This window comes from Megalopta genalis, chromosome 5, assembly GCF_051020955.1.
Source record: "Megalopta genalis isolate 19385.01 chromosome 5, iyMegGena1_principal, whole genome shotgun sequence".
In the NCBI taxonomy this organism is placed as follows: domain Eukaryota; kingdom Metazoa; phylum Arthropoda; class Insecta; order Hymenoptera; family Halictidae; genus Megalopta; species Megalopta genalis.
The window spans coordinates 1,212,852-1,357,030 of NC_135017.1; the positions used below are offsets into that span (position 1 = coordinate 1,212,852).

General features: G+C 38.6%; 3 protein-coding genes and 1 long non-coding RNA gene across 6 annotated transcripts; 2 read left to right on the top strand and 2 right to left on the bottom strand.

The window, feature by feature from the left end:
* Positions 1-1,788: 1,788 nt before the first annotated feature.
* On the top strand, positions 1,789-6,720 carry LOC117218903 (uncharacterized). The gene is made up of 6 exons (XM_076521701.1): positions 1,789-2,065; positions 2,145-2,222; positions 2,310-2,610; positions 2,682-2,759; positions 2,852-3,006; positions 6,597-6,720. Exons 3-6 carry the CDS (start codon positions 2,344-2,346, stop codon positions 6,718-6,720), a joined length of 624 nt encoding a protein of 207 aa, XP_076377816.1. The 5' UTR covers positions 1,789-2,065; positions 2,145-2,222; positions 2,310-2,343.
* A 7,958-nt stretch (positions 6,721-14,678) lies between these two features.
* Positions 14,679-37,159, bottom strand: LOC143259480 (uncharacterized). The gene is made up of 3 exons (XR_013033417.1): positions 36,975-37,159; positions 28,842-28,986; positions 14,679-15,284 (listed from the first exon to the last, which is right to left on the bottom strand). It is a non-coding gene; the product is annotated as an uncharacterized LOC143259480 (long non-coding RNA).
* A 5,974-nt stretch (positions 37,160-43,133) lies between these two features.
* On the bottom strand, positions 43,134-76,817 carry LOC117219077 (uncharacterized). 3 transcript variants are annotated; one of them, XR_013033265.1, is made up of 5 exons: positions 76,532-76,817; positions 76,317-76,464; positions 67,336-67,492; positions 45,477-57,498; positions 43,134-44,954 (listed from the first exon to the last, which is right to left on the bottom strand). XR_013033265.1 is itself a non-coding variant. In XM_076521504.1 (4 exons), exons 2-4 carry the CDS (start codon positions 76,431-76,433, stop codon positions 45,896-45,898), a joined length of 11,877 nt encoding a protein of 3,958 aa, XP_076377619.1. In that variant the 5' UTR covers positions 76,434-76,464; positions 76,572-76,817; the 3' UTR covers positions 43,134-45,895. The 3 variants fall into 3 exon arrangements, 2 of the variants coding, with proteins under 2 accessions (XP_076377619.1, XP_076377618.1); XM_076521504.1 differs by having other exon boundaries at positions 43,134-57,498; positions 76,572-76,817; XM_076521503.1 differs by having other exon boundaries at positions 43,134-57,498.
* Positions 76,818-86,788: 9,971 nt separating this feature from the next.
* Positions 86,789-95,479, top strand: LOC143259515 (uncharacterized). Its single transcript, XM_076522193.1, is given in 7 exon segments — positions 86,789-87,156; positions 91,445-94,217; positions 94,297-94,374; positions 94,460-94,781; positions 94,854-95,040; positions 95,122-95,199; positions 95,299-95,479. Coding segments are annotated over 2 exon segments (2,607 nt in total). The 5' UTR covers positions 86,789-87,049; the 3' UTR covers positions 93,945-94,217; positions 94,297-94,374; positions 94,460-94,781; positions 94,854-95,040; positions 95,122-95,199; positions 95,299-95,479.
* The last annotated feature ends 48,700 nt before the right edge of the window (positions 95,480-144,179 follow it).

Sequence of the window (144,179 nt, forward strand, 5' to 3'; positions counted from 1 at the left end):
GCTGCAATTGCTGAGGGTTTCCAGACCAGCATAGAAAAAAGAGGTCTGATATATAATATATTGATTGCCGATGGCGACAGCAGCGTGTATAAAAGGATTTTGGATTGTGATCCATACAAGGCAGAGATGGTTCGTGTTAAAAAGGTTGAGTGCACCAACCATTTATTGCGCAATTTTTGCAACAAACTGAAAGATGTTGTAAAGAAGACTCCACCTGGCATTTATCGAAAAGCCGTGGAAAATAATATTCGTAGACTGCGTACGGATGTTGTGAAGGCTGCAGTTTACAGATCGAAGGAAAATCTTCCGACCCACCAAAGAATAAAAAATTTGCAAACGGATCTACTAAATATTCCTAGCCACGTTTTCGGAGAGCACAAGGAGTATCGAAGACTAGGATATTTCTGCGACCGCCCAGAAAACACGGGAGCAGACAACTTGGTACCGCATCTCAAGAAAATCGGCATATATATCCGGATGCATGAGATCTTCCGTCCATTGGTGGCTCATGCTGAAAGTTTATTACATAATACTGCAAACAATTCAGTTGAGAACCTCAATGCAATCATTGCAAAATATACCGGTGGGAAAAGGATAAATTGGGGCCAGAGAGGGTCATATTCTGCGAGATGTGCAGCTGCTGTTGTACAGCACAACACGCAAAAACTAATATCAAAGGTAATAGTGGGCAAGGGTGCGAAGCCGCCGAAATTGATAGAAGAATTAGAAGAAAGAAGGAAAGGCAGTAATGAAAAAGGAAAGGAAAGGGAAAGAAAGTCTCCGAAGAAGGTGAGAAACCCATTTTGTTCAACAACGGACCCGGATTATGGAGTTAGCGCAGAGAAACCGGATATGGAGCAACATCTATTTAGCTTTGAAAAAGAAAGGCACGTGGAGATGCTGCAGGATTGGCAGACGAATCGAAAGAAAATAGAGAGGGATACGGCAGAACAAAATAAAAGCCACGAGTGGCATACATACCGATCCAAATTACTGACAGCGTCGAACTTTGGCAAAGTGTGTCGGCGAAGGAAAACAACCAAGTGTGGAAATTTGGTAAAGTCACTGCTGTATCCAAACATATTGCAGCTGCCTGCCATTGAATATGGTCGGCAGTGTGAGAATATTGCCCGCGAACAACTTGCGAAGGAGGAAGACGTGGAAATCCGCAAATGCGGTTTCTTCATTGATGCAGAGATACCATTTTTGGGGGCAACTCCGGACGGCATAATTGACCACGACGGTATCGTGGAAATTAAATGCCCGAAGACGGCAGAAAAATTCTCGCCAGAAGAAGCGATAAAAAATATTCAACCACTACGAAGAATATTTGAAGATGATGCAGGTACTGCATTACGCAGAACCCATCACTATTTTTAACAAGTGCAGGGACAACTGCACATAACAGGTCGACAATATTGTCTGTTTTGTTTGTGGACACCAAAGGGTATGGAAACTATAAAAGTAACCAAACACGACATATTTTGGCAGAATGAAATGAAATCGAAATTGTCGCGATTCTACGTCCATTGCATGTTGCCCGAAATATTGGACAGCCGCTACATTAGGAACATGAGTATCCGAGAGGCCACAGAAACGGAGTACAAAAAACCAATTGTGATTAACACAAAACTAATTAAAAAACCTGAAGCGAACCCACGCACTGTCGGGTCGCACACTTAGTGTGCGCCTTCGCTGATTATTTCAGCGAAGGAAATTTCACAAAGATCTTAGCTCGCGAGTCATTAGATTCGCTCGAGCGTACCCACACAATGTCGGGTTGCACACTTAGTGTGCGCCTTCGCTGATTATTTCAGCGAAGGAAATTTAAAAAAGATCTTAGCTCGCGAGTCATTAGATTCGCTCGAGCGTACCCACACAATGTCGGGTTGCACACTTAGTGTGCGAATTTTTCCTTGCATGTTGCAGATGATGTTCACGCGGATCGGCAGTGAGGTGTGCTTGCGATGCTACCATTGACAGCGCCGATGCGGTTGAGGGAACGACCGACAATGTTCTGGCCAGAAGGAAAGAAGTCGCTCTGGCATTCAACGCCGGGAAAACTGTATGTATATGCAATATATATGTACGATGAAATGCTTATTCATAATGTATGTACTTCTAATTCCACGTCTATGTTACAGGCAAGTATGAAGACAGTTCTGGCTAAATTGGCTCGGGGGATGAAAAAACCCTCGAGGGTGGATTTAGTTGCTGTCAACGTAAGAGTAAATGTAAAATAATAAATGAAAAATACTTTCGGCGTATAATAACAAATAATAATAATAATATATACTTATACGTTGCAGAGAGAGCTGAAAAAGCTGTTGAAAAAAACTATTTATGGCCCTCAAAAAATGGGCAAGAAACGGACAGGAAAAGGAGGAAGAGGAGGAAGAGGAGGAAGAGAGAGAAGAAGAAAACGCATCCGCCGGATCAGCAGCGGCGAACACCGCCGCAGCATCAACGGCGACCTCAGCAGCGGCGAACACCGCCGTAGCATCAACGGCGACCTCAGCAGTGACGGACACCTCCGCCGCAAACGAGTCGCTGGATTCAATACTAGCGCGGCAGCGAGAAATCGCTGCCGCATACGAGTCCGGGAGGGCTGTAAGTATATGCAATACAACAGAATGTATATTTATAATATATATACTTCTAATTCTGCTGTTATGTTACAGTCCCAGTGGAGGAACATATTGGGCCAATTGGCCAGAGGGGTAGCCAGGCCTAACCTGGCAAACCTGGTGGCGGCCAATGTAAGTAAATGAAAAATACTTTTATATATAATATAATATAGTAATACGTATAGTAGCAAATTATAATAATAATATATACTTATACGTTGCAGAGAGAGCTAAAAAAACACTTCAAAACGACCATCTATGGCCCCCAAAAGAGGGGCAAAGAGCGGAAAGGGAAAGGAGGAAGAGGAGGAAGAGGAGGGAGAGGAGGAAGAGGAGGAAGAGGAGGCAGAGGAGGGAGAGGAGGGGGGAGGGGGGAAATGTAAATACATATTGAATTTTTATTAAAATGATCGTTTTTATCATTTATGTTCATTTTATTTACGAATTGCTCCATCGCCATCACTTTTTTCCTGATTTCCTATAATTATTCATCCTTACGTTTTTATTATTCTTAGTTTATTATAATACAATGAATCATTCCATAAAAATTATAAGTACATGTCATTAAATTATTATTATTATAAAAAAATCCATTATTATTTTAATATATATTATTATATATTAAAATTCCTACTTCACCTACCCGATTACTCGACGAGCGTTCTTGCTGCAACTGCCGCGCCGCTCACGACTGCCCCGCACTAGTAACCTAGTCTAGTAACTTCCCCTGGTCTAGTAACCTAGCGCGCGGCAGAATATCTTCGTGACAACTGTTCGTATCAAGTAAGATGGACGTGCCAATATTCGAGTGAGCAGTTCGGGAGTTGGATATTTCGATTCAGAGAAGTCTAAGCTGGGGGGCTTCGGTTGTAGAAATGTCCATTTCTTTAGTATTGTTGAGATATTTACAGTATTCGACGAGCGTTCTTGCTGCAACTGCCGCGCCGCTCACGACTGCCGCGCCGCTCACGACTGCCCCGCCGCTCACGACTGCCCCGCACGCCACCTTCCCCTGGTCTAGTAACCTAGCGCGCGGCAGAACGGGCTCATGAAGCAGGAATCAGTTTCATGAAACTCAGTTTGTGAAACGGTTTTGACGACATGGCAACATTGCGGCGAGGAATGAAATGTGGCAACCATGTTTAGTCGCTATCCTTCTCTTTCAGCTTTCTTTCTCTCTTCCGTCACATTTTTACCGATACCCGTGATCACAGAAACATATGCGTGTGCCACCTGACGGTCGAAAATATTTCTAATTTGGTTTGTCTAATGTCCGATCGCACAACTGCAGCGCCACGATCCACTCCGAGTCCCGTTACTGTAACCTTAAGTGATCAGTGTTTGGTGACAGTGCAGTGAAAGATCAGCTGTACGTTGTACAAGGTCAGTGCCCTTCGACATCGTGAATTTCAGCCAGCAAATGCATCTTCAACTAAATGGGTGAGTTTCTTACTGATAATATTTTTCATATCTCTCTAATAAACAAATCCTTTACGTCCCTTATTTATTATTAAATCAGCTTTGCAAATCATTCGTTAATCTTCACTGTACATCTTGCATAAAAATTTCATATGGTACACATAAGGTGTCATGCACACCAGAAAATTAAAACAGCTGTCACAGTTAAACTACGTATTATTTCGAGTCCGAAAAATTAGTGAATATTCTTCAGACGTTCTAAAGTAAAGGTGAACAGCGTTTTTCTTAAAAATATCACTGTTATGTAGTAAAAAAAAACCGGAAAGTTCTCGCTTCGTGACTTGTTCAATACCTCGAACGCGGCTCGAGTCCGTCCCGACCTTCTGTAAAAGCCTCGTGCTGCGGACTCTCTCGCGGACCCTCTCCCTCACCCCGTCACCTCTCATTGGCCAGTGTTTTTCGTTAATAACTCGTAAACAAAGCCCCAGATTGCATTTTCGCAAAGGAAAAAGTTACTTCAAATGACCTCAGCTACCCCTCATTTACGGCTGTTAAAATAATTGTGGAACACCGTGTATAATAATAATAATAATAATAATATATATGTAGCGAGACCAGTCGTGCGCACAATGGAAACCCCAATCCTCGTGCAAACGACCAGCGTAATTTATGACTCTCCTTCGAAGAAGCTATTTTTGAGATGACAAGTCCCAATCCTTGACAGCGCATGTTCGCAATAGAGTTTTTTCGAGATACCTCAATAGCTAACGGAGACCGTCATAAATTAGGAGAGTTTCCGAAGGGTACTCGAAGCGGACCCAGCGACCCAAGGGCCATGTGGTCCGACGCGGGTGACCCGGAGGAAAAGTTCCATACGTTGTCACGTACAGCTCATTATCCCCTCCGATTACCACGCCGTTCCGAAAATACGCAAAGAACGTAAGGGACAGGCGGTAAAAAGGGCAAAATGAACAACGCTGATTGGGAAGGCCCAACGCGTGGGGTTAGCCAATCAGGGTTGTTCAAGAATTTTACCAGGGCAAACAGCGAAGGAAAAACGAAGACTCAGTCACTGCACCGCGACTCGTCGAGAGACAAAGTCCGCGAAAGAATAAAGAAGTATTCCACCGCACACAAGTGTAAATGTCCTTTCGAACTATCCTACCTAAATATATATACCCAAACTCTGTCATTTCAGCCACCGTTAAACAATAATGTTATCTGCAGAATAAAAAAAAGGGCGGTAGTGAGCTTTCGCATGAGCCTAAAAGTATGACGGGAACTGCGAACTACAGAATGGAGGGGCCTAAAAGTCGACTTTATGTCTTTCCCGATCGAATCACCGAAGAGTCGACTACTCCTGAAATCTGGAAAGTTTTGTAAGCTACAACAGCGGAACACAAAGTTTCGAAATTTTTGAATATAGAACAGAGGTAATCTCCAGAAAAATTAGTTATATTTTATTACACAACTTTGTGTACACAGTACTGTGAATAATTATAGACTCGAAAGAACACTAATATTTTTAGTTTCAGATAGGTGCGGTATAGTGTTCGTCACACACGTGCTCCTTCTCACTAGCTTTAAACAGTTAGTGATTTTCTTTCGATCGACGTACTTCGACAAATTCTTATTACATTCGTTCGCTCTTAATCGCGAGTTTTTTCGGGCGGCGACTGCTCTAAGTTTCTTTCGATCGGCGTATTCCGACAATTGTTTTTAAGTTTCTTTCGGTTGACCTATTTCAACAACTGTTATAATGTACGTTCGTTAGTAGGACCGAGTCTTCCTTCGATCGATCTGTTTCGACAAGCTTCAATTGTTCGCATTCAACTGTTTGCATTCATGTAGTATGCATGCATGTTTTCTACGAGTCTTTGTCGCACAATCTTTCGCTATCGCTCGAGCGTCGTTCTGTGCGAAATATCCGTTAAATTGTAAGACTCAGCGGTGATCGCTGTTCGATTATTATTCAATAAACGTAAGGGCAAATTTCCCGAATTATTGTTGCACAGTTTAACCGCGGCCTAATCCGTAACACTTGATCCGCCCTTTCAACTTCGGTCAGGTTTCGAAACCCCCCGTTCGTTCCTTCATATATTCGGAGTAAAATTGGATAGGCCGAGCCTAACAGGACCGATTAACAATCGGGTTGTGTGTCAATGCCACGGACACACATAAATTAAAGGCACCTAAAATACAACCGACAAGGCATGCCGGTGACATTCAAAGCCCAAACGAACGTGTGGGTGGACCGTGCTCTTTTTAGCAGGTGGCTGGAGATTTTCAAAGCTACGGTTTGTCAGCAATAGCCCCAATAGGATGTCGTCGAAAAGGTGATCCTGCTACTGGATAACTGTAGCGCACACGGCATCGTCGGACAGTCCTAAATGGACAGCCAGTTTGAGGTTGTCTTTATCTCGACCAATACCACCTGCTATGTCAAAATAAAGGATAATTACCGCCACAAGTTCATGTAGAAGGTCGTGCAGTCCAGGGGTGATGTTGCGTGTTCCTGAACTGATGTAATTAAGGGTCGACCAATTGTAGGACTGACTACGACGATAACGATAACAACATCGACGTCGACAATGACGATACAACTGGGAGGAGGTTAAAGAAAGATATTGAGGACGTGATGTTTTTTAAAAGATCCTTTTTAATCTTCACATGACGAACCAGCAGGTATGCACGATGCGGGAGCGAGCCACTAACATACTCCATAATAAATATTGAAAACTGGATATTAGGGAAAAAAGAGCGTTTTGCGTGGTGCTTGGCTCCCGAACTCGGTATCGCGCTTCGCGCCGAATTTTCCGGGGATCGAGCTTGTGCAAGGTGGACCACGCACGTACGGCCATGCATGGCCTAGCCTAAAGTCCTTAGAATCCCGGAGTCCCCCTTGTCCGCGTTTAGGGACTCGCGGAGATCAGGACGGCGTCGCAGTACCAAGGAGGCAAAATCACACAAATACATCTGAGAACATGTCCCGAATACAAGAAAAGTATGCACAAGAGATGTACACCCGAATCAAAATGTGTATTTTATGTTAATTTTTTCTGATTGTTTTAGTTAAAGCCACGGAAAATAAACGTATGAGAGAGGAACTGTTGCGATACGAAAATATTTCAAACCAGCCTAATAATAGTCATATAATTTGATCATAAGTATATATTTCAAAGTATATACTGTGATGTAGCGCTTGTGTGACGTCTTTATAAGCGGAAGAAATGGCCATGGCAGAGGACCGGATCATCTCCTCTGGAATCGCGCAAGCTCGACACCGGCACGAGAGCACTTCTCGGGGAAAAATGCGAGGTACTTGCGCCCGGCTAATTCGCACCTCGCGGGCCGAGCCCGCCGGAGTTTTCAGAAGTGGTTCAAATACCCACCGCAGACCCTCTGAAAGGGCATCCCTTGGCTGTCGCCGGAATGGGACCATACCCTACTGCTAGCCACCCTCAAAACATCCTACGCGCGCGTAGATGGAAGATCAGGGACACCTTGCACACGGGGAAACCAACCCGGGGGCCCATCAAAACATTGGAACCCCAAGGAGGATCCACATTTTGATGTGCTGGAGGCATCTCACCTCGCACGGAAGGCCTCCATGAAGCGTAATTAGGCAAGCCAATTGGGATAAGACCCGTTAGCGAGTAGAGTGGTGAGGGGTACGAAGAATCGAGCTCCGTCGCGGCCGGAAAATAGCGAAGGATCTCACTGTCGAGCGAGCCATACAAGAGTAGTGACCTAGTGAGGAGTGAAAGCGAGATTGTGTGCGAGAGTGGAAAGAAAGAGAGTGAAGCAAAGACTGCGAACGGAGAAAAAGAGAGAGAGAGACGGGCCTCTCTGGAAGCAAAATCCATGCGAGATGCAGGATTTTCCGTGTCCTTGCCCATGAAAAGGGACTCTACGATCCTGATTTACGATGTCCCTAAGAACATAAGCAAAGAGGAAATTGCTTTCAGTCTATGGAAGCAGAATCTCTGTGATATGACGTAGAAGGATGTGTCTTCGGGCATAAAAGTCAGCCATATAGACGGCAAGACCTCGGAGACAGCCAAATGGGTCATTGTCGTCAGTCCGCAGATACGTCTGCGACTGAAGGAGAGTGGAGGCCGAATGTATCGGTACTACATCTCGGTACTTCGGTGCTACCGGTGCCAACGCTTTGGACACACCTCGAAGCGCTATAAGTCGGCGGTCACTGCTCCGAAAAGCACTGCAGCAAGAAGAGCTAGCCTCCGGTTTGCTCCAATTACAAGGAAAAAGGCTGCCAGCATGCGCATAGTTTCAGAGACCCGGCTTGCGCTTCCTACCAGGAAGCGTTAGTTCTGGAGATGTCTCGCACGAACTACGGGTAGTACAAACGACCGGCTACGTTCGATAGTCATTCGAATCATGCAGCATAATATGCAACGGGCTCGGAATATGACCGACGAAGTCTGGACTGAGATGCACACACGTGGGACGGATGTGCTGCTTACACAAGAGCCATACAGCTAGCGGGTTACAGTGCTCGGGTTGAGGCTATCGACGAGAGTGATGACAGAAGGTGATCCGGCCCTGTGCAAGCAGCACAGGCTCGTTCGGAAGCTTCTTTCTGATCAGCCAGTATTTTTAATGCTCTGAAGAGGTTAAACCAAGTCTGGTACGGTTGGAAAGAGCTTTGCGTGCACTGAAGCACAGCCGAGTCATTATCTCTACCGACGTCAATTCTAAGTCTACCCTCTTTGGAAAGTGCGAATATGGACGCGAGAGGCCATAAGCTCGAAGAGTTTATCGTGAGCCATGGCTTGGTTGTCTCGAACGAGGTTAGAAACGTTGCAACGTTTTCCAGCCCAAACGGAGAGTCGTGCATAAATGTCACTCTAGCAACGCTCGATGTTTGTGACAAGGTGCGAGCGAGTGATAGTTTTCTTTGAAGATCAGCGCTGAGGAAAACGGGGACGAAACTGTCACGAGAGACGAAACTGTCACGAGAGACGAAACTGTCCGGAATCCTATTGGATTGTTACCTATATTCCGGCTCCGAAGCGCAAACTGGTCCAAGTTCGACAAGGCGCTGCTAGAAGGCAAGAGGAATATATCCCCGATTCCACTGAATAGAAGGGGAAGTGGAACATCTTGCACAGGAGATTGAAAAGACGATTGTCGAAGCGTGCGATTCCTCCATGCCAACTAAGCGGTGGCACTCAAGATCCGCCCCATGATGGGCGGCAGACTTGACGAGGCAAACTTAGACGAGCCTCTCAAAATCCGGCATGTTCGGATGAGCAGAAGGAGATCAAGAGAACCGAGTATCTTCAACAGAGAAAGGCCTACAAAGTCGCTATTAGAGCTGCAAGGTTTCATAGTTGGCAAGCGTTCGTAACCGAGCAGGGGAACAAAGTACCCTGGGGCCCTTGTATACAAAATCACAAGACAGAAGATAACCCTCGGTGCGGTTGTTTCTAATATTTGAACTGCCCAGGATTTCACGACAGACTGGGTTAATCCCGGACGATTCGTCCGAGAAGGACTCTCCGGATCCATGACTGATGCCGTGGTAAAGCTGAGGGAGCTTGTGTCCGGTCGTGAAGAAAAATATGTTATAGGTCTGCTCTTCGACATCGCTGAAGCCTTTGACAATGTCTGGTGGCCTAGCATACTGAACGCGTTGAGGAAGCGAGGCTGTCCAAAGAACCTATTTCGACTGATTGTCGACTACTTCGACGGCCGCGTGGTGACTATGATATCTGATCGCGGTGCAGTGCGGAAGAATGTCACCAAAGGTTGTCCACGGGGATCGATTCTTGGTCAGAGCTGTTGGAACTTAATCTTTGATGAGGTTCTGCAGCTCTTAATGAGCTTGCCTGCGAGCCCATAGCCTATGCAGACAATCTGCTCGTTTTTCTGTATGCCAACAACAGAGCGGACCTAGAAAGCACTAGCCAATTAGTGATGGACACCATTTCTCGCTGCTGCGACCAGCAAAAATTGTCGCCATCTGCAACTAAGACCAAGACGGTGTTCTTGAAAGGCTCTCTTAAGAGAGAAAGGCCATCTATTGTAAAAGTAGGAGGTCGAAGTATCGCCATGAAGGATTCCGTTAGGTATCTTGGTGTTTACTTCGACTCTGAACTGGGAATTCATTCCCATGTTGAGTACCTGAGAGCTAAGTCTTTGCGAACGCTGAACGCGCTAGCGAAGATTGTCAAGTCGAACTGGCGTCGGGCCATGCGTATTATGTACGGTGGTTTGTTTGTTCCGATCGTAACATACGCTGCCACGAGCTGGGCAGACCACTTTACCTCTCGGACGAGTATATTGCTCATCAAGGCGCAGAGGCAGGACCAGCTCGGCTGTGTCAAGGGCTATAGGGCGGTCTCTACCGACGCGATCTCCGTGATCGCAGGTGAGCTGCTGATAGACTTAGCGATAGCAGAATATAGGTACGTCTACAGAGCCAGAAAGAAACTCGAAATTCACTTTGGATCATGTCAAGTAAGTTAGGCTGAATTGTCTGACGGAGTCATCACCGAAGTCCAAGCTCATGCTAGGCTGAAGGCGACGACGCTAGAAATATGGCAGCGGTGATGGTCATCATCATCGAAGGGAAGAACAACCTTCAAATACTTTGGCGATTCTGCAAATTCTGCAAACTGGGTGATCGTCGATCACTACGTGGCTCAGTTTTTGAGTGGACACGGAAACTTCCGTGCACAGCTCATGACATATGGAAGCCAGACTACAATTAGCAAAAAAATACATCCAAAAGGGTGCACTGAATCAAGTGCACATCAAATGAAGAACCGTTTAATTTAGATGGGTCAGATCGTTCCAGTTAGAATCTTGACACGATTTACGAAAAAAGAGGGGAATTATATCGCGAAGAGTTCAGGGAGGCGGTTTTATAATGGTATGGACAGCATTTAAAAAGAATAAACAAAACAGGAATTGCTTCTGTATCAGGTAGAATGAACGCTACTGGATATCAAAACACACGGTCATCTGTTGACATTTATAACATTAACAGAAAACAATAAAACAATATTCCAATAGGATAATGCCCCAGTGAACAGTGGTTTCAAGAATTCGAAATCAAATTACTACCGTAGCCAGCGTTATGTCCAGACCTCTGGGGTATACTAGCAAGAAAAGTTTGCAGTCGGAACAAGCTGCTAATAATTAATATCCCAGAACTCGAGGAACGTATATAATCTGCAGAGATTCCTAAAAGCACATTAAATGTACTAATTGATAGTGTACCTGATCGATTACCAGAGGTTATAGGAAATAAAGAAAAATCCACGAAATATTGACCGAAAAAGTATGGAAATTAATTACTGAGATTAAACTTATTTGCAACTTAAAAAGCATTTATTAAAAGAGCTTCTTTTTTGGACTTCTGGAAAGTAATATAGAAATATGCAAATATAATATTTTGTTTCAATATAAGTAAAAATGTAAAAGTTACTTTGAGTTCATAATCATTCGCAGCACTATATCAACGAAAAACTGATAGGCAAAGCTGGTCAAAACAAAACATGGCCGAAGCAATAGAAGTAGTTTTAATGAAGGAAATGGGTTATAGAACAGCATCGATAGCATATAATGTTCCTCAAACTACACTGGCGGGGAGAGTAATGAAAGCTAAGAAAAAAAGGCGAACTATTTAACCACACAGCTGTGGAGATAGTATGTTTCGGTAACTATTCTAATCGTTTTCGAAAAATAACGCATCCCAGTAGTCGACATCTAGAGGCATTGAAATCAACCTATCAGCATTTTTAATTTCGCCTAAGATGCTCAAATCTATCCGTTAAGAAAGAGATAGAGAAGTAAAAAGAGGTAGGAGGGGTGGGAAGATAACAAGTCTCACTTCGTCTCTTTACAGAAAGGAAGTCGAGGAAGAAATTAATAAAAACAAAAATGATAAAAAGAAAATTTTTCAAAGTCGTATGCCGAAAGAGTAAAAAAGTAAAACAAGAGTTATTAAAAATTAAAACATGCAAAACACAGTCATGCATTTTTGGCGATGAACTGTACATGGAATCAATGTCAAAAGAGGACTGGATCCTGTGCATAGTTTCGATTGCCACCGACACTTTTGAAGAGAATATAAATAGTTTTCGCGACGTTTTAACATTATTATTGAAGCAAGACATAAAACTCAATTTTCGGAAATAGCACATTTTATAACAAAATATTAAATATTTAGGCTTATTATTGCAGAAAACGGAGGCAGTAGAGATAAGAACAACGTAGATGCTATTCAATGTTTCCAGCAACGCACTACTGCTGGACAGATATATATACCACGTTTTCATGACTTAATTAAATCTTTCTGTAAATTTGTACCAGACTTAACTTTAATTGCTAAACCCCTTTATAATTTTATCAAAACAGACGTACTCCTTATGAAAAGACGTTATAGTGGTCTCTGGGGTAATGCTCTCCATATATGACTTTTAAAAATTTCTATAACAAAAAAAGTCGTCATATGCCCCCCAAGTATGCCTAGAATTGTGAACCTAAATTATTTACACATATTATTTACACACATGGTTATTGTACAAAAGTTGTACAATATCCAGAAGGGCATACTGTGTAATAATGAGCTTTTTGCCGTTATGCTTTTCTATCGTGATATGGAGATCAACTTCAATTATTATTAACTGTAATAAGCCAAATTTAATGTTCTAATCAAATGATTCTTAATGTAGGTAATTCTAAACTACTGTTTGGTACAATGAATACAATAAATACCGCAATAATTGTTAATTTTTTTCAAACTTTGATTCAACTATTTTTTTCATACGTCGAATAGTGTACAAGTAACTTAGTTGGAACATTTAGTTGAACCATCCCCTATATTATTAAATATCATAGAGGATGAGTGATTTAACTCTTTCACCTTAACTTTTTTTATAAACTACATGTTGCATATAAAAATGTTTCAAATGAAAGTTATCTGGTATAAAGAGGAGCATAAACGCCAATAATTATTTTTTTGCTATTTTCCTCTTTTATCAGAATATGGGGGCCACCTAAATTTATTTAACTCTAACGTGCTACATTCAATCATGTCATTCGAAAGATTCTTTATATTAAACAATTCTTTACTCGAAAAAGTTAAATGACTCAGTCTGCACATTATTTGTATTAACAACCGTATCAACATGTTTTTTTAAATGCATATTTCAATTGTTTCAATAATTGAAGATCGCAAATACTTTAAGGTAGTTTAAAATGTAATTTTTAATATACACATTTTTATTCTTACAATAAAACAGAATTTCTCTGTTTCCGATTTATTTATGCTTTTAGCTAAATATAAGTAATAGTCATCCTAATTATATCAAATTCAGTATAATTATACAAGATATTTGTTTCTCGCCATCAAATTTTCCATTCAACTTATGAAATTTTCTAACTGACTGTACACAATATAAAATAATTGAATCACTTATAGTAGATTGCATGACTTCCTAGGAAACGGAAGTCTGACATGTAGTACACAAGAGTGTACAATAAATGACAAGATATCTTTAATACCGTATACACACTTGGAAAATTCACCGTAACAAGTCAATATAAAACACATATACTCAAAGCTAAGATAATAAGTATAGTAAAACGTACAATCGCAAAAGTACCTGAAATTAAAGAAATATTAAAAGTATTCGCAAGACATATAAGCGTTGCCACCATTTTCTCTATTTAAAAACAATGTCTCACCTGTTTTTTATGGTATTATATTTCGCTGAAGTGACTAATATACAGTATGCTCTCATTACATAAGGAATAGAGCACGATGTCCTGGTATGCCTTCTTTTCAAGTCATCGTTCAAGTAACAGGGTTTAAATATTTGGGTGACCGTTATTGGCAGAAAAATAGATGCAGTTCTTGCACAAAGTAGCAAAATTTCTTAAGGTCAGCATAAAGTGATACTATAATTCATTTCTGTTGACAAATTTGTACATACCATAAATGTATAAAGACCCACAGTCTAGTTATTACATATAAAATATTCAAATAAAAAAATTGGTTGAAATATGTTTCAACTGGGATTTTATTAAGTAGTATACTGACACCACAAAATTTTGGCTCACTTAGAAGTTTTGTTGTTTTGAATTTAAAAGTCAATGCAATAATAAACAAATTGATAAAAGAAATAGAATATACCAAAGAGTTATAAAGTAATATAAATTCATTGCGTGAATCCTTTCGAAAATTCCTATTGACAAAGTGAATGTTGAAACATCCAGAAATAAGATAAGAAGTATAATGCATTTTTATGAATGCACACGATTTCTTTGAATCATGTTTATTTCCATTTTGCTAATTCACACCGTGTGCAACGAAACATCAATAAAAAAAATACACCGAAACAAAAAAATATGTTATACACGTTTCTGTCGTTCGAACGCGATAAAACTGAATTTCTCTTTCCACGTCAATAACCGTGTGCCCTAAATTTTTCAAAACATTGTTCAGACCTGGAATCTACGCTTTCGCGGAACCACTTCATTCGACAAGATTGGAGAGGTCTATACGTAAACAAAAATGAATCTAAAATGATTGTGTACACGGATCCATTCATGGTATCACAATAAATAAAACTAATAAAAAAAAGAAACTGAAAATTCTTGACGGTTGATCTGGATCATTAATTTATTAACTCTATAAAAAGTATAGATATTATGCTGAATTGGTATTTAAATGACTTATCGTTCGACGCTACAAAATACGCAAAAACAAAACGTGTTTTTTACTCTCGATCTGATTTTCGACATGCACATTGTAATAGATTTCCACATCACGAGTTTATTCACAATTTTTTGCTTCACATATACAAGGTAGTCCAGAATTTCTCTTACAACCGGAAAGTTGTAGATATACCTTAGATGGTTTAAAGTAACTTTTTAGTTAGCGAAAATGTTGATTACAGCTTCGTTAACAAGTTATTAACGAAAAACACGAACCAATCAGAGTAATTACTACTAATTAGTAGGTGCAAGGTCACGAGCTTGATACGACATTGGACACGAAGGTGAAGCATCAGCCGTACTCGCCCCCTGATTGGTTCCTGTTTTTTCGTTAATAAATTGTAAAGCCGCGTAGGAAATTTTCGCAAAGGAGAAAGTTATTTCAAATCATCTCAGACATCATACATTTTCAGTTTTAACGAGACTTTTGGGGCACTCTGTACAAGAAAAAATAATTTCCTCTTCTTCTCTTTCTCGAATGATCTGTAAAATCGTTTAAGACACAACTGATCTAGAAGTGCAATCACGGTGTTGAACAATATAAAACTTGAAGTAGCATTGTTGCAATATACACAGTGCGACAAATAAGTTTCGAAATTCGGGCCATATCTCAGTAACTAATAGCGCAATCTATGTTTTTAAACCGGCGTTTGAAAGCTGTGACATTCCTCTTTTCGGTAGTATCAATTTTGGTTCAATCGGTTGATAAATAGCAAAGTTATAATAGTTCTCCCTGAACAACTTTCTTGTCCATGTTGAAATACTAACATAGAGCAAAGAGCAGATATTAAATTTCACACAAAACTTGGTAAAAATGCATCAGAAACATTTTTGTTGATACAGCAAGTGTATGGCATTGATTTTTTGAGTAGAGCAAATGTTTTTCTGTGGCACAAACTGTTCCGTCTTGCAACGGAATTTTCCAGCTGTGTCCGCCCGACTTTCTCCGGGACGGACTACCTTTCTTCAATCCCTAAAAAACAGTTTATTTACGGGGAACCTTCGGTGCAGCGTGGCAAATTGACGGTCCTTCAACGAACGACGTGCAATTGACAAAAGTCACGTTCGTTAGGCCTTCAATTTCGTAGAGCCTTCGCCTGCAGTTTCTAAATTTCTAATTCCTTCGAGCCGTCTCCTTTCCGGCAATAAAGTCATTTCTGCAATTTCAGATAACGCCCACTTCATCGGCAACATTTCCTTAATTTATGACAGGGTCGCCAGCACGCATCCCTTCGGTCGCCCTTTCCGGGATTTCTTGCTACCTGTGACACTGGGTACGACCGGGACTCCTAAGGTCCCTTTCCACCTCGCGATCAACCAATGATCTTCAAGTTTTCTCTCGGCGAGAAACATATAAAAACGAGAACTCTTGACCACCTCGGTCAGTCATTTTTTACTCCTGCGTAACCTCGTTCATATCGCTTCAACGTCGCTCGTCACTCTAGTCTACGTCTCGTTCAGTCTATAAATTCACGATCTATTAAGTAAAACAGTTATTCATTTTTAAGTAAACGGACAACGATATCGTCCTGTTCCGTCGCGCAGCGTAGTCGGACTTACAACCCGATAGATAGTTAATATCGCGGAATAACGATATCAGGTGCTCACACGACGCACCTCTACATTTTGGTCGTTCGAGCCGGATTTCGCGACCTGTGGACGACCTTAGACGTGAATTCCACGTTAACAACGAAATTATTGTGTTGTGGTGATTCATCGTTCTAAGCCATGGCCACAGAAAGCTCACAGCACGTCAAGATTCTACGTCAAAAGAGAGGCGGCATCAAAACGCAACTGACACTGTTCGAAAAGTACCTACGAACGTATCAGGATGCTCCCAACCACACCGCTTTAACCTACAGGCTACAGCGCCTAAAGGAGGTCTATGGGGCGTACGACGACATCCAAGCCGAGTTGGAAGTCCTTCAAGAAGGCGTAGACCAAGAGGAAGAACGCAGCACCATGGAAGAACGGTATATGGAAGCAGTTATTCAAGCCGAAATACTGCTATCAACAGCCGCCAACACTGTTGGTCAACGAGACTCCCCAGTCTCCACGCAAGGATCTGGACCATTCGTCAAGCTGCCCAAGGCAGACCTGCCACGCTTCGACGGAAGATTCGAAGGATGGTTGTCATTCAAGGACAAATTCTCCTACATGATCGACAGTCAGGAGAGCCTGTCCAATGTACAAAAATTGCAATATTTGCAATCAGCGGTATCTGGTGAAGCAGCCAGGGTCATCGGAGCAATGGCAACCACTGGGCCCAACTATACACAAGCATGGCGACTGTTAGAAGAAACGTATGCCAACGAACGACTAATCGTCACGCGGCATGTGGATCTTCTAGTGCAAGCAGCGCCTGTAGCCAAGGAAACTGCTGCTACCTTGAGAGAATTCGTGAACCACGTGCAACAACATCTTCGGTCCCTCAAAACTCTCGAGGTTCCAGTAGAGCATTGGGACACTCTCCTGCTGTCCATATTGTTGCCCAAGCTCACGCAACAAATCAGGCTAACTTTCGATCACACCCGCAAGGACAACGAGCTGCCGAAAATCGGAGGGTTGATGAAGTTCCTCACACAACGAGCGAGAAGCCTGGAGACGACATCAGTCGCCTCGGATCCAGCTTTGACTGCTTCACCAACGAAGAAGAAGCCATCTTCACCGACCTTATCAAGGCGACAATTTCCTAAGCCGAGAAATTCTTCGCCAAACAAGCCATCCAAGGTGTTTGCAACAAATACTAAAAGCTTTAAAACCGAGTGTTCCTACTGCAAACGCAGCGGGCACTACATCAGCCGATGCGAAGGTTTCCACGCGCATCCAGTCGGTGAAGCGGGCATCTTTGTGCTCCAACTGCTTGCGCCAGGGGCACACGTCTGAGCAGTGCAACGCGTCAGGCTGCCGAATTTGTGATGAAAATCACAATACGCTACTGCACGTTCCACGAACTCCAAGAGGTTCACCATCTCGAAGGTCGACGGACAACGCACTTGAAGCCTCGACCAGTCCGGCATGACCAGCGTCCGAGATCCATGGATGCACTGCTCTCTCCGCTCAGTCAGCATCCAACCAGCTGATGACCACCGCAATACTACAAGTCTATGACAACCTCAACTAGTTAACAAGATGCAGAACGCTGTTGGACACGTGTTCAACTGCAAACTTCATCACGGAACGGCTGGCGTCAAGGCTCCAGCTACGCAAGAAGAAATGCTCAACGTCCATTACAATATTAAATCAACTCACGACGTCGAGTATTTCCTCGCTCACGGCAACGATCCGATCGAAGTCCGGCGGATTCGAGAAAACTCTGGAATTTCTCGTTATCCCCCACATCTCGGAGAAGGAGCCACAACAACACATCGACCGGAGCTCTATCCAGATACCAGCAAATCTTCAACTTGCTGATCCAGAATTCCACAAGCCAGCCCCAGTCGACATGCTACTGGGGACTGGCATAACACTTTCGCTGCTCAGCGTCGGGCAAATCGACCTTTCACCTCGCAATGGACCTGAGCTTTTTCTGCAAAAGACCCAATTGGGGTGGGTGATTGGTGGCAGTGTTAGTTCTACAACAAGCCGAGAACAACAACGACCAACGCCTTCCTCCATCAAATCCACGCAGCAGAAAAGAAATGCAGTTCCACAAGTCACCGACGAGTCAGCATCTCCAACGAGCAGAGAGGCAGACGATTCGCCAAACGATGCCACGCAGCCAACCAACAACAAGGGAGTGCAGTCTTCAGCGAACCAAGAAAAACCCCCCAAGCGGACTTGTCACGTCACTCAACTTGAGTTCGACGTAAGGAGATTCTGGGAGATCGAAGAAGGACCATCTACGCGTCATCTCTCCTCAGAAGAACTGGCCTGCGAGGAGCATTTTCAGCGCAACGTGCAACGGGACGACACCGGCCGATATATCGTCGCACTACCATTTAAAAGGGATTCAGCTTGTCTCGGACATTCCCATAACAGAGCTCTCAAACATTTCAGCTCACTACAACGACGATTCAAACGAGATCCAGCCTTCAAAAATCAATATGCCGCAGTCATGCAAGAATACCTGGATCTCGGTCACATGTCCGAAGACACTGACCCAAACAACAACCATGGGTTTTTCCTGCCTTATCATGCAGTCGTGAAGGAAACCAGCATGACTACCAAACTTCGTGTGGTCTTCGACGGCTCGGCAAAAACCGACACAGGGGTTTCTCTCAATGAAGCTCTCATGGTCGGACCAACCATTCAGGAGGATCTTTTCTCGCATATTCTTCGGTTTCGACTTCACAATTACGTCCTTACCGGAGATATCGAGAAAATGTATCGGCAGTTCCTTCTACGCGAGGAAGACAGGAAATTTCAACGGGTCATCTGGACCAATCCAGGAAGCAAAGTGAAAACCTTCAGACTCAACACCGTCATCTTCGGTTTATCTCCGGCTCCATTTCTAGCCACGAATGTCGATGTCTTTAACACACGATGTCTTTAACAACTTGCCGAAGACGAAGGACATCGATTCAAGTATGCGGGACACATCGTGAGACGCGACTTGTACGTTGACGACCTGTTGACCGGAGCAGCCACCGTAGAAGAGACCATCAGCATCCGGGACGAAGTTATTGACTTGTTGCATCACGCAGGTCTTAACATTCGTCAATGGGCATCAAACTGTCCCACCATCTTTCAAGGACTTCCGGAAGGCAGTGTCAACGTCAAGCTCGAAGCCCACGATGACAAAACATTAAAGACTCTCGGCGTGGCATGGAATTCCCTCGAAGATTCCATAGTCTACTCAGTGACACCGATCGCTGTCGATACGAGAGTCACCAAGAGGACGATTCTCTCTAACATTGCCAAAATTTTTTATCCACTGGGATTACTTGGTCCAGTTATCATCACTGCCAAGCTGATCATGCAAAAATTGTGGCAAGTCAAATTGGATTGGGATGAATCCGTTCCTCACAACATACATTCCACATGGATAAATTACTGCTCACAACTCAATCTATTGAACAACATGGCCTTCCCACGACCAATTCTTCTGTCGGACGTTGCAGCCACTCAACTCCATGGATTTTGCGACGCCAGCGAGATTGGCTATGGAGCGTGCATTTATCTGCGATCCAGCAACGCCAACGGCCAAATTCAATCCAGATTGTTGTGTGCAAAATCTCGTGTAGCTCCTCTCAAGTCAATCACCTTACCACGCCTCGAGCTCTGCGGCGCACAATTATTGGTCAAATTGTATGCCACCGTCCTTAATTCAATTCACGTGAGAATTGACCAAACAATATTCTGGACCGATTCAACGATCACCCTCCATTGGATCAACTCTTCCCCACACTTGCTAAAAGCATTTGTAGCGAATCGAGTTTCCGATATCCAAACGAAGACATCGAGCAATATGTGGAGACACGTGCTGTCTAAGGACAATCCTGCCGATGCTATATCACGCGGTCAACTGCCCGTTGAGTTTATCCAAAACTCCGTTTGGAAACACGGTCCAAGTTGGCTATCGCAAGACGAATCCTTCTGGCCTCAGCTCAAACTCCCTTCCTTGGACATGCTACCGGAGATCAGAAGTAAAACATGTCTACTCACAACGACAGCAGCTTTGTGTGAGATACTGCAGCGGTATTCATCGATCACCAAATTGCAACGAATCGTTGCATACTGCCTCCGATTCAAACCGGACAACCGCTTCAAGGGACCTGTGTCAGCCGAGGAATTGAACACTGCCAACAAAACCATACTCCGTTTGACACAACGAGAATGCTTCGCCGAAGGGATGCAAGATTTATCTCAAGGTCGCAGGGTTCACCGCAAGAGCAAACTCAACACGCTGGACCCATTCCTCGATCGAGACGGCGTCATACGAGTGGGAGGACGTTTGAAGCATGCAGACATCCCATATTCCCAACAACATCCGATCGTGCTTCCCAAATCGCACCATTTGACAACGCTCATTTTGCGAAACGAACATCTACGCAGCATGCACGCTGGTGTCCAAGCCACGCTGTACAGTACCCGACAATGATACTGGCCACTCGATGGCAGAAACCAAACAAGGAAGGTCATCCGCCAGTGTATCAAATGCTACCGTGCAAATCCACCAAACACAGAATGCATGATGGGAGATCTGCCAAAAGCTCGTGTCAACGAAGATCGACCATTCAACAACGTCGGGGTCGACTACTGCGGTCCTTTCTTCGTCAAAGAGAAGAAGTTCCGCAACAGAAATCGAATCAAGGTCTACGTCGCTGTCTTTGTGTGCCTCGCTGTGAAAGCAGTACACCTGGAGCTAGTCAGCGACATGACCACCGATGGCTTCCTGGCAGCCTTACGTCGATTCACTGCTCGACGAGGGAAATGTCATGCCATCTATTCCGACAACGGAACGAATTTCGTTGGAGCAAATAGAGAGCTCAAAGAAATTCACCAACTGCTGAGCTCACAGGAGCATCAACGCAAGGTGGATGCCTACTTGACCAACGAAGGGATCAACTGGCATTTCATTCCACCAAGGTCACCAAACTTCGGAGGTTTATGAGAAGCGGCAGTGAAGTCGTTCAAACACCACATGAGATGAGTTATAGCCAACGAATTGCTGACTTTTGAAGAACTCAACACCTTCATCATCGAAATCGAAGCAATTCTCAACTCAAGGCCTCTCACTCCATTGTCTTCGGATCCGAACGATCTTTGTGCTCTAACTCCAGGACATTTCTTAATCGGCAGCGCACTCAACACATTACCGGAGGTCGACTTCACAACCACTCCATCGAACAAACTCTCCATCTCTGGCAATATCTCCAGAAACTCAAGCGTGATTTTTGGGCGAGATGGTATAAGGAATACCTCAATGAGCTCAACATTCGCCACAAGTGGACCAGTGGCAGCCATGACATCAAGACGGGAACGCTCGTTCTCGTCAAAGAGGACAACCTACCTCCCATGCAATGGGCCCTCGGACGGGTCCTCGAAGTCCACCCTGGTACAGACGGCATCATCCGAGCAGTCACCATCCAAACCGTGCAAGGCAATATTAAACGAAACATCAGACAACTTGCACCGTCACCAACTGATGTAGGCAGCGATTTGTAATTGATCGGAACCCTCTCAACGGGGGGGAGCATGTTCCGTCTTGCAACGGAATTTTCCAGCTGTGTCCGCCCGACTTTCTCCGGGACGGACTACCTTTCTTCAATCCCTAAAAAACAGTTTATTTACGGGGAACCTTCGGTGCAGCGTGGCAAATTGACGGTCCTTCAACGAACGACGTGCAATTGACAAAAGTCACGTTCGTTAGGCCTTCAATTTCGTAGAGCCTTCGCCTGCAGTTTCTAAATTTCTAATTCCTTCGAGCCGTCTCCTTTCCGGCAATAAAGTCATTTCTGCAATTTCAGATAACGCACACTTCATCGGCAACATTTCCTTAATTTATGACAGGGTCGCCAGCACGCATCCCTTCGGTCGCCCTTTCCGGGATTTCTTGCTACCTGTGACACTGGGTACGACCGAGACTCCTAAGGTCCCTTTCCACCTCGCGATCAACCAATGATCTTCAAGTTTTCTCTCGGCGAGAAACATATAAAAACGAAAACTCTTGACCACCTCGGTCAGTCATTTTTTACTCCTGCGTAACCTCGTTCATATCGCTTCAACGTCGCTCGTTACTCTAGTCTACGTCTCGTTCAGTCTATAAATTCACGATCTATTAAGTAAAACAGTTGTTCATTTTTAAGTAAACGGACAACAATATCGTCCTGTTCCGTCGCGCAGCGTAGTCGGACTTACAACCCGATAGATAGTTAATATCGCGGAATAACGATATCAGGTGCTCACACGACGCACCTCTACACAAACGTTGTATGGAAGACAGAGAGAGATTAGAAGATGATAATTGTGAAGGAAGGCCAATTTCAGCTCGGTCACCCGAAATGATCGAAAAAGTGCGTGATTTTATTGCAAATGATCGCAATGCTTTGGCAAAAATAAAGGAAGAGGCTTTAAACATCAGCAGAGAAACAATCCGAACCATTTTTCGTGAGAATTTGGGCAAAACGAAGGTGTGTGCAAAATTTATTCCACACACTTTGATGGATGACCAAAAATCTTTGCGTGTCAATCATTCCAAAGAAGTCGTTGCAGCCGCCAGAAATGTTCCAAATTTCCTGAAATCAATTGTTACGGGTGACGGAATATGGTGCTTTCAGTACGACCCAGAAACCAAGCGTCAAAGTGCGGAATGGAAATCGAAAGATTGGCTACAAGCCAAAAAACACGCAACGTTCCATAAAAAATCAGGACCATGCTCATTACATTCTTCGATAGCAAAGGAATTATCCAATTATTCACAGGGAATTAGTTCCAACTGGCCAAACAATTACTGGCGCATATTGTCTCGATGTTTTGAAGCGTTCGATAATCAGAATCCGTAGTATTCGACCCGAACATCGTGATCCAGAAACCTAGTGTCTGTTGCATGATTTTTGGCTCGAAATCAAGTCTATGTGTTGAATCATCCACCGTTTTCGCCTGATTTGGTCCCCTGTGGCTTCTCCCTATTCCCAAAATTTAAATTGAAGTTGAAAGGATGTTTTTTTAATGACATTTCGACCATCAAAACAGCTTCAACACGAGCGCTAAAGGCAATTCCACAAAATGAGCTAGAACACGCGTTTGAATCACTGTTGAATCGCTATTACAAGGTTGTTCCGTCACGTAGAACCTCCCGCAGACCTCTCTCGTGAAGGGTTTATGGCACGGACAAGCGTGGGTCATCTGAGGAGACGGAGGCCTTTTTTGGCAGCTGCCGAACATCCGGGCAGTGTCTCCGTCTTTTCTAATGATCGCGACGTGTCGTAAATCCAAAAGGCCCGAAAAAACCTCCCTCAATAACACTTGAGATTTTTGAACGCGTCTTGGGAAAGTTAGTCCCAACCGTCGCGGGGATGACATCTCAAGGCCCAGAGGACCTCTCCAACCACGCAATTACGTGTCGCACCCCTCTTCAAGACAAGGCCCGTGCAGGACGGTACGAGAGGGTGGTGACGAAACGTTCGGAGGACGCTGATTGGGAAATCATAATTTTCGAGAAAACCAGTCAGTGCATCCCGGCATGGAGGTGGAGGTTCCTTCAAGAATCTCAAGTGGGGAAAAGGGTATAAAAAACGCGAGCAGGCGAGGTGGTTCAGTGAGTGGTTCAGTAGTTTTTTAGCAGTATTATTATTCTTACAGTCGCCTGCAAAAACATATATTCTCGATCCGGAGTCTCACTCGTGCGTCAAACAGTCTCAATCGTTCGGAGACTCACTCGTCGCAACCGGAGACTCATTCGACTCGGGAACTTAATCGCTTATTCATTCGAAATCGGTCAATCGGACCGATAACCGTTACAAAACCGACGCGTCTTCAAACAAGTGAAGCCCGGGCCTTACAATCCCGGTAGGGTTGACGTTCGATCCCCGCGCGTCAAAAGGGCGTCGTAAAAGCACGGCGCTACATTTTTGGTCCTTCGAGCCGGATTTGGGAATCGCACCAGGACTCGAGCAGCCAGCCTTGCAGAGTATCGAGATACGTCTTCGGCAATCATTCGGTCCAGAGACGCTTCCATCACGCAAGGACATCGTACAAGGGAAGCTCATCCAAAAGGATTTGCTATTTCTTAATAAGAACGTGATCATTCCTTTCGTGATTCCCATCCACTTACATCGCATCATTTAACATGTCGACCTCAGTTGAAGACCGAGGCCAACAAATTCGCGCTCTAAAAATGAAACGCCGCTCATTCAAGTCACAAATAACGTGGCTTCGGAATTTCATTGAATCATACGTCGATTCAGAAAAGGACAGTATCAGATTAGATGATCGAATCGGTAGACTCCGCAAGTCATTCGAAAATTTTAACGCGGATCAAGATGTTCTCATGATGTTAGAAGATTTCGATGAGTCAGAGCGCGAGCGCGAAGAAGTGACTGACGCATACGACGACGTGACGGCATCAGCACTCATTCTCCAGCGATCATTCGACTCGCAGTCCCGAGAGAACAATTCCGCGCGAAATTCTCCGGTATCAACTGCATCGACGTACGCAGTCCCGGTAAATTTGCCAAAAATCGACCTTCCGAAATTCGACGGTAAAATGGAAAATTGGCTCACATTTAAGGATGCATTCAGTTCTTTAATCGACCAACAGTCCGGGCTGAACAACATACAAAAATTAAATTATCTGCGATTGTCGCTAACCGGAAAGGCAGCTTCCGCGATTCAAGCCTTCACAATATGCGACGACAATTACAACGAAGAGTGGAGTCACTTAAAGGAACTGTACGACAACGAACGCGCACTCGTATTACGCCACGCCGCGCTTTTGCGAGACACCCCAGCAATGCCCGATGATTCATCGGAATCAATCCGCGACTTGGCCAACCACGTGCAGCTTCATGTGCGATCATTGCAAGCCCTCGGTAGATCATGGGAGGATATCGCAAACGATCTATTAGCGAGTATCCTCATATCAAAAATGAGCAAGGAGACGAAGAAAACGTGGGAACGAACTCTGGCCGACACCCAAGTTCCAAAAATCGCGGACGTATTCAAATATTTGCATAACGCGTCGCATCAATGCGACGACGATGACACCGCGCCCCCAAAATCTGAGCCTCGGACGAACGCGCATCCAATCCGATCTCGTCAGGTCCCATCTCCGCGAATAAAACGCCGGACTTTCGCTACCAACAACACAAACTACAAGGTCGAGACGGCCAACGATTCGCGTTCGTCACCGTCGGATCGCGCGACCAAACGGAATTGCAACATCTGCAACGCCGGAGCGCACCCCGTGTTTCAGTGCAGCAAATTTCTGGATGCTTCGATTGTCGACCGGATCGCGATGGCACGCAAGGCGAATGTGTGCCTAAATTGTTTAAATCCCAGCCACAAAACCAACGACTGCACGGCCGGGAAATGTCGTGTATGTAACAAGCAACATAACACGAAGCTTCATCTAGATGACGATAGAAAACAATGACAAAACGCATCGCTGTCGAAGCCGCGCCGTACAAGAAATCGAAAATACAGGATCCGGAAAAGCGCTCCGTCCGTCAAGATCGCGACAAACGAATTAATGGCTACCGCAGTTGTCGACGCGTTAGACTGCGACCAAAAACCATTCGAATGTCGAACCTTGATAGACACTTGCTCGAACGCGAATTACATCACCGAAAGATTCGCGAAAAAATTACGTTTACCACAAAGGGCAGCTTCCGCAACCATCGAAGCATTGAACGACTTGAACACGCTAAGCGACAAAATCGTTTCAACCGCCATCAAATCGAAGACGTCAAGATTTCAACGAGACCTCACGTTTTTGGTAATCCCCAACATTTCGGGACCCATACCGGACACGAACATCGACCGATCTAAATTGCGAATCCCGGTCAATCTCAAATTGGCAGATCCGAATTTTCATCGTCCAGCATCCGTGGACATGTTAATAGGCACCGGCCCTTCGCTAGCCAGCCTAAGTATCGGACAAATCGACCTGTCAACATCCAACGGACCGGATCTAATTTTGCAAAAAACTCAATTCGGTTGGATCATCGGGGGGAGTGTTTTGTCTGCTTCGTCGCGCGTGAAGCACCGAACATTTGTTAGCAATCACGACTTCGACATATCGAAATTCTGGACCATCGAAGAGAACATTAATAGGCGAAACTCGGACGCAAGCCATTAATCGGTTTCTTTCGCTTGAACGCAAACTTCAGCGTGATCCGTCATTGCGCGAAGAGTATTCCGCGGTCATGAAGGAATATTTGGCGCTTGGCCACATGAGCAAGACGAAACCACAAAACGCGAATGGTTTCTACCTGCCTCCCGAGTTACCGAAACGCGGCCCTTCTACAACTGCGATGCAGATTATTGCGGACCCTTTTATATCAAGGAACGGCGCTTCCGCAATCGCACCAAATTAAAAATTTACGTTGCCGTATTCATATGTCTGGCTACCAAAGCCGTTCATCTGGAAGTTGCGAGCGATATGACGACCGAAGCGTTTATCGCGGCATTAAAACGTCTCATCGCGCGTCGAGGCATATGTCGCAACATTTATTCCGATAACGGCTCCAATTTCGTGGGAGCTAACAATGAATTACAGAAACTCCAAGAAATCTTGAAAAGGGACAACAGGGTAGAAAATTTCCTCGCGGGCAAGGGAATTACATGGCACTTCATGCCTGCCCTTTCACCACACTTCGGCGGAATATGGGAAGCCGCGGTGAAATCATTTAAACACCATGTCAAGCGAGTCGTTGGGGATGAATTGTTCACGTTCGAGCAATTCAATACATTCTTCACTGAGGTCGAAGCGATTTTGAATTCTCGCCCTTTAACTCCCCTATCCTCAGATCCTCACGATCCATTAGCCTTAACACCTGGTCACTTCTTAATTGGCAATCCATTGACGAGCTTGCCGGAAGCCGATCTCACTTCAACGCTCACGAACCGGCTGTCGAGGTGACAGCCTATCCAAAGAGTTAAGCAAGACTTTTGGACTCGGTTGCATAAGGAGTACATCAACCACCTTAACGTACGACAAAGGTGGAGCCAGGGCTCCCATGACATCCGAGAAGGCACCATCGTCGTTCTGAAAGACGACAATCTTCCACCGCTCCAGTGGCACCTGGGTCGCATCGAGAAGATTCATCCAGGGGAGGACAATGTCATCCGGGCTGTTTCCGTTCGAACATCTACCGGTGTTTACAGGCGCAATGTGAAACAGTTGGCGCCGCTACCAGTCGAGGACACCCACTAGAGACAGTCGCTATTCTTAAGTAAATTTAAGATAGCTTTAATCGAACTATAGGGCATTGAGCGATTTGTCGCTCAACGGGGGGAGCATGTTCCGTCACGTAGAACCTCCCGCAGACCTCTCTCGTGAAGGGTTTATGGCACGGACAAGCGTGGGTCATCTGAGGAGACGGAGACCTTTTTTGGCAGCTGCCGAACATCCGGGCAATGTCTCCGTCTTTTCTAATGATCGCGACGTGTCGTAAATCCAAAAGGCCCGAAAAAACCTCCCTCAATAACACTTGAGATTTTTGAACGCGTCTTGGGAAAGTTAGTCCCAACCGTCGCGGGGATGACATCTCAAGGCCCAGAGGACCTCTCCAACCACACAATTACGTGTCGCACCCCTCTTCAAGACAAGGCCCGTGCAGGACGGTACGAGAGGGTGGTGACGAAACGTTCGGAGGACGCTGATTGGGAAATCGTAATTTTCGAGAAAACCAATCAGTGCATCCCGGCATGGAGGTGGAGGTTCCTGCAAGAATCTCAAGTGGGGAAAAGGGTATAAAAAACGCGAGCAGGCGAGGTGGTTCAGTGAGTGGTTCAGTAGTTTTTTAGCAGTATTATTATTCTTACAGTCGCCTGCAAAAACATATATTCTCGATCCGGAGTCTCACTCGTGCGTCAAACAGTCTCAATCGTTCGGAGACTCACTCGTCGCAACCGGAGACTCATTCGACTCGGGAACTTAATCGCTAATTCATTCGAAATCGGTCAATCGGACCGATAACCGTTACAAAACCGACGCGTCTTCAAACAAGTGAAGCCCGGGCCTTACAACCCCGGTAGGGTTGACGTTCGATCCCCGCGCGTCAAAAAGGCGTCGTAAAAGCACGGCGCTACAAGGTTATTTAAGGTATTGAAACTGGAGGAGAATATTTTGAATAAAAAAATCGAAAAATATTCATATATTGTGTTTGAATGATGTTTTCCTGTTTTTCCAATCTCGAAACTTATTTGTCGCACTGTGTAAGCTTCGAGAACGATCGTGGTAAGCTCCACGTCACGTATGCTCCACGTGGCACGTTTCGTAACAACGCATCGCGTGCAATGCAAAAATCAGACACAAGCAACAGTATAAAGGAAGAAAATGTAAAAAGGTTCGCAAATAAAGATAGAATTGTTCAAGAAAAATAATAACGGTATTCGGAAATAATAATAATGATGTGTAAATTGCTCTCTCACCACCGCTGTTTAAGCTTGTGATCTTGCCGACGGCTGCGCTGCTTGGCGGTGGCATGGCAAAGATTGGCTGATTTGTGGTATAGTCTTGATGTTGTTGGCCAGCCTGTGGTTGACACGTCTAACAGTCATCATCGAATTCATACTCCTGTTGACAATCAAACATTTCAATTCGCATTAACCCTCCTATAGTGTTCATGAAGACTTACACAAATAGTATACGACATGCATAGAAGCGACTAAAAAAATAAGTGTACATATTCCTTTGGAAACCGCACTATGATACAAGATTCTTAAGCTTATTGTATGAAAGAATGTGATAATTAATATGGAAATACAAAGAAAAGTCAAAATGTGTTTGCAGGGTTCAATTAATTTGACTCGAATAAGGTAGAAATAAAAAAAGTTATACAGAGTGATAAAATCACTAAAGTGATCATGGTTGAACGATTCTTTATTACCGTCAGATGCACGATTCGAAATCATTTAAATACTACTTTGTCATTTTTTCATAGCTTTCGTAGTAACAGAAATAACTTAAATGTTCAATTTAAGTGAATAATATTGTATAAACCTAATATGTATATTGTATGGACAAAGATCACAGAGAAATAGGTCAGATTTGGCTTTGAAAGACTGGAGATAGTTGATGCATGCGTCGAGAGTCCCGCACAACAGCGTGGTGCGCTAACCGAGTGAACCTTATAATTCTGAACTACGATCAGATAGAGGCTCTCCGTCAACCCGGTTTCATGCCACATTGTACGTTACTGTGGAGAAATTTGTAATATTTGACAGCATACGGCCTGTCACGAGGCTTCCAAAGCAAGCCAAACATGCCAAGATGATCACCGCTGATAGATTTCCTTAAATGTCGAGAGATTTAACATTTATATCGAAAAAATAAGATCAGGTCGAGGTAGCTAGGTCATAAAGGCGGCAATGTGTATTTTTAGTTGATTACTTACTTATTTAAAGACAAAAAATTAGCTGGATTACGTAGGGAAAGTATGCGATCGATAATGCAGGCGGATAACACAGATTGTTGAGTTACCTACAATTATACACGCAAATATTCAAACATAACTTTGACTTCTACGTCATATATTTAAATAAATATACGTTGAAAGAAAAGAATTCTTTACGGTGTACTAGAGTATATAAATGTCAAAATACAAAACAATTGTCGATTTAGTATGAAACATTGCCAACATAATAAAAAAACTAAAAACACATCGAATTTCTACGCCACATAAGTATTCGAACGCCTTATAAAATTAAGTTATTAATAAAATTAAAGTTTTACAAAAATTTTTTTAAATTTGTATTACTAGTTTTATACCACTGTTGTTTAACCATACGTTTCAAGAAGTTTGACATTTAAAAATTATTGTTTACTTATGATCGATGTCATTTTATGTCTCTATTTTACATGATTTTATGTTTTGTTTATTGTATGTATTTTTTTTGTTGCAACTTGTACGACTGAATCAACTTTATGGGGGTGGACAGTCATGTATAAGATGCAAATAAATATAATTTGTCATCTTAATTTATTAATGCATCTGAAGAAATTTGTAACATTGGAATGTATTTTTGATTGATTTTTCCCATATTACATCAATATTCAAATGCATTAACAACTTAAGATAACAAAAATTGTTGTGTCGTATACATGACTTATACATTCGGTCATACAAGTTACAACAAAAAAATATACCTACTATAAACAAATGATAAAATCGTACAAAATAATGATATGAAACGACATCGATCACAAATAAATAAATTTTTAACTGTCAAAGTTTTAGAAACATATTGTTAAACAATAGAGGCATAAAACTAGTAAAAAAAATTTTTTTAATTTAATTGTATAATTTAATTTATAACTTAATTTTATAAGCCGTTCGAATATTTATACGGCGTGAAAACTTGATGTTTTTTTTTTACATTTTTCTAATTATGTAGAACAACGTTTTATACTAAATCGCAAGGTTTTTGTATTTTGACATTTAAAATACGTAAAGAATTCTTTCCCTTCAATATAACTCTAGTATTCGAATACTTTCGTGGAAGAGTGCACATAACATTCGTGAAGTCACGCCTGCTTTGGAAGCCTCGTATGTCGTGAAAAACAATATGCAGTCGACTGCAGTATAATAAAAATTCCTCTACTACAACTTAAAAGTGGACGTTCTGAGAACGGCTGTGGCATAAATCGGACTTTTAGGGAACATAATTTACCACTTCCGATCTGCTCACGTCGATAGTAAGGACTTTCAGAACTTGTTGTTAACCACTGCCCAACGCAAAGGAAGTAAAAAAGGTCAAGAAGTAGGGAACGTCGCTTCACGTTGCTCTCAATTGCTGTTACTCCTCTTTTCCTTTCTTCGCCGTTAAAATGATGGACCAAAACGCGAAATAGTTGGCTAAAAAACAATTTTTCGAAATCATAGGTATGGTTCAAATGAGTTACGATATCATTAGAGTACAATTCGATGTACAAGAAACAATAAATTAGCTAGAAAAGATAATTATAAAAATAATTTTTCAGAATTTATATGGCTTGGCTCATAATGCAGTTATGTTACGATTGTGTTTAATCTGATTGTTTGCAACACATTTGATTATTGAAAATGGTACACCTATGATTAATTAAAAAGTTATTTGTGTTGGTATAAATCCTTATGATCGTACATGAGCGTATGCACAGCTTGAAATATACAAATTTGTGAAGGAAAGATGTTGTACATGCATGCACGCTCATTTTACATGGAAACTATTCGTAGATGTGCCTAAAACAATATTTAAAAAGAAAATCTTGCTCATGTTTGCAGAAAAAATAACATATGCTAGTATGGTATACATAACCAATTATTGTACTTTTATTAATTTTATTTGAGTAAACTATTTCTCTCTTATGTATTTGAAAAATATACGATACGATAAATACCAATGATTTAGTTATTGTTAATTTTTCTAATAAGGTTCTCATTTGCAACGGTAAAATTGCTGAATCTCTTTATTGTATACAGTGGCGAGCAAAAACGTAAGCACACAACGCGTTACATTACTGATTAATCGAATAATACTAATATATTTTACATTAAATAATTCGATAAATGGAATCAAAATTTTCATTTCAAATGAAAAATTAAGTAACAATATTTAGTAACAATAATATACAATAAATTTAAGGTAAATAGATATGCGATGCCATGTTTATAGTTTTGCACGCTGCCTAAGATCTAAAGGAAGTTATAATAACAGAGGTCGATCCGAATTGTAAACAAACATACTTATACCTGAATGTTGCTATAAACTGTGACATTCAGGAAACGTTAATTCGGTTCAGTAATTTGTTTTGAAATAAAAAGGCAATATGAAACCGTTAAGTGAAAATAAAAAAAATTCTATTATTTCGTTATGTAATAAAAGATATTCTTTACGACAAATCACTCAAGCATGTCAAGTATCTCATGCAGTTGTTGAGAAAATAAGAAAAAGTTAAATGTGTGCTCCGTCAACAAGTAAACATAGAAATCCGCAACTTGTTCCTGATTGAGGTGCTCGTGAAATTGCATACATTATTCACTTAGATTTTCAGAAATCGTTACTCGAAAACTTGATATAATTGGCACAAAGTGAATAGTTTGTCGTGCTTTAAAAAAAATTAGATTAAAAGCACGGAGGTGTTTCGATCATGTGTTAGAGGTGTTTAGTTAAAATAGGGTGTATGATGCGTAAAGAGCAACAATACATAAGCATTCTAGAAAGTCATCTACCTATATTTATAAAATCTAATCAGAAACAAATTGTATACCATCATGGCAGAGATCCAAAACACACGACGAAATTAGAAACAAAATTGGATCGCAAACCAAAATATTCTGCATTGGAATGACCTACTCACAATCTCAATATCAATTACGAATGAGAATTTATGATCGATTGTGAAAGTGAAACTGACACAGTACGAAGAACCTCAGTTAGATATAATCGAACAAGTATATAACAAGTGTGGTACAACATTGAGCCAGAAATTATCCATGATTTGATAAATCAATAGCTAGTAACACAAAGAAAAAAGGACACAATATTATTTTAGTACCCCTATGTAAAAAAAATATTGTTATTCATAAAAGAGGTTGATCATTTTTCATTTAAAATAATCAACTAATAATTTTGATTACCTTTATCCAATTATTTCCTGTGAAATATAATAGTATTGCCTAATTAATCAATAATGTAACGTCGTGTGCTTACGCTTTTACTCGTCACTGAAAGTGGGAATGTTTGATAAAGTAACTATACTAAACTTTTTTCATAGTTGAAAAGTTGAAAATCCATAACTTATATTGTATGTCTAGAAAGATTTTAACAGTGATTTCCTGTGAAATAAATATTCAGTACAAAGAATTTCAAAATTATCGTTTAGATACTGAAAAATTGTTCGTGCACTTACTGTACGGGACGAAATTAATGTAAAATTAACGTAATTTTTATTTATTTTACATTACGACCAAGGATCAAGGTTTTGTTTCTATACAGGAAAAATACCACTATAGACATACACAAATGAAATAGAATTGAATTTCGCCAGTCTAAACAATTTTACTTGAAGGAAAATAATTTTTATGGAAGTACAGTGAATCAACATAATAGCACATTTAACTAAAAATTATATGTAGCAATAAGTCAACAATTGATATTAATGCTTCATATTTTGTGGCTCCTCCTTATACAGTTTTTTAGCAGTATTTTGTTCTAATTTCTCCTACTCATGTTGAATACATTTTATTTTATTCGGTAATGATTTGAAATTGTCCTATATCCTTGCATGAACCTACAGCTAGGTTAAAGATTTCCACAACAATTTTCAATGATGCGACCTTGCTAGCGAATCCAAAACGCGACTTTTTTCTCGAGAAAAGTACTGTTTTACTGCTTTCGCAGTATGTGATGTTATAAGCGATATGTACTCCCCTCCAAAAGTATTAGGACACTCATAGAAAATTAAATAAATTTGAAAAATCGATAGAAAGTTGTTATAATTTCTTCAATTTATTTCAAAGTTAATTGTATTAAACTGTAAGAAGTACATACATATACATATATCTACATATTTCTTGCATTATAATAAAAATATTCTTAAAGATAAAATTGATATTAAATAGGAATTAATAAATAATAATTAAAATTAATATTTTCAAGTAAAAAAATCTCCTTATTTAATAATTCAATTACATAACTAAAAGGTTGTAAAATTCCTAAAATCCCCATATCCTTATTACGTCCCTAACGATTTTGGATATATCCTAAAACTTTCCGTTCAAATAAAGTTAAAAATGCTAGTCTTATTATTATTATTATTATTATTAATAATAAAAAAAGCAAACAATTATAAAATACTATCTTTTTTAAAATTATTGTCTAAATATTATTATGTAATCAAATTCTAAATTTAATGTACTTTTTCTGTCAAGATAAATTATTATATATAATAATAATAGTTTAATATATATAATTAGACCTTTCGTACAAAAATATAGAAATCAGATTAAAGATAGAGACCGATTTGGCTTACACAGATCTGTACTCAAATCATGTAAGATATTAAAAGTCGGACAGACTTAATATTTAAAATTCTACATTTTAAATAATTCTTAATTCATAATCGAGCTCACAAACATCATTATTAATATGACCTCTCAAGATATGATGGTGTTATCCATCAGCTAATTTATCTATTTATCCATATTATTAAAAAAAAATATTTTCTTAGTTACAAACATTGATTACTGTTATCAACAGATGTTACTGTCATAAATTTTAATTAAATTAAAAAATTCTACATAGTCTTCTCGTTCACAAATTCTATACTTCAGTATTTTAACTTAAAATTTAATTTATTTTTTTCATGTAAGGCAGTTTATATTTCATAAACCCCTTTATTCCCGCCTTTAATTAAAAGACAAATGATTATGCTACCTTCGTACAATTAAAATACTGCAAGCTATTTACTCATCATTGAGTAGGACTCACATTAAATTTTAAACTAAAGCACATGTTTTTGTTAACCAGGTGAATATAATTATTTTGCCGAATTACTTCATATTATTTATTTATTTATTATTATATTTTATTTATAATTAATTTACTAATTTAATCATTATATTTATACATAATGTTATTAAATATTTTTTTCTATAAGATATATTAAATTTAAAATTATATCTCAAATTAATTAATTAAATTTTATGACGAATTATATACCTGTGAAATAAATACGTATATATATTTTTTATTTATTTATTTAAATATTATATTCTTTTTATATTATATATTTAAATATTACATTAAATTTAAAAGTATTATACCTATATCCTAATGTGAAATATCAATTATTTACAGGTTCCTCTAATACAAATATAAAAGTCGTCAAATTATTTAATTTTAATAATTTACATTTAATTATTAACTTTTATATTATTATTTTATATTTATATTATAAATATTTTACCATAATTACACAATTTTATTTAATATAATACTTTATTTACACCATTAAAATTTTAAAAATTACAGAAATTAATTTGTAATAATAGTTTAACCGCCAATGCTGGCATTAAATTAAGCACTTTTAAATATCTAACTCAAATTCTCATTTAAATATTAAATCTAATTTTTTTATGTTATTTTATTAATGGAATTCAAATTTTTAATCAATTTTAATAATTGAACTAAAGCAATCCACTATTTAACTAGATCTTTGTAAACAAACAATACAAATTTATAAAATCTCAAAGTCACAACTTTAAATTTACAATAAATATTGATTTACGCTAATATTATTACAATAACAATCAAACAAAACAAAATTTAATATTTAATTTTATATAAATTACTTAATTAAAATTATTATAAAAATTACTTTAAACAATTATCCCTCAAATAAATATTATTAAAGAATTTTTATTATTTATATTATTTTATATTTATGTTATTTATATATTTTTATAATGTATAGTACATATTTATATTATTTTTCAGCCATATCTGTGTGGCAGCTGTTTCCGCAGTCTCCATCTAATTAAAGCAGGATTTCGGAGGAAATTTATAGAATTTTATTTGTAACACAACTATGACAATATAGGGTAACAATAAAGTATAAAGTAAACAAAAACAAACATTGAAAATATACTTATACTTACAAGAAAATAAAATAATAGAATATAAAACATACTTATACTAACATTATACTTATGTTTCAATTTATTTTTAAAATATTATAACATTTTATTAGTTGCGATGGAATTCGTTAAAACATTTTAAACATAATTGGGTAAGTCTGGACACTCAGGACAATAAATTATAGTCTTTTGCAAATTTTTTTTTGCTTTGTGGCGCCGGGGAAAACTCTACCGATTAACGCTGGGCGTTTAACGTGTTAAACGCAAAGGAGAAGCCACAGAATATTAAGCATTAAATATCATTTTGGCCCATTATATTTCCATAAAAAGTTTTTTTTTAAGTAAAATTATTTAGACCGGTAAAATTCAATTCTACTTCATTTGTTTTGGTTATTTGATGTCGTCCCTATTTCGCAAATCCTAGAACGCGGTCGAGGACAAATCCGAAGGCGAAGTGTCGCGATTTTTTTACGGTAATGGTACGACAGGATTACAATTTAACGGTCAAATTCGTTAGCGGTACGAAACATAATACGGTTTGCTCGCACGCAGTATTGCAAAACACACAGGAGCATGGTAACAGTCGAGGCAAGGTCGATACACACTCGTCAACACATTGCAAGAATTCCCGATATCTTCCTAACTAGAGAATTCGAAATTCGTTCAACAGAGTCGCGAAGTGGTCAGGAATCTCCGTCCTAACTGAAAAAAATAGAATAGAGAAATAGCGGCAATCGTTAGACCTCCCTGCGACGCAAAGTCCCCGAGAAAATCTTCCGAGCGCGATAGAAACGACACAAAATCCGTCAAAGGTTTCTAGCGGTGGAACAAACGACAACGTGAGGCGTGACTCACCTCCACGTTCACAAAATTATGAACTCTTTCGCACCTACTTCCAAGCCACTTCGCGAAAATCAACGAAATAACAATAATTGCGACTTACAGTTCCACAATCCCCCGCTTCCTCGTTTCCTCATGATCTCCGATCCTGCGATTCAGCTTCTGACGCACTCTATTATCAGGACCCTCCACAGCTGTGGTCCTCCACGCCCGCACTACATTATTTGTAGTTCCCTAACAGTACTTTGCGACTATTCGGGATTCTAACACACGCGTTTACAACGGTAGTTCACTCGACAGTGAATCTTTGCGACTTTTGGCGACGACGAGAGCCGATCCTTTGTGCTCCCCACCCTACTCATTACCAGGTCTTAGCTGCGATTGGCCTGTCTAATCATGTGATACGAAAATTCGACAGGACTGTCTCAAGGAACGCGGTTAGCCCAAGCCGATTCAGGCTTTACAAATGTGATTGCTCCCGGTGACCTGGGGAGATCCGGTATCTTCTCAGGGCACCTCCACATCACCCACATAAGAATCTTAATCGGCTTTTCGTCCCTGACGCTTACCTATAAAATCGGTTTTTTAATCCGACTTGTACCTGCAAATCGGATGTCATGGCAACCGACAATTTGTTATCTATTATTGATGTAAAAGTGTTAGATTGCACTATTATAAGTACTCATATTATTATATAAGATACATTGCGCGATTAATAAACGAATGGAATAAAATGAAATGAGATGAAATGAGATGATGAAATGAAACAGATAAAATAGATATTGTTTAAGGCTAATGTTATAAAAATTTAAAAATGCTATTCAATTTAATTACCCTATAATAACAGAAAGCGAATAATATAGAAAGCACTTTCACAAAGTTTTTATTTAACATTTCTATAAGCAAACAAAAAAGCGAATATAAGTATTCGTGCTCGAAAGTCTAAGGCAAAACGGAGCCGCTATCAGAGAAATGTTTATGGCCGAATGACTGGTGAGACGTGCATAAGACATTCAACCACTTCCGGTCGGTAAAATTTTATGTGGGCTGTGGTTCTGGTCGTCTCCGGGTTTGTTGATCCGTCTGTGGGGTGACCCTAGTCTTCCACCTACGCGCAGGATACTACAGTACGGTCCCAACTGGTGGCAGCCACGGGGTGTCATACAGAGAGGCTGGGTGAGGGAAACTGGTCGCAATTTTGCAATGTCTCAGTTTACAGTGATATCTTGTAAGTTCGCACAGTATCAAAATCTTGGTAGCGAACCAAATATAAACTATGTTAATTTTAAAGTGTACTATCTTTTTGTTCCTCACTGCAGATCCCTGTGGCTTTATATGTACATCTTCGTCTATTTGTAAAGTTTTATTACCCGGGCCTTTTATTGTAAAAGATTACATCTTAGCGATTGAAAGGTATAGTAGTAGAAGTAGAGGGAAAAGTAAGCAATTCAAATTCAGACATTTTTATAGATTAACACTCAGCTCAGACACACTTATTATGTTCTTTTGTATAATAAGCGATAAACAAGATCGTGACAAAATTTAACGTCGCAAAAATATTCGGACAGTGAATGAATTACATTAATTTGATATAAAATGAAAAACTTTTTAATCATGTTATCACAATATTAATATTTTGTCGGTTGACCCTTTTGTTTTATTACATCATGTAATCGTTTGAGCTTATTACAGATGATTTTATTTAAATACTGCGGTGAAATCCGTTTCTATTCGTCTAACAATCGGATTTAAATCAGGCGATTGAGGAGGAGGATGCAGTACTTTTGGACAATTGTATAATAAATATTCCTGTACAATTCTGACCTTGTGTTTAGGATCATTGTCCTGATAAAACTTAAAACTGTACGTATACCCATATTTATAGCACTTGTAATTAAATTTTTTTTTTAAATGTCCAAATATTTAATTTTGTCCATAATACTATCGATAAAAACTAGTTCACCTACATCTACAGACGAGATATAATCCCACACTATTACACTCCTACCACCGTGTTTCACTGTCGGTCTTAAATTTGAAATGTTTAATTCTGTATTTACTTTACGTCGCACCATTTTTTGACTGTCGGATCCGTAAAGATTAAATTTGCTTTCATCCAAAAATATTACATCATTGCACGTATATATAATTACAAAGTTATCCGACAAAAGTAATACTCCGGTTATCGAAATTTCAAAGGGTTGCCTGTTCACAGGAAGAAACATTTCTTCTATAAATTAAAGTTGAGATATTGATATTTTGCCAAAAATTACCTCGCTCCAGATTACTGTGCGACATGGTGAAATCACCGACAGTGTTTACATCGATACTCGTTTGACCGCATTGACTTTATGTTTATCTCACAATGATAGTCATGCGGTACGGTTGACAGGTAAACGTAAGCCAATGTCGGTAGTGAAATAAACGTCGATGAAATTGTCGATGATTTCACCATGTCGATTAATTAATATTGTGCCATAATATTTGTGCCATGCAAATCAGCACGTGGAAAACATTCCATATCTTTTTAATTGCGCGTATCTCATGATTTCTTTCAATTTAAAAGCTGTTCTAAGTTGTAATAAGTTGTAGTCGTAGGATAGTCCGTAAAAGTTTTTTCGTAATCAAGAACGAAATATATATACCAATCTATGGTTAATACAAATTCTTGGAAGCTGTACAGCTGAAAAACTTTAGAATTATTTAATGTAAAATTAAATTCTTTTAGTTTTTCACTACAAGAAAACATTTTAACTGTTGTGAATGGTGGAGCGTCTGTTATGCAAAAATTTGAACGAATCTCTCCGGCATACTAACAGTTGTGTTATAATCATGGGGTACATTTAGTTGTTTTTAAAATATTTTATGTATTTACAGTTATATTTAGCGTCTGTTTTTTCTTTGTTCTTTTTTTATTTTTATGAAAAAACCCGACTCATTTGCAACGCATATTACGAAGAATTTTACGGAAGAAATTCCAGCACTCTTCCATCGCAGTGATTGCAATTGTGTGGAGAAAATGCAACAAGGGATGCGTTTGCAGTAAGAGAGGGATTAAAAAATTTCTTATCATCACTGGAGGACTCTCGCATTTATTCGCATGGAATATCAATGATATTCCAAAAATCATAAGTTTTCTAATATTTTTTTATTTTATTAAAAATTTTAGAGAATTCTCGAGAAATATAGTCTTATTTCTAGAGAAATGAAAAATGTTGAGAAATCAGGAACACTACGTATCTCCTCTTTCCAAGTTTGTTCGTTTTTGTTTTCAAGCTGAGGGTCAATATGGAAGAATTTACTGTATCTACGAAGGACTCTACCTTGTCTTGTCCAAGTTTTTTATATTATTGTGTTAGTAAGAAAGTAATTCCGGTTTTGATACAGCAATTACGACGCTCTCATATATAATGCAATGACATAACTTTTTTAATTTTAATGTTTGAAACTGAATTTTTTTTTAACATATTGCTAATAGTTTTCTGATTAAAAGAAAATCAAACATGATATAATTTCGATTACATTTATTTATTTAATATTTATTCTGTAATTCCTTTTATTACATTATCACTGTGACTATATAAGAAAAATAGATTGTTATGTATATAAATAATAACTGTGTAGCGTATTTTTAACATACTAAAACACTCTATTCACCACACATGTTATAACGATTATATATAAATTAAAATGCTGCATTGATATTATACATAGTTATGCATATATACTAATTAGATAAGTGAAAATTTATATTCTATATTAAATTGTTTTGTGGCGTATCATCTATGGAATCATCTAGTATCGTGGCCTACGCTGATGGTTTTTCTCTATTTCCTAATAACAAATAATGTAAAAAAAATTAGTTTATAAATTATTCATATTCAAATTGGCTGCAAATTTTTACTATTGTATGAATTCGTACTTATTTAATTTTTCTTGCCTAAGAAAAATAATTTTAATCCCTGCACCATGCAATGTTTGCAACGTGGTGCTTTTTTGCATTGTGAAACGTCATTGTCTCTAATTCCGTACGTAATTCATTGTTCACAATCCCATGAAAAATCATTTGATTTAAAATTCCAGGATTGATGGAAAAAGTACAGTAAACAGTTGCTTCACACTCTCCGTCAAATGTGTAGGATCATTCCACTGAATCTCCGTCGAATCATGACATAGAATTGTCACCGCTATCCCCTCGGAGTTAGAGTTGAAACGTCGCTGTCCCCTCGAAATTACAGTCGAATCGAGGCCCGGATAGCGTAATTCCACCGATGTTTTCTTTTGAACGACATACGTACCTTCGTTGTCGTTACCTTTAATATTTTTTTTAATGCTTTTTTTGTTATATAATTATAATTTGTATAATGAAATAAAATAAAATTCCGAGCTTCGGGCATTCTAGGGAGAATTTATTGTAGCCTTTTTATAATTCGGCCAAGCGGTCAAAATATTTTCGGGAATGTTGGAGGAATTAGCTTATTAAACGATGGCTAGAACATTATTTTCAAAAATTACAATTTGCTGGTATGATAAAAGTATTAAAAAATTATGTTTCTACAACTTTCTATGTAAGCCTATAACGAAAATGTAAAAAATGCATTTTGTAGATCTCGGTAACTTAGATGCTTGCCGAAAATGTAAAATGTAAAAATAATAATATAATAATATATAAATGCAAAAATTACCTGTTTTTAATTGAAGATCGTGTTATTGGTTGAAAACGGCTTTGGACGTTTAATATAAGTTTAACAGGTGCCATCAACAGATTATTCAGAAACCGAATATTTGAAATTAAATAATATGTGCTTCTTATGTTATAATTATCCGAGTTTTGCGATTCAAGTTTTCATTTTTATCATTCAATAAGCTGCTTCATAATATTGCACGTATACGTGATATTTGTTCCAAATTCATAAACTTCCAATTTTTAATTTGCGAACAAGTTGAAAACGGTGATCGTGTCATAAAAAGCATTATAAAAACTGAGCGCGCAAGCACATTTTCGAGCAGCTTGTGGGATTACTAATGGTCACGTGCATTGCAACAGATTCCCTGGGAAGCCTACCTGGACACCGTTACTATGATTCTTTCCAAAACATCGTAACACATTTGTACATCGCATTTTCGACCGTTTTCGACTTATCAGACTTGCTCGAACGAATGAAATTTTAATCATCAACAAAACAGTACAAGTGTAGTAATTTGAAAAGGGACAATGAAAAACATATTGAGTTCGTGAGAGACCATTTAAACATAAATAGCTATAATTTCAATTCTAATAATGTAATAATATAATAATATAATAATTTTTAAGATCCTCTATCATGATGCGGAAGCAAAAACAGACCGATCAATTTTTAAAAAATGGAGGTGACCTTCAAATGTCCGAAGTACCTCCATCTGCAAAAAGATTATGATGGTCCCCTTCGTATTGTGCAATTTTATTTCAGCAAATATTTCTGTGAAGCTTATAGTTTCGAAGATATCTGAGATGCTAATAACACTGTCCGACTCGATTTTTGATTTCCCATAGCCATTATGAAATTCTTGTAGAGCTTCACTCCCCGATGAAGGATCCGAAAACCTAATTGCTCCATCACCCTCAGTATTTGAAAAAAAACGAACTTTTGTAAAAACCCAAAATTTTCGAAAAAAATGAGGTACTGCATGAAAAGTAAAAACGTTAGAAAGTTCTAATCTGTCTCAAAAGATAGAGGAGAGTTTCCCGAATATAGTGGCATGCAATTTATTGTCCTAAATAGCAATAAATTAATATCAAAGTTTAAAAAATTGTCGACGAGCGCAGTTTCTGCGCTATATTTTTGTACTTTTACGAAAAATTGTTTGTCCTGCACAAAAACTCTACTCAAGATCGCATTCTGTAGACGTTTCTAAAGAAGAAACGGCCCGGTAAATGTGTCGGAACGATATACATTTCGAGTAGATCGCGAAAATATTCGACGACAACATGTACACGACGTTTTGCCGCCATATCCTTCGCTGCTCGCTTCTCAATGTTCGACAGGGCCGAAGCTATGCGTAATCGACACCGATGGAGGGATCCAATGGGGCACCCACTTAGCGTGTGGGACGTGCTACTTTGAATTTTTTTAGTACTTCAATGTGTTATTTTCTTTTACATATTTCCGTAGATAATAATCACCAAACTGTGAATCATAAATTAAAAAGTACGAAAAACGAGGTTTTAGGAATATAGGAGTAAGATTATTAATTTTCAAATGAAGAAATAATGAAAGAAAAATAATGAACAAAAATATTCATTTTAATCTGAATTTGTTCGAATTACAAGTATATCATGTATACAGTTATCATTTAAATTATAGCGATAATACGATCATGAATAAATAATCATTTTCAAAACGTCAGTGGGTGCCCCATTGGATCCCTCCATCGGTGTTGATTACGCATAGCTTCGGCCCTGTCGGACAGAGAGGAGCGAGCAGCGAAGCACAAAGCGACAAAACATCGTGTACATGTTGCCTACTCAAAATGTACATCGTTCCGACACTTCTATCGGGCCGTTTCTTCTTCAGAAATGTCTACAGAATCCTATCCTGGGTAGAGTTTTCATGCTGAACAAAGAACTTTTCGTAAAAATACAAAAATATTGCGGACAAACTGCGCACATCGACACTTTTTTAAACTTTTTAAACATTAATTTATAGCTATTTAGGACCAAAAACAATTAATAAATTGTATGCCACTATATTCGGAAAACTTTCCTCTATCTTTTGAGACTGATTAGAACTTCTTAACGTTTTTTCTTTTCATGCATACCTCATTTTGTTTCGAAAATTTTGGGTTTCTACAAATGTTCGTTTTTGTTTCAAAAACTGAGGGTGATGGAGCAATTTGGTTTCCGGATTCTTGTTCGGGGAGTGAAGCTCTAGAAGAATTTCATAGTGGCTATAGGAAATCAGAAAAAAAGTTTGATTTTGTCGGACAGTGTAATTATTGCCCCACCCTGTATTCAGAAATACAATCTAAAATACAAATAGAACTTAATAAAGAAATGTTTGTAAGTTTTTATACTGACTGTTGAACATCCCGTTCTCTGACCTTACATTTCATAGATCAGAATTGGATATTTACAACATACACTCTCACAACAGAAAAAATTGGGAAACGATCGTATCGCACAGAATTTAGCAGATCATCTTAAAACTTCCATAGACAAGTGCAATTTAAATAATAACAGTCACATTACAATTGTCCATGATAATACTCAATCTAAAATGAATGCTATTAATTTAGTAGGTGATATCGAAGGAGTTGTTTGTACTGTTCATACTATACAATTACGTGTAAAAAAGTGTTTAAGTTTCAATGAAATTGTAGATGCTAGCACTAAAGGTAGTAAAAAAGTTAGCCATTCTCGTCGTTCTGTTTTAGCCAGGACAGTTGATAAAAAAACAAGAACAATTAAATCTCTTATACAGAGTTGTCTAACTAGATGGAACTTTACATCTTACATGTGCGAAAGACTCCTTAACACTTTACCGACCGCTAGCAGTTGAACGTCTCATTCAGCCGTAAATATTTCCCTGACATCGGCTCTGTTTCAGTTTTACAGACTTTCGCGCTTTTCCTCTTGCTCAGAGAAATGTTAAATCAAACTTTGTGGAAGTGCTTTCTGTTATTATAGGATACTTAAATTTAATAACATTTACATATTTTCATAACATTAGCATTAAACAATATTTGTTTTATCTATTTCATTTATTTTATATATTTTCTTTATTTCATTTTTATTTTATTTATTTTATTCGCCGCGGAATGTATCTAATATTTGAAAAATTAGGTAATAAAATGGAAACTTACAGTAGTATAATCTAACGCTTTTACCTCCATAATAGATAACAAATTATTGGTTGTCACGACAACCGATTCACACGTTACCGATCGGGGTAACAAGCCGATTTATAGGCTATCGGTCGGGGTAAAAAGCTGATTTAGGGTCGAAACACACATCATGCCAGGCTCGGTTGTGCTCCATGGCAGGGACATTCTTGCATTTAATTCACAGACGGAGGGAGTGCCGTGCCGTACCATCCAGCCGATACTGTTGAACATTTATTACGACTGAACATTTTTTATTTGACATGTTTATATTAAACAATTATGTGGTTATTCGTTAAATCTATTTTTAATTTTTTATACATATTAAATTAATAAAAACTTTGAAATTTTTAATTCACGTATTTTTCATACATGTGTATATGTCGCTCGACTATTTAGATATATTAGCCCAAGAAATCTATAGAACATAAATATAGTTTTAAATATACTTGTAGTTTATAATTAATGTTAATAAATTTCCTCACATCTCTATCTAACTTCTTATAATAAGCTTCATGGAATAAACATCTCGTTTTAATACGGAAGGTACTATTTCTTGGTACAAAAATATCAAGAAAGGTATAAACAATTGTAACGTCGTAATTGTTAATGTGTTCTCGTATATGTATATGCCGATATTCGAACATGTGCATATATACTCAAAATTACGCAAATTAAAATATATCCTCGAAAGCCGTAAATAAAGTTGTTTGGTGCACTTCGTATGAAACGTTGGAATACTCACGTAGCCATTTTATCCGATTTATGGTGTGTTTGGACTTCTCTTAATCAGAAAAAACATTATCAGTTCATTGATACTGTTTCTAAAAAAAGATTGTCATGTACATACAGGGTGTTCCAAAAATGTCTTGTATTACGGAAATGGGAAGTAGCTGAGGTCATTCTAAGTAACTTTTTCCTTAGCGAAAATACAATCTGCAGCTTTGTTTATTAACAAATTTTGCATTATTGCATGCATTATTGATTAATGAGAGGCGAGGGCGCCAATTACAACGCGGTTGATCGATCGGGTGCCACGTGCTTCGACCGTGGAGCGTGACAGATGAAAGAGGGTTCAGTGCAGCGTTCGAATCAATGAATAAGTCATGGAGCCTGAACTTCCGAATTTTATTTTACTACCAGAGCCTCAACCTTAAATCTACTCTATTTCTTATTTTTTTTCAATTTGTTGGTTATCATATCCTCATTTTGATAACCATTACATCCTTTTTCAAACAGTTCTTCAACTGAAATATTATTCAGAAAGTTTATCGACTGCCCTAGTACAAATATTCTTTCTGCACGTTGCTGTTCGCAGCTTACATTTCGTTGATTTATTAATTTTTCACGTTCCTTGTTTAGTACATCTGTGTATTTCTTCTGCACGCCCTTGATTTTATCGGTAGCTTCTGAAGTCATTTCTTTGTTGAAATCTATGCTGACTAATACTTCATAAATCTCTCCTTGGCATCTATCTACAGCTCCACCCATGCCATGCCAATCGTTCGCGTATCTTGGAACGATTTGGGTATGGGCTAGAAATGTATCGAGGTTATTGTAAATCTCTTCAAAATTCTTCTTTAACTCTGAGTTGATCACAAATCTAAGCACATGTGCCGAGGGCAAATCGCTTCCTAGCCCGCTACTTCCATCTGTGCTTTGACTTGCCCCAGCTTTAATTATTTCACTTCTACTCATACCGGTGACCATCTCGGCAATCTTTTGCACTGCTCCAGCTAAACGAATAGTGCGTTTGAAACGATCGAAAAAGTGAACAGCGACTTTCTTCACTTTCTTCACTTTCTTCACTTTCTTCGTTTTCTTCGAAGGGTTCTCAGGGGTAGCGAACAATCCATTGTTAACGGTCGACGATGAATCATCTACAAATCTTTGTCGCTTACGCCTTGAGTTTCCACCACCAAACACACCATGCCGCAAAGGGAGCGCATGCCAGCCTTGCTTGATGTGATTTTGTATTTTCGGATCACGTTCAATTTGATCAGCTACTCCATTCCTGAAATCATCTCGTGACATATTTCTTAGTTCAGGTATACCTTCCGATAAAGCTTGACGCAAGCAATCGTTCATCGATCCACCACTTCCTCTGGTCTCCGATTCTCCGCTTCCAGAAAGCCGGTAATGATTATCTTTATGCTCGAGGTAAATAATTGGCACGTTTGCTCCTTCTGGCGCCGAGGAGAATGTTTGTCTTATACCGCCTTCTCCCGTGACAACGATGGTAATGCCTGGTATATCAATTCCTTGCTGTTTCAAGAATCCAGTTACGCACTCGAGAGACGCACTGATACAAACCATATCCATTGGGATATTTTCTCGGACTGCTTTTGCGAATAAACGAGGACAACGAGTCTTCTCCAACAACTGCTTTATATCCTCCTGATACTTCTGTTCAATTTGTTCTTTTATCTTAGACACGTCATCGTGCTGTTGCTGTTCAGTATTCTCCAACTCTTCGCGATACTCCTGCGTTCTGTTATCGAAGTACTTGCTGTTCAGACTTTCCTTGTAGGACCGATATGTTTCCGCTATCATTTGTCCAGCATATCTTATTATGCGATTAACACCTGCTTTAAGAATAGGACCTACAATATTCTGTTCTATCTTCTGTCCAACCTGGTCGCGAAGTAGTTTCTGCCACATCGCGATTATTTGGTTTTTGAACCTCTCACAGTCATCCTCTGCTTCTTGTTCACGGACCGGCGAGCATCGATCAGCATGTTTACGCAACTCGCTCTTGATCTCCTCGTTCAAATGATTTAAAAACCTGCTGGTTACTAGTGCCATATCGACAATTTGTAAAGAATGTTCCAACAAAACCGCTCCTATACTGATGATACGAATAGGAAACTGCATGGTATTGCTTGTCATGCTTCTTTTCTCAGCAGCATTCGCAATCCCCTGAATTACCGAATTGGCTATGCTTTTTACAGCAGGTAAAAACTCTTGGATGTAACTTTTCTCGGAAAAAGCACTCTTGGTTAACTTGTCGATCAAGTTTGTTGCTTCCTTCGCTCCTAATGTTTTGTAGGCTTCTTTCAAGCTTGTAGAAATATCGTGCATCCCTACGCAGCGTTCAATAATTAATATAATCTCGGAAGACATGTATCTACAAAACTCTCGAAGCTGATTTTCAATGAGACTGTCGACCATCGCGTTAGCAAAGCCAAACACCAGCCCTTCTATAACCTTCGACACAATACGCTTCGCAAGTTCCTTTCCCACCCATTTGCAACCCGCGATTTTAATTAGTTGTATGCCAGACGTTTCGGCGACTTTACCACCAACCTTCAAGCCAGGTCCAGCTAGTTTATGACCGTAATACGATACCTTAGCGCCACTCGAAAAATATGCTCCTACGCCGACTGTTATGGCTGTCATTATTACACTCTCGAACTTCTGTTGCCTATAATTTTTCCAACTAAAATAGCCTGACCACAACGCTCCGCCAGCATAGAAGATATCGTTTACACCTTCGCTAATAAATCCAGCTGCGAGATGAGTGAAGGTACCTGCCGAAAATAACTCTATCATAGCACCTATCACTATTTGAACTGTCCCTATTAAAACGACCATCGCAATGTTAAAGAGCATTTTTCTCGACCATCTTTTCTCTTCGAATTGCAGCACGTAATCTAAACTATTCAGAAAGAAGACATGTACCTCTACTATATTTGCAAATTCACCTTCACCAGAGAACTCAGCGAGACATTTTAGTTTAATACTAGGAACTTCTAACGATATCAGTGCGCTTCTTAACGATTCTAAAGTATTGATCACGTTTTTCATCGTATCCTCTTTCGCCAGTACTAATCGTCTGTCAAAAATCTTTCTTATCGTATCTTCGAAATCTTTGTAAGAAGAGTCCAGAGGCTCTCGCTCATTGCCAGAGCCGTTGATAGAATAAAGGTTTTTAAATTTAGATACAGCAACGTTCGTAACAGTTTCTGGAATTTCGTTAATAACCCGAACGCCTTTCTCTTCGATTGATTGAGCCAGATGGTATTGAAGAATCCATCTTTTATCGACTAGATGATGAAAAAGCGCTTCCGTACGTTCCTTTGAGATCGGTATGCTCTGGGAAAGCATATCCATCAAATTGTCGTCGGTCGCCGGTAATTTATACAAACTCCTCACGTTTGCGTCTAAATCGCCAGTTGTCACCGTAGCAGGTACGATGATTCCTTGTTGCAGTAATTCTAACATCATACTTCGATCAGATTTGCTCATCAACTGTATGCGAACAGGAAAGTTTTTCTCTTCGAATTGTTTTGCAATCTTCTGCAGGGCTATTCTATAAGCGAAACGCACGCCCAACAGACATTTCACGGCGTTCTCATATACTGGACAGAACGGCATCTGAACCTGATAGATCCCATCGAATTGAACTTTCAGTCCGTAGACACTGTTTTCCGAGCCATCCTTCTTCTCGATGATGTTCCGTTTAACGAGTTCTTCCAAGATTCGTTCAGCCTCGTTTCTCACGATATTAATTTCGGTAAAATCCTCCAAAGTAATCGAATCACACTGGGAGAAGCCGACAGATCCGATTTTGTCTTTATCTATACGCGCTTTTCTGTTAAGCGAGAGCAACCCTTTCTTTTTCAATGCTCGATATTTGTCGTCGCCTACGGCCTTCACAAAGTCACCTTTCTTGAAAACGTTCGCGTTATTTTTATGCTGCACGATTCGTTCCGCGTATAAAAAGATCTCTCCTTTATCGGACTCGGACTCCAGTGTATGCTTCTGCAGCCGTTCGACGGCAGTCGAGACATCTGACAGCAACGGATCGGTTTCATTCAAATTATCGACTATGACATACTTAACCTCATCGTATAGGACTCGTTCGTCGATCAGCGATTTCCAGAATCGGCTCCGACTAGGTAGTCGCATTTGATTTTTCAATGCCTTTTGAAATTTCTCCTCGCTGATCGTTCTCCCTTTGTATTCGGAAAGAAAGTCTTTTAATGTTTTGGCCGATATTCCATAACCAGCGCATACCTGTTCCAGCTCTTCGTCAGAAACGTCATCTTTTATTCGTGGCTTTGCCAAGGTACCTTCTCGGAGAAAATCTTCGTATAGAGCTTCAGCCAATTCCTCTTTAACGTCATCGTTAACGAAAGACTGCGGCGTCACGACGTGACCGAGGATGTCGTCTATGGACTGTATGAAGACGCAGTAAAGATTTAATAAGCTTCTCTGCTGTTTTTCATAAGCGTCGATTTGAATAATGCTCTCGTTATTATTCTTCTTGATCTTGGCGATAATACCTGTGGCTGTCATGGCAGCCGTAGTACGTTCGTCGAAAAGCCTTCCAGCTTCTCGTAACTCTTCCTTCATCATTTTCAGGATCGCCTTATTTGTTTCATCCAGAGGTTCTTCTTCCCAGTCTATCTTCTTTGCCAGTGCAAACGCCTTGTAATAATGCGCTGCTTCGGAAAACTCTGGTACTTGTCCGATCACTTGATCGAACAGTTCAACAGCTTTGTCAAGCGTTGAAGGCTGATGCTGGCAGAGATACTTGCCGAGTTTTATCGTTTGAACCGGGTTCCCCCGAACCCAAGCCGACCAATTCCTGCTATCACGTTCTAGACATTTCAGTTTCGAAATAAATTCGTTCATCAACTCGTAAAAGCTTCTTATCCCGCGATCGTTTACCAGGTCCTTGATGCGCCTGTTATTCTCGTCCAACCAAAAAGCCCATTTGTCTAAACAGCTGTGCAATAGAATCTCTTTGACCTCGGCAGGTACTTTGTCCTTATCAAGGTTTTTCTTCAATCGTTCGTACTGGTTTTTGAACATATTAAAGCAATCCTCTTCGACGGTAATTTGCGTTTCGTAGTAGGATTTTATCTCGGATATGCGACGCAGCTCATCGGCGTTGCGCTCTATCTTTAAGTCAACGATCTTCAAATTGCTGTATGCCTGTCCTTCTACAGCTACAACGATCAGTTGTCCAGATCCTTTTTCCCCGCTTCTCGCTGCTCGCCCGAACGCTTGCTGTTCGATCCGAATGTTTCTCGGCAGATAAGTCAAACAGACATGCAAACCCCCCGCTTCGGCCAACGCTTTCGTAATCTTGATATCTGTTCCGCGACCGGCTAGATTCGTCGCGATAATAATATGTCCCCCATCCAACCGCTTACCGTCACAACCGGCATCGAACTTTTCGTAGTCGCGCGTGTACGTGCGGACAGATTTCACGTCTTTCCTGTCGAAAGCCGTACGCAAGATCTCCACGTCATTCACCGTTTCGCAGATGATCAGAACGGATCGTTTCTCGGTTCGCTTTCGCACCTCGTTGTATATCCGATCCTTCCATTCCCGTTTACTGGTGCAAAGAATGGCTTTGTCCTCGTGGAACTGCTTCGATCTCGCTGTAGGAATGGTAACGAAGTCGACTCCGTGTATCTTCTTCAACAGAGCCCTTTCGCTGGGCGAGCCTAAAGTCCCCGTCAGGCCATACAAGTTCCGATACAATTTCAAGAAAGAAACGTTCGAGACGAACACAGCCTTCAAGCTCTGTAGAGACAATTTACAGCCGTGTTTCAGCTGTAGAAACTGGTGCAGCGCCTCGTCCCATTGGGAGTTAGCTTGATCCGTTCCCGTATCTCTGTCGAGAATCGTGACATTGGGATCACGGTCCGGACTAGTACCGGTTCGGTCCACGTCCACCACGTAGTCTTGGTCAGCTTTCATCAGGAACGCGGTTATAGCGCTCTTGATCCAGGATTCCAAGTGCCGTTCGATGAAAGGTCTGAGGTGGTTGGGGACCTTTATCAACTTTTCCCTCTCGGCGGTCTCCTTTAGAAGATAATCAAGCCGATCCTGGTAATCGCTGAACTCGGGTCCAATTATTATCTTGAGGCGGTCCTTTCCGATGTTTCCATCCAGCAACTTGCCCTGGCCATTTAATATCCCAGCCGTGATCAAACGCTCCCATATTATCTTCCTATGTTGCTCGCTTAAATCAGGGCCAAGTTTCTCAATATCCTTGCATCTTACTAAGCCGAACAAGTCGTCTAGCACCGCTTCTTTAATTGCTTCGCCGTCGAAAGCATTGAGTAGCTCGTCGGTGTTTCCAGCCGGTCTGTTGATCCACTGCCAAATGTAAACGTAAACGGACTCCAGCTTATCGAAGTCCGCCAAATCGTGAGACAAGTACAACACGTTGTTGCCCTTGTCGAGCAGCATGCTGTCCACCTCATCGACAATCACGTTCTCGAAGTTACGATCCCCTAAGATATTTCTCCCGTAGAACTTGTCCAGCAAATAGTCGCGCTGGAAATTCGATAGGTCACCGTACACCACCTGATTACCAGAGTACGCTTTTTTTCTTTCTTCAATGTCCTCGCTGCAGTTGTGCGATACGTTCACGTTGAACAAACCATAAATGTCGCTGTTCTCTTCCGCATCTCGTTTCGCTAACACTGAAGAACTGGTTATAATGTCTACCTTTTTTCGGCATAGCGCTTTCATGATCGACGCTGCTACTACGATCAACGATTTTCCCTCTCCAGTGGACACTTGCGCCAAGGTGCGTTTGTTTGCTAACAACGCCAACACAGTTAACTTTTGAGTATCGCGAAGCTTGAATCCTCTCTTCAGTTCTATCGCTCTAACTATTACAGCAAGCATTTCCATCGCGGTGTCTTTCTTTATTTCATCTATGGTGCTTGGATATCGTTTCAACGAATTTTTAATATCGTATTCCGTGTAGCTGGCTACAGACTTTCCGCCGGCGATCGCATAATTCCTGTTAGAAATATTCTGTACACACTTTTCGATTTCTGTTAATTTCCCGGTAATTCCTGTCGAACTGTTGGCATTAGCTTTGATTAGTTTAACCAATTGCGCCACGTTCCTGTCCTTTTCATCGGCAATGAACTTTTGCTGCATTCGCCGTGTCCATTCGGCGATGTTGCATCTAGTGAGCATCGCCAACTCTTCTCTGCTTAAGTGCCATTTCTCGTTATGAAAATTCGCCAGAAAATCAGTAATCGCATCGGCGGATAGCCCGTGCCTTTTTGTTTCGAGGATATCTAGGAATTCCTTGACTAGAACAGCACCAAAAGTATTCTCGATGGACAAGAGATAGTAGGTGGCCGTCGGTAACATTTCGCTAACACGCCAATCTGTCAATCGAAACAGTCTGCGCGACCAATATTTCTCCTTGAGGGCATGAGACCACTCAGACAATCCCAGTCCTTCCAGATCGATTGCCTCGTCCGCGATGATGCTCAACAGGTACAGTACATTCCCGACGCACTTCGTAGAAATCGAGCTGCCTGGCGTGCAGAGTTCCAGCTTCACGTAAAACGACAATAAAATGTTCTTGTTTCCGATTTGCGATAGGTACCCTCTCCATTCACGCTTCTCTGGCAACCGTCTCCTGAAATAGTTTTCGAACTGCAGTAATATCAGTTCGTCTATCCAATTTCTTTGAGGATGTGCATCGACTATCCAACGGAAGGTGTTCAGTTTCCTCCCATCGTCGACGATGCAACGTAGAATCGAGTTCAGTAAGCAATACAATTCTAGAGAGGACACGTGACACCCTTCACTGGAGAAGCGTTTCGATATGTTTCGTAGAATTCCTTGCTTCCCAGTATATTGGGACGTCATGATCTCCAATCGTTTTATCAGCTGTCGTTTTTCTGTAGGAAAATACTCGGAAATTTCAATTATATCTTGTTGTTCGCGGGAACCGTCTTCGTTGCAATCAGGCCGATCGAGTCTCTCGTCTTCTCTCCTCGACAAAAAAGCTCGCCTCGCCAAGTAATCGTCAAACTCCTGTTTTCGTTCGAACGTATCGATTCTCGCTAAAACCCGCCCGTATAAATCGTCTCCTCTTTTGCTGCTTTCCTCTAACTGGAAGTAGTCGTTGTCAACAGTTAATTGCACGAATCCATCGGATATATGTAACACATGAACAACTCGTTCGGACAACGGGTTGTGATTCTCCTCCAGAGACAATGTATTGTGCTCGTTTTCGACGTATAATCTGATATTAATACCAAAGGCGTAAGCCAATAATACTCTGTAGCTTTCCGAAAACGGTCCTTCGATTTTGATATGATCGTGGTACTCTTTCAGAAGCTCTGGATCCCGGTCGTCAACGGTGCTCCAAACCTCGTCTTCCTCGATCTTATCACTCAGAGATTTGTCTTCGATACTTTCTAACTGTAAATGGAACTGTTTAACGCAGAGGCGTGCTTTTTCCGAATTGCTGGCGTCGAAGATAAACATTGTCAAGGAGCGTTTCAGGATCTCACGGTTCCCGTTGTCGCTCTGCAATTCTTTTTCGCAGAATCTCGAGATCTTTTCGCGTTGCTCTTTGCTATCTTCGTAAAGATATTGATTGAAGGCTCCCAAAACAGGATGGCACAGGCTGTCAGGCTTTTCTTTGTCTTCGACGAGATATCTCGCTGCGCTTTCCGGTGTCAATTCTACATCGTCTGTAATTTCTTGGTAAACTGGCAATAGCTTTGCAATCTCTTCCAAAGTAGTAAGTCTGTACTTCTCTGTCAGAAGCTGTTCTATACCCTGCAACTTGCTATCTTTCGTGTCGCCCTGCGGATTAGATTTTCCACGGAATCCCTGTTTAACCGTGTCAAACATCGAAAATAGCTCGTCGAGAGTATTGCGATTTAGTTCTATGCCTCGCAATTGTAACCAATTGTCAAATAAATCCGGCTCGCGTTTCAACTCGTCGATCAAACCGTGAACATTAGCAGCCTCTTTGTATGTGGCGCTAGGAGCAGCGTCGGCACGACGCTTGTTTGTACTTTGAGCAATGAAATTGACATGCCGTTTGACCCCTAACTCCATGGTCTCCTTCTTTTGCTGTTCTTGATTTTCGTGGATCGCTCGCAAGGCTTGCTGCTTTGAGCTCCCTAAATCGGATCGCAAACTCTGCAGAATATCCCTTTCTATGCAGCTCAGACGATCAGAATAAGTAGCTAGAATACTGTCTTCGGAGATGTTCTTTTTCCTTGAAGCTTGCGCGTGGTGTTGTCGACCGCTATTTCTCCTAGTTTCTCTCTTTCTATCGCATTCTCTTTGCTTTCTGTTCTCGATCTGAGCAGCTACGATTTCAGCATATCTCTTTTCGTATGTACACCATACACGATTGCTTTTATTACCATCGTAATACCGTAACCTACATTTACTCTTTCTGTCTGTACCAAAAAATTTCGGCCATGATTCTGTAAAGAAACCAGATACTTGATAGTCCATGTTACCCATATCCCAACCATTTTCTCCAGGATTACCAGGGCGGCCTCTCTTCCCGTTTTCTCCTTCTTCCCCACGCTCAGCCTTTCTTACGATATCGAATTCCTGCCCGCTTTCTTTGTTTCTTACTATTATCTCTCCAGCATACCCACCCTCACCACCCAAACCGGGTTCTCCGCCATGTCCTCCTGGCTGTCCTGGTGATCCTTCGTACAGAAGAAAAGACTGGCACAGTTGTATACCAAATTCCGCAGCCATAGAAAAAGTGATCTTACATCCGTCACTTGTCTGTGTCTCTATAAACATGTCTTCATTTATGTCTAAGATAGGTAAATTCATTAGTGTTTCCACTCTTGATGCAAGCTTTTCAAATGTTATATGGGCACCATTAACCCATACGGTTTTTTCTAACGATAAATCTTCTGCCATGTTACGAATAATAGTCGCTATTGCGTCCTTTCTTGGTAGCAGTAATTTAGCAACAGGAGGAAACTTTTCATGAAAGTCTGCTTCTTCGATACCTTCGCCGTTTTTGCCGTTTTTGCCGTTCCCGCCATCTTGGCCTTTGCTACCTTTCCCTCCATTCGAGATAACGATGAAATTCTTGAAATTTTCGATCTCTCCCGCTAAAATTAATACATTGCCGCCACTTTCTCCCGCGTAACCATCTTTTCCTTCTTTACCGTGACCATCTTCGCCAGTCCCCGCATTGGCGGAGCCACCGTCGTCATAACTATGATCGCTATCTTTCCCAGATACATCGCAGGTTACTCTATCATGTACTTTCATCGTTTTCGTTAAAATAACTAGATTCTTTCCATGCCATACTTCATTTTTCAAGTCCACGTCGATATGTATGGTATCGCCGGCAACTAAACGTACCTCTTCTATATCCGAATTCTTTAAAAGCGCGTTCTCCAGCCCGAACAAAAACTCGCTGACAACAATATTCCTCCCTGTAACTTGAACAACTAATCGACCATCTAGTTTTACTACTCGCGTCGTCGCCGGTGCCGTGTAAGCGCATATCACTTCCTTCAGTTTGTCTACCAAAAATAGATTTTGTTCCTGCTGCAGACACTCCGCCGCCTTTTTCAAGGTCGCAAGACCTACACCATAAGTGTTCGTATCGAGATCAATGATCCTTTCAAGAAGTTCATCGAACGACAGTTCGCCGCGACGGAAGTCCTCCAACTCCAGCTCGACAATGATCGACTGACGATTCTCGGAGGTACTTAGAAGATCGAGAAAAGTGTCTAGAAAATCTAGCTCTTTCTGAGCAGAATCGACACAGGCGACCATGCGTTCCAAGCACTCTTCCTTAAATCGACTTATCAGAGCTTTCTCATCCTCCTTGCTTACCAATTTATGCGGATCCGTCAAGAGCCGATGGTAGCGTAACTGTTTGAAAGAATCAGGCACGTCCTCTAACCTTTCGATACCGTCCAGCGAACCAAAAACCTCCCGAATGATACCGATACTTTTATTATCTGTAAGTTCTTTAAATGTATCGACCACCTCTGTTATCCAGAACTTCGAGCAACATTCTACGTATTTTCGATCAATATAAGCGTCGTCGATGGAACTGAGCTTATGAAATACTCCTTTTATGTAATATTTAACCTGAGCTAAATTGCTATTGTGTTCTTCGATTTCCCTAACAATAATGTCTTTTATCTGTTGTTTTCCGTCGACATAATCGTTTTCTTCCGGATTCATCAATTTCTTAACGAGATCTTCGTAACTTCTCATATAATGGGTGCTTAACGTAAGCTGCCCGGCTAATTGATATGCCTGTCCTAAAGAATTAGATTGTTGCGCGGTAATCAACGCACTTTTGTATTCCGGCAAAGTAATTGCATTTTCCAGCGCGTCAATGACATTTAACAGCTGAATATTTTGAAGCTGCTGCTCCAAATATTTCCTATCCCGATCGGAGCATTGTTGCAAAGGCACCTGATTTATGTTACCGAAAGCAATACACAACTCGGTGTACTTTCCTATATCGGAACAACCATATTTCGTTAGCAGGTTGTTCTGCTCTTTGTACACTTCGTTCACATTCGCCAGAAATCGTTCGGCATCATTCTTTAAATCGTTTATCGCTTTCGAATCAGTCTCTCGAGAAACTTCAGAAAGCTTTTCTAAACTGTTTTCCAGAGACCTTTTCACATTTCCCAGGCAAATATTGTGTTTCTTAAGCAATTCGTCATTATAATAGCATGCGAGGTTGTAATAGTGATAAACTAAACGCTCGCAATATTCAGAATAAGACCAAAAATCAGCATTTTCTCTTATGTCGATCCTAAGCTCCCTAAAACGTACATATAATTCCTTCGCCGCATCTGCTAGCCACGGTTCGCTTCCTATCCAAGCTTTCCAAGAATTTAAGCTTTCGATCGCTTGCTCAACACCAAGTCCACTTTCGCTGATTTGCTGATTTTGAATTTGCTGTCCCGAATGTCTCCTATCATCATCGGGGCATTGCGATAAGGAAACCGGATACGTATTACCTGAAACAATACGTAACATAATGACAGGGATCGCGTAACAAGTTAACAAGGGCAAGATCGGGGACATACAATCGCTTCGGAAACCACAGTAGGAGGAAGTTGTAATGTACGGAGTATCCCAAAATTATGGTACTCCCGGAAAATGAGGGATTTCTGAGGTCATTTAAAGTAACTTGTTCCTTAGAGAAAATACAATCCGCGGCTTTGTTTACGAGTTATTAACGAAAAACATTGACCAATGAGTGGCGAGGTCGGCTGGCGCAAGGCAAACCCAGTTCAGTTCATTGGCTCGGCTGCTTTGCATCAGCTGATCGATCTCGCCTTTCATTGGTCACTGTTTTTCGTTAGTAAGTTGTAAACGAATCCGTCGATTGTATTTCTGCTAAGGAAAAAATTATTAATTTCCGGGAAGTACCATAATCTTGGAACAACGCGTCGCATAAAAAATCGGCTTTTTTCAGAAACATACATATTAACCCGAGAAAGTTCATTCATAAATATTATTGATAAGTGATCAGTGTTTAGTGATAATGCAATGAAAGTAAACGTTGAAATTGCCTGCCCGGAGACATTCTTCTTTTCGTCACCGTTGGCTTCAGATCAGCTGTGCAGTTCATCATAAATTGTACGAGGTCAATGCACTATCCTCCTGCACCCATTTCCGTGGATGAAGTTGATTCACAACTAAATGAGTGAGTTTCTTATTGATAATATTCTTCATATTTCTCTAGCAAACAAATCACATACGTCCTTTAACGCGATTATTTATTATTAAATTAGCTTTGCGAATCATTCGTTGAACTGTGTTCGGACACGGAATTATTTAAATTAAAATATCATTCACGTATTTTGTTAACCTTCACTGTACACCTTGCTTAAAAATTTCATATGGTACAGACGAGGTGTCATGCATACTAGAAAATTAAAACGGCCGTCACAATTAAATTACTTATTATTTCGGATTTGAAAAATTAGTAAATATTCTTCAGACATTCTGAAATAAGGATAAATAGCGTTTTTTTTAGAATTATCACTGTAATAATAAAATTCGGAAGTTCACGCATCGTGACTTGTTCATTGATTCGAACGCAGCACGGAGCCCCCCAACTTCTATCGCGCTCCATGGCCGAAGCACATTTCACTCGATCGATCGACCACGTTGTAATTCGCGCCTTCACCTCTCATTGGCCAGTGTTTTTCGTTAATAACTCATAAACAAAGCTGCGGATTGCATTTTTGCAAAAGAAAAGGTTACTTCAAATGACCTCAGCTACCCCTCTTTTTCAGCTGTTAAAATAATTGTGGAATACCCTGTATAGTTAAGAATTTTAATAATAAGAATATTTTGTAATTTTTTATTTTTATTATTATTACTGTTAAATAATATTATTAGCTAAATTTTACTAAATATCATTTTATTAAATATGTTAAATATCAATATATCAATGTATATACATCAAATTTATTTTTCTTCACATTTCCTATTTATTTGATATTAATAATTAGTATATTAATTGAATTAATTCGTACGCCTTTTGACTTTGTTGAGCAGGAGTCCGAATTAGATTCTGGATTTAATCAATATTTTAGAAGTTTATTTGCATTAATTTTTATATCTGAATATTTAAGAATTATTTTTGTAAGCTTTCTAATTATATTAACATTTTTGACAGTTAAATTAATAAGTTTAAGTTTTTCTTTTTTCATAATTTTTCATATATTTGTTATTATTAGAACTTGGGAAGGGGGGAATACATTATGATGAATTAATATATATTCATGCTGAAAGAAGATTTTATCCTTAACATTGTTATTTATTTTAGTTTTAATAGGGATGAAGGAAATTATTATTTATTTCATTTAAATATTAATATATTTTAAGTTAATAAGTAGTTTTATATTGTTTTGTATTATATTTTCGAAATATATACTTTATCAACTTCATTAACTGACACAATTATCTCAAATATAATTTAATAAAGGTGAAGTAGTCCCAGTCAAGTTAATATAATAAATTTAACAAATAGAATTTATTTTTGATGAGAATTTATTAAAGTTCAGTAGGGGTATAAGTATTAGAATTAAATTTGTTATAAATAGAGCAATAACATCTCCAAACTTATTTGATGTAATTCGTAGAATTTTGTATAAGCAAATAGAAAATATCATTCGGATTTAATATGTTCCGTGATAATTATAGGATTTGCAAAACTGAAATTATCAGAGTCTGGCAAAATATAGGAATACTTTATAACAATAATAAATAGTATAATAATTAAATAACAACCAAATGGATCTTCAATGATAAAGTATGAGTTAAATATTGTTAGATAATATTTATTATTTTTTTGTAAAGTACTGTTAGAACCTGTTAAATGTAAAAGATAAAATGTAATGTATAGAATCGGTTTAATGTGGCATTATTAATAGAAAATTCTCCTCAAATTCATTCTACAAGTATAGGATCTACACATAGGGCCGAGCGGATAATAAAATACTATATATATATACTATACTATAGTATATATAGTATAGTATAGTATAGTATTGTATAGTATAGTATATAAATACTACTATACTATATATATATATATATATATATATATATATATATATATATATATATATTTTGAACGCGTCGCATTAAAATATCGTCTCTTTTCGGGGTCATACATATCAATCCAGGAAAGTTCGTCCGTATATATTATTGGTAAGTGATCAGTGTGTAGTGATAATGTAGTAAAAGTGACCGTTGGACTAGCCTGCCTAGAAACATCCTTCTGTTCGTCGCCGTTGGATATAGATCAGCTATGCAGTTCATCATACATTGTACGAGGTCGATTTACAATTAAATGGGTGAGTTTCACATTGATATTCTTCATATTTCTCTAACAAACATATCCCTTACGACCTTTAACGCGATTATTATTTATTAAATTAGCTTTGCGAATCGTTCGTTAAATTGTGTTCAGACACGGAATTATTTAAATTAAAATTTAATAAATTAACATTTACGGACTTTGTTAATCTTCACTGTACACCTTGCAGAAAAATTACATATTATGCAAGGGTTCGAAAAATTAGTAAATATTCTTCAGACATTCTAAAATAAGGATGAACAGCGTTTTTCATAAAATTATCACTGTCACGTGGTAAAAAAAATAGAGTACCCCTTCAGCTGTCAAAATCAGTGGTAGGAGCACATGGCACTCGATCGACTGACCACGTTGTGTTTCACGCCATTACGTCTCATTGGTCGGTGTTTTTCATTAATAACTCGTAAACAAAGCCGCAGATTGGATTTTCGCAAAGGAAAAAGTTACTTAGAATGATCTCAGCTACCCCACATTTCCGTAATGCGAGACATTTTTGGGACACCCTGTATATATATATATGGAATAAGTAATTTTAATTAGATTTTTGTACTTGTCTGCGTTTATAACGGGGGTGTCTCATAAAGCTTCTTTAAGTTTGTTACGATGATCGAGCGTCCTTTATTAGATTTTTTGAGGACAATCATTGAACATTCAACCTTTTTGTTACGGGGTATTAGTATTTAAAATAGATGTATTAATTTAAAGAAAGTGAAATTAAGTGAGATGAAATTAATATAACAATGAATCAACTTACCTTCTACATGAGATAATAATGAGCAAATAATTTCTTTATCTGCTTGCATACTTGAACTGATTTCACAATTTACCATCGCTATTAATACATATAAAACAATTCAATTCGACGTGGAAGCAGATATTATTGCACTTATAATGCAATCATTAAGCAAATTAGTGCTAAAACTAACCATTAGAGCAGGCCTGGACCTCAGCCTGGGCTCAGACCACAAAACTGACTAAATACCCTTCACAGACATTCAAAAATAAGAGTCCACAGCGTTTTTCTTAAGATTGTTAGCAGATTTTTCTGCAATTCGTATACTTGATCTGCTCTGTCAAAAATTATTAGCATCATTCTTTCACTCCGTTATCTCATCTGAGTAACCTTTTCCAGACACTTCAGTAGGCTTTCCTAAACAGTTTTCTGAATATTCTTTTACGCTTTTCAAGTCAACCGTATGTGCATATAGTTACTTAAAAAATTGAGCGTACACCTTTTAAAACACAATAACTTTTTAAAACTGGATTAAGTTACTTGAATTTTTTTTAGATGATAGAGGGACCAGTCTACTAGACGATGAATAAAATATCTTTTTAAAATATTCCTACTACTTGAGATGACGAAAAAAAATAAAAACTGACGTCTTTTAACTTTTTTTATCTAAGCCTATAACAAGGATTTAAAAAAATGCCTTTCATAGATCTCGGTAATTTATATGCGTGCTGAAAATCTGATTTGATATATACATATACTTTTCCGTCAAATCTCTCAGATTCCTTCCAAACGTGCGCTTAACGAAATTCCTATCGAATCATAGAAGTGTTTGCATCATTCATGCACTAAGAATTCGTTATGAAAATAAGAGCAGTTATTTTGAGCAGTGATAAGAAGCTTCATATTTCTGGGAAACTCTCCCGTCGTGTTGTGACAACATAAAATTGTCCAAGAATTAGCATCCTCTTTTATATCATTTCTTAGGTGTCAACAACGTTCATTTAATATGTTGGGATATCACTGTTAGGTTAAGATGCTACGTTGACTAATATTAGTTTGGATACCGATATTAATAAATATATACATATTAAACGTAAATAAACTTTATTTGATTAATAGTGACAATAACAAAAATAAAAAATGAAATATTATAAAGAAAAGTAATTTTCCCCCTTTAGTACTCGTCTATTTGATGATTTTGCAATTACCCATGCATTATTTTTACAATACTCGCTGTTCCTTTCGATCCGTCAACGTTCTGCACACATTTACATCGGAAATCACCCCGGCAACTTTTAGAATCACATATATTCTAATACAGTTCTTCCTGCCTAAGTTCTCTAAGAATTTAAAGCTTTAAACGCTTGCTCAACAATAAACGAAAGTTGATTTTATGACATCCACCAATCTGGTGGTCTGCAACGTTGGTCTTAAACATACGTGTATAAACTCTTAGAAATTACGTATTTGGTTGTATATTTATTACTGGCTTTACATATGGCTATTCTACGTTAGTAGAAATCCCCACCAAAAAATGACCCAAAAAAGTCCATAGTGGTCTTGTGATTATCTTCTGATTTCTTAATCCTCGTTTCATTATTTGAGCCTTTCTCCTTTACCATAACCTCCCTGGCTCTATTTAAGCTTTGATAATCCACAGTAGCACTTACTTCTTCTTTTTTGGCAAATCCATCACGTATCAAATGTTCCGTACAGAGTATCAACTCATAACTACCCTTATTGTCCTTACGCGCAGTTCTTCCTTTAATCTGCGTCTCTTCTTTTATATCAAGCGAAAAGAACGTCTGTATAACATGCACTCCACCATTCCTTTCCACAGCAACACTAGACTTAAAATCCACACCACGACCCATACCTCTCGTTGCCAGTGTTAACGTCTTTTTAATACCTGCTTCATCAATGTACTTCTTCTTGCTCCTTTGTTCCGTATTCTCGGTTAATATGTACAAACGATCAAATTTACCAAGGAATCTGTTTTCGAAGTTATCTATTTCTTTATCTGTATCGAAAAATATTAAAACCGATCGTCCTGAGCCAATTTTAGAATTTGCATGACTAAAAATCTTGCTCAACCAATTTTCCTTTGAATCGTAACATACAAAATCATTGTTTTTATCGAATTTCAAATTAGAGTGACCAAAATAGGATGGCATTATAGAATTTCTATCGATTTTATAAGATTCTCTAATCGCTTTTTTTTCATGATCGTTTAGGGTAGTTAAAGTACCGCTCACTCCTAAGATAAGAGGATACTTCTCAGGTAATTTTGCATAAGCAATTGCACCGGAATCTAATACTAAGTAACCATAATTTCTATAATTTTTATAATCATAATCTCTTTTCTTTAACCTAAAGTAATTAAATACATTATAATAGCTACTTATAGTGTAAGCACTGTACAAACCATCATTCCGTCTACAGCATATATACCCGTCATCATTAATTTTGTAATCAGAAATGTACCAATTTTCATCATTTCCCCTTGCAACATTTCTTGCATTTTCAATCATTTTCTTAAGATGCTCTTCGTAAAGAGATCGATTGGTATAATCTTTTTTAAGAATCTTGCCTTCATGTTCTATCAAGATATAGTATTTGCTAGGCTTATACAGAAATTTTATGAATTCTTTAATATCATCAGCCCTTTCTTCTTTCTTTTTTTGAATAAACTCTTCTACCTCTGTCAAAACAGTACTTATCTCATCATTTTTACTAACTGATTCCCATATTTTTTCCTGGATGCTAACTAATGCTGGAATATTTATCCTACAAGCAGCAGAATAAGTATTCCCATAGAACTGATCAGAAAAAAAAACATCAACTTCGTCTATTAATAAGATAGTATTGCTGATATCGTTTTGCTTCACATGTCCGGATTGCTTCGTACTGTGATTAAGAACACGATCTATAATTAATTCTCTTAAGCTTTGTTTCTTACCATTTATTTCAGGCTGGAGTGTTTCATTAGCCATTTCTTCAAATGTACCATAAGCTACTTTGTCGTAAATATGGAACGTTTCAAAAAAGTCACCAAAATCTTGTCGATCTCGAGTTGCTAGGTATTCACTATAACAAACAGTACGGACTCTATGGCCCATCAATGTCAATAGCGCCGAAAGTAGACCTAACACAAGCGATTTTCCTTGTCCCGTTAAGACCTGCGCGAGATGCTTATCAACGCCATTCGAATCTTTGTCAATACTTAATAACCTCAAAATGCACAATATTTGAATACAATGTGGCTTTAAGCTTTTTCCTGTAGCTGCAATATCTTTCGATGCCTGCACAGACCACACAGCAGCTAGCCCCGCAAGAAGATCCGGTAGAGTTTCGTTTTTGAACTTTTTCTCCCATTTACTAATATTAGTTTTTATAAACTGACCGTTGAGATCTTGAGTAATCAATTTAATCTTATCTTGATCATTTTCGTTGGAAGTATTTTTTATATAAGAATCAAATTTGTTCAAATATCTTTTATAGCAATCTCTTAGTATTGTTTCTGTTGTTAGTGTACTATTACCGTTTGATTGTTTATATAGATCTAAAGCTTTTTCTATATCGATCTCATCTTGTTTTCTTAAGTACCAAAAAGATTCCCCTATGATATCAACGCGCTTTTCAAAATCCGCGTAAGAACTACTATTCTCTATTACAGAAGAAAATGGCATTATACTCTCATCTTTGAATGTATCAAAAGATACGTAAGTAGGTTGATCCTTCAGATAACAAAAAGACTTCTTTATTGCAGCAATTAATACACTTGCTGCATTTAAATTATCATGATTAGACCATTTCCTTTGATCAAGTAAATCAATTACACTATTTAATAGATCTTGAATTATTTCAATTACGTAATGACGAGGGATATTCGAATGGTTTTTGATAAATTGTTCAGGATCTAAAATCTTATATGATTTTTTTTTTTCGTTAATTAACGTGACTTCATCCTGGGTTACGTTACTAATGTCATTAACAAACCAACTATATCCTACAGCACTTAAATCTTCTACAAACTCATTGAATGATCTAAAATATTTAATTAATCCTTGTGGTTCTGCTGCTATGACAAGTGCAGTATTTACGATATTGTGTAATTTCTGACGTATACTTTCCATGTCTTTTTTGAATTCTCCGTAAGGGAATTTATCAGGAATTTTTTCTATAATAGTCTCTCTATTCTTCCAATATTCATTATATGCATCTATTAAATCTCTAAAATCGTTAAATTGTTTATCTGAGATTGTCTTGTTAATAAATTCTATTTGTTTTGTTAAAGTATGTCGATCAATTTCTGAAATATTCTTTGAGAAATAGGGACACGTTTGTGCGATAAACCTTACAGTACTGTGCATTACTATCCTAAATGACTCGTACTGATCATGTTCTGTTTTTACAATGAAATCTGTGTAACCCTTTAAAAGCGGTTCAAATAATTTTAATTCTTCTTTAGAAACTATCTTGTCAATAGTATTCTCAAAAATACGAATCCATACTAAGCGCTCCTGAGGTGTAGCTGATGACTCTTTACTGCTGAAAATACTACTAAACAAGTCCTTCGTTCGTTGCCAAGCCGTCTTATCGAATTTCTTCCTGTCAGAATAACAACCAGGTCTAAAATGCTCCATCATCTTAAAAATGAAGCGATATTGTTGTTCAAGAGATTGAGTTAGATGGGAAGTTGTTGACCAATTGATAATTTCTGGCAAACTCCATTCTGTATTTTTATTTTTTAGCAAATCGTTGGCAGACAAATCTGTTTTTCTACCAATTTCCTCAACCAGCTCTCGAAAGCTCTTGCAGAGATAAAAATAAATTGGATTGGTTAAAGGCGCAAAATCTCTCAGTGAAGATACTTGTGCATGTTCCCTTATCTTTTTTATCTTTTGAAAGAATACATCCCACAAATTGTTTAAAAAATCTATATAAGGTTCCTCACTCATCATGTCAGCAAGATCTGCAAAAAGCCCCATATCTTTTTTGGTAATATAAGGTATCAACTTATCATCCAAAACATTTATATGATTCTCCAAGATAAATGGTGCTATTCCAGAAATAGCATTTCTATGATTATTTACTCCACCTTTACAGATTCGTCGCAATTCTTCTAATAAATTTTTTCTATCGAATTGACCTACTTGAGGAAAATTTTGCCTCCTCCTATCCGTAATTCTTTCTGTATGACGCAATTGTTTACTACGATTTATCATTTCAGAAGAAATTTTGTCATTTCCAATTATATTTTCTAATATCGACGCATTATTATAGGAAAGTCCGTACTTTTCTAATATTAAAGAAACCTGAAAAATATCTTCTGCCCAATCAAGATTGTCTGCAGTTTTACTACTCCTATCTTGCAACAGTTCTATAAAGTGATTATAAATAGCACCGCTGTCATCTGATAATTTGTCTCGAATCAATTCGGTGATTATAAGCTTTCTAAGAAAATCTCGCTTGATGTCTACAGGATGTCCGCTAAAATCCAATCTTTCGAGCTTGTCGAAGCACACTCTTGCAATAAAATCGTCCTCATCAAAAGTAAATAAGTAACCTGGGCTTTGCTTCCTGATATAAACTTTTCTATTTTCATATGGATGAGTAAATTCACATGAATCTAGTTTTATCAATCGATTGCCCTGCCACATTCCATCCACATAGCCATCTGTATCAAATGATCTTTTTGTACCCCTGTTTTCATCAAAACTGCTTTGATTATTCCCAGATAACTTGACTCCAGATTGTCTACCTATCCAAGCTCGCTGCTTAAAATATGACACAGTCGGAATAGATTCCAGATCAGAATCATTTTCACAACATATAGAAGATCTATCGGTCTTCGAGGTGCTCGGATTTGGATTGTTATGACAGAAGGATTCTCCACCAGAGTGATCAGTTGCAGAAGACAATGGTTCCTGACTTCCTTGTTGTACTGTTGAACTCGAAGATTGTATTTTTCGACTACGAGTTCCACGAGAAAGACCTGGCTGAAGTCTCTGCTTATGGCCCGACTTAGTCTGAACGTTATCGGAATTAATTCCCTCTTTATTTTGGATCATCACGAAATCATCTCCAACATTCTCAAATGAACGATGCATTGTACGACAAACGTCCTTATTATCTTCACCCTTATCTCCTGTAGTAGTGTACAGTTTTAACTTAATCTTCACCAATACCATCATCTCCTAACTCTAATATCATTTTAGTACCTACCAGAAGACATTTTCTCATCTGAAACATCGTTTCCGTTTGGTTCCTTGCCATTACCAAGATCAGGATAAACAATATTATTCCGTGAGTCAGAACAGCCTCTTTCATTTTCATTCTTCAGAATTTCATCTTTCTGTACGCCAGCAGAATTTGACCCCCTCTGTGAAACAGAATCAAGAAGTCTTAGAGTGGGAAATATTTTCCGCATTATGTATTAATAAATTCGCAATACCAAATGTATAGAATTTGAAGAATTCTTAGTAACTACAAATTCAACAAATTCATCGTAAAAATAATATGAAAAAATTCCAATGTTCCTCCAGTTTCCTCTAATTCTGGAGTTCCAAAATTGCTTACGTTAGGTGCAATCCTTAAAGTATTTAATTTAGTTATTACGGGAAACGAGAATTTTCTAAATTAACAAACCGTAAGTATTCTAAATGTAAAGTTCTTTACATTTCTTTAATTAAGTCTGTGTTGATCCACCTTCCATTTAACCCTTTTCACTCGAAGCCATTCTAACTGTAAATCTAAAATAATTTTCCTTACTTTCAGTACTATTTCCATTTTATATAACAAAGTGCATTTTATGCATATGAAATTGCATCTTGAGCAATTATTATAGCAAAATATTAATAATAATATTATAGCAAAAATTATGTTGGAATGTGGTATAATAATTTCAGTGGTATCTCAGAGACACCACTCGAGCGCAAATTCCTTTTTACTGAATTTCTACAATTCTTTTGCGAACTGAATAGGATAGCAAGGCTTCGATGAAGAATATGGTAGACAAAACTAGTAATATTTATTGCTTACGTACAATACGATGAAGCCACGATAGATTTTTTAATTGGAAACGAAGAAGCACTACATTCAGCATTCTTAATGGATAATGTCTGTTATTTGTCCTTAACAAGATTGGTTCGATATACCGTCGGAGATTCCAGAATACGACACCGGAGTACAGTAAATTCTCTTTAATTGACGCTCAGATTGGGGAAAAGGAGAGATACCATTATTCGAACTCTGCGGTTCGATTTTATAGTTATCAATTGTCAACAACTATAAAAATGAGCCGCAAGACTCGAATGGATCATATCTTCTCTTCCCAAATTGTCTATTCTTGTGCATAATCTCAGCACAAAAATATCCTTCGATGGGTCCGATGCAGTTCGCGGGCATGCGTTTCAGAGGTCTTTGTATCACACACAACAATTGAATATCATCTCGATGTTTGGATTCCGCATGAATTGAAAGAAATTCACTTAACACAACGAATCAGTATTTGCGATACGCATTTTGAACATAATGCAATCGACCCTTTTTTGAAACTATTTATCGCCGGTGATGAAAAAGACTGTACAAATGATCATACTGTCAATTTGATGGGATTATAAAGGTGTTGTGTATTTTGAATTGCTTCTGAACAACCAAACGATCAAATCAGATATTTACTGCCAACAACTTATGAAATTGGAGGAAGCAATCAAAATGAAGCAAGGGCAGAATTGGCAAATGGCAAAGGAATCGTGTTCCACCACAATAATGCGAGGCCTCATACTTATTTTATTTATATATATAATGCCGATAGCCTCAAATCGTACTTGATTGAGTTTTTGACTGATAAGGACCAGAAGTTTTGTGAGCGCGGAATCATGAAGTTACTAGAAAGATGGCAAAAGGTCATCGAACAGAATAGAAAATATTTGACTGATTAAAGTTCATTTCTTGTACAAAAAAAATTGAATTTTATTTCATATTGAAATATTAAAATTACTTTCTTGTCAATCCAATACAATGTCCAAGGATTCCAGGCATCCTAGTTACTTTTACAGAAGAGGCTCCTAGCGTATTGCTGGCAGGACTAACTAACTCTTCTTAGAAGTCGAGACATTTTCCAAGAGCGAGATCAGTTCGCTTGCTTGCCTCTTTCCAAAATACAGGTCACAGTCCGAGACCGCCAGTAGCGTTGAGGCCGCGGAGTTTGTGCTGCTTTTTACGAAAATTGCCTACACGTTCGAATTTATGTCTCCGAAACTATTAGAGATACGATGTTGCGATCATTTTCTGGCAGACTTGAAGGCTATCATGTCTGAAAAATTTTGTTTCAAGAAATAAAAATATTTTTGTTTTGCTAATTTTATCCGCGGTCATGTTTTTGAAGATCTGGAAAAAATATGTTCGTCTTCTGTGAGCTTTTCCCTTTTCATTACAATTTTTTAATTTGCGGACACACTGAAACTGTAATTAGGGTGGGGCGGAGAAGATTGCGGCGCAACCCAATTCAGGTGAATGGGCCTCGCGCTCCGCTATGACGGTCGGCAAACCGTTCCGCTATCACATTCCCTATCGAATTGTAAAACAAACTCGACAGGTTTCAAACGTAGCTGAGTAATGTGATTTATACTTTTAAAAGAATTTTAGTGATTCTTTCTTTCCCAATGACACTTTTTTAATAATAATCACACTTGTGAGTACCAGTTAACGATACTTTCAATAACTTTATCAGCGTTCCAATGATAACATGTACAGTCGGTGTACAAAGTATTCGTACACCTTCTGAAACGGAATAACTTTGTTATAATTGGATCAAGCGATCAAATTTTTTTGGGCATATTAGAGGAATTGCAATTGGTTAGCACGTTAAAAGAATTAACAAATTATGTTTGTTCAACTTTTTTATCCGAGCTTATAACGAAAACTTAAAAAATGCATTTTGTAGATCTCAGTAACTTACATGCATGCTGACAATTTCATTAAAATCGATTGACTATCCATTTCACTTGGGCCCGTTATAAAAAAGTTATTCAGTTTTAAAAGTTATATTTTAAAAGACCGTGCACTGACTGTACGTTGTCTTAAACAATACAGCTATAGTTTTCTGGAAGATGTGATAAAATTGCGAATTCATTATCACTTATGGATTGTTTACTAGAATATAAAAATGTACTTTGCATCTAAACAATATAATCGTTCGTGACAGAGCAATAAATTCGTTACACAATTTATCTAAAAATTCGTTCGCCAATGAGGTTATTGAAAGTAAGACGAACTGATATACAAGTATGATTAATATAAAAATATGTCATTGGCCAAGAGTGGATTATTAAAATTCTGTTAAGAGCATATAAATGACTATTCAGCTATGTTTGAAATTTGTGGAGTTTGTTTTAAAACTTCATTCAAATAATATGAAGTGATAGCGGCACAGTTAGACGACCGTCATAATTACGAGCAGCGCGATCCGTTTTCCTGAATCGGGACGCCCTGCGATCTCCGTCGTCCTACTCTAATTACACTTCGAAGTGTCCACGAATTAAAAAACTGGAATAAGAAGAGGAGAGCTTACAGAAGACGAACATATTTTTTTCAAATTTTTAAAAACATGGCTGCGAATAATATTTGTAAAACAAAAATATTTTTATTTTTTGTAAAAAAATAAAATAGTTTTCTTTGTCATAACAAAAATCACAGATTCGTCTACTAGACAATGATGAAAATAGTTTCTTTTTTTAATTTTGCTTGGAATGACAAGACAGATAAACTACTCTCGCTTTTTAATTTTTTATCTCAGCCTATAATGTAGATTTAAAAAATAGGTTTCGTATACTTATATCCGTATTGAAAATATTATCGAAATTAGTACATATCGTTGTAGCAGATATTGTAATTACTATATATTCCTATAAAAAATATCTTTTGACACGGTCGTGATGCGCTTTTTGTTCTTAATTTTTGTACACATTGAATGCAAAAAGATTTTTGGAATTTCTATTTCATATATTCCATAAAACGTTACGTATGTAACAAATATAAATATAAAATACATATGTAGAAAGCAAAAAATAGTTGCTACAATTATATTTAATCAATTTCCCTTTTCATAAAATTAATTCAATTAAAACTAATTATAAACTATAGTTAAAAATAGTTAAAATTGGTTAGAATTAACTACAGTTAACTATAGTTATAGTGAAAATTTCACTACAATATCCTTAATGGTTCAAAAGTTATAACATGTCACTGAATTCCTCAATCCGGCCACTGTGCGTTGCAACGCGTTGCGATGCGAGGCACAGTGATTCCATTTGATGAATTAGCTATTCACGACGATATTTTAAGACGTAAAGACAGTATTATATAGGTCGCTGAATTCGTCTTGACATCAGCTGTGACATTATTAAGTACAAAAGATATAGTAACAACTAAAAAGGTGACAAAGGTGACATTAATATTTTATTTAAAAAAAAATTTGTTCGTAATTTTTTATATTGATGTTAATAGAAGACTGAGTACTAATTAATTTTGTCGGAGACATGGTTTTGTCAAAGCACCGGAAATGACTGAAAATTATGATAACGTGTAAATAATAAATGATGTTCGTAAATTTTGATTCGTACACCTTTTGAAATGCAATAACTTTTTTAACTGGACTAAAAGACTTGAATATTTTTCAGATGGTAGCGGGACTAGTCTACCAGACGATGACAAAAATGCTTTTTCTAAATTTTGCTATTACTTGGAATGACAAAAAACATAAAAAACTCTCGTTTTTTTAACTTTTTTATCTGAGCCTATAAATAAAATTTTAAAAAATGCCTCTCGTAAATCTCGGCAACTTATATGCATGATGAAAATTTTGTCGAAATCAATTGACTTTGTTATGAGTTATAACAAATTAAAGATGGCAATAATCGCAGTTTTACCACGATTTTGACCAAAAACTGGAAGAAATCTGCAGTGTCTTAAATCTTTCAACACTTGTAGCTCGACTCTGGGTTAACTGATTTCGATAAAATTTTCAGCACGCATATAAGTTACCGAGATCAACGAGAGACATTTTTTAAATATTTTGTTATAAATTCTTTTGTCATTTCAAGTAATAGCAAAATTTAAAAAAAATTTGGTCACCGTCTCGTAGACGCTATCATTTGAAAATAATTCAAGTTCCTTAGTCCAGCTTTAAAAAAGTTATTGCGTTCTAAAAGGTGTACGAACACTTTTGCGGCCCACTGTATTATTGAAGCGAGAGTGCTCGAGATTTTTCGTGACTACTCGTGACAGCTCGAAACTGTACGAAACGGCACAAGAGTGCTTGAGACTGCTAGAGTCTGCACGAGGCAGCTGGAGACTCCACGAGACGGCACGAAACGGTTCTAGACTGCTCAAGATGCTCGAGATTGCTCGATACTGCTCTAGACCTCTTAAGACTGTTTGAAACTGCTTGAGACTGCACGAGATTGCTCATGACTGCTGATCGCACCGGATTGCACTTTCCTAACCCAGGTGCTTCTGGTGGAAGCTCTGCCGTCGTCACTATCCCAGGTGTTTCTAGGGTACGTCGCCGGAGAGAACGGTGCGGAGGAGACGCATGGAGAGAGCGCGCAGAAACAGTATGTCCTTTTCAAAATGAAACAACCTCCAGGCGAGTAATAACCTACACCGTCTTCCTTTCTTAAACTAGCGACGGCATTTGAAACTCGTCTGATTCTATTACAGATCCAGGAAACAACGCAGGACTGGCTCGTGTCATTAGGATTAAGATAGATTAAGACTGTCACCCTCATTTTATTTTTATTCTGAGCCAAAAAGCATAAGTTTGGTTTTCTATTTTTGTACGTGCGTTATTGTTTAATGAAGTATAGTATTTGTTATCTGGGTAACCTCGCCTCGGGGCGGGGCTTAATAATAATAATAATAAATAAATATATATATTTATTATTATATAAATATTTAATAATAAATAAATAATAATAATAATAAAACTCGCATTAATATTCGGACACGATATTGTTAGAAGAATTATTGCTCCATTTTACTGTTTATGATAATATTATTGAATCAATTGTTTCCTCATAGTATAAAGCACTTCTTAAAGTAAGTAGAAACATAAATTTTGTTTATTTATTGAACATGTTCTTTTGTATAATAAGCGATAAACAAGATTGTGACAAAATTCAACGTCGCAAGAATATTCGAACAGTGAATGAATTACATTAATTTTATATAAAATGAAAAATTTTTTAATCATGTTATCATAATATTAATATTTTGTCGGTTGACCCTTTTGTTTTATTACTTCATGTAATCGCTTGGGCATGTTACAGATGATTTTATTTAAATACTCCGGCGAAATCCGTTTCCATTCGTCTAACAAACGTTGTTTTATCTCTGTTGTTGTCTTTATAGGCGTTCTACGAATTTTGCGGACCAATTGATCGCATAAATTTTCAATTGGATTTAAATCAGGCGATTGAGGAGGAGGATACAGTACTTTTGGACAATTGTATAATAAATATTCCTGTACAATTCTGGCCTTGTGTTTAGGATCATTGTCCTGATAAAACCTAAAACTGTATGTATACCCATAATTATAACACCTGTAATTAAATTTAAAAAAAAAATGTCCAAATACTTCATTTTGTCCATGATACCATCGATAAAAACTAGTTCACCTACACCTACAAACGAGACCCCACTATAACTATAACCCCACACTATTTATTACATTCCTACCATCGTGTTTCACTGTCGGTCTCAAATTTGATATGTTTAATTCTGTATTTACTTTACGTCACACCATTTTTTGACTGTCGGATCCGTAAAGATTAAATTTGCTTTCATCCGAAAATATTACATCATTCCTCCACCAGTTGCCTTTGTAAAAATATTCTTTTGCAAATTTAAGAGTGTAATAATGTGGGGTTATAGTTATAGTGGGGTCTCGTTTGTAGGTGTAGGTGACCTAGTTTTTATCGATGGTATCATGGACAAAATGAAGTATTTGGACTTTTTTTTTTAAATTTAATAACAGGTGTTATAATTATGGGTATATGTACAGTTTTAAGTTTATTTTACAATTGTCCAAAAGTACTGCATCCTCTTCCTCAATCGTCTGATTTAAATCCAATTTAAAATTTATGAGATCAATTGGACCGCAAAATTCGTAGAACGCCTATAAAGACAACAACAGAGATAAAACAACGTTTGTTAGACGAATGGAAACGGATTTCGCCGGAGTATTTAAATAAAATCATCTGTAACATGCCCAAGCGATTACATGAAGTAATAAAACAAAAGGGTTAACCGACAAAATATTAATATTATGACAACATGATTAAAAAGTTTTTTATTTTATATAATATTAATGTAATTCATTCACTGTCCGAATATTTTTGCGACGTTAAATTTTGTCACAATCTTGTTTATCGCTTATTATACAAAAGAACATGTGCAATAAATAAACAAAATTTATGTTTCTACTTACTTTAAGAAGTGCTTTATTCTATGAGAAAATAATTGATTCAATAATACTATCATAAACAATAAAAAGGAGCAATAATTCTTCTAACAATATCGTGTCCGAATATTAATACGAGTCACTGTATTTCGACCATCCCACCGATCCAAACTCTGGCGTTACAAATTGTTACTACATATTTTTACTTAATAATCTTATAGCTGACGTCAAGACGAATTCAGCGACCTATATAAAACTGACTTTACATGTTAAAACATTGCTAAAATCGTCGTGTACAGCTAATGCTGTATCGATTGCGACGGTGTAATTTCTTAAAACGGCCATAACTTTGTCAATACTCGCTCAAATTGAAGGAACCAAAGACTAATTTAAAATTAATGTTTCCCACTTTTTAAGCCTTTAAATTATTTTTATCACAATCGGCATAAAACGTAAAGCCGGACTACAAAGAGGTATGTTAATTTGAAAGAATTTCTTGATATTAATTAAATACTGCCAGCTGCAAATATTTAATTTTACAACCAAATTGGACATTGATTAAAAGTAAGTTCGCATGTAAGTACGGATATTTAATGGAAATAAATATTGCGTAAATAAAATAAAAAGTGTAGTATGCTAAAAAGAGCCTTTAATATACATATGTATAACGATTGAAGTGAATAACAGCTATGAAAAAATAAATGAATGATTGAATAAATGTATAAATAATTATATAATGAACTTAAAACTTACTAAAATTAATAACACTACAATCACTTTAAATTTGATTTCATTAAAAAATACTTATGGAACTCCAATTTATTTTTAGTACGATTTATTGGGATTATGGCTTGGATTATGATATTAATTCTTATATATGAATATGATATTAATTCTTTTTCCTAAAAGTTTTATATTCTTACTTTTATTTGAGAGAAGGTATATGTACGAAATGACTGAGCGACCAAATTCAACTAAGAGACCGCTGACTAAAAATCGCCTGCTGAAAATATGCCCTTTTTGGTGTGGTCTTCTCCATCAATCAAAGACGGTCATTCATCGCGTTTTACATTATATACGCGATACTGAGATCACTAACGATTAGAGCACTATTCACAGTTTATATCATCGTCAGTGCGCGTTGATGGAATCGGCGGAAATGTAATGTGATATTTTCGAATCTTAGTCCTAAGTAAACTATAGATTAATTTTTGTCCGAGGTTAAAGTTTCTTTTTCAACATGATGACATGAAAATAATTAATATATTTAATATAAGATTAATTTATAACACCAACACAATATACATTAATACAATGATTATTTAAACATTTGTATTTTTTTGTATATACTAACATATCAAAGTGTTATATTAATTACAAGAATAGCAGACATATTCATTGTTTAGTTTTCATTTACATCGAAAATTTATATAATTTTACGAGAAATAACCAATTCTGCAATTAATAATTGCTAATAATTGTTAGCAACTCAAGAGGCCAACTACTGTTGTATGTATATATTTTTCTTTGAAATATTATTCAAAGAAAATCAAACAGTGAGAAAATTGAAAAGAATATAGTTAACGAAAGAGAGATTCAGACCGTGTGTTAAAAAGGTTTGAAGTCTGACACACTGAAGATTTTCTTCATGAAGATTTTAGTAATAATAAAATTATGAATCCGCAAACGTAAGATTTTTATAGTGACGGAGAGAATACTGTATCTTGACTTCACTCTCTACCTTATTGTTAGTTAAGAATTCACCGGGACGTTCTTTTGGTTCTTCCTTCTTTTTAGAATTGTTCACGGGTTCAGAATTAGCTTTCTTCTTTTCTTTTTTCATTTTCTTGTGTTTCATCGTGCGAATGTTTCAAACAATTCCACTGCCCCTATTTTTCATGAAACGAAAAATCACTTATTCTCTGTAACAATTGAACGTAATACGACATGACTCACGCGTATCGATATATCCACAGCTGGGAGAACTGGTGCTCACCTCGCACAGCGCAAACGCGTAGATCCGGGAAGACTGACATCAACGCGCAAGAAGAATACGAGCTCCGCTTCCTGCGATATCAGTTCTTGGTACGCATGTGCTAGACTTGCAAAAATAAACATATCTTGAGATTACAAAGTTTTGAGTTTCTCATACACCAACGAATGTATTCGAACGCCTTTTAAAACGCAAAGGCACGCTTACATGCCAGGCTCGATTCGTGCTCCAAAACCGATCAAGGCCGAAACATTCTTTCATTTGATTTACATAAGTGTTCACACTACCCGCGCCGCCCTCGTGCCGTGCCATGCACCGTTCAAATGTATTCACACTTGCAGGCAGGCCCGGGCCAGGCTCTGGCTTCGCCAGTGTCACACTGTACCAAAACAAAAGCGAGACGAAACCACGGAAATGGTACGACGTTGACATAGTGCGCAATCTGTCACAATGCAAAGAATGTGCAATATAAGATTTTTTATATTGTTTATTACTTTATGATCATTTAAAAAATACATTTTAAATGGTACAATGAAATATAAATTTTAATGTTAGATTCATTTACACAAAGCTGAAATGGAAAAATAGTAGCGGCCATTGACACGTACAATAATCCCTTTGGCGTGCATGTAGTTGGGCCAGCATATGATGCGTAATGCAACAGCAACACCGAAAATCGAGTACATAGTACCGAACAAAATTGAGTGGACACTCTTCAAAATTCAGTATTTTTCTTAAAATACTGAATATTTTAACTGAATATAGTATTTTTCTTAAAATACTGAATATACTATATTGAATATTTTTCTTAAGAACGACTACAATATTTTTTAAATGATAGTGGGCCCAAAATATGTACTAGACAATGACAATAATGCTTTCTTTTTTTTTAATTTTGCTATTACTTGAAATGACAAAGAAAGAATAAAATACTTATGTTATTTATATAATAATCACACTTATGTGTACCAGTTCGTGTTACTTTCAATAATTTTATTAACGTAACAAATTTATTGCTTTGCAAACACACGATTTTATTGCTAAAATGTAACTATTGTTCAAGGTGACGTATATAGTTATTATTGATCAATATTAATTGTTTATTACTCCCTTCGTATCGAAATGATTATCCTATTTGCATAAATTATTTGTATCGAAATGATTGTCCCATTTCAAAGAATAATGTTTTACATTTGCTCTGTCATTAATTTCAAGACGTAAGCATAATTTACTAAGTATGATACAGCTATACGAGTATAATAAGTACCTATTTTACTTTTATTTTATGTAATTCAACAGCGCAAGTTATTTTGTTGCAAATTTATAAATCAGACAATCACCTCAATACGGAAGAAGTATAAACTACAAAAATATACAAATTTCACCTAGGATGAAATAATATAATAAATAATATAATCTTACAAAAATAATATCGTGTTTGGTCTTGTTTTAATCAGAAAAAGCTCACAATTGCATTAGCAAAAGTCCCATTATGACAAAATAAGACATAAAAAAGTTAGACATTGCGTTATTATCTATCCTTCATTTGCTGTCCTTTTCTACGCTCGGAAAAGTACAAAGCAAACGCCGAATCTCGGTCTAAGACGCATCAGTCCCGAGGTCATCAGTCCTTTCTGACACGATACTCGCACGGTTAATGTGTTGCAAGAACGACCCGAACTTGACACGTAAAGTGTGTCACGACCCTAATTCTTTTATCTGAGGCTGTAACAGAAATTTAAAAAATGCCTTTCGTAGATACACGCATTTACATGCATGCTGAAAATTTAATCGAAATCAGCTAATTCAGTGTCAAGTTACAGGCGTTGAAACACTTCGAAAACTGCAGATTTCTTACAGTTGTAGCGACCATTGGCACACGGTACAATGGACCATGACCGTACATATACCCAGCGAAAGGTTTATGACATTAGTAAAGCTATTTTTGAGGAAACCGTCCCAACACGTATTAACGAGAAAGCATGTTTCCTATTTTTTAGAATTTTTCGTTCTCGATCTCAATAGCTAATGCTGGCATCATAAACCCCGGGATTTCCGAAGGGTCCGCGGACCAAGGCACAACGGCCCACAGCTGGCCCGCAGTCGATCCGTGACCGACCGCATCACAGGTCGAGCAGACCCGGAGGAAATTCCATTACAGTGTTGACAAAATTGCAGTCACACAAAAGGCATAAAAAAAGAGTTACCCGATTGGTCAGCACGCCACTCAGCTCCGACCAATTAGGGAAATTTCCTAATGGACACCCCAATATATAAGCGAAGAAAAAATAACATGTAAGATACTCTCACGCTTACCCTAACTCTTACTCTTACTCTTGCTGGCGACTTAGACGAGTAAAGACTCTGTATAGCAAAAATGAAGCACACGTGCACTGCTCAAGATTTCAGACTCATTTCACGAGCACATCAGACAAGAAACCCCCAACACAGTTTTTTGTAAAAAAAAAGTATCGAAAATCGTGTCAAAATTGCAATTTTTGCGATATCTAATTTGTTGCAAATCATTGCAACGTCAACCGATTTTGATCAAATTCAAAGCATTTTAGTCATTATGTAGTAAACCAGTCCCTCTATCATCTAAAAAGAATTGAGGTGATTTAATCCAGTTTGAAAAAAATTATTGCGTTTTAAAAGTCGTTCGAACACTTTCGTTGGCTACTGTACAGTTGGTATGGAAAATATTGAAAGTAAAACTATCTATATCCATACCAGCAATAAATTTTATGAGGAAACAATGATTAGTAAATATTCTTGCATGTTTGTAGTATACATTTTTTGTAAAAAAAATATTTCCCTTCAGCATTACAAAAATATCAACAAAAACAGACACATGAGTAGAAACAGGAACATAGAAAATATGTATTCGTACATCTTCTATTTTGTGCATTTAATAGAGATATAAATACAATATGACCTTCCGAATATAACGAGTAATAATAAAGCTGGTCAGTTTTTGCACACAGCACTTGTAGATTAAAGATAATTTGTACTGGTCTCAGCATCTCGTAAAAGTTCCGAAACAACGGAAGAAGTGCGTAATATTATATATAACATATATAACATTTTTTTATTGAAGATTCCGTTTTTTTAGAAAAATTAGGTTGAAAAGGTAATACTACTGAATAGGAATCAACTGGCGCGTCTGGTCATGACAATTCTACAACAATTCTACTTCTCGTCATATTACAAGTCACACGAATTTGACGCATTTTTCAATTCAGTTTTCTCGAAAAGGGAGTCTTAAATAAACACCCTATAGATGTTTGCTACAGAGCTTAAAAACAATAATATATACATATATATTATATATAATAATATATTATATTAAATATATATGTATGTATATATATCTCGGCTAGTACTGTGCGTGATTACTTAACGAAGTAGTGAATATGTGTCACGGTAGAGCTGCACAGAAAAAATATTTTGTAAATGAACACTTGGATTGGATGAACACTCCCATGCAATATTAGCAAAAACTAATTTTCGCAGAATAAAGCAAATCCGAAACATTTGGACCAAAAATCACTTTATAATATGGATTCAAAAAGGTACTCAAGAAAAAAAATTTGCGACCCACGACGTATCACAGCGGAGGCTCTGTATTAGTCTTGGGTTGCATAAAAATCTTTTAAATTGGAAAACTTTTAAATTATTAATACTTCACTGGTTCAAGCTATGTGTAATCAACCATAGAACTTGTAGACACCTATATACATTATACTAGCACCGTTAGGCAATTCGAAAATAATATTTCTGATGTAAAAATTGCAAATTCATAAAATAGATTTTTTGATGCCTAGGCACCACTGCACTGGCCGATGGGGTGTGGCAAATCGTGTGATAGCTTAGGGTTTAGGCTTAGGGAACGATATCGTTATTGCAAACACTATCCTGGGAGAAAAATAGTTAGACGCGGCGTTTATTTATCTTCCATGAATGATTGTAGCTTTCTGTGAAAAAGTGATTTCTTACCAACTCTAATCGTACTACCTGTTAGGAAAGGCACTCCCTAAGTAATGCAGAAATGGACTCCAAGCTACATTTTTTTTTATATATACTTTTATTAGACCAATGTTATTGGCTTGTCTCTTTTTTTAAGGCTTCTAATCTTAGCTGCTTTGAGGATTCTTCATACTGTCCACTTGTTTATTTGTATATTCGTATCTTCTTTTAATAATTTTGCAACCATAGTGGCACTTGCAATTCTTCGTTCATTCTGCAGTGATAATTTTTTGGTCTTCCTCCAACATTTAATAATGTACATTTACAGTATATTTTTCTTATTCTCTGCACTGTCGACTGACTAATACTACACTTTCTCGCCGTCTGGCGCATTTACACGCCGTCATTCAAAAGAGAAATTACTTTTTTAAAGCAATGTGGTGCAATTGACTTCATACTTATACTTACTTCACCATTCTTACTTTACCGATCGACTGATTGTGAGAAACTGAGTGCTAAGACGTGTAATAACATTTTGTAAACATACGAAACTGCTAGATATAAACCCACTGCTAGAACATATTTCACGTAAACATTCCTTTTATGAACTGGTGCAAAACCGTGTCAATCTATTTTTATTGTCATTGCTGAACGAGGAGATATTAATTATTGAAAAAATTTCTTGTGTTACTTCTGTCAATTATAAAAATGACTATAATGTTTATTTTTTTAAATTCTTCTATCTTCTTAACAATAAATAATGATTTATACAAAACTTGTAGTTATTGGTTCAGTTATGGTTGGTGCAGGCTCAGCATGATTTTTTAAATAAAATCAATATACAGGGTGTTCCATAATTATTTTAACAGCCGAAAATGAGGGGTAGCTGAGGTCATTTGAAGTAACTTTTTCCCTTGCGAAAATGTAATCTGCGGCTTTGTTTACCAGTTATTAACGAAAAACACTGACCAATGAGAGGTGAGGGTGTGAAGTTCGAGAGCCCGCAGCACGAGGCTTTGACAGAAGGTCCGGAAGGACTCGAATCGCGTTCGAAGTAATGAACAAGTCACGGAGCGTGAACTTTCCGAATTTTTGTTACTACGTAACAATGATATTTTTAAGAAAAACGCTATTCACCTTTATTTTAGAACGTCTGAAGAATATTTACTAATTTTTCGGAGCTGAAATAGTAAATAGTTTAACCGTGTCAGCCGTTTTAATTATTGATTGAGCCGATTACAGTGAAGATTAACGGTAAAAAATCCCGTCAAACTCACGCAAAAGATATTTTTGTTTCAATAATTCGCAAAGCAAATTTAATAATAAATCGCGTCGAAGAACATGAGGGATATGTTTATTTAAGAATTGTGAAGAATATCATTAATAGTAAACTTACACATTTCGATGAGGATGCATTTGCTGCTTGACAATGTTCAATTGATCTCAGGTTAATGGCATTACCGAGGAAAGGATGCGATCGGTGGGGCCTCAGATAGGATCGGCATAGTAAACACGGATTTCACTTTTACAACATCGTCGCCAAAAACTGACCACTTAATTAATCCTCGACAAGGAGTTCACTTTCACATCACTATTACAAAACACTGACCACTTAATTAATCCTCGGCAATCGGGAAAGATGTGCGGATGTCCTTTGGATTCTTCTCATTGGTACGCTCACGGTGCCCTCTGCTTCCACCTCCTACAGGACTGCTTCCTCTACATCTAACATCCGTGCGGAACATTTTATTGTTATACATATAAATAATAACTGTACATTAAAAAGCTTTGTTGACATTGTGCATAATTAGATAAGTGCAAAATTATATTATTATATGAATTAAACAAATTTGTCATTTTATTATGAGTTGTCTTTCTGGAATTCGAATCAAAGGAGCCGCGGCACGTTGTTCACCGACTCCGTCGAACTTTAGCATCGACGTAGCGAGAAAATCAATAAATTATAAAACCGTAGCTATATTACGCCGTCGGTGATGACACACCGAAATTACGTCACCTAGAGACATTACTGTACTCGTTTAAACCGTATCCTAAAGCGCAACTTCAAGATTCCGCTAAACAGCATTATAATTATCGACGAATCACGAGCGAGATGAGTGTTGGAATTCGAATTCGGAATTTTAACACAAAATTTCCTCTTATATCTAACACGGAAAGGTCACGGACTTCGGATCACTAATTTCAATGAAATTTTCTGTGGTGAAACCAGGCTGAAAATTATTTGAGACGTGTTCGAATTATTTATAAAGATATTTAATTTTCAAATTTCATCGAGCCGAACGTTGTGTATAGATATCGGAAACAATAAACGACTTACACGACATTGTAATGGTTACATTTCTTTTGTATGTGTTTCATAGGAAATTAATACCGCAGCCAAAGAATTGCCACATGCGAAACGCAAAAAATGTTAATCAGTTGTTCTTTATAAAATGCTCTCACTGCAGAAAATATTTACGTTTCACCTGTTTCTATGATAAATATCATCGTCATAGTTGCTAATTTTCTTTTAATCCATACACATTATATTTCATTGAATATACAGGGTGTCCCAAAAATGTCTCGCAATGCGGAAATGTGGTAACTTTTACCTTTGCGAAAATGCAATCTGCGGCTTTGTTTACGAGTTATTAACGAAAAACACTGTCCAATGAGAGGTGACGGCGCGAAGTTCGAGAGCCCGCAGCACGAGACTTTGACAGAAGGTCGAGACGGACTCGAGCCGCGTTCGAAGTATTGAACAAGTCACGAAGCATGCACTTTCCGGATTTTTTTTTTTACTACGTAAAAGTGATATTTTTAAGAAAAACGCTGTTCACCTCTACTTTAGAATGTCCGAAGAATATTTACTAATTTTTCGGACCCGAAACAATATGTAGTTTAACCGTGACAGCCGTTTTAATTATCTGATGTGCATGACACCTCACGTGTACCATATGAAATTTTTATGCAAGGTGTACAGTGAGGATTAACAAAGTTCGTAAATAATATTTCAATTTAAATAATTCCGTGTCCGAACAGAATTCAACGAATGATTCGCAAAGCTGATTTAATAATAAATAATCGCGTTAAGGTACGTAAAGGATTTGTTTATTAGAGAGATATATAAATATCATCAATAAGAAACTCACCCATTTAGTACAACGAACAGCTGATCCCAGGTCGATGACCGCAACATTCGAGGGATACTGTCGGAGGAGGAACCTCCGGTATGGTTATTTGCGAAGTTCACTTACACTGCACTGTCACCAAACACTGATCACTGAATCACTGATAATCCGAATCACTTGTGGATATCACGAAAGATCACTGAGACTCGTTCGCGGATAATCGTTTATTCGACGTGTTCGTTCGGAAGTCGACGTTTCACTGCCGAAAAATTCAGGCCTTGACTGTGGGCCCTTGTTGTTCGTCGTTCGGTCGCCCGAGGAAATGTATAATAGGTCCTTAAGGTTCTGGGTTGCCGCACACTATGACGACCCACACATAGAAGAAAAGCCATATACGTATATTAGTTTTAGAGGTTTCTATCAAGTAAATCTGACGCTTTAATATCGAAATGTGCAGTTCGTAAGTGCAAAATTTAGATTCCCAAAAGACTAAACTGGGGTACTTCGGATGTAGAAATGTCCATTTTTTTATTATTGTTGAGATATTTGCAATATTCGGCCAGAGTGGTGACAATTCACGAAAAAGACGAGACAAGATGGCCGCCGCTAACAGTTTTTCGTAGATATCGAGAGATATAGAGCTCGAATCGAAAATTCGCATACGAAGACCCCGAGATAAGGCATGTACAAAGGCAGTGGAGTGTATTTTCAGTAGATTACTTAGTTAATTAAGACACACGGTTACTTGATGTGAATTGTGTATCGGAAACACCATCTCGAGCTTCCGACATTCTTCACTACTAGCGTCACAGTTCTCTTCCAACCAAAAGATGCACCACAGCGAGCTTGCCGGTAACTATAGTTACTTACAGTCGATAATACAGATCGACAAATTACATAGTTTTACACTTCCATCCAAAATATTTTGAATCAAAAGACGACTAAACATGGATGCCACATTTCATTCCTCGCCGCAATGTTGCCATGTCGTCAAAACCGTTTCACAAACTGAGTTTCATGAAACTGATTCCTGCTTCATGAGCCCGTGCTGCCGCGCGCTAGGTTTCTTGACCAGGGGAAGGTGGCGTGCGGGGCAGTCGTGAGCGGCGCGGCAGATGCAGCAAGAACGCTCGTCGAATACTGTAAATATCTGAACAATAATAAAAAAATGGACATTTCTACAACCGAAGCCCCCCAGCTTAGACTTTTCTGAATCGAAATATCCAACTCTCGAACTGCTCACTCGAATATTGGCACGTCCATCTTACTTGATACGAACAGTTGCCACGAAGATATTCTGCCGCGCGCTAGGTTACTAGACCAGGGGAAGGTGGCGTGCGGGGCAGTCGTGAGCGGCGCGGCAGTTGCAGCAAGAACGCTCGTCGGATATTGTAAATATCTCAACAATAATAAAGAAATTGACATTTCTACAACCGAAGCCCCCCAGCTTAGACTTTTCTGAATCGAAATATCCAACTCCTGAACTGCTCACTCGAATATTGGCACGTCCATTTTGGTCGATACGAACAGTTGTCACGAAGATATTCTGCCGCGCACTAGGTTACTTGACCAGGGGAAGGTGGCGTGCGGAAGTAAAATAAATAACAGGAATGATAAAAATGATGTTTTATTTATTCAGTACCATATTAATAAAAGTTAACAATATATTTGTTTCCTCCCCCTCTCCCTCCTCTCCCACCACTCCCTCCTCTTCCTCCTCTTCCTCCTCTTCTTCCTCTTCCTCCTCTTCCTCCACTTCCTTTTCTTTTTTCCCCCCTCTTCTGGGGGCCATAAATGTTTTTCTTTAGGAGCTTCTTCAGCTCTCTCTGCAACGTATAAGTATATATTATTATTATTATTTGTTTTTATACATATTACTATATTATATTATATTATATATAAAAGTCTTTTTCATTTACTTACATTCGCCGCTACCAAATTAGCCAGGTTTGGCCTGGCCACCCCTCTGGCCAGTTGACCAAGTATATTTCGCCATTGGGACTGTAACATAACAGCAGAATTAGAAGTATATATATATATTATAAATATACATTCTGTTGTATTGCATATACTTACAGCCTTCCCGGACTCGTATGCGGCAGCGATCTCTCTCTGCCGCGCTATTATCGAGTCCAGCGACTCGTTCGCGGCGGAGGTGTCCGCCGCTGCTGCAGGCGCCGTTGATGCTGCGGCGGTGTTCGCGGCTGCTGCAGGCGCCGTTGATGCTGCGGCGGATACGTCTCCTTCTTCCAACTGCATTTCCTGCATTTTTTCTTCAACCTCTCGTTCCATATCTCTGCAAAAAAAATAATATTATTAAAATAAATTGCTACACAATTACTAGAACAAATTTCCACAATACTAAATTTTATCGCGTTATAAATTCGAAATAAAATCAATTGAATCGTTTGCATACCAGATGGTTCTAAAAAAACAGGATCGAAAAACGCCAAAGAGCGCGATCGCGCTCCGTCGATTACATAACTAATATTTTAACTTATATTTAACGAAAAATATACTACATGTATATGCCCTGGCTTTTCTCAACCCAAAATCTGAAGAGCGCGAAGGTGGCTCGTGGTACGCAAACGTTTCAAAACTTTGAAATTCTAATGCCACATACATAGTTTATATATTAGTATGTACTTAACTTGCAATTTCTTCGTTTATTACTCCTCCAAGAGTTCAGCGTTGAAAGAAGCTGCGACCCTTCGCAGTTCGAAGTTAGGCCCAGTGTCGGTCTCGGAGCCGTGTTTGTGTTGGGGGGATTTTCAAAATGGGACTACATGATACGCCAATGGTTCAAATAATGTCATTGGTTGTCTGCCAATGGTTCAAATATTATCATTGGTTGTCTGCCAATGGTTCAAATAATATCATTGGTTGTCTGCCAATGGCAATGTCCAATGGTAGCATCGCAAGCATACCCTGGTCCAAATCATGACCCCACACAACGGTTCCTTTCCCTATTTCGAATTTCCCGCTACCGCTGTTTGCAGTTCGAAAATGATTTGTTTATACTTTCGTAGACGATGAGGCTACATGTATTAGTAGTATCGTAACGTGACTCGCATTCAGCTGTTATCTGCGTTTTTACGTCGCGTTCAGTCGTGATTTGTTCTCCAAGTGATACGGTCTAGGAGTGAAAAGCGCGCGATTATTATTTCTTATAGTTTTAGATTTTTTCTATTTCATTCTATTTCATTCTACTTCATTCTATTTTATTTTATTCAATTCTATTCTTTTTGATTCTACTTTTATAATCTACTCTATTCGGCATTATTCTACTACATTTCATTGTAAACAATAGAAACAGATAAATTTAACAATTTCAAAAGTGTAGCGAAACGATGCCAAAGGTTGTGAATTCAATGAATTGGAAGGATGTGGTTTCTCTCTTCCCAATTGTTGAGATGTATGAAGGAGGGTGCATCGAAAAAACTGACCTTGACCAGACCAAGATACAGCAAAAGAAAAATTATGAAGGAGAGGTAAGTGAGCATTTTGTTTCGTTACTATGATTTCGGTAATATGTTTCGATATAATTTAAATGGTAAGAGCAAAAGTTCTCATTACTGCTGGAAATACATTTTTTCGCTTTCTCGCTTTTGTACTTCCATTTCTCGGATTTTTATGATATTGACATATGCTGTAGTCCATATTCAATCATTAGAATGAAGTTGCAAAACAAAATCGACGGGTCGAAGTAGCTGATTAGTGTCATTTATACGTTATTTATATATCACGTAAATTTCTGTATCATCAAAAACACTGACATCGAGATATCCCTTCCTTTTTTTGGGATCTTCGTCACGTACAAATGCTTTCCCGGTTATATGGACGGATGTTCGCATTGTTTGACGAACAGATGGGGTCGAAAGGAAATTTTAGGATTATTGTCGTAAAGAAAGCTGATTGCCTTCGTGTGTCCCTAAAGAAAGAAATTAGAAGGCCGAGGATCTGGAACTCGTCGCTTTTACGAGCGGTCCTTGAGACCCGGCCGCGTACGGCACGCAGATGGGAAGGTTACAATTTCCGCGTCCGACAATTCATTCCCTCCCACGGTGAGGGCCCACTGCAGATATTATTTCAATACGTATTCTGCATTTGTTTGCAACAAACGTTTTCTCTTCAATCTTCTGCAAAGAGCGTAGCCGATTCAAGATGGTCAAAATTGTCCTTACAGGTTTTTCAAATGAGTACTATACCGTTCGATCTAAATAAATTGATATTATTAATTAAATAATGTGAGCCAGTCACTGTGCCGTTGCAACCATTTCGAATCATAACCTGGAGTAAGCCGTTCAATCTTTCCATTTTGCAAATGATAATGATGACAATACAAGTAGCAACGATTTGTTGCATCGCAATACGGCCCACCGGTCATCAAACACCCAGCTGCGCAAAATTTCAACCCGGTTGCAAGCTGCGGTTATCTCTGACTATCACGAAGTAAAATAATATTAATGCGCCATTGGAGTTCAGTAATGATGTAGCACAAATCTAAGCTCAATCAAAATTTATTGTACGTATCTCTATTATTTAAAAAATATAATATTATATATTAGAGTTTAGACTTATTCAAGATGAATTTTATGGTGATTAATTTATAATAGAGTAAAATTTAATTTTTATTTCGATTTCGGTTCGAGAGATATGAAATTATCTAATTGAATAATTGAATTTGATTTCTAATATACAGTTACGGGGTAATTTTCTTAGAAATAAATAATTGAGTTATAGTTAATTAGTATTATGATTGTAATATTATAATTTATTTTATTTAGGTTTATTTGATTGAATTATATTGAACTGTTAATTGTATGAATTAATTTGCTTTGTTGGAGTGAGAATATATATATATTATTTTAATTGCGGCTAAAAAATTGGCTATAAAATATTTTTCATACATACAATTTATGAATTCATCTAAAAATTTAAATAGTTTTTATACGAGTGAAAAGTAGAGATTAATTTTTAATATTATATGAAAGTTTAAATAAGAAATTTAAAATAAATAATGGTAAAAATTCAGTGCGCCAGCACCAACGGTTAAACTGCTGTTGTTCGTTAATTTTAAGAATTTTTAGGAGCTGCAGTTATCTCGATAGTAAATTTTAATAATTATCTAGGTTGAATAAATTTATGTGAACCGTACAAATTGCCTGTCACTTTCATTATAAATGGAATAAGTCGTAACGTTGTAAAAGTATGGGAAAATGTTTTCATTAAAATTTTAGTTTAACAATGAGTGTTTCATTTACATTGAAAGGATTCTGAATGAGGAAAATTTTATTATTTGCACAAATTATAAATATTATTGATTTCTTAATTTAATATATTCGAAAAAAGGAATTACATGATTATAAGTTATAGTATTTATTTACGAATAAATTTAATGATTTTAAAATGTGTGTGTGCGTGTGTTGTAGAAGAAGAAAGTAATATTAAGTGGCCGAGGACGATTCAACGAATAACAGTTATCTGGTCTGCCCCGAGGCCCGCGATTCTTTAAAGGAAAAACAAACTGATCTGTGGAAAACCATGCGTCAGTCCTCGGCCACTTACCCGGCAATATATATATTTTGTCTGCGATCCAGGAAACCAAACACTATTGGGGCCTCGAGTGCCTGGTCGTGTGTATATCGTCAGCCGAAGGCGCGACACAATCGCCGCTCGCACTCAACATAATTTACGCCAAACGCACAACTGTTTCTTTCTCTTAGTGCGACATTGACAGTATGCATCGTTAGCCCGTCGGCCGGATTTATGGCCATAGAATACGAATTACGGTTTTTCCCCAATTCATGCGACTGGCCACCGTGGGTCCTATCGGCAGACCAGACCACCCGCGGGCCACGTGAAAATATTGGAAATGCGGTCTAATTATCATAATACAAAATATTTAATTTTATTGATTAAAACTACTGAAAATTTAAATATTCTAATTTTAAAAGTCCAATTTTAAATTTGTTTTACAATAAATTTATCCAGTTAAGTTGAATTATATTACAACAAAGTAATTGTTATGAAATACAAATCATTTAATTTTACTGATTAATATTAATAAAAATTTAAGTCTTCAATTATCATAAATCTAAACTTAATTCTTTACACGACTTTAATACTTTATATGACAATGAACCATTATTTATTTCAATTATTATTGAATACCCTAAACTAACCAATTCAATTTGATGTAGGATAAATGAATAAATATATTTAAAAGTATGAAATAATAATGTCCGTAAAAAAGAAAAGAAAAAAAAAATTCCAATAAAAAATGTAACAACTAACAATGCCGAAGTTAGGAATTTCTTCCAACATAAACTCATCAATTCAGTATTAATAATTATTATGATACATAACAGAAATATTAAATTAACTCTTTTACTTTCGAGATAATTAAAAACACTAACTTTATTTTAATTAACCCTGATACAAAAAGTACGAAAAAATCACTTTTACTTATACTAATATTACTTTCTTCTTCTACAATACACGCACACACATTTTAAAATCATTAAATTTATTCGTAAATAAATACTATAACTTATAATCATGTAATTCCTTTTTTCGAATATATTAAATTAAGAAATCAATAATATTTATAATTTGTGCAAATAATAAAATTTTCCTCATTCAGAATCCTTTCAATGTAAATGAAACACTCATTGTTAAACTAAAATTTTAATGAAAACATTTTCCCATACTTTTACAACGTTACGACTTATTCCATTTATAATGAAAGTGACAGGCAATTTGTACGGTTCACATAAATTTATTCAACCTAGATAATTATTAAAATTTACTATCGAGATAACTGCAGCCCCTAAAAATTCTTAAAATTAACGAACAACAGCAGTTTAACCGTTGGTGCTGGCGCACTGAATTTTTACCATTATTTATTTTAAATTTCTTATTCAAACTTTCATGTAATATTAAAAATTAATCTCTACTTTTCACTCGTATAAAAACTATTTAAATTTTTAGATGAATTCATAAATTGTATGTATGAAAAATATTTTATAGCCAATTTTTTAGCCGCAATTAAAATAATATATATATATTCTCACTCCAACAAAGCAAATTAATTCATATAATTAACAGTTCAATATAATTGAATCAAATAAACCTAAATAAAATAAATTATAATATTACAATCATAGTACTAATTAACTATAACTCAATTATTTATTTCTAAGAAAATTACCCCGTAACTGTATATTAGAAATCAAATTCAATTATTCAGTTAGATAATTTGATATCTGTCGAACCGAAATCGAAATAAAAATTAAATTTTACTCTATTATAAATTAATCACCATAAAATTCATCTTGAATAAGTCTAAACTCTAATATATAATATTATATTTTTTAAATAATAGATACGTACAATAAATTTTGATTGAGCTTAGATTTGTGCTATATCATTACTGAACTCCAATGGCGCATTAATATTATTTTACTTCGTCATAGCCAGAGATAACTACAGCTTGCAACCGGGTTGAAATTTTGCGCAGGTGGGTTTTTGGTGGCCGGTGGGCCGTATTGCGATGCAACAAATCGTTGCTACTTGTATTGTCATCGTTATCATTTGCAAGTGTTTAATTAAAATGTAAAGATTGAACGGCTTACTCCAGGTTATGATTCGAAATAGTTGCAACGGCACAGTGACTGGCTGACATTATTTAATTAATAATATCAATTTATTTAGATCGAACGGTATAGTACTCATTTGAAAAACCTTTATTTTTGTTTGTATATTTTGCATTTATAGAAGTCAACAAGCTGCAGCGGCAAAGAAGATGCGCACCGAGAAGATCGAAGCAGCGGAAGTCAGTCAAGAAATGCCCCATTTCATCATTGAGGCAGGAACGCAAGAGCAATCACGTGCACAGTCAAGCATCGAGGAAGGATTTACCATTACGGACTTCCGGTTCGTGGTGGAGCAGGTACTACTGATAGGGTACCACTCGGCAACGTTCGAATGCACCACGCAACATTTGCAAGTGATCGGGATGAAGCGCTCCGGATTCAGAGCAACGATAACTCTGAAATGCAAGATGTGCCAATATGAAGCGGAAGTGCACAGCCAAACGGCAGACAACAAAACACTGGACCTGCATTATACTGCGGCCCTCGCAACAATCACTTCTGGAGGTGGTTACTCAAAGATGGAAGAAATGTTTGCAACAATGAACATTCCATACATATCAAGGATGGAATATCGAAGACGTCATGACGACATTGTTGAAGATTTGTTAAGTCTTGCTGAAGCGGAGATGCTAGCAGCGGCAGAAGAGGAGAAACAATTAGCCGTCCGAAGAGGCGACGTTTTAGTTTCCGGTATCCCTTTCATCCCCGTCGTGGCTGACGGCAGCTGGATGAAGAGATCGTACCATACTGGAAGGTACGACTCCTTGTCCGGTATTGGTGCAATAGTGGGATAACACACAAAGAAAGTGTTATTTGCTGGTGTGAAAAATAAAGTGTGTTTGATTTGCCGCAACGCTTCGAAGAGGAAGGAAAGCCCCAGAGAACATAGGTGCTTCAAGAACTGGGGACGAAATGAGACGTCCACGAGAATGGAGAGTGCTGCAATTGCTGAGGGTTTCCAGACCAGCATACAAAAAAGAGATCTGATATATAATATCTTGATCGCTGATGGCGACAGCAGCGTGTATAAAAGGATTTTGGATTGTGATCCATACAAGGCAGAGATGGTTCGTGTTAAAAAGATTGAGTGCACGAACCATTTATTGCGCAATTTTTGCAACAAAATTAAAGATGTTGTAAAGAAGACTCCACCTGGAATTTATCGAAAAGCCGTGGAAAATAATATTCGTAGACTGCGCACGGATGTTGTGAAGGCTGCAGTTTACAGATCGAAGGAAAATCTTCTGACCCAACAAAAAATAAAAAATTTGCAAACGGACATACTAAATATTCCTAGCCACGTTTTCGAAGAGCACAAGGAGTGTTGAAGACTAGGATATTTCTGCGACCGCCCAGCGAACACGGGAGAAGACAACTTGGTACCGCATCTCAAGAAAATCGGCCTATATAACCGGATGCATGAGATCTTCCGTCCATTGATGGCTCATGCTGAAAGTTTATTACATAATACTACAAACAATCCAGTTGAGAGCCTCAATGCAATCATTGCAAAATATACCGGTGGGAAAAGGATAAATTGGGGCCAGAGAGGGTCATATTCTGCGAGATGTGCAGCTGCTGTTGTACAGCACAACACGCAAAAACTAATATCGAAGCTAATAGAGGGCAAGGGTGCGAAGCCGCCGAAATTGATAGAAGAATTAGAAGAAGGAAGGAAAGGTAGTAATGAAAAAGCAAAGGAAAGGAATAGAAAGTCTCCGAAGAAGGTGAGAAACCCGTTTTGTTCAACAACGGACCCGGATTATGGAGTTAGCGCAGAGAAACCGGATATGGAGCGACATCTATTTAACTTTGAAAAAGAAAGGCACATGGAGATGCTGCAGGATTGGCAGACGAATCGAAAGAAAATAGAGAGGGATACGTTGGAACAAAATACAAGCCACGAGTGGCATACATACCGATCCAAATTACTTACAGCGTCGAACTTTGGCAAAGTGTGTCGGCGAAGGAAAACAACCAACTGTGGAAATTTGGTAAAATCACTGCTGTATCCAAACATATTGAAGCTGCCTGCCATTGAATATGGTCGGCAGTGTGAGAATATTGCCCGCGAACAACTTGCGAAGGAGGAAGATGTGGAAATCCGCAAATGCGGTCACTTCATTGATGCAGAGATACCATTTTTGGGGGCAACTCCGGACGGCATAATTGACGACGACGGTATCGTGGAAATTAAATGCCCGAAGACGGCAGAAAAGTTCTCGCCAGAAGAAGCGATAAAAAATATTCAACCAGTACGAAGAATATTTGAAGATGATGCAGGTACTGCATTACGCAGAACCCATCACTATTTTTACCAAGTGCAGGGACAACTGCACATAACAGGTCGACAATATTGTCTGTTTTGTTTGTGGACATCAAAGGGTATGAAAACCATAAAAGTAAGCAAAGGCGACACATTTTGGCAGAATGAAATGAAATCGAAATTGTCGCGATTCTACGTCCATTGTATGTTGCCCGAAATATTGGACAGCCGCTACATTAGGAATATGAGCATCCGAGAGGCCACAGAAACGGAGTACAAAAAACCAATTGTGATTAGCACAAAACTAATTAAAAAACCTCAAGCGAACCCACGCAACGTCGGGTCGCACACTTAGTGTGCGCCTTCGCTGATTATTTCAGCGAAGGAATTTTCAAAAAGATCTTAGCTCGCGAGTCATTAGATTCGCTCGAGCGTACCCACGCAATGTCGGGTTGCACACTTAGTGTGCGAATTTTTCCTTGCATGTTGCAGATGATGTTCACGCGGATCGGCAGTGAGGTGTGCTTGCGATGCTACCATTGACAGCGCCAATGCGGTTGAGGGAACGACCGACAATGTTCTGGCCAGAAGGAAAGAAATCGCTCTGGCATTCAACGCCGGGAAAATTGTAGGTATATGCAATATATATGTACGATGAAATGCTTATTCATAATGTATGTACTTCTAATTCTACTTCCATGTTACAGGCGAGTATGAAGACAGTTCTGGCTAAATTGGCTCGGGGGATGACAAAACCCTTGAGGGTGGATTTAGTTCCTGCCAACGTAAGTAAATGTAAAATAATAAATGAAAAATACTTTCGGCGTATAATAATGAATTATAATAGTAATAGATACTTTCACGTTACAGAGAGAACTGAAAAAAAACAGAAGAAAAATATGGCCCCCGAAAAAGGGGAAACCGAAATGAGCATGAGGGAGAAGGACTAAGAGGACGAGGAGGACGAGGAGGACGACGGGGACGGGGAAGACGAGGAGGACGATGAGGAGGAGGAGGACGACGAGGACGAGGAGAACGAGGAGGACGATGAGGACGAGGAGAACGAGGAGGACGATGAGGACGAGGAGGACGAGAAGCGAAATACATAATTAACTTTTATTAAATACTGATATATTATAAATACATGTCTTCGCTACAATTACTTAGGAATGCGAGAGGCTTCGTTACCAAGGTTATGTAACAGAAATATTTGCGGCTGGTTGCTTGTTGCTGATTAAATAATATTATTTTTTTTTTTTTTTAGAACTATGGAAAAACAAGTTACAAGTGAGATGGAGAAAATAAACATATCGAATAACACGGCCACAGCAGCGGAGAGAACCTCCGCCACGGATCCAGCAACCGCGGCAGCGGGGAACGCCGCAGAGTCGCTTGACTCGATTTTAGCGCGGCAGCGAGAAATCGCTGCCGCATACGAGTCCGGGAGGGCTGTAAGTATATGCAATATATGTGTACAAAACAGAATGTATATTTATAATATATATACTTCTAATTCTGCTGTTATGTTACAGTCCCAATGGCGAAATATACTTGGCCAACTGGCCAGAGGGGTGGCCAGGCCAAACCTGGCGAATTTGGTAGCGGCGAATGTAAGTAAATGAAAAATACTTTTATATATAATATAATATAATATAGTAATATATGTATAATAACAAATAATAATAATAAGATATACTTATATGTTGCAGAGAGAGCTGAAAAAATTGCCCCAGAAGAGTGGGGAAAAAAGAAGAGGAAGAGGAGGAAGAGGAAGAAGAGGAGGAAGAGGAGGGAGAGGTGGGAGAGGAGGGAGAGGGGGAGGAAACAAATATATTGTTAACTTTTATTAATTTTAAATGGTACTGAATAAATAAAACATCATTTTTATCATTCCTGTTATTTATTTTACGTATAACATAAAACAAAACGTTTTTATATGTTGACACTAATAATATTTGTAAAAAATAAAAAACAATTGTCTTTGAATAAATTCACTTTGATAACGTCTACTTTACTTCACGACTTGCTCACGAATTATACATTAAATGTTCATAAGTGTCATCCTAAAAGTGCATATTTTATTCCTGAATAAGCAAAAAATAGAAAGAGATCGGAGATAAGTGGAGAGTAATAAAAAAATTAGTCATAACAAAACTCACAAAAGTGCCAACGCTAATTAGATACGCAATAATGGATATAGATAGATAGAAACAATTACCAGGTCAGAGATGCTTATAAGTGTCACCCTAAAAGGCCATATTTTATAATCCCAAATAAACAAACTTTACAGCTTACAATACAGAATTACACGATGAATATCAATAAATTGAATGTTTTCCTTGGTTTTTATTAAGTTATTTTTAATGCCCGGATATATTCGAATCTGAACATTTTAGCGACATAAGTTGCGACGCCGACCGTATATATACGGGTCTGCACATTTTGGCCGGTTTTGCACGCCCGTGTTAATACGTTTCTGGGGTTAATTTTAAATGGTACTGAATAAATAAAAAATTATTTTTATCATTCCTGTTATTTATTTTACTTCCGCACGCCACCTTCCCCTGGTCTAGTAACCTAGCGCGCGGCAGAATATCTTCGTGACAACTGTTCGTATCGACCAAAATGGACGTGCCAATATTCGAGTGAGCAGTTCGGGAGTTGGATATTTCGATTCAGAAAAGTCTAAGCTGATGGGCTTCGGTTGTAGAAATGACCATTTCTTTATTATTGTTGAGATATTTACAATATTCGACGAGCGTTCTTGCTGCAACTGCCGCGCCGCTCACGACTGCCCCGCACGCCACCTTCCCCTGGTCGAGAAACCTAGCGCGCGGTAGAACGGGCTCATGAAGCAGGAATCAGTTTCATGAAACTCAGTTTGTGAAACAGTTTTGACGACATGGCAACATTGCGGCGAGGAATGAAATGTGGCAACCATGTTTAGCCGTCTTTTGATTCAAAATATTTGGAATGGAAGTATAAAACTATGTAATTTGTCGATCTGTATTATCGACTGTAAGTAACTATAGTTACCGGCAAGATCGCTGTGGTGTAGATTGTTGGTTGGAAGAGAACTCTGTGACGCTAGTAGTGAAGAATGTCGGAAGCTCGAGTTGGTGTTTCGGATACAATTCCTATCAACTACTCTTGTGTCTTAATTAACTAAGTAATCAACTGAAAATACACTCCACTGCCTTTGTACATGCCTTATCTACTGGGGTGCGGATGTGAATTTACGATTCGAGCTCTATATCTCTCGATATTTACGAAAAACTGTTAGCGGCGGCCATCTTGTGTCGTCTTGCTCGTAAATTGACACCATTCTGGACGAATATTGCAAATATCTCCGCAATAACTGCAAAACGGATATTTCTACAACCGAAGTCCAGTCGTTTAGTCTTTTCGGAATCTAAAATTTCCACTTGTGAACTGCACACTTCGATATTAAAGCGTCAGTTTTGGTTGATAGAAATCTCTAAAACTAATATACGTATATGGTTTTCTTCTATGTGTGGGTCGTCATAGTGTGCGGCAACCGGGCCTCTTAATGGATGTGTAATTTCGAGACAATAAAACTGAATCTACGGTAAGTAATTAAACCATTTCAAAATCAAAATAACAAATATTTAATACCTTCAATTGAATAATCCATTCATATTATTTATTGCCGTGTACTTTGGATAACTCGATGTTAGAAACGCGATATGAGGAAGCAAAGGCAAGTAGATCGTTGTCCATACTAACATGTTTGCTGGGTATTGAGGGTTACTTTTTTTTTTTTTTTTTTAAATTGTTTATGTGTAAATAAAGACTCTAGATTATAATTATATTTTTAAAAAATATTGAATTTTTCATTTTATTTCCATTGCTCGCATCACTGTGCACCGCGCCGGTACTGTGAGGATTACAGTAATGTCTCTCTAATTGACGCTCAGATTGTCCACAAAAATGGACAATTTGGGAAGAGGAGATACGATTATTCGAGCCTTGCGGTTTGTTTTTATAGTTACGAATTTGTCAACAAGTATAAAAAATGAGTAGCGAGGCTCAAATAATTGTATCCCTTCTTCCCAAATTGTCCATTTTTGTGCACAATCTGGGCGTCAGTTAGGGAGAAAATACCGTATTTATTCGGTTCTGCTTGTGGCCCGTAGCTTAGGGCCCGTAACTTCGGAGGAAACATTTTAACGCACAGCCTATATCCATCTATTAACCAAAACCAATGTTATTTATTATTGACGTTAGGATAACAATATTATCACGGATCAATCGGAGATGTTCTTCCGATGAAAATAAGTCCAAACCTGGTACAAATCGGAGAATAATGCAACATAAAAACTTCATACGAATCGTTTCCGATAAGAAATTCTGTTCCCGGAATCAACTTGTAAAATTTCGAGTTCGATAAATGTGGTAAATTGTACATGTTAATAATTGCATATGATATATGTTTCCGCACAAAAGAATCATCATAGTTGAATTTGTGTATGATTGAAGAAAATTGATAACTCTAAGAGGAACGATGTTAATACAATGTGAATAAAAATTAATGAAAAGTCTTTAAAAACTGAATATTACAGGGTGCTCTTTTGAAAAATTTAAATCTAAATATTTCAAAAACAACATATTTTGCACACTAGTTGTTTACAGCTTCAAAACATGAATCATGCGATTCTTTATGTAGTATGAAAGTCAAGTGAAATAAGTGCAATTGTCATTGATTTATCAGCATTCAGTCATAAAAAAATAAAGAAGTTTTAAAAATAAACAAATTTTTTTAAATAACCTTGAAAAATAAAATCTGATTAAGAAATGTTGCAAACAACAGTTTTTTTTCTCGTAGAATAAAAAGCTGTAAATAAAAATATAGGTTTCTCTTTCCAAACGATCAACAACAGTAAGATAAATAAAATAGTTGCATTTTCTCTTTGAAATCGTGTAACTTTCGTATTCATTATTTTCCCAAAATGGTGTTGTTCTAGAGATGAACACCCTATATATTTTATCCATAATACATAACACCCCAAAGTACAATACAACAATGTCTCTATCACTATTGAAAAATGATATTAGAAAAGGGAAGATACATAAAAGTAAATATTAAATATAAAATGTTATGAATTGTTATTCGGCAAAGCCTGAAAAGAATGTAAACTCTTATAAATCTTTATAAATTTATTAACATTCTAAATACCCATCTGCAAGAAAAGGATGTATACATATGTACATATGTACCATCAAATAATTGCTTAACTATCCATAAAATTAACACTGTCCGACACGAATTTTGATTTCCTATAGCCACTATGAAATTCTTGTAGAGCTTCACTTCCCGATCAAGGATCTGAAAACCGAATTGCACCATCACCCTCAGTTTCCGAAAAAAATGAGCTTTTGTAAAAACCCAAAATTTTCGACAAAAATGAGGTACTGTATGAAAAGTAAAAACGTTAGAAAGTTCTCTAATCAGTGTTAAAAGATAGAGGAGAGTTTCTGGAATATAGTAGCAATATATAATAGCAATAAATTAATGTCAAAGTTTAAAAAATTGACGTCGTGCGCAGTTTCTGCGCAATATTTTTGTACTTTTACGAAAAGTTGTTTGTCCTGCACAAAAACTGTACTCAGGATCGGATTCTGTAGACATTTCTGAAGAAGAAACGGCCCGGTAAAAGTGTCGGAACGATATCCATTTCGAGTAGATCGAGAAAATGTTCGACGGCAACATGTACACGACGTTTTGTCGCCATGAGCTTCGCTGCTCGCTTCTCTCCGTCCGACAGGGCCGAAGATACGCGTAATCAACACCGATGGAGGGATCCAATGGGGCATCCACTTTTCGTAAATAATATTAGAATTTTTTTTGATACTTCAATGTTCTGTTTTTTTTTACTTATTTCTGTGGATAATAATCACCAAACTGTGATATATTTCACGAAAAAAATCACACCAGAATATTTGCAGTGGATAACAAAAATATTCTAACACTAGTATAATTTTGACTTCTACGCCATATAATTAAATAAATATTTAAATATATATTTAACAATATGTTTCAAGAAGTTTAACGTCTTGAAATTGATTGGAAATAATTGAAACAATTTATTCATGATCGTATTATCTCTATAATTTAAATGATAACTGTATACATAATATACTTGTAATTCGAACAAATTCAGAATAAAATGAATATTTTTGTTCATTATTTTTCTTTTATTATTTCTCCATATGAAAATTAATAATCTTACTTCTATATTCCTAAAACCATGTTTTTCGTACTTTTTAATTTAGAATTCACAGTTTGGTGATTATTATCTACAGAAATATGTAAAAGAAAATAGCACATTGAAGTACTAAAAAAATTCAAAGTAGCACGCACCACACGCAAAGTGGGTACCCATTAGATCCCTCCATCGGTGTTGATTACGCATAGCTTCGACCCTGTCGGACAGAGAGAAGCGAGTAGCGAAGCACATGGCGGCAAAACATCGTGTACATGTTACCGATGAACATTTTCTTGACCTACTCAAAATGTACATCGTTTTAACACTTCTATCGGGCCGTTTCTTCTTCAGAAATATCTACAGAATCCGATCCTGAATAGAGTTTTCGTGCCGAACAAAGAACTTTTTGTAAAAATACAAAAATATTTCGGAGAAACTGCACACGTCGACACTTTTTTAAACTTTTTAAACATTAATTTATAGTTATTTAGGACCAAAAACAATTAATAAATTGTATGCCACTATATTCGGCTATATATATATATATATATATTTTAACACCGATTAGAACTTTTTAACGTTTTTACTTTTCATGCAATACCTCATTTTTATTGAAAATTTTAGGTTTTTACAAAAGTTCGTTTTTTTCCAAAAACTGAGGGTGGTGGAGCAATTAGGTTTTCGGATTCTTGTTTGGGGAATAAAGCACTACAAGAATTTCATAGTGTTTATAGGAAATCGCAAAAAAGTTTGTTTTTGTCCGACAGTGTAATTACACTTTATATCGAATTTCTGTAATACATATTTTATAAATACGATTTTCACCATTTAAATGTTTGTGTCATATATGCCCAATGCCTCCAAATAATATTCGGTACTCGTAGTAGAAATGAAATATATAGGGTATTTCGCTTCTTGCTACCGTGCCAAGTTTTCGTGAACTATCGATATTGCTGAGCGAGACACGAAGTGGTAAGAGGGCTCTGAGTCCCAAAAAGGTGAGACAAAGAAGATGAAGAGACAAAGATGCAATGTCTGTACGTATCCTAAATCTGTGATAAGGACAATTTATTTTATCCGTTTATGACACGATCGTATAGGGAACGGTTTGGTTCGGGCAAATACAAATATTTATATCTAGTATCGCGGATCGGTATCAGTACGTTACGATTTGGAACTATGGCGAGCTATGTTATCCGTTCAAACACGAAACGTTTACAGGATCTCCAATTCGGGCAAACATTGATGCAGATATTGCAATGCAAATATTTATCTCTAGCATCGCTGTACATTCCGGCATGCCCCGGCACGTTACGTTGAGAGCATGGGCAGATCGGTATTCTCTGAAACAATGAGTGGTCGGACTGAACGTGTTTGGCCAGATACGTGCGACATCGAACGAAACGTGTTAAGAGTTTCGGCGATGATCTTGTATACATAAAATCAACGTGTGCCAAGCAATATGCAGAAAGATTAATAGAGTTGCTGCGAAATCATAGCTTTCTATATAATCAAGATGAAAAAAGATATAGCGATAATGAGAAAAAGGAAGCTGCTTGGAGAGAAATTGGAAAAAATATAATAATAATTAGATATACATCTTATTTTATTTTATGAGGAAATGTTATACATGTTTTCTTGTAACTAATTTCTTGTATGTAACCATCCAATATTTCCAAATTCAGTATTAAAAACATTTTTAAATGTATCACCTTGCAGTAGGAGATTTGTCGACAATCCCGAGAGGATAGTATATAATTATGTAAAATGCAGGTCGTTAAGATAATGTTATCAACATTTTCCAGATGTAATTGAATTCTAAGGTCACGGACTTCAGGTCACCGATTTGAATAAAATTTTGTGAACCCAGACTAAAAATCATTTAAATCATGTTCGAGATTATCGCACTCATCTGTGCAAAATTTCAATCCTGTTACTTGTCCGTAAGAGTAGTTACAGGATAAATTAGACTGCGCGCTTTTCCGCCAATTTCCTTCTTTCGATAACTTTTTAAAATTTTGAAAAAAATGTGGCTTATTTTGAACATCAAACCACATATTATAGAATTTTTTCAGATTTTTCGGTTGCTAGCTGTGATTATAAAAAATGGAAAACCAAAAGAAATCGGAAAATTGAAGATATGTATCACGAAAACAAAAATGCTATGCCACCCTGATATTAATTCTCTGATAAGGTACTATCACATGAAGTGCGCCCAATTTTTCTCAGATTTTTCGTTGAACTGTGTTATCGTAAAAAAAATGAAAACTGAATTTGTCGACGCTTTTGGTGCAGAAAGTGTAGATTAAGTAATTATTTACCGCAAGTGCAGATTAAGTAATTTTAAACGTAAATACACTGTAACAAGCAATTTTTTAACCTAGAAAATGAGATTTAAGAGAATGAAAAATTTGTGACGTACACATTCGGTATATATTTAAATATTCACACACACGTTTCAACGTTGTCAGTTGGTAGAGCAGGTAAGGTGGCCGACTACGGAAACACTGCGCTGCAATGTTTTAAAAACATTTTTTTTAATATTTGAAAAATATTTAAGTCCACATATATACATACAGCAATAGTTTTGGAATATGAATTATTTTATCGATTCTCTAACTGTGAATGTTCATCATTACGGCTTTGTAAAAAGCGTGCAATCTAATTTACCCTATAACTACCCTTACCGACAAGTTACAGGGTTGACATTTTTTTCTTGGTCAGCTATCGAAACGTACAATAATAATTAAAAAACCACTTAGGGCAATTTTGACCATCTTAATCGGCTATTCCCTTTCTATAAATGTCATTTTAGTACGGCCACGCCGACATGCTGAATCGCTTCTTTATTTTGATATGTATTTGTACCATTTTACATTATACATTACACATTTCTTGCTTTAACTAGCAATGAATAAGTTTCAATATACAGGGTGTAAGCAGTGTAAGTGAACTTTGCAAATGACCATCCCAGAGGTTCCTCCGTCAGTAGCCCTCGAATGTTGTGGTCATCGACCTGGGATCAGCTGTTCGTTGTACGAGGTCAGTGCGTACGAGTCAGCAAATGCATCCTCAACTAAATGGGCGAGTTTCTTATTGATAATATTTTTCATATTTCTCTAATAAACTAATCCTTTACGTCCCTTATCGCGATTATTTATTATTAAATCAGCTTTGCGAATCATTCGTTGAATTCTGTTCGGACACGGAGTTATTTAAATTGAAATATCATTTACGAACTTTGTTAATCCTCACTGTACACCTTGCATAAAAATTTCATATGGTACACGTGAGGTGTCAAGCATACCAGATAATTAAAATGGCTGTCACGGTTAAACTACATATTATTTCGGGTCCGAAAAATTAGTAAATATTCTTCAGACGTTCTAAAGTAGAGGTGAACAGCGTTTTTCTTAAAAAATATCACTTTTACGTAGTAAAAAAAAAATCCGGAAAGTGCATGCTTCGTGACTTGTTCAATACTTCGAACGCGGCTCGAGTCCGTCTCGACCTTCTGTCAAAGTCTCGTGCTGCGGGCTCTCGAACTTCGCGCCGTCACCTCTCATTGGACAGTGTTTTTCGTTAATAACTCGTAAACAAAGCCGCAGATTGCATTTTCACAAAGGTGAAAGTTACCACATTTCCGCATTGCGAGACATTTTTGGGACACCCTGTATATTCAATGAAATATAATGTGTATGGATTAAAAGAAAATTAGCAACTATGACGATGATATTTATCATAGAAACAGGTGAAACGTAAATATTTTCTGCAGTGAGAGCATTTTATAAAGAACAACTGATTAACATTTTTTGCGTTTCGCATGTGGCAATTCTTTGGCTGCGGTATTAATTTCCTATGAAACACATACAAAAGAAATGTAACCATTACAATGTCGTGTAAGTCGTTTATTGTTTCCGATATCTATACACAACGTTCGGCTCGATGAAATTTGAAAATTAAATATCTTTATAAATAATTCGAACACGTCTCAAATAATTTTCAGCCTGGTTTCACCACAGAAAATTTCATTGAAATTAGTGATCCGAAGTCCGTGACCTTTCCGTGTTAGATATAAGAGGAAATTTTGTGTTAAAATTCCGAATTCGAATTCCAACACTCATCTCGCTCGTGATTCGTCGATAATTATAATGCTGTTTAGCGGAATCTTGAAGTTGCGCTTTAGGATACGGTTTAAACGAGTACAGTAATGTCTCTAGGTGACGTAATTTCGGTGTGTCATCACCGACGGCGTAATATAGCTACGGTTTTATAATTTATTGATTTTCTCGCTACGTCGATGCTAAAGTTCGACGGAGTCGGTGAACAACGTGCCGCGGCTCCTTTGATTCGAATTCCAGAAAGACAACTCATAATAAAATGACAAATTTGTTTAATTCATATAATAATATAATTTTGCACTTATCTAATTATGCACAATGTCAACAAAGCTTTTTAATGTACAGTTATTATTTATATGTATAACAATAAAATGTTCCGCACGGATGTTAGATGTAGAGGAAGCAGTCCTGTAGGAGGTGGAAGCAGAGGGCACCGTGAGCGTACCAATGAGAAGAATCCAAAGGACATCCGCACATCTTTCCCGATTGCCGAGGATTAATTAAGTGGTCAGTGTTTTGTAATAGTGATGTGAAAGTGAACTCCTTGTCGAGGATTAATTAAGTGGTCAGTTTTTGGCGACGATGTTGTAAAAGTGAAATCCGTGTTTACTATGCCGATCCTATCTGAGGCCCCACCGATCGCATCCTTTCCTCGGTAATGCCATTAACCTGAGATCAATTGAACATTGTCAAGCAGCAAATGCATCCTCATCGAAATGTGTAAGTTTACTATTAATGATATTCTTCACAATTCTTAAATAAACATATCCCTCATGTTCTTCGACGCGATTTATTATTAAATTTGCTTTGCGAATTATTGAAACAAAAATATCTTTTGCGTGAGTTTGACGGGATTTTTTACCGTTAATCTTCACTGTAATCGGCTCAATCAATAATTAAAACGGCTGACACGGTTAAACTATTTACTATTTCAGCTCCGAAAAATTAGTAAATATTCTTCAGACGTTCTAAAATAAAGGTGAATAGCGTTTTTCTTAAAAATATCATTGTTACGTAGTAACAAAAATTCGGAAAGTTCACGCTCCGTGACTTGTTCATTACTTCGAACGCGGCCCGAATCCGTTGCGCCCTTTTGCCAAAGTTACGTGCCAGCTGGCTCTCGAAGTTCCCCTGCTCCCCTCGCATTGGACACTGTTTTCGTTAATAACTCGTGAACAAAGCCGTGAATTGCATTTTCGCGAAGGAAAAACTTGCTCCAAAAAAAGTTGCTTATTTCTTGGAAATACGATAATTTTAGGACACCCTTAATATAAATACGGAACATGCACATGCAACGAGATGCCCTTCATCCGTTGTGCAAGATGTTTTTATACATTATGTTTTGTCTGTTTTTATGACAAGTATCACTGTTGTAAATAACAGTAAATGTAAGTGTTCCTTTTTAGAATTCATTATACATCTTTTGTTTTTTTGACATAATTCATTAGGAACATAAAATTTTTATTTTTATTCACCATCCTGTACAAAACTTTTATTTTTATAATCCTACTCATGTATCTAGTGTCAATGTTAGTGTTGTGCATCTAGTGTTGATAAGTACTTGACATCTTTTAATTTTTGAATTTTTATATATTTCGTATTATTTGTCTTTCACTTTCTTTTCAATTTATATATTGTATTATTGTATTATTATATGTTTTACATTAAAAATTTTTTTTTTTTCTAGTTTTTTTTTAGTTTTATACCTTTCGTATATTTTATATATTACTTTGTATATTACATTTTATATTTTAAAATGTAGTTAAAATCTTTAGATACAGTAATTTTTGTTTAACATTTAATATGCAAAAAATCGAATTAATTAAAATAAATAAATCAAAACAAAAATTTTCTTCCTACATGGAATCGAACCCTGATCCACAGGGTACAATTCCAGAGCGTTACCCTCACGCCATCGACTTGGTTAATACTTTCCTTAATACTGTACTTATATATGACATAAGAAAATTTTAGTTACGAATAGTTAAACAATGATGGTATATAATCATAAACAGGAGAACTAAATGTCCTAATATGCAAAGTTAACCCTTTGAACTCGAGACTATTTTAATTCAAAAATGAAAACATTTGTTTCAACCTACAGTATCTCCATTTGATGCGATTGTTTTTATTTGATACATACGAAATTGAACGCATATGCTTACAGAAAATTTCTCCCTTATTTGACAATTTATCGAATACAGACAAATTTAATAATATGAAAATATTTTTAAAATAGTGTTGCAATTTTCAGCGTTCTCTCAGAGTCGCCACTCGAGTTCAAGAGGTTAAAACTAAATCCGTGATGGCCTTGCTCTCCCCTTGTCAGTGAGACCCAAGCGTGACGTCAACCTCTTCATCTGTATACAGGATGTCCCAATATTATTGTACAAGCGAGAAATGAGAGGTTCCTGAGGTCATTTGAAGCAACTTTTTCCGTAGCGAAAGTGCAATCCGCGACTTCGTTTACGAGTTATTAACGAAACCCCCGGGACGCGGCCGGCCACCGCCATTCCATCCTGGTGGCCGGCCAGGCGAGGGGGAGCCGCGGTTGTGTTCTTTGAGAGTTCCCGTGGCTCCCCCGCTACTCGCCAGCGCCCTAGGCCGCCGTGGGGGTTTTAGCGGGTCGAACCCCGCACCCCACGAACCCCACCCCGTCGGGCGGGACGGGGGTGTCTGACCAGCAGATTTCCCCCACGTTAAACAAAAAAAAATAAAAAAAAAAAAAAAAATAAAAAAAAAAAAATAAAAAAAAGTTATTAACGAAAAACAGTGACTAATAACAGACGAGATCAGCTGGCGCAAAGCCGACGAGTTAGTGAGCGCAATAGGTCTTGACTGCGTGGCGCGACGGAAGGAGGGAGCTTTGCTCAGGCATGGAACCACGTTCGAAACAAGAATAAATAACCGAACGTGAACTATCCGAATCTTTTTATTACGTGTCAGGAGTAATTTCATGGAAAACACTGTCCATCCTTACTTTAGAATGTCTGAAGAATATTTGATAATCTTTCGGTACCGAAATAATGAGTAGTTTAACCGTAACGGTAATTTTAATTTTCTGGAGTGCATGACCATATAAAATGTGTATGCAGTGTGTACTACGAAGATTAACAATAAGTAATTCCGTCGAAGTACGTAAATGATATTCTAATGTAAATAATTCCTTATCCGAACAGGATTCTACGAATTTTTCGCAAAACTATTTTAATAATAAATAATCGCGTTAAGGAATATATAAAAGATATATTTCTTTAGGAATTGTCAAGAATATCTTTAACACAAAACTTGCACATTTAGTTGAGGATGCCTTTGCTGTTTGAAAATGTGGGTCACGATGACGGTGCACTGACCTCCCACAACGTACAGCTGTTATCAGGTCGACGAGCGTGCCGTGCAAGGGATACGGTCTTAGGGACCTCAGACGAAGTTCACTTTCACAACAGTTTTACCAAACACTGACCACTTAATTAATCCTCGACAATCAGGTAAGGTATGCAAATGTAACCTGCATTAAAATTGGGTGGCCATGAAAAGGGCCAATGAAATCAAACCGAAGATCGGTGAAATTGTTCCGGCATTGTCACCCGCTTCGTAACACCATTCGGTGCACATGATTATCGTTCCACTTTCCGCAGCTTTTCGACGGTTATCATAGCGACGCCACCGTGAATCTTCGCGATCAGCGTCTCCACACTCTCCATTGGTTCGCGATACATCACTTTCTGAAATGACTTTTACAAAAGAAATACATAATTTGAGTAAAAAATGCAGGAATAAATGAAAAATATCAACATTATTGTAATTACCTACAAATATTCCCAGAAATAAAAATCCAACGGACTGAAATCCGATGACCTGGGGAGGGGGGAGGTCTCGCTAAAACAAAATGTCTGAGACAGTCGATCGTCTTTGACACGAGATTCAATTGTTTGTTAGATCATTTCTGCTCCGCCACGTGCATGCGACCGTTCTTGGTACGTATTTCCACAATATAGAGTAATGCTTCACCATAGCAAGCATTTCGGCTTCCTCATTGTGAGCATTTTTATCCCCACCATTTTAATGTGCATCCAGCTCCTCACAGTTATTTTAGAAAGAGAACGGAAGAAGATGGCGAGATACAGAATAAATCGAACTGACTTTATGTTGAGTCTCCACGCACACAAAAAACCTACGTCGTCTCACTTGCAGATGTCTTAAAATGGTGATCATTTTGACAATTATTAAAATTTTCAAAAACTAGTAAACTACATTTTAGATAGTTTCTAGTTTATGAATCTACAACATTTTTTAAATTCAGACATCCCAGTACTTGCCAACTGTGACAAAAAAGGATTCATTCCGACGATTATATTAATGAAATATTTATTTGAAACAATTCGAATAGTGTCGAGCTCTGCTATGGGCTCTGCTACGGGCTCTGCCTATCAGGTCGAGCGGTTCACAATCCCAGATCACGAACCACGAAGTGTCCAGGAATCTGCGCAAGCTTGAGATGGAGTGAGAATCCTCCTGGGCAAGAAAATACGGCGCGAGGTCTAAACTTTAGAATCATAAACCGCGAAACTGTACTTTACTCCTTTATCAATCGAACCAAAGAAGCAACAGCAACTCCGAAAATCGGTCGATCAACTGTGACGGCCAACAATCAATGTACTACTCTATGAGAAGGGGTTTCGAAAGCAACAAATAAGTTCCCAACTTTATACGATCTTTATGTTTAAAATTTGCAAAGAACAAAGTTAAAACTTGCATCATATTTTCTTAGAAAGATTATATATTTTATTTAGCAATAACCTACAAAAAGTTCTCAAAGTCAGAGATTTAGAGAGTTAAAGTTGAGAATTATTGAAGATTGAAACAATTTACCGGAGAAAAGATGGAAAAACAATATAAAAATATTCCAAAACGTTTAATTGAAATTTTGATACGCAATCTACAGCAACTAGGAATATAGGGAAATGGTTGTGTTGTTTGTGTTTTATTCGGGCATCCGTCATGTGCCAATTGGACCTCACTTTTGTAGTGAATAAGGGCGAACTTTCCTGCTTGGATGAATTTGGGCCCTGAAAAGGGCCATTATTATTAAATATAGGGGCCTGCAGAACTCCCTAGTATTTAGTTGTCGGAGTGTGTCTTATTTTGCAAGTCATAGCATTATGGTGCTAGTCGTATTGCAGAAAAGCGTCTAATGTGTCAGTCTTTGTCTCGCATGTGCCTTCTTACTGAGAAGTCATTGCCCGCGACCCATCGAAACTTAAAGAATACACATACACACATACGCACTCACGCAAACACACGCACACAGGCGCGCGCGAGTTTCTCGACGATTGATTTGGTACGAGCGTACCATCAAATTCCTGTCCACCCGAACGCATTCCAAACACCGCGATAACCATGCCATTCAGATTATTCGAATATGAAGTCATGTCCTTTGGATTAAGAAATGCAGCGCAGATGTTCCAGCGGTTTATAAATACCGTGATAAGGGGGCTTGATTTATGCTACGCATATCTCGACAACATTTTAGTGGCGTCGAGTTGTGAGACGAAGCACAGAAATCACCTGCGCGTGCTTTTCTCGCGTCTACAGGAGTATGGCATAGTCGTAAATCCGAACAAGTGCGTGTTCGCAGAATCGAGTGTGAAATTTCTAAACTATGAGGTTAGCGCCGAGGATACTAGACCATTGGCCGAAAAGGTCAAAGCTATTCAGGAATACCAAAGATCCGCAACGATCAAACAACTGCGCGGTTTCAGGATACTCCAACGACAAACACATAGTTGCACTAATCCATCTACGGGGCACCCATAGCGTCTCAGCTTAAAACTAAGACTGACATTGTACACGATTTGCATCAGACCCATACCCACATATGGAGCACACGTCTGGTGGTCCGCGTATCCCAAATCATAGAAACTATTGCGCTTACTAACTACTACTCAAAACAAAATTCTGAAAATAATAACCGGTTTTCATCACCGCTATCCCACTGAGGCACTTCTCCGCAAAACTCAAATCCCTAATATAAACGTCTACCTCCATGATCTTATAGCCAGACTTCAAACTGCCACCCATAATAACCCACTAATTTTCCTCACAGGGACTCAAAATCCCCTATAGAATCAAAATCGAATTTCCATTCGCATTTCTTAACGACCCTGCGGCCAAAGCCCGGTTCAGTTTTCACCTTGCACCACATGGCTTACACTAACCTCCCACACAGGACACGCCCAATAGCAACACCATACACAGCAATGGAGCTTAATCTCTCTCAAATGATACAATTACATCGCTAGCAAGCTGCACTTACAGGCACTGTCCATTGCAACACATCATAATATTCTTACTTCACCTAACCACTAACAATCTTTCCTACAGTCCAACCTTTGTTGACTCAATTCTTAACCCTTATACAGTTACTCACATTTACTTACCACCATAGTAATCGACCTGTACGCCCGTAACCCATATCACAAATCTCCCTTCCCCTCTCCTCCCCCCTCCTCTTCTACGCTCATCATGGAGTTTTTGGGAAATTTTCTCCGCATTTTAGATTCCTTACAGGAAACCACTTTATGTAGTTAACGTCATCAACGTCACTCATAAGATAAGCCAGCATCATGCTGACAGGAACGGATCACGTTATCCCCCCCTCCTTCCAAAAAAGGGCAATCGTCAGCGTTTAGACATTCACTTCAGGATACACACCTATCTTTCTTTTTACTAACTCTACTGCTTATATATTATTTATTATCATTACAGGTACACAAAGCTTGGAGCTTAACAAACAGCTGCTCAACATCAGGATCACACCTCAGCACCTTCTGCTAATGGGCACTGCTAGCACTGCAAACTGCTTACGTCAATTCATTTTTATTCTTCTTCCTACCTCTTTGTTTAATAGTCGATATATTCTATCATATTGTTACGGCGACTTGTCCAAATCAAGTCGCTGTAATGTGAAACTGCCCTGTTGTGAGCAACTCCTTAAAGAAAAATAGAAGAGAGGGGTTGCCACGGAGGTGTTTTATCAACGGACAATCGAAGAGTCGGGATCGGACCGTCGAGCGATCAACACCATCTAATTCAAAGATCTCTAACATAATTTAATTTAGTTGTATTATAGTTCGTGTTCTCTATTGTAAATAAAATGCCGCGACGCGGGAGAAGTGTAGTAATTCGTAACATTGGGGGCTCGTCCGGGATCGAAGAATCGATCGGAAATGTCACGCCGGCATTGGAGATCCTGTTTGCAAACCTCCGACAAGAATTATGCGAGCAACTGCAGGAGCAGCAGAGGCAGTTCGAGGCGCGACTGGAAGCGGACAGGCTTCAGCGCGAGGAACTGCGAGGAACGGCTGCTGCGTCCGAACGAGAGGCTCGCATGGAAGAGAGGATAGCAAGGATCGAGAACCAATGCCAGGTGCTATCGGATCCATTGCGAAATTCTGTCTTAAATTCTGCGGCATTCTCGTCTGTGGAATACTCGGAGGCGCGTGTAAATAGTGCGGACACTGTTGTAAATAATGTTAATAATGTATATAACGCGAGTGTACCTATTGCTCCGAGTGTTCCTGTATTTGCTTCACAGTCGGTGCCATCCTTGCCTGCGTGTCGTGAATCTACACGCTTCGTAACTGGATTAGGATATTCCGTGAAGCCGACACGTTATGACGGTTCCACGTCATGGGATGAGTACCGAATTCAATTTGAAATGGTCGCGAATGTAAATGGCTGGGACGAAGCAAAGAAAGCTGCGGCTTTAATTGCTTCGTTGGATGGTCCGGCTCGAGGAGTACTGACTTCTCTTCCCGCCGATAAGTATTTCGACTTCAAAGAAATAGTTTCGGCAATCGAGTTTCGGTTTGGTCAAAAAAACTTTTCGAAGCTAAATTACGTTCTTTTTCAAAATTATAAACAGCGGCAAGGGGAGTCAATTTCTGCATTGGCCACGGAGATTGAGAGGCTGGCGCAATGCGCTTTCTCTGAATGTCCAATGGATGTTCGGGATCGTTTGGCCGCCTCTCAGTTTGTGACGGCGTTGGCCAATGAAGAGATGAAAAGAATGTTGAGATATGAAAGTTTTACATCTCTTAGAGCTACGGTGACCAGAGCTCTAGAGATGGAAGCTCTCAATAAATTAAGCTCTCAAAAAACACAAACGATTGAATGGAATTTAAAACGTCCCTTTACTTCCGAGGGAATGCTGGAACGTGCGGCTGAACGGCATTCTGAACGAGTGGTTGGACATCAACGGGAGTTGCCGCATTGCTGGAGCTGTGGAAAAAAGGGCCACCTCCAACGGGATTGTTTAAAGAAAATAAGGAAGGAGACTTCGCAGGGAAACTTCAAGAAGTCGGTATAATGGGGGATAGTCCGACTTCATCTTCCGTTTTTCCCTCTGTCGTGCTGCGTTTGGAACCTATTCAGCGAGGGATTTTCTTCGTCGAAGGCATCGTTGGAGCGAAGAAAATGAAAATCATCTTGGACACGGGCTCATCGGTTAACCTTCTACGGGAAACTTATGCTACAAGGCAGAATAGTTCGGCGAGCATGACAGGAGTGAAGATTTTTTCAGTCTCCGGTCAGAGATTACCGATTTTTGGTAAAAAGCATCTACCTGTTTCTATTGGAGAAGTCGAGACCGAAGAAGAGTTCTTCTTCGTCAGTATGATGGAAGAATGCATTTTGGGAATCGAATTTCTTAAAAAGCATGCCTGTCAACTGGACTTTACAAACGAGGTTCTTCATTTGAAAGGAATGCAAGTGCCGTTGCTGAAGTATGGAGAAGATTCGGCTACGAAGGAGATAAAGAAAAACAGGAATACATTAGTACCGGATCATCTTCAGGATCTTCATCAGAGATCTTCTATAAACCTGTCCGCAGAGCAAAAGAAAACTTTTGCCGAGTTATTGACGGAATTTGCAGATGTTTTTGCGAAAGATTCCGAAGAGGTGGGAAAATGTGACGTAGTATGTCACAAGATAGATACCGGTGACAGTCTTCCCATAAAACAGGCACCCCGACGATTACCTCTTCATCGACGTTCAGAAGTAGATGAATTATTGTCGAAAATGGAACGACAAAGAGTCATAGAAAAGTCTCAAAGCCCCTGGTCTTCACCCGTGGTATTGGTCAAGAAGAAGGACGGGTCCATCAGATTTTGCGTGGATTACAGGCGTCTGGACAATATCACCAAGAAAGATTCGTACCCCCTCCCAAGGATAGAAGATACGCTGGACGCTTTGGATGGCTCCTGTTGGTTCTCGACGATCGACTTACAAAGTGGATATTGGCAGATATCCATGGATCCTGTACAGAAGGAAAAGACTGCCTTTTGTGTGGGTACTGGATTATGGCAGTTCAAAGTCATGCCATTTGGTCTTTGTAACGCACCAGCTACCTTTGAACGTCTAATGGACAACATCTTAAGAAGGTTAAACTGGAAGATTTGTTTGGTATACCTCGACGACATCATAATTTTCGGTAGAAGTTTTGAAGAGGAAGTACAACGTCTGCGGAAGGTACTTGCTCGCCTAAGGAAAGCTTGCTTGCTGATGAGCCCGAAGAAGTGTAATTTCTTCTGCAAAGAAGTGAAATATCTTGGACACGTAGTATCCGAGATGGGTGTACAAACTGATCCTGAAAAATTGGATGCAGTAAAGAATTGGCCGGTGCCGAAGAATAAGACCGAGTTGAAGAGTTTCCTGGGTCTTTGCACTTATTATCGGAAGTTTGTTAAATATTTCGCCGATATTGCGAAGCCCTTACATCGTTTGACCGAGAACGAGAAAATCTTCGTGTGGACGGAAGAAGCGGAACATTCGTTCGAGGATTTAAAAAGGAAATTGATGGAGTTTCCCATTCTTTCTTATCCGTCGGTTAATACAGAATTCATTTTGGACACGGATGCCTCAAATTTTGCAATTGGAGCAGTTCTTTCTCAAATTCTGCAAGGTCGGGAGAGAGTAATCGCCTACTTCTCCAAGACGCTAGGAAAAGCTGAGAAGAATTATTGCGTTACTCGGAAGGAACTGTTAGCGATAGTGAAATCTATTGAACATTTTCATCATTACCTTTATGGGCGTAGATTCCTTCTGAGGACCGATCACGCTGCTTTACGTTGGTTGCTGTCTTTCAAGAATCCGGAAGGACAGGTAGCACGTTGGATCGAGCGGATTCAGGGATATGACTTTGAGGTGAAACACCAGGAAGGAAGACTCCATCAGAACGCGGACGGTCTTTCTCGCAGGCCTTGCGAATCGCAGGATTGTGCGCGATGCAAGCGCCTGGAGGAGAAGACGGAAGAAAATGGAGACGTAGTTCTGCGGACACTCTGCGAAACATTTGATTTTGAAGAGTGGAGGAGAAAACAGGAGGAGGATGAAGAAATTGGTTTCATGCTGTCAAGAAAAAAAAAGGGTAGCAGGCCCGATTGGCAGGAGATTTCGGACAGGAATACGAGAATTAAATATCTCGTATCAATTTGGGATTCCTTGGAAGTGTACGAGGATCTACTGTTTCGTAAGTGGGAATCCCCTGATGGAAAAAGTAACAAGTGGTTACTGATGGTTCCAAGAGAAATGGTAAGCTCGGTGATGACAGATTGTCATGATACACCGGCGGGTGGCCATTTCGGAGTGAACAAAACTCTGGACAGGGTACGTCGAAAATTTTACTGGCCTGATAATCGCAAGGATGTGGAAGACTGGTGTCGTCGATGTAATACTTGTGTCGCAAGGAAAGGTCCGAGGGAGAGGGGACATGGACCTCTCAAGATTTATAATGTCGGGGCACCGTTTGAAAGGGTAGCGCTCGACATTGTGGGACCGTTTCCGAAGTCTGCTGCTGGTAACAAGTATGCGCTGGTCGTTGTGGATTATTTTAAGAAATGGCCGGAGGTAGTTCCGTTGCCGGACCAGCGCGCGACGACTGTTGCGAAAGCCCTTCTTACAGAAGTTGTAAGTCGTCATGGCGTACCGTTGGAACTTCATTCGGATCAGGGGAGAAATTTTGAGTCGGCGGTCTTCAAACGGTTGATGGTGCTGCTTGGTATTAAGAATACTCGCACTACTCCTTTGCATCCACAATCTGATGGATTCGTGGAAAGGTTGATTCGGACTCTGCTGCAGTATTTGTCAATGTTTGTAGCGGATCATCAACGGGATTGGGACGATTGGATACCGTTATTTTTACTATCCTATCGCTCAAACAGACACGAGACAATGAAGAACACTCCATCGATGATTCTCACTGGTAGAGAGCTTCGACTTCCAATGGATCTTCAGAGAGGACTCCCGCCTGAATCAAAATATGAGGAGGACGAGTTTGTTCAGCAAACGCGTATCAGACTGGCTAAAATTCATGAATTTATTCGCCAGAGACTGAGAATTAGCGGAGACAAAATGAAATCTTGGTATGATGTTTACGCTAATTCAATTACGTTTGCTACAGGCGAGAAAGTTTGACTGTTCCAACCACGAAGGACGAAAGGAAAATGTCCCAAGTTGCAGTCCGCGTGGGAAGGTCCTTATGTGGTACAGGACCGCCTGAACGACATTATTTATCGTGTAACTCGTTCTCCGAAGTCGAAACCGAAGATCGTACACGTTAACCGCTTGGCTCGCTACGACGCTGTACACAGAAGCCTTTGACTGTCTCTCACCCAAGAAGAGGACGTTTCTTCGCAGAAGACGAGGGAGTGATCTGTGTAATGACACGCTGAACTCTTTCCATTTGTGGAAGAAACGGTTCGATGGGGGAAGGAAGTTGTATCCTCTGGAAGATTACGTCCTCCCATTGGGGAGTGAGGACGTGTTCTCAGGAGGGTACACCCTTTCCTGACTGGTCCACAAAATGAGATGCACCGGATCCCATATTACTGCAGGTAGTATCCTGTGGTGATTGGAGGTGCATCCGGGGAAGAGTTTTGGTGATTGATCAGAGCAGGGAACTCCCGGGAAGCCTGCAAGTGAGAAGTTCTCAAAACTTCTTCAAGAAAGAAACGCTCAAGCCTCAAAACGAAGAATTAAGAGGAAGGGTGAGCGACAGAGATTAGAGCTGTACGCGTCGTAGAAGTACTGACGTCCTGCTCAAGGTTTTTTTGGTGGTTTTCCCTTGAGACGGAGGACAAATGTCAGGACGTAAACTGTCTGGAAAAGGCCACCTGGGTAACTAATTACATTCTTTCCTTGTTTACCTACTTTTCAGACAGAAGTACTTGCGGTGGAGGTTACCTGTCAGTTGTCCGATGGAACGATAGTTCGAGGTTATAGGACTGAAGCTGGCAGGATTAACGGTTCGATTGTCGTTGGTCAACACAAGTGAAATTTGCCGCGGCCGGGACGGCCGCTCATTCGGCGAGGAGGGCAATGTTACGGCGACTTGTTCAAATCAAGTCGCTGTAATGTGAAACTGCCCTGTTGTGAGCAACTCCTTAAAGAAAAATAGAAGAGAGGGGTTGCCACGGAGGTGTTTTATCAACGGACAATCGAAGAGTCGGGATCGGACCGTCGAGCGATCAACACCATCTAATTCAAAGATCTCTAACATAATTTAATTTAGTTGTATTATAGTTCGTGTTCTCTATTGTAAATAAAATGCCGCGACGCGGGAGAAGTGTAGTAATTCGTAACAATATTATTGTCCACTCAAACACTGTTAATCAAACCTTATACTTCACACTAACACTGTTGATTTTGCCACTTAACTATTACCCTTACCCTCATCCCTATCCTTATCGTTTTATTCCTCTTTCCTTTCTCTATCCTTTCCTACAAATCTATGGAGATTATTGAAAATTTTCTACAAAAAATCTTTTTTCTATTATAGATCTATTCTTCAGGAAGATAACTACATCACGCACCATTTATCCGGTATTCCAGGCCTAACTGATAGGTACGGATTCTCACATCACTACACAAAAAGGCAATCGTCAGCATTTCGCCCCCACTTCCTGCATCCTCCATCCCTCACTTCACATCTGACGGATATTTTTTGCAAATTTTCCTCCAATAATCACTTTTTTACTAAATTCTCAATACCCGTAAGTAACTCAAAAAACGTCATTTATCTGGTGAACCTGGCACAGCGTCAACGATAGTTACACCACCCCAAGACATAAAAATAAAAAAAAAGGCAATCGTCAGCGTTTCGCCGAGAGACCGGTAGGAAGATGTTTCTTGCATAACCGTCTCCAGAAGGACACTGCGCTGACGTCCCTATTCGGGTCCCAGGAGCTTCTGGTTCCGCGAGAGCACTAGATATCGTGGTACGAGCGGGTTGCCCTAGTGAAGGTGATCAATACCTTCATCGCTCCTCCGGTCTCTCGAAGGCATGATAGACGTAAGCGAGTGAGCGATGTGGCGAAGTCAGTCCGCGTGGCCAATCCGAGGTTACTGTTTCTCGCAACCCCCATCAACTAATGGGGACGAGCTGGCCGGATTATACTCAAGGTGCTTCTTGGGTAGGAGGATAGAAGCGTTAGTGCGTCGGGTTGAGCGGAGGAATCATACCCGGAATATCCCTTAGCCAGGTGCTTCTGGTGGGAACTCGCAGGCGTGGTTATCCTAGATGCTTCTAACTAGGAGAATGGAAAGAAATGGAACGGAAGAGATATGAACGAAGAACAGCGCGTTCTTTTGAAAACGAGTAGTATCCCGAAGGAATAGCAGCGATAGTAGGGGAACAATAAATTACCTCGCTCTCCTCTCCTTGTCTAGCGTAATTTGACACTCATTTGATTCCTTTGCAAATCATAGATAACGACGCGGAAACAACCGGCCGTAAGGCAACTGTGAACAAACCGGCAGAGAACAGTCCAACCACAGGCGAGGCTAGGACATTGACTCGCAGTCCATCAGCGTCGCGCCGCGCGAGGCCGGAGCAGTGTAGTATTAAGTTAAATTATAATTCCTATTCCTTTACCACCTATGGCAAAGAGCACGTTTTCTTCTATTATTTCCTTGTATATATGTTCCAATAAAGTTTAGTTCAGTTTTGTTACTCTCGTAACTACGTCGGGATTTACAGTAATGTCCCCCTATTTGTCGCCGGTGTTACGCAGGGTTTGAAGCACTTGTTTTTTTAAAAAGGAGCTGGAAAGCTATGGCTTTCCAGCATGTCTTTTATTTTACAATATTCCACAAATTAATTCACGCTGGTCTGGGACCTTGTCCGCCGCGCACAATATGTAACTCCGGATTACCGATTGTAATGTCAATCAATCACTGCTGCGCGCATAATTAGCTCCCTACTTATAGCCGCGTCTTATCTCTTGTAGGGACTGAGAGTGGGGCGGGAAGGGTCAGCGTTACAGCCGGGACCGAATTCTAAAGTGTCGAGAGTAGTACGCAGGAATTGATTTCTTCGAGTCTCGTGGCTCGCCTTTATTGTTGCCGACACCTCGTGAGAGGGAGAGAGATAGAACAAAACTCGAGTCGCGCGAAACTATGTTGTATAATATGTATGTAAGGCAGCGGTCAGCATCGGAGACAGCCGGTGTACAATATTGTAATGATAGAATAAAAACGATGACTTAACTTTTTTTAATTTCTTATTTTTTATGTATTGTGGCGTCGCATCGCTCGCCACTGCTCACGCGCTACCTGAGTGCGGCCGCTAGCAATCAAACATTTGCCTTCGTAATCCACACCAAACGTGCTCAAGTCCAACTATCACTTCTCTCGTAAACTTTTCCTTTACGACAGCCTTAATAAACACCAAATGTGCATCAGAACTCCCGCCCTTCGCTAATCCTCAAAAACTCACTTAAAAACAAGCACCGCCAATAAAACATTTATCCGAACCTTCGCATACCTCGACTCGCACAGACTTTTCCTTTTTTCCCCTTCCAAGAGAATTTCATCTTTTCCCTTCTTATGACTGTCCTCGCAAACAGTATAAGAAAGGCAAAAGGCAACTCCGCGAGGGCAGTTGGTTCAGGCACTCAAGTCGAGTCAGTCACCCCAGTCCGTCCGGTCAGTTCCAAACTCTGTACACCTAGATACTACGCTAGCCGCACCCGCGCACGCTCATAGACCAGAATAAACAGGATAAGCACTATAACCAAAGACAAAACATTTTGATTCACTTGCCATTCCCCCACCAAAACATGAAAATTTTTTTAATATATTGGTCACATTTTTCCAATTAAAAGGATACCAAACACGACATGCTTTAGACCATTCTTATTCATTATACGTAATAGGTAACTTATTTTATTTGCGAAATAAGCATTACAAAAACCGATTTTTAACATATGAAACATTAAAGGCAAGGTCAAAGAAGGTATGTACATATCTTTTTCGAAAGAAAATACCACCAAAATTACACTATTCGAGTCTACGTTAGACACCAGGAATATTTACACGGATGGGAGACAGAAGCAAACGAAGACGGTCGAGAATGAAGAGTTCCATGTTTGAAATTTGCTGGGACGGCAGGAGCGACATCATTTTGAGGATGAGCCTACGCGTGGAGGCTGTAAAGGAACTGTTTTCTGTACATTTTCCATCTACCCTGGAATTTTAAGATGTCGAACATCGAGAAAGGACACGACATTTAGCGTTCTCGAAAATTTAATTCTTAAAAATTTAATTAATTTTGATAACCCTCCAATGGAACCAAATATGGGAGCTGATTGGTCAGACATAATGAGCAGTATCACAGGGGAACAATGCACTATGGCTCACGTCGCACAATTTCTAACAGAGTGTGAGGAAGAAGAGAAGAGGGATGAGGACGATAACGCTGAAGAAGTAGAAAGAAGTAAAAAAATAACCACTTGCGCTGGAAAGACGTGTCACGCACGTCGTAATTTTTGTCACAGAATCGCCAACGATATGGTATGTACGTCGTCATGCGATTGTTACAGAAACAAAAACGACGAGCAGATTATCATTGCACTGCATAGCGTACAGTTGTCAATATTTAATTCATATCATAAAATGGAAAGCAAAAGTGAAGTTAACGATATTATTTCGACAAATAGAAAAAGAAAACACGATAGTGGTCAAAGTGATAGTGACTTCGATGAAATTGTTTTTCCACTTCGTAATCAGCGTATAATTTTATCTGATGACGAGGAAGAATGCATAAATGAAGATTGTGAAATTAATCTGGTATATAATGAATGGATAAGGAAAGATACCGAAAATATAACTAAAATCTGGAAATATTCACGAATTTCGAAAATAAATATACCACTTGGACGAAGTGTTACAGTTTTACAAATGGCAAATGAAATACTAACGAAATACTTTTGGCAAATTAGTGTAACTGGATCGAATCGTTTGGCGAGCCAAATACTCCAAAATGAAATTTACAAATTAAAAAAATATGAAGACAATTGGATAGATACGAATGTTGATGAAACAAAAGCATATTTTGCTTTATGCATTTTGATGTCGCAAGTAAAGAAAAACAATATTCAATCTTATTGGTCAAGATAAAAATAAAAATGCAGACACAAGTGCACCAGAAAGTGTCACAATGTTTATGTGCACGCCAATATCTGGTTACGGACACACTCTGTTTCTCGATAATTGGTATTCATCGCCAAGTCTATTTGTAAAGTTACAATCTATAAAAACTTATGCTATAGGGTGTAATAGGAAGAATATGCCCAAAGAACTAGCAGCGGCAAAACTGAAACAATCTGATGTGATTTCAAGATCGTCTAATGGTGTCTTAGTTTCCAAATGGAAAGACAAAAAAGATATATATGTAATGTCCACAAAGCATTCGAAAATAGAGATGATAGAAGTAGGAAAGAAGAGGTGGAAAATAACAACAACCCTGTAACAAAACCCAATGTCGTTTTGGCGTACAATGATAGCAGGGTTGGGTTGGATTTACAAGATAGTTACTTATCTTCTCTTCCTCTTATGAGAAAAAATGTAAAAAGCTACAAACAAATATTTTTTTACTTAGCGGATATTGCGCTTTTTAATTCTTATGTTTTATTCTGTAAGAAAATGGTAGTAGCAAAAAACGAGAAATTTTTTTTTTAAGTTTCGATTAGATGTAGCAGAGCAACTATAACAAGCTGTATGTATTTCCGATTATAAAAAACGCGGAACGATGCCTATTGGAAGCACACCCGATCGTTTAGAGGCAAAGCAATGGGGACATTTCCCGAGAAATATTCCACCCACAAATGCCAAAAAGAATCCACAGCGAAGGTGTAGAGTGTGTACCAAACATAAAAAACGAAGTGAAACTATATGGGAATGTAAAAAATGCCTTGTACCATTACATGTTCCAGACTGTTTCGAGAAATACCACACTTTGCATGATTATTAATAAATAAATTTAATATTTATTTTTGTATAATTTTATAATCAATCGATGCTCTATATTACCTTCAAAGTACTATTAAAAGTCTTATATAGGTAGAAAATAAATTAGTTTAGAAAAAATAAATTTTTTTCCGATTTCTTTGAGACATCGATTGTTCTGTGAACCTCTCAGCGAGATACGCCGGCCCGTTCTGGAACACGCGCCAGCGAAATGCTTGCCAGCGCAAGTGGTTAACAGAATACGGTAAAAGAGAGCCAGCTTTTATACGACATATGACGGAGGCACTCAAGTCATACTATTTAAGCAAGAAAAATTAAATAAGTATGTACATACATACGTTGTACTCATACAATGGTAAAAATTTTCAGCCAATTTGAATATGAATTATTTACAAATTAATTTTTTTTTACATTATTTGTTACAGCATCAGTAAAGTCAACAACTTTACCTAAACTATCCAAACTGTCCAAACTATATCGTGTTTGGTCTCATTTTAATCAGGAAACCATCAGCAATATGTAAAAAAAATCAGTGTTAAAATGTTAAAATTTAAAAGAGTTATGTCATTGCATTATGAGTTGTCTTCCGAGAATTCGAGTCAAAGGAGCCGCAGCACGTGCCGCAGCCACGTGTTCACCAACACCATCGAATTTTAGCATAGCGAGAAAATCGATAAATTATAGGGCAGCAAGAAAATCAATAAATTACAGAGCCGTAGCAATATCTCGGCGCCGGGATTGGCATACTCAAGTTACGCCGAGAAGAGAGACATTACTGTACCTGGAGGCAATGCGCCAACAGGTGCTGGCGCAACATCATAGCGCGTCGCGCGTTGTTGTACGCAACAATTACCTACCGGGGGTTTTATGCCCCCGGTTCACATTAGGCGGTTTTTCAGATTTTTAACAGCCCAACTGAAAGCCGTCTCAAACGAGGATAGCGCCCAGAGGCAACATACCGACAGGTGTCGGGAAACATGTCACGCGGCAACACTCCACGGGACTTAGGAAGACGTGGTATGAAATCGATCCCCTGAGCAGCCTTGATCGCAAAGGAGCACTTGTGCCCTAGCCACACTTGAACCTCCTCGAAGCGCGAACAGCCCTGCTGCATCGCGCGGGTACCGCTGGATAGCTCGTTCACAAGAATGTAGCGAACAGAATGAAGTGTGGTGGAGTGGAAGAGGCAGCCTCTCCGACTGCTATCTCTCACGTGTTTGCCGTGCGTGGCGACCCTTGTCGTCAGAAAAGGGGATCCTGGGATCTGAGGGGGCCTTCTCCTGCAGGGGAGACGTCTCCAACACGTACCTTTGGTCTCTGCTTCGGCTAGATGGGTGGCTGGACGAAAAAAACAGCCCTGGTCCAGTCAATCGGTTTGGAACGACCATATGCTTCGGAAAGTGGATTCTGCTGGGCGAGAATGCGGGATAGGCTGAGCAATCAGCCTAGTCAGCAGACTATATCCGGTGAGTAGCTCTAACCCAGCCTGATAGCGGGTTCCAAAATGTGTGGGTCGGTGGTGACCGGGGAGCGCACTGGATGAAAGCAAAGTATTTAATATGGACACGAATAAAAATAATAAAACAACAAATAGAAAGTGTTCAAAGTCGGCGGGTACAACTCCGAATAGGAGTGAAGCCGTCGCCACAGGTGCGGAGGCTACCGCAGCTAGTGATTTAGACAGTGATTTAGAACAAATTGTTCTCCCACGTCGGAATCGGCGTAGAATTATATCTGACGACGAGGAAGATGTTCAGAATGAGAATAGAGAAAGGAATGTTTCATCCCAGGAATGTTTCATCCTAGGAATGGATTTGGAAAGACGCGGAAAATATAACGCAAGTATGGGAATATTCAAGAATATCTAGAATACATATTCTTGTTGGGCAAAATGTCACAGCTTTACAAATGACAAGAGAAGTATTAGCAGAAGACTTTTGGAAAATTATTGTGACAGAAACTAATCGTTACGCCAGTCAAACACTCCAAAATGAAAACCGCAAATTACGAAAATTTGAAGACATTTGGTGGGACACCAATATAGATGAAGTACATGCGTATTTTGCTTCGTGCATTTTGATGTCCCAAGTCAACAAATCTACTGTGCAGTCATATTGGTTTAAAAGAAGCGTAATCGAGACACCAATATTTCGAAAAACAATGCCCTATTGGAGATTTGCACAAATTTCACGCTTTTTGCACTTTACTGATAACGAAGTTGTAAACGATGATGACGATCGTTTATGTAAAGTGCGGAGTGTAATCGATTATTTTAATGAGAAATTTCAAAATATTTGCACTCCCGCGGAATACATTTCGTTAGATGAGTCGCTAATGAAGTACACGGGTCGCGCGGATCTCGTACAAACAATATAATCCGTCCAAAAGAGCACGTTTTGGAGTGAAATTTTATAAGTTATGTGAATCCAAGTCGGGTTATTGCATTAAATTCAAAATCTACACTGGTCAAGATTTAGACAGAAATGCGAATGTAGGTGTCTCTGAAAGCGTCACAATGCTTATGTCCACAGTACTAACTGGTTACGGGCATACTCTATTTTTGGACAATTGGTATTCTTCGCCAAGCCTATTTCAAAAGTTACAGTCTAGAAAAATTAATACCATAGGAACAGTGAGATGCAATAGGAAGAATATGCCTAAAGAACTCGCAGCTGCAAAACTAAAACGTTCTGACATGATATCGCGCTCCTGTAAAGGAATTTTGGTTGCAAAATGGAAAGACAAAAAAGACATATATGTAATGTCCACGAAACATACAAAAATTGAGATGGTCGAAGTGGAAAAAAAGAGGTGGAAAAATAATAATAGCCTTACAACAAAGCCTAACATCGTTTTGGAATACAATGAGGGTATGGGTGGAGTGGATCTGCAAGATAGTTATTTATCATCTTTTAAATTAATGAGAAAATACGTTAAAACTTATAAAAAAATATTTTCTTACATAGCAGATATGGCACTGCTCAATTCATATATTTTATATTGCAAAAAAATAGAAATACCAAAATGTAAAAAGTATTCTTTTTCGAAGTTTCGAATCGATGTAGCCGAACAGATTTTAGAAACAGTATGTCTTCCTGATTACCAAAGACGTGGAAGGATGTCTGCTGGAAATGCTCCGAGTCGCTTACAAGCGAAGCAATGGGGACATTTCCCAAGAAATATACCACCTACAAATGCCAAAAAAAATCCAAAACGGAGGTGCGTAGTATGCGCTAAACATAAAAAACGGACTGAAACTACATGGGAGTGTAAAACATGTATTGTAGCGTTACACATTCCAAGTTGTTTTGAAAAGTATCACACCCTGCAAGATTATTAATAAATAAATTTAGTATTGATACAGATGTAATTTTATCCTTCTGCCTCTTGATATTCTCTTCTGGAACCCACTCGCTAAACGAGCCGCGAAGTGATTCCCGCTCGATTGTTCTGGCATAAGTATATATTATTATTATTATTTGTTATTATACATATTACTGTATTATATTATATATAAACGTATTTTTCATTTGCTTACATTGGCAGCCACTAGGTTCGTCAGGTTAGGCCTAGTTGTCCCCCGAGCCAGCTGGCCTAATATATTTCGCCACTGCGACTGTAACATAACAGCAGAATTAGAAGTATATATATTAATAATATGCATTTCATCGTACATATATATTGCATATACCCACAGTGTTCCCGGCGATGAATGCCAGAGCGATTTCTTTCCTTCTGGCCAGAACATTGTCGGTCGTTCCCTCAACCGCATTGGCGCTGTCAATGGTAGCATCGCAAGCACACCTCACTGCCGATCCGCGTGAACATCATCTGCAACATGCAAGGAAAAATTCGCACACGAAGTGTGCAACCCGACATTGCGTGGGTACGCTCGAGCGAATCTAATGACTCGCGAGCTAAGATCTTTTTAAATTTTCCTTCGCTGAAATAATCAGCGAAGGCGCACACTAAGTGTGCGACCCGACATTGCGTGGGTACGCTCGAGCGAATCTAATGACTCGCGAGCTAAGATCTTTTTAAATTTTCCTTCGCTGAAATAATCAGCGAAGGCGCACACTAAGTGTGCGACCCGACATTGCGTGGGTACGCTCGAGCGAATCTAATGACTCGCGAGCTAAGATCTTTTTAAAATTTCCTTCGCTGAAATAATCAGCGAAGGCGCACACTAAGTGTGCGACCCGACATTGCGTGGGTACGCTCGAGTGAATCTAATGACTCGCGAGCTAAGATCTTTTTAAAATTTCCTTCCCTGATATAATCAGCGAAGGCGCACACTAAGTGTGCGACCCGACATTGCGTGGGTACGCTCGAGCGAATCTAATGACTCGCGAGCTAAGATCTTTATAAATTTTCCTTCGCTGAAATAATCAGCGAAGGCGCACACTAGGTGTGCGACCCGACATTGCGTGGGTACGCTCGAGCGAATCTAATGACTCGCGAGCTAAGATCTTTATAAATTTTCCTTCGCTGAAATAATCAGCGAAGGCGCACACTAAGTGTGCGACCCGACATTGCGTGGGTACGCTCGAGCGAATCTAATGACTCGCGAGCTAAGATCTTTATAAATTTTCCTTCGCTGAAATAATCAGCGAAGGCGCACACTAGGTGTGCGACCCGACATTGCGTGGGTACGCTCGAGCGAATCTAATGACTCGCGAGCTAAGATCTTTATAAATTTTCCTTCGCTGAAATAATCAGCGAAGGCGCACACTAAGTGTGCGACCCGACATTGCGTGGGTACGCTCGAGCGAATCTAATGACTCGCGAGCTAAGATCTTTTTAAAATTTCCTTCGCTGAAATAATCAGCGAAGGCGCACACTGAGTGTGCGACCCGACATTGCGTGGGTACGCTCGAGCGAATCTAATGACTCGCGAGCTAAGATCTTTTTAAATTTTCCTTCGCTGAAATAATCAGCGAAGGCGCACACTAAGTGTGCGACCCGACATTGCGTGGGTACGCTCGAGTGAATCTAATGACTCGCGAGCTAAGATCTTTTTAAAATTTCCTTCCCTGAAATAATCAGCGAAGGCGCACACTAAGTGTGCGACCCGACATTGCGTGGGTACGCTCGAGCGAATCTAATGACTCGCGAGCTAAGATCTTTATAAATTTTCCTTCGCTGAAATAATCAGCGAAGGCGCACACTAGGTGTGCGACCCGACATTGCGTGGGTACGCTCGAGCGAATCTAATGACTCGCGAGCTAAGATCTTTATAAATTTTCCTTCGCTGAAATAATCAGCGAAGGCGCACACTAAGTGTGCGACCCGACATTGCGTGGGTACGCTCGAGCGAATCTAATGACTCGCGAGCTAAGATCTTTTTAAAATTTCCTTCGCTGAAATAATCAGCGAAGGCGCACACTGAGTGTGCGACCCGACATTGCGTGGGTACGCTCGAGCGAATCTAATGACTCGCGAGCTAAGATCTTTTTAAATTTTCCTTCGCTGAAATAATCAGCGAAGGCGCACACTAAGTGTGCGACCCGACATTGCGTGGGTACGCTCGAGCGAATCTAATGACTCGCGAGCTTAGATCTTGTTAAATTTTCCTTCGCTGAAATAATCAGCGAAGGCGCACACTATGTGTGCGACCCGACATTGCGTGGGTACGCTCGAGCGAATCTAATGACTCGCGAGCTAAGATCTTTTTAAAATTTCCTTCCCTGAAATAATCAGCGAAGGCGCACACTAAGTGTGCGACCCGACATTGCGTGGGTACGCTCGAGCGAATCTAATGACTCGCGAGCTAAGATCTTTATAAATTTTCCTTCGCTGAAATAATCAGCGAAGGCGCACACTAGGTGTGCGACCCGACATTGCGTGGGTACGCTCGAGCGAATCTAATGACTCGCGAGCTAAGATCTTTATAAATTTTCCTTCGCTGAAATAATCAGCGAAGGCGCACACTAAGTGTGCGACCCGACATTGCGTGGGTACGCTCGAGCGAATCTAATGACTCGCGAGCTAAGATCTTTTTAAAATTTCCTTCGCTGAAATAATCAGCGAAGGCGCACACTGAGTGTGCGACCCGACATTGCGTGGGTACGCTCGAGCGAATCTAATGACTCGCGAGCTAAGATCTTTTTAAATTTTCCTTCGCTGAAATAATCAGCGAAGGCGCACACTAAGTGTGCGACCCGACATTGCGTGGGTACGCTCGAGCGAATCTAATGACTAGCGAGCTTAGATCTTGTTAAATTTTCCTTCGCTGAAATAATCAGCGAAGGCGCACACTATGTGTGCGACCCGACATTGCGTGGGTACGCTCGAGCGAATCTAATGACTCGCGAGCTAAGATCTTTTTAAAATTTCCTTCCCTGAAATAATCAGCGAAGGCGCACACTAAGTGTGCGACCCGACATTGCGTGGGTACGCTCGAGCGAATCTAATGACTCGCGAGCTAAGATCTTTATAAATTTTCCTTCGCTGAAATAATCAGCGAAGGCGCACACTAGGTGTGCGACCCGACATTGCGTGGGTACGCTCGAGCGAATCTAATGACTCGCGAGCTAAGATCTTTTTAAAATTTCCTTCCCTGAAATAATCAGCGAAGGCGCACACTAAGTGTGCGACCCGACATTGCGTGGGTACGCTCGAGCGAATCTAATGACTCGCGAGCTAAGATCTTTATAAATTTTCCTTCGCTGAAATAATCAGCGAAGGCGCACACTAGGTGTGCGACCCGACATTGCGTGGGTACGCTCGAGCGAATCTAATGACTCGCGAGCTAAGATCTTTATAAATTTTCCTTCGCTGAAATAATCAGCGAAGGCGCACACTGAGTGTGCGACCCGACATTGCGTGGGTACGCTCGAGCGAATCTAATGACTCGCGAGCTAAGATCTTTTTAAAATTTCCTTCGCTGAAATAATCAGCGAAGGCGCACACTGAGTGTGCGACCCGACATTGCGTGGGTACGCTCGAGCGAATCTAATGACTCGCGAGCTAAGATCTTTTTAAATTTTCCTTCGCTGAAATAATCAGCGAAGGCGCACACTAAGTGTGCGACCCGACATTGCGTGGGTACGCTCGAGCGAATCTAATGACTCGCGAGCTTAGATCTTGTTAAATTTTCCTTCGCTGAAATAATCAGCGAAGGCGCACACTATGTGTGCGACCCGACATTGCGTGGGTACGCTCGAGCGAATCTAATGACTCGCGAGCTAAGATCTTTTTAAAATTTCCTTCCCTGAAATAATCAGCGAAGGCGCACACTAAGTGTGCGACCCGACATTGCGTGGGTACGCTCGAGCGAATCTAATGACTCGCGAGCTAAGATCTTTATAAATTTTCCTTCGCTGAAATAATCAGCGAAGGCGCACACTAGGTGTGCGACCCGACATTGCGTGGGTACGCTCGAGCGAATCTAATGACTCGCGAGCTAAGATCTTTATAAATTTTCCTTCGCTGAAATAATCATCGAAGGCGCACACTAAGTGTGCGACCCGACATTGCGTGGGTACGCTCGAGCGAATCTAATGACTCGCGAGCTAAGATCTTTATAAATTTTCCTTCGCTGAAATAATCAGCGAAGGCGCACACTAGGTGTGCGACCCGACATTGCGTGGGTACGCTCGAGCGAATCTAATGACTCGCGAGCTAAGATCTTTATAAATTTTCCTTCGCTGAAATAATCAGCGAAGGCGCACACTAGGTGTGCGACCCGACATTGCGTGGGTACGCTCGAGCGAATCTAATGACTCGCGAGCTAAGATCTTTATAAATTTTCCTTCGCTGAAATAATCATCGAAGGCGCACACTAAGTGTGCGACCCGACATTGCGTGGGTACGCTCGAGCGAATCTAATGACTCGCGAGCTAAGATCTTTATAAATTTTCCTTCGCTGAAATAATCAGCGAAGGCGCACACTAGGTGTGCGACCCGACATTGCGTGGGTACGCTCGAGCGAATCTAATGACTCGCGAGCTAAGATCTTTATAAATTTTCCTTCGCTGAAATAATCAGCGAAGGCGCACACTAAGTGTGCGACCCGACATTGCGTGGGTACGCTCGAGCGAATCTAATGACTCGCGAGCTAAGATCTTTTTAAAATTTCCTTCGCTGAAATAATCAGCGAAGGCGCACACAGAGTGTGCGACCCGACATTGCGTGGGTACGCTCGAGCGAATCTAATGACTCGCGAGCTAAGATCTTTTTAAATTTTCCTTCGCTGAAATAATCAGCGAAGGCGCACACTAAGTGTGCGACCCGACATTGCGTGGGTACGCTCGAGCGGATCTAATGACTCGCGAGCTTAGATCTTGTTAAATTTTCCTTCGCTGAAATAATCAGCGAAGGCGCACACTATGTGTGCGACCCGACATTGCGTGGGTACGCTCGAGCGAATCTAATGACTCGCGAGCTAAGATCTTTTTAAATTTTCCTTCGCTGAAATAATCAGCGAAGGCGCACACTAAGTGTGCGACCCGACATTGCGTGGGTACGCTCGAGCGAATCTAATGACTCGCGAGCTAAGATCTTTATAAATTTTCCTTCGCTGAAATAATCAGCGAAGGCGCACACTGAGTGTGCGACCCGACATTGCGTGGGTACGCTCGAGCGAATCTAATGACTCGCGAGCTAAGATCTTTTTAAATTTTCCTTCGCTGAAATAATCAGCGAAGGCGCACACTAAGTGTGCGACCCGACATTGCGTGGGTACGCTCGAGCGAATCTAATGACTCGCGAGCTAAGATCTTTTTAAATTTTCCTTCGCTGAAATAATCAGCGAAGGCGCACACTATGTGTGCGACCCTACATTGCGTGGGTTCGCTTGAGGTTTTTTAATTAGTTTCGTGCTAATCACAATTGGTTTTTTGAACTCCGTTTCTGTGGCCTCTCGGATACTCATGTCCCTAATGTAGCGACTGTCCAATATTTCGGGCAACATACAATGGACGTAGAATCGCGACAATTTCGATTTCATTTCATTCTGCCAATATGTGTCGTCTTTGCTTACTTTTATGGTTTTCATACCCTTTGGTGTCCACAAACAAAACAGACAATATTGTCGACCTGTTATGTGCAGTTGTCCCTGCACTTGGTAAAAATGGTGATGGGTTCTGCGTAATGCAGTACCTGCATCATCTTCAAATATTCTTCGTACGGGTTGATTATTTTTTATCGCTTCTTCTGGCGAGAACTTTTCTGCCGTCTTCGGGCATTTAATTTCCACGATACGGTCGTAGTCAATTATGCCGTCTTGAGTTGCCTCCAGAAATGGTATCTCTGCATCAATGAAGAGACCGCATTTGCGGATTTCCACATCTTCCTCCTTCGCAAGTTGTTCGCGGGCAATATTCTCACACTGCCGACCATATTCAATGGCAGGCAGATTTAATATGTTTAGATACTGCAGTGACTTTACCAAATTTCCACAGTTGGTTGTTTTCCTTCGCCGACACACTTTGCCAAAGTTCGATGCTGTAAGTAGTTTGGATCGGTATGTATGCCACTCGTGGCTTTTATTTTGTTCTACCGTATCCCTCTCTATTTTCTTTCGATTCGTCTGCCAATCCTGCAGCATCTCCATGTGCCTTTCTTTTTCAAAGTTAAATAGATGTTGCTCCATATCCGGTTTCTCTGCGCTAACTCCATAATCCGGGTCGTTGTTGAACAAAACGGGTTTCTCACCTTCTTCGGAGACTTTCTTGCCTTTTTCTTTCCTTTTTCATTACTGCCTTTCCTTCCTTCTTCTAATTCTTCCATCAATTTCGGCGGCTTCGTACCCTTTGCCCTCTATTACCTTTGATATTAGTTTTTGCGTGTTGTGCTGTACAACAGCAGCTGCACATCTCGCAGAATACGACCCTCTCTGGCCCCAATTTATCCTTTTCCCACCGGTATATTTTGCAATGATTGCATTGAGGTTCTCAACTGAATTGTTTGTAGTATTATATAATAATAATAAATTGCAGCACTCTCCATTCTCGTGGACGTCTGATTTCGTCCCCAGTTCTTGAAGCATCTATGTTCTCTGGGGCTTTCCTTCCTCTTCGAAGCGTTGTGGCAAATCAAACACACTTTATTTTTCACACTTGCAAATAACACTTTTTTTGTGTGGTATCCCATCTATTGCACCAATACCGGACAAGGAGTCATACCTTCCAGTATGGTACGATCTCTTCATCCAGCTGCCGTCAGCCACGACGGGGATGAAAGGGATACCGAAAACTGAAACGTCGCCTCTTCGGACGGCTAATTGTTTCTCCTCTTCTGCCGCTGCTAGCATTTCTGCTTCAGCAAGACTTAACAATTCTTCAACAATGTCGTCATGACATCTTCGATATTCCATCCTTGATATGTATGGCATGTTCATTGTTGCAAACATTTCTTTCATCTGTGAATAACCACCTCCAGAAGTGATTGTAGCGAGGGCCGCAGTATAATGCAAGTCCATTGTTTTGTTGTCTGCCGTTTGACTGTGCACTTCCGCTTCATATTGGCACATCTTGCATTTCAGAGTTATCGTTGCTCTGAATCCCGAGCGCTTCATCCCGATCACTTGCAAACGTTGCGTGGTGCATTCGAACGTTGCCGAGTGGTACCCTATCAGTAGTACCTGCTCTACCACGAACCCGAAGTCCGTAATAGTTAGTCCTTCCTCGATGCTTGACTGGGCACGTGATTGCTCTTGCGTTCCTGCCTCAATGGTGAAATGGGGCATTTCTTGACTGACTTCCGCTGCTTCGATCTTTTCGGTGCGCATCTTCCTTGCCGCTGCAGCTTGTTGACTTCTATAAATGCAAAATATACAAACGTGTTTAATAAAAAATAAAGATTTTTCAAATGAGTACTATACCGTTCGATCTAAATAAATTGATATTATTAATTAAATAATGTGAGCCAGTCACTGTGCCGTTGCAACCATTTCGAATCATAACCTGGAGTAAGCCGTTCAATCTTTCCATTTTAATTAAACACTTGCAAATGATAACGATGACAATACAAGTAGCAACGATTTGTTGCATCGCAATACGGCCCACCGGCCACCAAAAACCCACCTGCGCAAAATTTCAACCCGGATGCAAGCTGTGGTTATCTCTGACTACCACGAAGTAAAATAATATTAATGCGCCATTGGAGTTCAGTAATGATATAGCACAAATCTAAACTCAATCAAAATTTATTGTACGTATCTATTATTTAAAAAATATAATATTATATATTAGAGTTTAGACTTATTTAAGATGAATTTTATGGTGATTAATAATGTGGGATTAATTTATAATAGAGTAAAATTTAATTTTTATTTTGATTTCGGTTCGAGAGATATGAAATTATCTAATTAAATAATTTAATTTGATTTCTAATATACAGTTACGGGGTAATTTTCTTAGAAATAAATAATTGAGTTATAGTTAATTAGTACTATGATTATAATAATATGATTTATTTTATTTAGGTTTATTTGATTAAATTATATTAAACTGTTAATTATGAATTAATTAATGAGTCGGACACAGTTTATGTCTCGGCATATCTTGTTTATTTCATTTGGCGGTACCCTGCGCTTCGAAGAAAATGGTATCGGGTGTTTTTATACGAGTGAAAAGTAGAAATTAATTTTTAATATTAAATGAAAGTTTGAATAAGAAATTTAAATTAAATAATGGTAAATTTAGTGCCAGCACCAACGGTTAAACTACTGTTATTCCTTATTTTTAAGAATTTTTAACTTTTTAAAGACTGATTTGGTATTAAGTAATTTTTGGGGGCTGTTGCCCGTCGCTTTCGTTATAAATGGAATAAGTCGTAACGTAGTAAAGGTATGGGAAAATGTTTTTATTAAAATTTTAGTTTAACAATAAGTGTTTCATTTACATTGAAAGGATTCTGAATAAGGAAAATTTTATTATTTGTACGAATTATAAATATTATTGATTTCTTAATTTAATATATTTGAAAAAAGGAATTACCTGATTATAAGTTATAGTATTTATTTAAGAATAAATTTAATGATTTCAAAATGTGTGTGCGTGTGTTGTAGAAGAAGAAAGTAATATTAATATAAGTAAAAGTGATCTCTGTACTTTTTGTATCAGGGTATATTAAAATAAAGTTAGTGTTTTTAATTATCTTTTAATTATCTTTTTAATTTGAATAATTCCGTGTACGAACAGAATTCAACGAATGATTTGCAAAGCTGATTTAATAATAAATAATCGCGTTAAGGGACGTAAAGGATTTGTGTTTTATAGAAATATGAAAAATATTATCGATAAGAAACTCACCCATTTAGTCGAGGATGCATTTGCTGACTCGTACGTACTGACCTCGTACAACAAACAGCTGATCCCAGGTCGATGACCGCAACATTCGAGGGATACTATCGGTGGAACCTCTGGTATGGTTATTTGCGAAGTTCACTTACACTGCACTGTCACCAAACACTGATCAGTTATTTAATCACTGATAATCCGAATCACTTGTGGATATTAAGAAAGATCACTGAGACTCGTTCGCGGATAATCGTTTATTCGACGCGTTCGTTCGGAAATCGACGTTTCACTGCCGAAAAATTCAGGCCTTCACTGTGGGTCCTTGTTGTTCGTCGTTCGGCCGTCCGAGGAAATGACACTCGATACCGCAGGGTGACAGCGAGTCGGACACAGTTTACGTCTCGGCATATCTTGTTTATTTCATTTGGCGGTACCCTGCGCTTCGAAGAAAATGGTATCGGGTGTTATTTCCTCGGACGGCCGAAAGACGAACAACAAGGGCCCACGGTCGAGGCCTCGATTTTTTGGCAGTGAAACGTCGACTGCCGAACGAACGCGTGGAATAAACTATTATCCGCGAACGTGTCGTATAAACGATTATCTGCAAACGCGTCTCAGTCATCTTTCGTAATATCCACAAATGTTTCGGATTATCAGTGATTAATTAAGTGATCAGTGTTTGGTGACAGTGCAGTGAAAGATCAGCTGTACGTTGTACAAGGTCAGTGCCCTTCGACATCGTGAATTTCAGCCAGCAAATGCATCCTCAACTAAATGGGTGAGTTTCTTACTGATAATATTTTTCATATCTCTCTAATAAACAAATCCTTTACGTCCCTTAACGCGATTATTTATTATTAAATCAGCTTTGCAAATCATTCGTTAATCTTCACTGTACACCTTGCATAAAAATTTCATATGGTACACATAAGGTGTCATGCACACCAGAAAATTAAAACGACTGTCACGGTTAAACTACATATTATTTCGAGTCCGAAAAATTAGTGAATATCACTGTTATGTAGTTAAAAAAATCCGGAAAGTTCTCGCTTCGTGACTTGTTCAATACTTCGAACGCGGCTCGAGTCCGTCCCGACCTTCTGTCAAAGCCTCGTGCTGCGGACTCTCTCGCGGACCCTCTCTCTCGCACCGTCACCTCTCATTGGCCAGTGTTTTTCGTTAATAACTCGCAAACAAAGCCGCGGATTGCATTTTCGCAAAGGAAAAAGTTACTTCAAATGACCTCAGCTACCCCTCATTTTCGGCTGTTAAAATAATTGTGGGACACCCTGTATATTCTCACTCCAACGAAGTAAATTAATTCATAATTAACAGTTTAATATAATTTAATCAAATAAACCTAAATAAAATAAATCATATTATTATAATCATAGTACTAATTAACTATAACTCAATTATTTATTTCTAAGAAAATTACCCCGTAACTGTATATTAGAAATCAAATTCAATTATTTAATTAGATAATTTCATATCTCTCGAACCGAAATCAAAATAAAAATTAAATTTTACTCTATTATAAATTAATCACCATAAAATTCATCTTGAATAAGTCTAAACTCTAATATATAATATTATATTTTTTAAATAATAGAGATACGTACAATAAATTTTGATTGAGCTTAGATTTGTGCTACATCATTACTGAACTCCAATGGCGCATTAATATTATTTTACTTCGTGATAGTCAGAGATAACCGCAGCTTGCAACCGGGTTGAAATTTTGCGCAGCTGGGTGTTTGATGACCGGTGGGCCGTATTGCGATGCAACAAATCGTTGCTACTTGTATTGTCATCATTATCATTTGCAAAATGGAAAGATTGAACGGCTTACTCCAGGTTATGATTCGAAATGGTTGCAACGGCACAGTGACTGGCTCACATTATTTAATTAATAATATCAATTTATTTAGATCGAACGGTATAGTACTCATTGAAAAACCTGTAAGACAATTTTGACCATCTTGAGTCGGCTACGCTCTTTGCAGAAGATTGAAGAGAAAACATTTGTTGCAAACAAATGCAGAATACGTATTGAAATAATATCTGCAGTGGGCCCTCACCGTGGGAGGGAATGAATTGTCGGACGCGGAAATTGTAACCTTCCCATCTGCGTGCCGTACGCGGCCGGGTCTCAAGGACCGGTCGTAAAAGCAACGAGTTCCAGATCCTCGGCCTTCTAATTTCTTTCTTTAGGGACACACAAAGGCAATCAGCTTTCTTTACGACAATAATCCTAAAATTTCCTTTCGACCCCATCTGTTCGTCAAACAATACGAACATCCGTCCATACAACCGGGAAAGCATTTGTACGTGACGAAGATCCCCCAAAAAAGGAAGGGATATCTCGATGTCAGTGCTTTCGATGATACAGAAATTTACGTGAAATATAAATAACTTATAAATGACACTAATCAGCTACTTCGACCCGTCGATTTTGTTTTAAAACTTCATTCTAATGATTGAATATGGACTACAGCATATGTCAATATCATAAAAATCCGAGAAATGGAAGTACAAAAGCGAGAAAGCGAAAAAATGTATTTCCAGCAGTAATGAGAACTTTTGCTCTTACCATTTAAATTATATCGAAACATATTACCGAAATCATAGTAACGAAACAAAATGCTCACTTACCTCTCCTTCATAATTTTTCTTTTGCTGTATCTTGGTCTGGTCAAGGTCAGGTTTTTCGATGCACCCTCCTTCATACATCTCAACAATTGGGAAGAGAGAAACCACATCCTTCCAATTCATTGAATTCACAACCTTTGGCATCGTTTCGCTACACTTTTGAAATTGTTAAATTTATCTATTTCTATTGTTTACAATGAAATGTAGTAGAATAATGCCGAATAGAGTAGAATATAATAGTAGAATCAAAAAGAATAGAATTAAATAGAATGAAATAGAATGAAATAGAAAAAATCTAAAATTATAAGAAATAAAAATCGCGCGCTTTGCACTCCTAGACCGTATCACTTGGAGAACAAATTACGACTGAACGCGACGTAAAAACGCAGATAACAGCTGAATGCGAGTCACGTTACGATACTACTAATACATGTAAACAAATCATTTTCGAACTGCAAACAGCGGTAGCGGGAAATTCGAAATAGGGAAAGGAACCGTTGTGTGGGATCATGATTTGGACCAGGGTATGCTTGCGATGCTACCATTGGACATTGCCATTGGCACACAACCAATGATATTATTTGAACCATTGGCAGACAACCAATGATATTATTTGAACCATTGGCAGACAACCAATGGCTCCGAGACCGACACTGGGCCTAACTTCGAGCTGCGAAGGGTCGCAGTTTCATTCAACGTTCAAGTCTTGAAGAAGTAGGATTGCATGTAAGTACATACAATTTCTGTTACATAACCATGGTAACGAAGCCTCTCGCATTCCTAAGTAATTGTAGCGAAACAAATGAATAATTCCAAGAATGTAAAAAATCTTATATAATAAACAGATATTTAAACTATGCATATATAGTATTATTTAAGAATACTAAATGCAAATTAGAAATGTGCGTAAACGTTTGTAGAAATTAGTTCTAGTAATTGTAGCAATTTATTTTAACACATTGCGGACGGGGCTCTGCGCGTTCAACACGCCCTCAAAGACCGCACATTTTCGAACGCTCCAAAAACATGCTTGGCAAGTAACAGGAAGCGGATACGCACATTTCTAATTTGCATTTAGTATTCTTAAATAATACTATATATACATAGATTATATATCTGTTTACTATATAAGATTTTTTACATTCTTGGAATGATTCATTTGTTTCGCTACAATTACTTAGGAATGCGAGAGGCTTCGTTACCATGGTTATGTAACAGAAATATTTGCGGCTGGTTGCTTGTTGCCGATTAAATAAAAAAAACATGAAAACGAGATATCTCGTGAGCTGTCCGCAATGTGTTAATAATATTATTTTTTTTTTTTTTTAGAACCATGGAAAAAATTACACATGAAATGAAAAACATTAAAATATTGAATAACACGGCCACAGCAGCGGAGGCAACCTCCGCAACAGCTACAGCTAACGCAGCAGCGGAGACCAGCTCCGCTACAACAGCAACCGCGGCAGCGGAGAACGCCGCAAACGAGTCACTTGACTCAATTTTAGCGCGGCAGCGAGAAATCGCTGCCGCGTACGAGTCCGGCAGAGCTGTAAGTATATGCAATATATGTGTACAAAACAGAATGTATATTTATAATATATATACTTCTATTTCTGCTGTTATGTTGCAGTCGCAGTGGCGAAATATATTAGGGCAGTTGGCTCGGGGGACAGCTAGGCCTAACCTGGCCAACCTAGTAGCTGCCAATGTAAGTAAATGAAAAATACTTTTATATATAATATAATATAGTAATATGTATAATAACAAATAATAATAATAATATATACTTATACGTTGCAGAGAGAGCTGAAAAAATTATTTAAAAGAACCATTTATGGCCCCCAGAAGAGGGGCAAGGAAAAAAGAAGAGGAAGAGGAGGAAGAGGAGGGAGAGGGGCGGGCAAATATATCGTTAATTTTTATTAATTTTAATTCATTCTTATAAATAAAACATAATTTTTATCATTCCTGTTATTTATTTTACTTCCGAATTGCTCCATCACCCTCACTTTTTTAAATAAACGAACTATATACATAAAAATCTTAACCTATACAATAATAAATGTCAAGAACCATAAATAGAAATAATACCAATCAATATTAAAATTCCTACATCACCTACCCAATTACTTAAAATTGTTAGAGTCCCAGAATTTAATCTATTTTTATTTTGATAATAAATTAATAAACAAGATGAAATAAACCCCAATCCACCCTAACTTCGTGACAACTGTTCGTATCAAGCAAGATGGATGTGCCAATATTCCAGTGAGCAGTTCGGGAGTTGGATATTTCGATTCAGAAAAGTCTAAGCTGGGCGGCTTCGGTTGTAGAAATGTCCATTTCTTTATTATAGTTCAGATATTTACAGTATTCGACGAGCGTTCTTGCTGCAACTGCTACGAGTATGGGGACTGCCCCGCACGCCACCTTCCCCTGGTCAAGTAACCTAGCGCGCGGCAGAATATCTTCGTGACAACTGTTCGTATCAAGTAAGATGGACGTGCCAATATTCGAGTGAGCAGTTCGAGAGTTGGATATTTCGATTCAGAAAAGTCTAAGCTGGGGGGCTTCGGTTGTAGAAATGTCCATTTTTTTATTATTGTTCAGATATTTACAGTATTCGACGAGCGTTCTTGCTGCATCTGCCGCGCCGCTCACGACTGCCCCGCACGCCACCTTCCCCTGGTCCAGAAACCTAGCGCGCGGCAGCACGGGCTCATGAAGCAGGAATCAGTTTCATGAAACTCAGTTTGTGAAACGGTTTTGACGACATGGCAACATTGCGGCGAGGAATGAAATGTGGCAACCATGTTTAGTCGTCTTTTGATTCAAAATATTTGGAATGGAAGTATAAAACTATGTAATTTGTCGATCTGTATTGTCGACTGTAAGTAACTATAGTTACCGGCAAGCTCGCTGTGGTGTAGCTTGTTGGTTGGAAGAGAACTGTGACGCTAGTAGTGAAAAAATGTCGGAAGCTCGAGTTGGTGTTTCGGATACAATTCCTATCAACTACTCCTGTGTCTTAATTAACTAAGAAATCAACTGAAAATACACTCCATTGCCTTTGTACGTGCCTTATCTACTGGGTTTCGGTTGTGAATTTTCGATTCGAGCTCTATATCTCTCGATATTTACGAAAAACTGTTAGCGGCGGCCATCTTGTGTCGTCTTGCTCGTGAACTGACACCACTTTGGCCGGATATTGCAAATATCTCCGCAATAACTGCAAAACGGATATTTCTACAACCGAAGTCCAGTCGTTTAGTCTTTTCGGAATCTAAATTTTCCACTTGTGAACTGCATACTTCGATATTATTATTGGTTGATAGAAACCTCTAAAACTAATATACGTATATGGTTTTCTTCTATGTGTGGGTCGTCATAGTGTACGGCGACCCGGGCCCTTAAGTTCGTAGTTTCGCTACGAGCGTCGGCTATAAATGGCATCCGCGTGACGACCTGTGTGAACGAGCATCGGCTATAGACGACGACAGCGTGATACCGCTTGACCACCAGCCCCACGATATTTTTGTTTTTAGGCATATTGAACATCGATTGCACTTGGCTCATTTTCTGTTTTGTTTTTCATTTATTTTGATCAAATGAAATATAAACATACATTGGTTGGAGCAATCGGGACAAGAATCACGCTCCAGTCTCCTTCAAGCGCTGTCAGTGGCTAATATATTATTTATATAATATATATATATATATATATATATATATATATATATATATATATATATATATAGGGTGTCCCAAAAATGTCTCGCATTACGGAAATGTGGGGTAACTGAGATCATTCTAAGTAACATCTTCCTTTGCGAAAATGCAATCTGCGGCTTTGTTTACGAGTTATTAATGAAAAACACCGACCAATGAGACACAATGGCGCGAAACACAACGTGGTCAATCGATCGAGTGCCATGTCCTCCTACCACTGATTTTGCAGCTGAAGGGAAACTCTGTGTCGCGTTCAAATTAATGAACGAGTCACGAAAAATATCAACTTTTGATTTTTTTTTACCACGTGGCAGTGGTAATCTTAAGAAAAACACTGTTCATCCTTATTTCAGAATGTCTGAAAAATATTTACTAATTTTTCGGACCCGAAATAATAAGTATAACAGTCATTTTAATTTTCTGGTGTGCATGACACCTCATGTGTACCATATGAAATTTTTAATGCAAGGTGAAGATTAACAAAGTTCGTAAATGTTAATTTAAATAATTCCGCGTCCGAACACAATTCAACGAGCGATTCGCAAAGCTAATCTAATAAATAATAATCGTGTTAAAGGACGTAAGAGATTTGTTTGGTAGAGAAATATGAAGAATATTATCAATAAGAAACTCACCCATTTAATTGTAAATCCACTACATGTGGTCGGAAATGTGTGCTGGAGGATAGTGCATTGGTCTCGGACAATGTATGATGAACTGCGCAGCTGATCTGTATTCCACGTGCGTCATATGAAATAAACATATGAAATAAACATATGAAGCCGTAGCCGTAGGAAAACGCAATCGTGCCAGTCTTCCACAGTTCGTCGTCGCAGTTCTTTTCGAAATGTACACCGCGCAAGAAGAATTTCACATCATGTAGGTGTATGCCTAGTGTGAGGGAAATACCAATCTAACAATACAAAGATTGCGTGCGGAGTACTAACATTAGAACACTATCGCGTTATGTTGTGGACAATGTTATCAAGCGGTTATTTTCGATCAGAGTGCCTCGGAGAATCGGCAGTGAGGTAGGGAGGCCACGATCTGGGAGAACGATGACCACACAGGATACCATCCGCGCTGCATTTGAGGAGGACAGCACGGAGAGTGCGCGTAGCGTCAGTCGTCGCACGAGGTAAGTCGTAATATCGAAAGTTGATATTTTTTGTGACTTGTTCATTGATTTGAACACGACACAGAGTCCCCCCCTTCAGCTGTCAAAATCAGTGATAAGAGCACATGGCACTCGATCGATTGACCACATTGTGTTTTGCTCCATTGTGTCTCATTGGTCGGAGTTTTTCATTAATAACTCGTAAACAAAGCCGAAGATTGCGTTTTCGCAAAGGAAAAAGTTACTTAGAATGATCTCAGCTACCCCACATTCCCGTAATGCGAGACATTTTTGGGACACCCTGTATATTTTATATATATATAATTTTATATATATTATATAAATAATATATTATATACACAGCAGAAAATTTTTTTCTGCTGTGTTCTATTCAAGAGTGAAGTATTTGTCTTTCATGAAAGTACAACGTTACAAGAAATCTTCCTTGAATCATTAGGAAAAATTGGATAACCACTGCTAATTTTTCAAGGTTCGCAACATTTATTTGAAAATTTTACTTGGGGCCTTACCAACGGCTATGCATTGACGAAAGTTTACTTTTACATAAAGGGCGGCTTTCTTTTAAGCAATACATACCATCACACACAAAAAGGAATAGATTTGGTATAAAATTGTTTATCCTGAGCGACTGTGAGAGTGGGTTCGTACAAGATTTAATCGTTTATGCCGGATCATCTACCATGGTGGATATTGAAAATCTGGATATTGGAAAGTCTGGAGCAATAGTGGAAGCCCTTATGAGGCCCCATCTAGGAAATAAAAACCGTAATAAAAAGGAGAAAAGGAATGCCAAAAATTGATCAACGATTAAAAAGAGGGGAGGCAACATTTAGATCATCGAATAACTTAGTAGTTTTGAAATGGATGGATAAGAAAAAAGTATATATGCTTTCTACCATGCATACAGCAGAATTTAAAACGGTAATCAGATACGGAGGAGAAAGAGTTATCCAGAAATCTGTATGCGTATTAGACTACAGTTCAATGGATGCAGTGGATAAAGCTGATATGGTTATAAGCACTGTGAACTCGACACGCAAAACTTTAAAATGGTACCGCATATTTTTTTTCATTTGTTGGACATTTGCGTGTGGAATGCTTATTGCCTTTATAAACACAAGATGAAACGACCGATATCTGTCGTAAAATTTCAGTTGCAATTAATTAGGGAAATGCTGGAAAAGTATCATCAAACTACAAGACATCAACATCGAACGGGCAATAATCATCCACTGAGATTAACAGAACATTTTCCGTCGGTTTATAAATCGGTAGGGAAAAAACCAAGAAGAAGGTGCGTCGTTTGCAGTGCGAACGACAAACGACGCAAAACTACGTATGAATGTAAAAAGTGTAATGTGGGATTGTGTGTCGACCCTTGCTTTACAATTTATCATTGTGAATTAAATTATTAAGAATTTTATAAGGCTGCACCGAAAGATGTAAGTCCGAACACCAGTTTACCGAAGTGCAACATGCACACTTTCCGGCGCAGTGCTCCGTTCAGTGGCGTTATTCCGGCGGCACGGTGGCCCGTTCAGCGGTGTCACTCGGACGGAGCGCATTGCCGTAGCGAAAGGGTTAAGAAGAGCGTCTTATATGACTGAGTCAGGCTTGACATTTGGTCTTTGGTCCAGTCGCAGGAGTAGAATTGGGTAGAATGTTAATCAATCCTATACTTTCGATGGATTTGGCGCACTCTGTTCCCGTGATGAGCCTGTGTCATCACGCGGGGTTCCCGCGGTCTTTCCGCATCACTCTCGTCAGACTACAAGCCAGGGGGCGTCGATAGGAAAGATTCAAGGGGCCGCCAACGTTCTGCTGGTAGGTTCTATCGAACATTCATTGTTTTAATGTAATTTCGGTGACTCGGTTCGTGATCCTCGATTAACAGCGACTGTAGGAAATCGGTTCCGTAAGACGTCCCGGGGAATAGCGTGCGATCTCAGGAAATACGTGGCTGGCTTCCACGCCCGTAGTCATTACGGGGATCGATACTGGCACGTACGTGAGCTTGGAGTGTGTGTGAAGGTCATCATTCTGAACAACTTCTTCCCATTGTATATATTAGCACCACACAACTCTAGTATCAGAGATATTCGCAAAAATACATTTCACATACAATATATATTTCCCGCTTACAACATGAATGTTATTAATTTGTGATGTCTTACGGTTCACATTAGTTTTAGCACTGCTTACATGTGGACCTAAGTACAAAAGGAACATTATGCAGGTTATATTGCCAAATTTTTATTTCGTAGTTGCTATGATTTTGATAAGCGTATAAAGGCATTTTGCAAAATAATAGCAGAAACATTTCGTACTACATAATATCATCTAATATAATTTAATCATAAATACAGGAATGAAAACGGCTAGCGCGATAGAAAGGTAGACGTGTCTTCATGTATGTGTGTGTTCGTACGTGGACGCAAGAATGAAAATTGAAGATCGCGGAAGACGCGGTCGTAAGACAGGTCTGGCTGAGTCGATGAACGGAAAACATTCACAGTACTATTATCGTTATTTTTATTAAATCTTGTTTCAAACAGGCGTGTGCAGTTCATTTCTGAGATCTCCTAATAACTCATTCTACATAAATATGACGAATATAAATTACAATTACTTCTGCAAATATTGTTTACATTATCTAACTTAAAATATTTACAAACACTAACGCGTTAACGACGTTCGGCCTTAAGTCTTCTTTAACAGATTTGAAAAATGCTTGAGTAAAATTAAAATACGCAGTAGCGTATCGACGACGGGTACAATATTTCGCTCACTTGAAGTTCTGCGGGACGATACAGGGACAACGGGAGTCAGCGGAGCACAGAACATGACAGTGAACGCTATCGCGTATACTTTTACCCGAGCTAGAGACCAGCTAACCTAATTTGAAACTAATTTCATTAATATCTCAGCAGACCCGCAGTATTCGCTAACATTGTTCCTTATATGAGGAGACATCATAATGTAATATCAAAAGGTTCAAAATTTTATATTCTTCTTTCATAACATTTACAGTAATATCTTAGCCTTTCCCTTAGCCTTTGCATGCATCTCACCATTTTATTGCGCACCCAATCCGCAGCGAATCCTGCATTGCATCGTCAACCAATCAAAACAAAGCAATTTCTACTCCTATTCTCACTAATGGAGCCC

Bases quoted from the DNA above. Each gene is read 5' to 3' on its own strand.
- LOC117219077 (XM_076521504.1), bottom strand. From the start codon at position 76,433: ATGAAACACAAGAAAATGAAAAAAGAAAAGAAGAAAGCTAATTCTGAA. The intron at 67,493-76,316 runs GTAGAGAGTGAA...TCTGTTTCACAG, and splicing joins AATTCTTAACTAACAATAAG to AGGGGGTCAAATTCTGCTGG. The intron at 57,499-67,335 runs GTAGGTACTAAA...GTATTGTTTCAG, and splicing joins AGATGAGAAAATGTCTTCTG to GTAATACGTATCCGGTTTCC.
- LOC117218903 (XM_076521701.1), top strand. From the start codon at position 2,344: ATGGCCCTCAAAAAATGGGCAAGAAACGGACAGGAAAAGGAGGAAGAG. The intron at 2,611-2,681 runs GTAAGTATATGC...GTTATGTTACAG, and splicing joins CATACGAGTCCGGGAGGGCT to TCCCAGTGGAGGAACATATT. The intron at 3,007-6,596 runs GTAAATACATAT...GACCAATTGTAG, and splicing joins GGAGGGGGGAGGGGGGAAAT to GACTGACTACGACGATAACG.